At 52.4% G+C, this 136,536-nt stretch overlaps 5 protein-coding genes across 14 annotated transcripts in view; 4 read left to right on the top strand and 1 right to left on the bottom strand.

The window, feature by feature from the left end:
* Positions 1-1,694, top strand: part of DUSP2 (dual specificity phosphatase 2) — a 2,358-nt gene extending 664 nt beyond the window's left edge. Inside the window, exons 2-4 of the mRNA XM_045446987.1 lie at positions 1-67; positions 499-718; positions 822-1,694. The exon at positions 1-67 is cut by the window's left edge and continues 55 nt beyond it. Coding sequence (XP_045302943.1) covers positions 1-67; positions 499-718; positions 822-1,036 — 502 coding nt within the window. The 3' untranslated portion in view covers positions 1,037-1,694. The remainder of the gene's footprint in view (positions 68-498; positions 719-821) is intronic.
* Positions 1,695-6,907: 5,213 nt separating this feature from the next.
* Positions 6,908-21,897, top strand: ASTL (astacin like metalloendopeptidase). Its single transcript, XM_045446985.1, has 9 exons — positions 6,908-7,023; positions 7,652-7,777; positions 9,657-9,718; positions 11,020-11,110; positions 11,772-11,889; positions 12,658-12,839; positions 16,951-17,032; positions 17,131-17,285; positions 21,487-21,897. Exons 1-9 carry the CDS (start codon positions 6,972-6,974, stop codon positions 21,885-21,887), a joined length of 1,269 nt encoding a protein of 422 aa, XP_045302941.1. The 5' UTR covers positions 6,908-6,971; the 3' UTR covers positions 21,888-21,897.
* A 6,938-nt stretch (positions 21,898-28,835) lies between these two features.
* Positions 28,836-40,203, top strand: ADRA2B (adrenoceptor alpha 2B). The gene is made up of 2 exons (XM_045446984.1): positions 28,836-30,658; positions 38,482-40,203. Coding segments are annotated over exons 1-2 (1,326 nt in total). The 5' UTR covers positions 28,836-29,333; the 3' UTR covers positions 38,483-40,203.
* A 17,823-nt stretch (positions 40,204-58,026) lies between these two features.
* Positions 58,027-111,085, top strand: GPAT2 (glycerol-3-phosphate acyltransferase 2, mitochondrial). 7 transcript variants are annotated; one of them, XM_045446974.1, is made up of 28 exons: positions 58,029-58,910; positions 61,863-62,042; positions 80,134-80,258; positions 80,817-80,858; positions 85,058-85,143; positions 95,816-95,951; positions 96,608-96,799; positions 100,405-100,533; positions 100,669-100,782; positions 101,463-101,536; positions 101,966-102,070; positions 102,316-102,444; positions 104,959-105,058; positions 105,445-105,578; positions 105,887-105,986; positions 106,083-106,295; positions 106,868-106,987; positions 107,157-107,239; positions 107,590-107,708; positions 108,384-108,454; positions 108,542-108,800; positions 108,889-109,037; positions 109,215-109,292; positions 109,772-109,903; positions 109,985-110,105; positions 110,203-110,268; positions 110,510-110,565; positions 110,844-111,085. In XM_045446974.1, exons 7-28 carry the CDS (start codon positions 96,662-96,664, stop codon positions 110,958-110,960), a joined length of 2,607 nt encoding a protein of 868 aa, XP_045302930.1. In that variant the 5' UTR covers positions 58,029-58,910; positions 61,863-62,042; positions 80,134-80,258; positions 80,817-80,858; positions 85,058-85,143; positions 95,816-95,951; positions 96,608-96,661; the 3' UTR covers positions 110,961-111,085. The 7 variants fall into 7 exon arrangements, with proteins under 7 accessions (XP_045302934.1, XP_045302930.1, XP_045302929.1 ...); XM_045446978.1 differs by lacking the exon at positions 80,817-80,858 and having other exon boundaries at positions 58,027-58,910; positions 108,542-108,785; XM_045446973.1 differs by lacking the exon at positions 80,817-80,858.
* A 172-nt stretch (positions 111,086-111,257) lies between these two features.
* Positions 111,258-120,413, bottom strand: FAHD2A (fumarylacetoacetate hydrolase domain containing 2A). 4 transcript variants are annotated; one of them, XM_045446981.1, is made up of 8 exons: positions 120,207-120,413; positions 117,712-117,959; positions 115,494-115,710; positions 113,094-113,153; positions 112,741-112,903; positions 111,783-111,891; positions 111,591-111,678; positions 111,258-111,478 (listed from the first exon to the last, which is right to left on the bottom strand). In XM_045446981.1, the coding sequence occupies exons 2-8, from the start codon at positions 117,951-117,953 to the stop codon at positions 111,416-111,418; spliced, it is 942 nt and encodes a 313-aa protein (XP_045302937.1). In that variant the 5' UTR covers positions 117,954-117,959; positions 120,207-120,413; the 3' UTR covers positions 111,258-111,415. The 4 variants fall into 4 exon arrangements, with proteins under 4 accessions (XP_045302937.1, XP_045302936.1, XP_045302938.1 ...); XM_045446980.1 differs by having other exon boundaries at positions 117,712-117,980; positions 120,207-120,406; XM_045446982.1 differs by having other exon boundaries at positions 117,712-117,936; positions 120,207-120,405.
* Positions 120,414-136,536: the final 16,123 nt, after the last annotated feature.

Here is a 136,536-nt window from a genome sequence, read left to right as displayed (position 1 = left end):
CCCGGCCATGTCGCCTGTTGGGGCCGAGAACAGCCGTTCTGACGCCAGGGCTCCCTTTTACGACCAGGTGAGTTGAGATCAGGGCTCCGTGCACTGCTCTCCCCGCTACCTCCGTATTTGCCCGACAGGCACCTCTGGGGAAAGAGGCCGCTACTTGTGGATGCCAGGAGTCTCTCCATGTCCACATTCGTGTGTGTGTGTGTGTGTGTGTGTGTGTGTGTGTGTCCGCAGCAAACGGGAGAACATCTATGTGTGTATGATATGGGCTGCTCACGTGAATCTGTGTGCCTGAAGTGTATTTGGGGCCTTGATGGGGGAGGTGTGTGTTTGCGTGTGTCCCCTTGTGTCCTCGTATTCTTGAGTGTGATCCTGGTCAGGATAGGCTGAGGGCTCCTCTTGTCCAGGCCAGCCTGTCCTGTCTTCCCTCACTGGTGTTCAGGCTCTCCAGGCCTGGGCCGAGAAGACCTCACCATCACCCCCTTCCTCCTCCCCATGCAGGGCGGCCCCGTGGAGATCTTACCCTACCTGTTCCTGGGCAGCTGCAGCCACTCCTCCGACCTGCAGGGGCTGCAGGCTTGTGGCATCACAGCTGTCCTCAACGTTTCCGCCAGCTGCCCCAACCACTTTGAGGGCCTTTTCCGCTACAAGAGCATCCCGGTGGAGGACAACCAGATGGTGGAGATCAGTGCCTGGTTCCAGGAGGCCATAAGCTTCATTGGTAAGAGGGGGGGCCCTCAGCCCAGGGACCTGAAGGGGCACCTGTCACCTCCCCTGCCTGCCTTCTTGTCTGACCCTCCTCCCCTTCCCCATCTCCTTTGCAGACTCGGTGAAGAACGCTGGAGGCCGGGTACTCGTACACTGCCAGGCGGGCATCTCACGCTCCGCCACCATCTGCCTGGCTTACCTGATCCAGAGCCGCCGCGTGAGGCTGGACGAGGCCTTCGACTTTGTTAAGCAACGCCGGGGAGTCATCTCCCCCAACTTCAGTTTCATGGGGCAGCTGCTACAGTTTGAGACGCAGGTGCTATGTCACTGAGGCAGGGCCGCACCTTGCTGGCTCCCCCAGGGCCACCGGGTCCCTCCGTTCAGGGAAAGCTGCCCCTTCCCTGGAATTCGAAAAGCCCCCAGCTGGTGGTGCTGGGAATGTGGGAATGCTGGACTTTCTCACCTGGTGCTCTTCTGCTAGGTTTGAGGGCTGGCCCTCATCCCGGGGGACCAGAATGGAGGGCATGTCTGCTTCCCCTCGCCCCTCTGTCTTCTGGCAGAAACTGACAGGACTCTACACCCATGGATTCCCACTGGTCCCACCACCGTGTTGAAGCCCTTGGCAGCCCGAGAGCTCTAAGGGAACAAGCTGTGACGATCAGGAGCCCCGCCTGCAGGGGCGGGGAGGGGGGGTTCCACTACAGGCCTGGAGTCTGAGCCCTGAGCTCCTGGGGAGCTGGGTGTCGGGGAAGTGACGCGTCTGTGGCGTCCGGACCTCTGTGCTTGCGTGTGCACACGTGTGTATGTGTGTGAGTGTTTCACGCCTGTATTGGCCAGGCGCTGGAAGGTTATTTGTGTTCGGCTGACATTTAACACTCCCTCCCCCACTTCCTCCCGGCCCTGTGGGCCGGGGTTGGAAACTTAGCACTTTATATTTATATGGAACGTTGAGGATGCATCAATAAAATATTGTTTTGTTTAAAAAACAACTTCTCAAGCGTCGGTCTCAAGTCAGTGCCTGGGAAAATGCTCGAACGCTGTTTCATCAGACCTCGCCTTTCCTCGTGCCGGCAGTATCCAAGAAGTGGAAGGAAGAAGGTGCTGGTGGGGGGGGGGCCTCACCTGCAGGAGGAGCCCCTCGGCCCTGCCCCCCACCCTCCGCCCCCCGTGTGGGTGTCCTGGCCCAGCTCTGTCTGTCTCCAGAGCTGAAGGAGGTAGTTTCAGGGAGGCTGTCTCCAACCTTATTCCTGTTACTGGCTTTGGACCCTGTGGGGAAAAGGCCATGTGTCCATGGCTCGGGCCCCACTTCCTTTTTGGAACGTGGGTGCATATGTACGTGTGCGGGTCTATGTATGTGGCTGCTGCCACGGGTGCGGATGTCTGTTCTCGGCTCGCACACACCTGCATGCTGTGTGTACTTGAACGTATCTGTGTGTGTGCCCACGCGTGTGGCTCTTCCCATGGCCGTACGCACGTGTGTGTGCTAGGCCGGGCCCCCTTTTCCCTACAGGAGGGCAGCACAGCCTCTCTCACCTCTTCTCTCACACATCCAGGCCAGGCCCCCAAGCCTCAGAATGCCCGTTTGCGCCGGGGCTCCTGGAAGCCCCTGTTCCAGAGTTCCTTCTTGTCCCCAGAAGTCATGTGGCCCGGGGTCTGGTGTGGAGAACACGTCACCAGGCATGGGCTTGGTTGTTCTTTCCACCCACTCAAGTAGCATGCCTTGACCGAATATTGGTTACTTGCCTGATTTGAGACTACGCTGTCTGGGGAGGCATGAGTCGTGGGCCCAGGCCAAGCCAGAAGTGGAGGGGTGCGTGCTGGGGCGGCCGGAAACGGGTACTGTGATTTGCCAGAGGGCAGGGGTGCGGAGGCCCTTGAGGACAGCTCTGGGACAGCTCACCCTGTGTCATTCAGCCTCCGCTCTGATGCTCCTGGCCGCTTGGAGTGTCATCTAACTCTGTCTTTCCAAACTCAGCTCAAGGGTCATCCCCGCGGAGTGCTGGCTCTTCCTTAGGAAATTCTGAGCGCCTGGCAGGGTGCGCCTGAGGGGTGTAGTTTGACGGCTAGGGAGCCAGCTTTGCTCGCTGTATTTCAGTTCCCTTATCTGTCAAGTGGGCTTTTATTATGAGCCCCTGGCAGTTGGGGTGGTCTTGAGAATGACACAAGTCAATCCGTTTAAGGGGCTTAGCCCAGCACCTGCCCAGAGAAGGTGCTCAGGACATGTTAGCGGATGGTCGGTGAAGGTTTTCGGGCGTGCGGGTGTGAAGGTACGCGTCTCCACTGGGCTGGATGCTCATGAGGGCAGGGCCTGTGGTCTGCTCTGCCCTCTGTGCCTGGGGTCTGGCACAGGTGGGCACTCGTTCCACAAGGCCGGGTGAAGGACGAACAGCCCGCCCCCAGCGCCTTGCTCCCTCGGCCGTCTAGGGGTGGGTGAGAGCTGGGCAGAGCCGGGCTTACTATCCGGGCTTCCTTAGGTCCCGAGTGGGGCTTCCGTTTGGACCTGCCACCAGCCGCTCAGCTTGGGGTTGGAGGGCGGGGAGAGCATGGGGGGCCCTGAGTCACAGGAGCCTTCCCACCACACGGTCACATCTCACAAACAGCAGGACTGGTAGCTGCCCACCCCACCCTCACCGCTACCCCATCCCTTCCATCTACCCTCCCCATCCAGCCTCCCTTGCCTGTGTTTTTAAGTTTGTTTTCTAAACAAACGGCATTTCTGTCTCTCCCCCTCCTTCCTTATTTATTTTTTAAATATATATATTTTTTTATTTGAGAGAGAGAGAACATGACCAGGGGAGACGGGCAGAGGGAGGGAGGCGGGGAGGGGGTAGAGAGAGAGAGAGAGAGAGAGAATCTTAAGCAGGTTTCACGCTCAGCGCATAGCCTGATGCGGGGGGCTCAGTCCCACAAACCTGGAACATGACCTGAGCTGAAATCAAGAGTCGGATGCTTAATCGACAGAACCACCCAGGCACCCCTCCCTCCCTCCCTCCCTCCCTTCCTTCCTTCCTTCCTTCCTTCCTTCCTTCCTTCCTTCCTTCTTTCTTTCTTTCTTTCAAACTTTTAAATTGTGGTTAAAAATATACGGGGCGGGGGGGAGGGGGCGCCTGGGCTCAGTTGGTTAAGCACCCAACTTCAGCTCAGGTCATGATCTCACAGCCCTGTGGGTTCAAGCCCCGCATCGGACTCCGTGCTGACGGCTCAGATCCAGGAGCCTGCTTCAGATTTTGTGTCTCCTCCCCTCCCCTCGACCACCTCTCAAAGATAAGTGTAAAAACAAAACAAAACAGAACACTGCAGATATACAGTCGTCCCTCCTTATCCGAGGTTTTGCTTTCTGTGGTTTTAGTTGCCTCTGGTCAACCGCAATCTGGAAGCAGGCGATCCTCTCCCTGACCTCTCATTGGAAGGTCAATACTACCTAACACTGTGTCACAGCGTGCGCCTCACCTCATCTCACCACGCAGGCATTTTATCTCCCATCGGCACAAGGAAGGGCAAATGCAGTGCAGCATGACATTTTGAGAGAGACCAAATTCACATAGCTTTAATTACAGCCTCAATTAGTTGTTGGGGCGCCTGGGCGGCTCAGTCAGGCGTGCGACTCGATTTTGTTGTGATCTCACAGTTCATGAGTTCGAGCCCCACGTCGGGCTTTGCGATCATGGTGTGGAGCCTGCTTGGGATTCTCTCTCTCCCTCTCTCTCTCTGCTCCTTCCTCACTCTCTCTCTCTCTGTCTCTAAAATAAATAAATAGACTTAAAAAATAATTACAGTGTTTATTAGTTGTTGTTAATCTCTTACTGTGCCTAACTTGTTTCCTTCCTTCCTTCCTTCCTTCCTTCCTTCCTTCCTTCCTTCCTCTCTCTCTTCCTTCCATCCTTCCTTCCATCCTTCCTTCCTTCCTTTCTCTCTCTCTTTCTTCCTCCTTCCTTTTTTCCTTCCTTCCATCCTTCCTTCCTTCCTTCCTTCCTTCCTTCCTTCTTTCTCTCTCTCTTCCTTCCTCCTTCCTTTTTCCCTTCCCTTTTTCCTTCCTTCCTTCCTTCCTCCCTCCCTTCCTTCCTTCCTTCCTTCCTTCCTTCCTTCCTTCCTTCCTTCCTTCCTTCCCAGGCACTATATCCAGCATGGCGCCCAACACAGGGCCTGAAACGACCCTGAGATCAAGACCCGAGCTGAGATCAAGAGTCGGACGCTTAACCAACTGAGCCACCCAGGCGCCCCTACTATGCCTAATTTGTAATTTAAGTGTTTATCATAGGTATGTTTGTATAGGAAAAAATACTATATATAGGGGTTTGTATTATCCACAATCTCAGGCACCCACTGGGGGTCTTGGAATGTATCCCCTGCAGAGACATTATACATTCATGTATAACATAAAATATATCATCTTCACTATTTAAAAATATATATATATTTTTTTTTTTTAATTTTTTTTTTCAACGTTTATTTATTTTTGGGACAGAGAGAGACAGAGCATGAACGGGGGAGGGGCAGAGAGAGGGAGACACAGAATCGGAAACAGGCTCCAGGCTCTGAGCCATCAGCCCAGAGCCCGACGCGGGGCTCGAACCCACGGACCACGAGATCGTGACCTGGCTGAAGTCGGACGCTTAACCGACTGCGCCACCCAGGCGCCCCGTAAAAAAATATATTTTTTTTTAACGTTTATTTATTTTTGAGACAGAGAGAGACAGAACATGAACGAGGGAGGGTCAGAAAGAGGGAGACACAGAATCTGAAACAGGTTCCAGGCTCTGAGCTGTCAGCACAGAGCCCGACTCGGGGCTCGAACTCACGGACCGCGAGATCATGACCTGAGCCGAAGTTGGCCACTTAACCGACTGAGCCACCCAGGCGCCCCTCATCTTTACTATTTTTAAGTGTATGGTAATGTTGAGCATATTCAAGGTCTCCAGAACTTTCCCATCTTGCAAAGCTGAAAGTCTGTACCCATTAAACAACCACTCCCCATTTTCTCTTTTCCCCCAGGCCCTGGCAGCCACCATTCTTTCTGTCTCTGAACCTGACTGTATACTTCATAAGCGGAATCATACCATATTTTCCCTGCGGTGAATGGCTTATTTTGCTTAGCGTAATGTCCTCAAGTCAAAATGTATCTCTCAACTGAGAATCTGTTGCTCTACCCAAGCAGGGCGATTATTATTACGATTATTTGACAAAGCACTCATCCGAAGCGGCCAGCTCATTGCATTTTTACACACATTAATACTGTGTCCGGGCACCAGGGGCAACTGTCTGTTCTCCCTGTGATTCTGACTCCTGTCTTTTGAGAAATGCTAGATTCTAGGCACGGCAGGATGCGGAGAGGCACTTGTGGACGGCGGCTGGTGACCTTGCCTCGTCTCTGTTGCTTCTTTTCACTGGGCACTAGCTGGGGAGGTCCCCAAATCCCTCACCTCCAGGATTTAAATCCAGGTGGGACCCTTGGCGACCAAGCTCTGAGAATGGGCTTCTTCAGAGGCCAAGGAGCAGAGAGGAGGAGGGATATGGGTAAGGAGACTTAGTTTCTGGATCTGTGAAATGGGGATAAATGCCAGTCTTGCAAGGCTGTTGTGGGGGATGACAGGGGTAGTGTCCCTGCGAGGGTCCAGGTATGCAAGAGATCCCCCTTTCCACATGGCAGGCTTCTCTGGGGTGCTGGTTACGCCGGGCGTTCAGCGTGTAAACTTTTCCTGATCCCTACGCTTGTGATTGTCCGCTTATAAAAATTAGTGCCCTTTCCCTCCTCCCACAGATAGACTGGTGCCTCAGGGTCTCAGGCAGCTTTCCCCATGTCTGCGCACAGGGCGGGGGCAGGAACGGGTCTCCACATATTGGAGGATGAGGTCCACGCCAGGGCGCCCACCTCAGCACCCTTCTGTGGTGTTCCTCTGCCCCCTGGTGGTGGGAGGGGACCTCAGAAGAGGCACACTCCCAAGTGGGACCCTCCCTCCCTGCAGGGCGCTTTGTGCCTGGATTCTTGCCTTCTTGCCCACTTCAGCCAGGCTGGGAAGGGTTGACTAGGGTCCAGAAGGCTCGGCCTGGGCTGGGGGTGGGGAACACACGTAGGGGTGGGTAGGGCTGGGGGTGGGGAACACAGGTGTGGGTAGGGCAACAGGTGGAGTTGGTTGGGGCAAGGCTGCAGGTGGGGGCTGGAGACACTGTTATTTAAGCGTGGGAGTGGGGGGTGGGAGTGGCTGGCTTGTCCTTGCCTGGGAGTCGTGCTCTCACTTGCTGCAGGGCTCGCGGGGGGCCACCATAGCATGAATATGGGAGGCCTCTGGCCTTGGGTGCTGGGTCTGGTCTCTTTGCCAGGTAAGTGGGCTGTCAGCCTGCAGAGAGCTGAGTAGAGGCGAGAAGGGTGTGGCTGGAGCGCAGAAAATGGGCTCTCCAGGGATGTTCCCAGAAATCAGTTCCTAGGGGGCACCAAGGGGAGGCATCCTGAAGATCCTGAAAGCAGAGGGCCTGCCTGGCAGGAGGTAGCAGGTGTGGCCCTCAGGCATCCTTGTTTTGCTGCTCATGCCAGGCTTGCTCGATCTGAGTCTGATTTCCAGAGGCCTGGGCTGAGAAGGGAGGCATGGGGCCGGGGCAGCTAGCCCGGGCTCACCCTCAGTGTTAGAGCCTGAGGTCTGGTCCCGCCTCTCTCTTTTGCTTCCTCCCTTATCTCATATACACAGCTATTCAGAGCCTGGGGCTGCTTTTTGGAACCCAATGTTGGTCCCCTTAAAGGAGCTCCTTCCTCCAAGTTGTCTAGGCCTTGCCATCAGCTTGGACTGAAGGAAGCCCAGGCAGTCTCCCAGGACTACTTTCTGGGGGTCTGCCTTCGCGAAGGGCCTGGCTGTTGTGGTCTGATACTACCCAGCCCCCACCCCCCAGGCCCTGTTGTCCTCCCTCGCCAATGAGGGCACTTCGGGCATCATGGGTATGTGCCCGTCTGGGCCAGGTTTGATCCTAGGAGCACCCTCAGCCTCCAGCTGCTCAGAAGCCTGTGGAACCAGCTTCTCGGAGGGCCTCAACCCCGAGGGGACCCAGACATCCTGGGACAAGGACATCCCTGCGATTAACCAAGGTGAGGGCGCCGTGTCTTCTTGTGGGGTGGAAGGGCTACGAAATTGTCCACGTAGTGTGGTGAAAACCACGCAGAACACACGGATGAGCAGAACGAGCTGGAACTGTGCCAGCCTACTGGGCTCTGGGTGAATAGCAGTTCCTCGGTCTATGGGCAACTCTTGAAAAGCCTGTATTTCTGTATCTTGTCCCTGAGATTGTTGCTTTCATAAGAAGGGAGGAAAGCCTACGTTTTTAAAAATGGCCCGATAAAAGCGTGGGTCTTCAGATGCTCCGGCTGGTGTTAAACTAAGTCATCAGCGGATGCTCGAAAAGATGTCAGTCACCTGGTGCAGGATAGGCTGCAGGTGTGAGGGTATGAGCTGGGTTACAAACACAAAGAGGCATGAGGCCCATGGCCTTCCTGTCTGGGGATCGCCATTGAAGAAAGGGAACGTCTAGGGGCGCCTGGGTGGCTCAGTTGGTTAAGCATCCGACTTCAGCTCAGGCCATGATCTCGTGGTTCGTGAGTTCGAGCCCCGTGTCAGCACGGAGCCTGCCTCAGGTTCTGTGTCTCCCTCTTTCTCTGACTGTCCCCCACTTGCACTCTGTATGTGTGTGTCTCTCTCAAAAATAAATGGACATTAAAAAAAAAATTAAAGAGAATGTATAGATAACCTGGAATGAAGCTGAGGGGGTGGGGGGAATACTGGAATTCAGGTGTTGGAGCCGAAGTGTCGGGGGGACAGCGGGGGGGGGGGGTTAATTTGGAGGGATGGGGATCTCCCGAACGTGGCGGCTACCCTGTGGTCTGAACCGACTTGGAGCCCCGGAGCTACGGAGCCTCAGGGCAGTGTGCGACCTTTTGGTAACTGTGACTCAGGGTCTGGAGGTAGCCAGAACCCATCTGAGGCTTCCCTGGCATTGATTTTGAGCTGCCATGGATCCTCTCGGCTCGGGCTGCTGGAGCCCAACTGCTATCCGAGAGGCCCTTTACCGGGAAGCACACCCCAGCCCCAGCTGCCGGGAATGTGGGCCGCTAAGGCCTCGCAGCTGAAGGCCCTCTGCCAGGGATGCTTGGGAAGCCACTCCCTCCCCTGCCCAAGGCGGCCCGCCGTGACTCCTGTGGGTCACGGGTCCGTCCCCTGCCTCAAAGTGGAACAAGTCTGTGGTGCCATTTGGGGTCCAGAGCTCCTGTGGGATCAGACTGGGGCTGCACCCTGGCGGAGTCGGGGTGTTCCCCAGCACCCCTCAGTAAATCGCTTGCAAGGTGCCTCCCCAGCCCAGGCTCTGCTTCTAGGGAACCCGACTTAAGGTACCGCCAGGGTGCCAGACCCTCCTCTAAGACTCCTCACGGGGCTGTGGCAGAAACGGAGGCTGGAGACAGAAGCAGAGACTAGCTGAGATGGGGGGGGGGGCGGGGGGAGCCAGATTCAACCGGATCCAGACTTCCCTCCCTCCTGTGGTGGCGTGAGCTGGAATTTCACTTGTCCCCGCAAGGATCCTGAATATCCTACCAATCGGTGGGCATTAGAGGGGAGACGAGGTAGGACAGGGGGGTCCAGGGCATGTTCCTAGAGTATGGCCTGTGCTGGAGAGGGGGGTGAAGGAGACAGCTGGAGAAAAAGTCTGCTTCTGATTAGCAGAGAGGTTCAAACGCAGAGGGAGGCGTGTGGGTGGCAGGCGCTCTGGGCCGTGTTTGAGCAAGGGAGAGATGTGACTGGGCTGAGGGGCCTCAGAGGGGCCGTGTGACTAGCCTGAGGCCACACAGCCTCGGGGGCCCAGGGAAGCTCCAGCTTCAGAGTCAGGAAGGACAGACTTTGGGGTTGCTTCTGGGGCCTGTCCTTAGAGTCTGGATTCTGGGGGGCATGGGCTCACACACTCCTTCCCTTCCTTCCCAGGGCTCATCCCAGAGGAAACCCCAGAGAGCAGCTTCCTCCTCGAGGGGGACATCCTCCGGCCGGTGAGCAAGAGAATAACTTCACGATGTTGTTGGAGGCCTTTGAGCCCAGCCTCTGGTGTCATGGGGGTGTGACGTGTGAAGGACCTGTCTCTGTCGCTCGTAGCTTGATAGACCCCCCCCCCCCGCCCCCCTTCTGGCTAAAGTCACAGTGAATGTTCCACAATTAGCCAGACTGAAGGGAAAAGGAGGGAGGGTAACTTCTACAGTGGTAACAGCAATCAGCCTTGGAGGGCTTCCTGAAGGAGGGCATTCGAGCCCTCAAGATCCAGCTTGGTACTGTGCCCAGGGGAGGTGCTCAGAAAGTACTGGAATGAAGGAAGAGATGAGCACAGATCGGCAGAGGGGCTGGTGGGGCTGTAGGGCGGTGGTGGTTGTGCACACTGGGGTGGTGGCCATGGTTTGGGGAGGTAAGGCAGGGACCCCATCCCCTTGGGAGGTGAGGGGTGGAGTCAGAAAGAGAGAAGGCTGGGTGGGAACTGGGATGACTTTGCCAGGGAGCCGAGAATGCACGGTGTTCAGGGGGAACAGAGCCATGTTTTAGGAGACTGGGAGGCAGAGGTGCCCGGACCAGAACCGCGACCTGGTGACAGCAAGACAGTTCTGGGGTTTGGTGGCCACCCACTGAGGGCACAGCATGAGGCTGGGCTGCAGAGTCAAAGGCTGGGGCTGGGCAGGAGTCCTGGGGGTGGGGTGAGACCCCTGTTTCCGGTTATTCAGTGAGGCCGGGGGTAAGAGCGGAATCCAGCGAAGCCTGTGGTAGCCAGTGGGGCAGGACCTGCTGGGCTTCGGTGAAGCCCGTGCCTCCAACGGTTTTGGTTGCTGGAAGAGTGGAAAGAGGAGCTGCTGAGGCCAGGGGTGTTGCCTTAGCATGAGCCCTAACACTCAGGGACGTCCGGCTGACTGCTGTGTTTCTGGAAGGATGGGGCTGCTGGTGGGCCCTTGAGCTCTTTGGAACTAGGCCCCCCTGGGGAGCTGGGACGCCTCGTCAGTCAGCCTCGTTGGGAACAAGTGGTTTTGTTTTTCTGTTGGATACAATCGGTAACAAGCTCTGTTGTGTGGAACAAAGGGTGATGGTGGTCACCACAGCTCACCTAGCAGGCCCCCACATCTCCCACCGCTCTGTCCTGTTTCTGATGTCCTCCTCACCCTCCTGGGTCTGTGTCCTGCTTCTCACATCTTTAGGGTTCTTATGGCCTGAGATTTGGCACCATTGGGGGCAAGACGCTAGGCTAGTCCTATCCCAGGCGTCTAGTCCTACCCCAGGACTCCCCAGGGGTCCCTGAAGTGCCCTCTCTCTTCAGAGTCCCTTGCGGCTGTTCTCAACTACCAGCAACAAGTGGCCCAAGAACGGGGAGGTCGTGGAGGTCCCCTTCCTGATCTCCAGCAGATACGGTGAGTAAGCACGCGCTCTGGGTCCTGGGAGCCGTGGGCCTCCCTCCAGCCCCAGCCCCTTCCTCCCCGTGCAGCCTGGGCTCCTCTCTGGGTTTCTTCCCTCTGCCTCTCCTCACGGATACCACCAAAGAGCCTTTCCACAAGAAGCCCTTTTATTCCCGAGAGCCTCCTGAGCTGGGAGGGCCAAAACCCCAGAAGAGCTGATGGGGGGGCAGCCAAGGACTATCTGGCCCATTTCAAGACCAGTCCAGAGGACAGGGACCTACCTAAGGTCACAGAGCTGGGGCCTGTCTGGGAGACAGCTTTCTCTACCTCCTCCCTGAGCCCCAGGCTACCCCCTTTTTTTTCTTAATTTTTATTTTTGAGAAAACATAAATTTATGCGGGAGAGGGGGGAGACAGAATCCGAAGCAGGCTCCAGGCTCTGAGCTGTCGGCACAGAGCCCAACGCAGGGCTCGAACTTGCAAACTGAGAGATCGTGACCTGAGCCGAAGTCGGACGCTTAACCGACTGAGCCACCCAGGCACCCCTACCCTTTCCTGACCTTCCATTTTGGAAGAGGGATTTGAAGCTCTGTGCTCACCCTGCACGCGGACTCCCAACGGGTCACAGGGGCTCTGGGGTCTTGGTGGGAGGTTCAGCCGGGGTGTTGCCTCCCCAGATAAAGCCAGCCGCGACATCTTCCTAAAGGCATTTGCCGAGTTTGAACGCTTCACATGCATCAGGTTTGTTGCCTACCAGGGCCAAAGAGACTTCATTTCCATCGTCCCCATGTCTGGGTAAGTACTCCTGGGGGCGTGCGTATCCACGCATAAGCGCGCATGTGCAGGGGGAGTTCCTTGGCTTTCTTCTGCCTTCAGCCTGGCTTTAACTAGGCCATTCTCTAAAACCTACTTGGGGGCCTGTCTTCCCAGATCCAAAGCCCACCCCCCCACCCCCCCTTGAGTGGTTTGCCCTGTGGGAGTTAGACCTACAAATACCCAAGGCAGAAGGTGGAGAAGGAGGGGAATCAGGTGCTTGATGTCCCTTACAAAACCCTCCTCTGGGGAGACTTCACGGTCTGGTGAATGGGGACAGCTTTCATGGGACACACCTGGCCTTGGATCTGGGTTTCAGAGTGTAGGAACCACCCAACACCAGGCAAGTGCCTTATCTTGCGAGGCTCTCCTGCCTTCTCTGTGGAAGCAGGGATAACGGCAATACCCATTTCCTAGCTTGTTAGAGACCTAAGATCATGTGTGAAAACTTTGACTTGGGGACCCTGGATGGGGATGCTCATTCAATGAGCCGCTTCCGGTATCTGTGCTCCTATTCATGTCCACATCTTCCTTGTACCTCGGGTTGGTAATGAGTTCCAGTGTACCCATTTCACGGATGCCCAAGTGGCGAAGGGACTTGGGAATTGCAAACCTGGGACTAGAATCCAGGATGGAGACTACCCGTTGACGGTCATTCATCCCAGGACATGGGAGGAGGGGGGAAGGGGCCTGGGTCTGCTCTGGATCTCTGGGCTGGTGTCTACCCAGTGTCCTCTCCTGGCCCTGCAGGTGTTTCTCCAGCGTGGGACGCAGCGGAGGGATGCAGGTGGTATCCCTGGCACCTACATGTCTCCAGAAGGGCCCAGGCATTGTCCTGCATGAGCTCATGCACGTACTGGGCTTCTGGCATGAGCACTCACGGGCTGACCGGGACCACTATATCCGTGTCAACTGGAACGAGATCCTTCCAGGTAAGCCGAATCGTGCACAGCCCACGCTGGACCTGGGGGTCTTGGGGCGAGAGGGCAGCAGGCACTGGCCAGGGCCTGAAGAGTTGCCTGCCACTTTAGAAGAGGTTATCCATTTTTCCTACCACCTGCTTGTCCACCATTGGGAAGGTGGGGCTCCTGCTTCTCTTTGAGACCTGGAGATGGTCCAGAGACTGCTGCTCCAGGCCCCGAGCCTTCCATCCGCCCACCCAGAGTCATGCCTGAGTTAGGGAATCACTATGTTTGTGTCTCATTTTTTTTCTCTCATGAACACAACCTGGTACCTGGGGATGGAGTTGGTGGTATCCTTTGACCCTTGTTCATGGTGCACTCAACTAGCAGTCCTTCATGTGCCAGATGCTGCTGTGTGGGGCGGGGGCAGGGCTTGTGTGCCCGCTGCAGGGGCTGAGCCGAGACCGAAGGCCTGGAAGAAGTGGACTGTGTGTGCCAAGTCCCAGACGCAGGAGGCTCCGCCCTTGTGAGATGGGCACCAATGGGCCTGCGCGACAGAGGAAGCACAGGGGGGCCATGTCCTGACAGGTGGCTGGGGCAAAGCCGAGGCTGGTCTGGGAGTGGGCCACTGACTGTGTCGGATGCTGGTGAGCAGGAGCTGTGTGCTGGCCGTGGTGCTGAGTGCTGGGCATCCGACCCCCGTAATGGTGGGATCCCACCCTTGTTGGGAGGACAGCCTGCTTCAGGGAACAAGAAGAGTAGAGACAATCCCTTCATGACAGAGGGAAGCAGAGGAGATACATGATAAGGGGTTTGGTCTAGAGGAATGGGTATAAAAGGGGAAGGGTTCAAAGGCTTCCTGTAAGTGGAGAACTTGTGGCATGAGCACTTCCGCTGTTCTGGAGGGAACCAGGTGAAGTAGGCAGGGGGCTGCTGCTCAAGAGATCCGCATTCATGGAGCCCCAGAGAAAGGGTGTTCTGGGGGAGACTTGGGTAGCACCTGATAATGAGAGGAGGGATGAAGCTTGAGATCAGAGCTTAGTCTAAGGAAGGGGGTGATGATAGTGACTGTACCCTGAAAACAGAGACTATAATCCTTCCAAGTGCTCATGGAATACTTGCGAAAACTTACCGTATGATAGAAAAATATCAAATTTGGAAAAGTTAATTCAAGTGTTTTGTTGATGTAAAATGCAAAGTAGAAAATAACAAATCAAAACTGAAAACTTCTTATACTTGGAAGTTCAAGTCTAAAAAAAACAACAATAATCCTCTCTTTTAGTTCCAAGGTTAAATTGCAGGAGTTCTTTAAAAAAAAAAAATCGTAACACATTAGAACTAATCATTCACAGCTAAAGCAATGTTCAGGGAAATTGTGTAGACTTAAATTCTTATCGATAAAAATAGAAAAAATTTTTAAATAGAAAAAATTAAGCATTTAAATCCAATTTAAAAAATAAAGGAAAGCAGGAGGGAATGAAATTAAAGACAGAAGTTAATGAATTAGAAAACCAACGACACTCATAAACTCAACAGTGGTTTTCTTAACCATAAAACAGGTTAAAACACCAGGTACTCTAGTGGGGAAAAATTGTTTAAGAATGAAGAGAAATGAGGGGTGCCTGGGTAGCTCAGTCAGTTGAGCATTCGACTCTTGATTTCAGCTCAGGTCATGATCCCAGGGTTGTAAGATTGTGCCCCATATAGGACTCCCTGTTGAGCGTGGAGCCTGGTTAAGATTCCCCTCTCGCCCCCCTCTCACCCCCCAATTAATAAAAAATTCTAAAGGATGAAGAAAAATGAGAATACGTTTGTATTAGTTGATATGTGTAGAACAAACTAAGATATACAAACTAATAACTGTAATTGGGGGTCGGGGAGCTGGGAACTTGGAAGATAGAGGGGGAGGTTTATCACTATAGCTCAACATTTTTTTTTTTACTTTTATTTTTTAATCCATTTTATTTTTTTTATAATTTACATCCAAGTTAGTTAGCACATGGTGCAAAAATGATTTCAGGAGTAGATTCCTTAGTGCCCCTTACCCATTTAGCCCATCCCCCCTCCCACAACCCCTACAGCAACCCTCAGTTTGTTCTCCATATTTATGAGTCTCTTCTGTTTTGTCCCCCTCCCTCTTTTTATATTTTTGCTTCCCTTCCCTTATGTCCGTCTGTTTTGTATCTTAGAGTCCTCATATGAGTGAAGTATTTGTCTTTTCTCTGACTAATTTCGCTTAGCATAATACCCTCCAGTTCCATTCATGTAGCTGCAAATGTCAAGATTTCCTTCTTTGTGATTGCTGAGTAATGCTCCATTGTATATATACACCACATCTTTATCCATTCATCCATCGATGGACATTTGGGCTCTTTCCATACTTTGGCTATTGTTGATAGTGCTGCTATAGACATTGGGGTGCATATGTCCCTTCGAAACAGCACACCTGTATCCCTTGGATAAATACCTAGTAGTGCAATTGCTGGGTCGTAGGGTAGTTCTTTTTAATTTTTTGAGGAATCACCATAGTGTTTTCCAGAGTGGCTGCATCAGCTTGCATTTCCACCAACAATGCAAAAGAGATCCTCTTTCTCTGCATCCTCGCCAACATCTGTTGTCACCCAAGTTGTTAATGTTAGCCATTCTCACAGGTGTGAAGTGGTATCTCATCGGGGTTTTGATTTGTATTTCCCTGATGATGAGTGATGTCGAGCATTTTTTCATGTGTCGAACATCTGGATGTCTTCTTTGGAGAAGTGTCTATTCATGTCTTTTGCCCATTTCTTCACTGGATTATCTGTTTTTTTGGGGTGTTTGATAAGTTCTCTGTAGATTTTGGATACTAACCCTTTATCTGATATGTCGTTTGCAAATATGTTCTACCATTCCATTAGTTACCTTTTAGTTTTGCTGATTGTTTCCTTTGCTGTGCAGAAGCTTTTTATTTTGACAAGGTCCCAATAGTTCATTTTTGTTTGTGTTTCCCTTGCCTCCGGAGACGTGTTGAGTAAGAAGTTGCTGCGGCCGAGGTCAAAGGGGTTTTTGCCTGCTTTCTCCTCGAGGATTTTGATGGCTTCCTGTCTTACATTGAGGTCTTTCATCCATTTTCAGTTTATTTTTGTGTATGGTATAATAAAGTGGTCCAGGCTCATTCTTCTGCATGTCGCTGTCCAGTTTTCCCAGCACCACTTGCTGAAGAGACTGTCTCTATTCCGTTAGATATTCTTTCCTGCTTTGTCAAAGATGAGTTGGCCATATGTTTGTGGGTGCATTTCTGGGTTCTCTCTTCTGTTCCATTGATCTGAGTATCTGTTTTTGTGTCACTTTTGGTTTTTTTGACTTTTACACCAGATGAATATATTGCCAGTTCAAAACTGTTTAATATCTTAAGGGTTTTTAAAAGGAAGAGGTGAGTGTACCCTAGAGGCTGGTATGGCAGGTTGTGGAAGAGGCTGGCGGGGCCTGGGGGGTGTTGGGAGAGCAAATACCCAGGGTATGGCTGTTTTTTTTTCAGAGGCTCACTGTGAAGGGCAGGACAGCAGCTGGGGGAGGGAATCTTGTCTCTCTCAGGCCTGGGGGACCCAAATGATGGGGGAAATGGTGCTCTAGCCAGTGCGGGAGTGTTTCACTTGAACCTGGGGGATGGGTGCTGCTAGCCTGAGGCAGGAAGAACAAGGTGACCTGCTGGGGAGTGGGAGCCCAACAGCAGGTGATGGGCGAGCGGGTCTCTAAAGCTGGGTTGAAGGGTAGGTACTCTATCTCGCGGGTAGGGGGCGTCAGAGACACTGAGTAGCATTTGACTTAGCGGAAGCTGTTCTGTAAAGGTAGATGCATACTGGTGACCTTGACAGGGGAAAGCAGAGTGAGCTCTAGGAAGCTGTGAGGTCCCTGTGCTTCCACATCAGCTAGTGCTGGTCTGGACCCATCGCGGGGAGGACAGGAGTTGGCAGTGAAAGCACCAAGGAGATGGGGACCAGGGACTGGTTGGTACTGGGAGGGGGGCACATCTGGCCGTAGTATTAGATCTGTCAGCTCAGGTAGGGTACAAGTACCTCGAAGGCCCCTATCACCCCACCCCTCCCTTCCCTGCCTTCTTCCCTTATCACCAAGTTTTGTTGGTTTTGGCTTCTGTTTTTCCCAGGCTTTGAAATCAACTTCATCAAATCTCGGAGCAGCAACATGCTGGTGCCCTATGACTACTCATCAGTGATGCACTATGGGAGGTGAGGACCCCCTTTCCTTTTCTACGTTCCTTCCTTCTACACTGCCCAGCCAGCCCCCGCTGTGATCTGGATTCAGGTCCCCACCTACTGGGTTTCAGGCTTGCCTTCAGCCGGCGTGGGCTGCCCACCATCACACCGCTCTGGGCTCCCAGTGTCCACATTGGTCAGCGATGGAACCTCAGCACCTCGGACATCACACGGGTCCTCAGGCTTTATGACTGCAGCCCAAGTGGCCAAAGCCCCCGTGGGAGAGGTGAGTGACTTGAGAAATTGGAAGGATCCTATATTGAGGTGGTGTCAATGAGGGTGAAGTGGGGGACTGAGGCTGCAGGACAAAATCACTGGGGTTACCACAAGACATGTAAAACAAAATATGTGAAAATGATCACGTAGGATTAAGAACCCTTAGGAATAGAGGTCCCTTTCTTAACCCTAACATGAGTATCTTCCAAAAACCCAGAGCAAAAATCATTTTTAATGTTAAAGCACTAAACTCAGGACCAAAACAGGTTTTTTTTTCCCACTGTTGTCCCATCTATTCAATACTGTAGTGAAGGTCTTAGCCATTGTAGTATGGCAAGAAAAAATAAAAAATCTGAGTATTGGGAAGGAGGCAAAACTGTCACTATTCACAGACGATGATTCTCTACATTGAAAGCAACCAAACCTATTAAATTATTGGAAGCAAAAGGATGTTAAAAGGTAGATGTATAGAAACAATTTCTTTTTTTTTTTTAATGTTTATTTTTGAGACAGCGAGTGCAAGTGGGGGAGGGACAGAGAGAGAGAGGGAGACACAGAATCTGAAGCAGGCTCCAGGCTCTGAGCTGTCAGCACAGAGCCTGACGTGGGGCTCGAACTCACGAACCGTGAGATCATGACCTGAGTGGAAGTTGGACGCTTACCTGACTGAGCCACCCAGGCTCTTAAATGAGACACAAAGCAAACCATAAAACTGCAAAGATTCATAAATCCAACTACATTAGTAACTACTCTAGTATACTATATAACTACTACTTCTGTAATGACATAATAACTACTTATCAAGACAAAGTGAAAATACAAGTTACAAATCAGAACCCTTGCAACCCATAACTAACTGTATCTAAAATACATGATATATATTACATATTAATATATAATAATATAGATAAACACATGCTGAGCAAAACACAAAGCAGGAAAAAGGGCAAGAGACCTAATGGGGGAAAAAAAAAACAAATGGGAAATAAACACAAGACCATCAACCTTATTCATAGTTGAGGAAATGGCAAGCGAAGACCACAATGTTACCACTTTTTTACCCCTTAAATTGGCAGAAATCTAAAAACTTGATAATACCCGATACTAGTAAGAATATGGAATAATGTCCTGTCCATACCCTGTGGACAGGAGTATAAATTGCTACAGCCACTTTGGTAAACAGTTTGACTTTTTTTTTTTTAATTCTTTTTTTTATTTTTTAGAGGGTTTAATTGACTTGGTCAATGTCCCATAGCCAGTAAGTGGCACGTGAGCACCCCCCGAGGTAACCATGGCTCTATGCTCTCTCTAGGGTTGCCTAGTCTGGAAATTTTACGTAAATGGAATTATAGGATACGTGATCTTTTGTGACTGGCTTCTTTTACTTGATGTTTTCAAAGCTCATCCATATTGCAACCTATAGAAGCACTTCATTATTGTCAAATGATACTCCAACTTGGATGGATGAGCTACGTTTTGTCCGTTCATCAGTCGAAGGACGTTTGGGTTACTTCAACTTTCTGGCTGTTATGATTCACGTTACCACGAATGTTTGTTTACAGGAACTTATATGAACCTATGTCTTTTCCTTTGGATATATGCTTACGAGTAGATTGCTGGGTCCTAGGGTAACTCCAGATTGAATTGCTAAATTGTTTTCCGAATTGGTTGTATCATTTTTTACTCTCACAAGCAGCGTACGAAGGTTCCAACTTCTCCATGCCCTTGCCAACACTAGCTATTATCTATCCTTTTATTTCTATCCTCAGTGGGTATGAAATGGCAGCTCATTGGCATTTTGATTTGCACTGCATACAGATGATTGGCCATCTGTATATCTTCAAAGAAGTGGGTTTTGATCCTTTTACCTGTTTTTCATCTGAGTTATCTTTCTGTTGCTGAGTTGAAAGTGTTCTTTGTGCATTCTAGATACATGTCCCTTATCAGACCTATCATTTCCAAATATTTTCTCACATTCTCTAGGTCGATGGTGTCCTTTGAATGCAAACATTTTTAATTTTGATGGGGTCCGATTTACCTGTTCTTATACTGTGGTTTTGGTGTCCTATCTGAGTAGCCTTTGCCTAAGCCAAGTTCATGAAGATTTAATCCTAAATCTTTTGCATGTGACTTTTGCTACCCAGTTCTAGCACTATTTTTTTTTTTTTGTCGTTTATTTATTTTTTAGAGAGCATGCAGAAGTCGGTGGGGGTGGGGAAGAGGGAGACAGAAGTAGGCTCTGTGCTGAGAATGGAGAGTCCAATGTGGGACTCAAACTCACAAATCATGAGATCATGACCTGAGCTGAAGTTGGATGCTTAACCGACTGAGCCACCCAGGTGCCCCTCTAGCACCATTTCTTAGACTATTCTTTCCCATACATAATATCAAATATTACATACTTTTTGAAGTTAATAAGCATAGATAATGTGGCAAGAGCTTTGTGGGTAACTATTGTTGAGGTTGGACTATTAGGAGAAATGAAATTGGGAAGTGGCTGGAAGGGGCTGTGGGTCTAGGGAAGGTTTACCATGATGGTAGACATTCAAGCATGCTTGGATGCTGAAATAACCCAATGGAGAAAGAGAAAGGTTGGATTCAGAGGGCAGAAGGATGCATATCTTGAACAGTAGGAGATGCCCTTGGTGGATAGGTCTCCAAGGATATGTCTGAGCTTCGTTGGTCCTAATGAGAAGGAAGACCGGTGCAGACCTAAATTTGCATGTGGGTCTTGAGGTGCAGATTCATGCACTTCTGAGGGCTTTGGTCACAGAGAATGACATGAAGTCACCAGCCTCGAGGCTGGGGAGAAGGGGATGGATGTGAAGGGAAAGGGTGTGATGTTGCCGACTGGGCTGCGGGAGAAGAAACCAGCTAGAGATACCCTGCAGGGCTGTGGGTGGTGCTGGGGCAGCCAGGTGGAGGCATGGCATAGGTTGGTGACTTGGTTCTCCAGGACTGGGGTTTTGCGGGCAGGTGTGACAGAGGGGACGGTGCTTGAGGCATAGTTGCAGTGAAGCGTGTGGACCCCAAGTCAGATGAGGAGAACGGTCTGGAAGTGAGGAGCTTGTAAGCAGGAAGACCTCGGCGTCCCTGCGCTCGAGGGGCTAGATCGTTGTGATATTTAAACAAGCGAGCTGGAAATAGAGGCGTGGGCTGCCAGGAACCGAGACTTCTGCAGTGGTGGTTTCTGGTACTGACCAGGTCTGATGGGGAGCAGGGAATGAACTGTGAGATCAATGGGACCAGGGGGGAGAAGAGTTGCCGTTTGAAGCCGATCAGCTCTGATTTGGTCAGTATCTGTTTTTTTTTTTTTTTTTAATTTTTTTTTTAACATGTATTTATTTTTGAGAGACTGAGCATGAGCGGGGGAGGGGCAGAGAGAGAAGGAGACACAGAATCTGAAGCAGGCTGCAGGCTCTGAGCAAGCTGTCAGCACAGAGCCTGATGCCGGGCTCGAACCCACAGACTGTGAGATCATGACCTGGGCCGAGGTCGGATGCTCAACCGACTGAGCCACCCAGGCGCCCCGCCCCTGGTCAGGGTCTGTTGATGGAAGGGTGGGCTCATCATGAAGCCTTCAGCGCCTGGGCAGGGGTGATGGGTGAGAGGCAGCACTGAGAGGGTGGAGGGGCCTGGCCAGATAACTTGGGCTTAAGATGAAGAGGTTTACAAAGCAGTGGGTGGCAGCGGTGGTCCAGGAGAGGCAGGGAAGAGCAAGGAGGGCCTGTCTCACTAAGGACATGGGCCCGACAGGGCTCAGTAATGTCCTCCTGATGCTCTGGGTTTGGCAGGTGGTTGCAAATGCAGGAAAAGTTCTGTAGGAGGCTTCAGACATGGGGTGGTGAGAACAGGGTGTCCCTCAGTACAGAGGACCCCAGGAGGTGTCGGAATGGCGAGGGTTGCAGTGTTTTCCGCCCTCAGCTATCTGGTGGCTTGACCATCAGCAGCTCGGGGGTATGAGTGGGAGACCATGGAAGAGAGCCCGAGGGCCTTTGTGGTGGTGACTGAGGAGTTCTGTGGTCCTTGTCTTTAAGTGTGGGTTGAGAATTTGGGTCTTGAAAGCGTTAAGCAGGGGCGAGGCACGTTATCTCCGATGAGCTGAGCTATCCGTATGAACGAAACTGAAGGTCACTCTGGCTCTCTATAGCTGGGCCACACGTTTTCCTGCTGTGTTTCCGGGCCATAACCTCCTGTCTTTCCTGCTTCAGGGTTCCAGCCCCACAGCGATGGTAGGAGCCCTACTCCTGCCTCTAGACCATACCTGCAGCAGCTTCTGAAGGCATTGTCGGCAGAATCTGGGCGCCCCGACCCCAGTGGCTCCAAGGCTAGAGCCCAGCGCATTGTTGCAGGGCCTGGAGAGAGCCCACGTAGCTGGAAGCTCCCTGCGCTGAGAAAGTTGGGTGTGGGGGCCTCTGCAAGGCTGCTTCAGACCCCAGCTTCCTCCCTAAACTCCAGGCCTGGAGCAGACGTTCCTGGTTTGGCTCTAGAGAGGTCCTGGCTGGCCCAAGTGCCCTCTGTACCACTCACTGCTTCTCCGGAAGCAGAAGACCAGCCAGGACCCATCCAGGAGGCTTTGGGGAGCAGCTCTCCCAGGAGCACATGTACCTGAAAGTCCTTTCAGGGGGATGTGCAGAAGTCGAGCCTGTGGCTTCTGTCCCCAAGTGCGAAGGGCATCTCCGTCTAGAGTAGCCCCTAGCCCCCTCCGGGCAGTACCCTGTCTTCCAGCCCCAATCTGGCTTCCCTGTGTGAGGCCTGGGACTCTCCCTCTGCCCCTTTCTTCTCCATATGTTCTCCTAAGGGCTTCTAGGGACTAGGGGCTTCTAAGGGACTTCTAGGTTTATCCGGGGAAGGCAGGCCAGTCAAGAGCCGCCTGGTTCTGCCTGCTTTCAACTTCTGCCCTAGTCCTGGAGGCTGCTGGGAAGGGGAGGTGACATTCTCTAGGGCTCTAGGGCCAGGGGTCTGGAAAGGGGGGCAGAGGCAGGTTCCAGCCCTGAAGTCCCCTGGGAATCATTCTGTAGGTGAGTCACAGCCTTCCCAGCATGCTAAGGTACTGCCTCTGTCTCTCCCTTGGGCCAGGACTTGCAGGGGAGCCCATGGCTCGTGGGAGAGGTCTCCCATCCCTGATGTCTGGGTGCTAGGAGTGTTGTCCTGCGGCTGTAGCCTGCAGCCCTATTCCCCAGGAGGCTTTCAGCTTGCTCCCCTGCAGTGCAGGAAGGTTCTAGAGGCAGGGATGCCACTCCATGGGGCGACGAGGAAGGGTTGGAGGCACCCTCTAACACTGCACAATGGGGAAACTCAGCAAGAATGTGAGGCCCCTGAACATAGGACTCAAAGCCTCCTTCCCAGCCTGCTCTGCATTCCAAGAACCCTTCCCTTCCACACAGGGACTTGGCCAGAGGAGGCCCTGGAAGGTGTGAAGGGGCTGTAGGGGAGGGGGCTGGTCACCCTGCTTATCTTTCTTCAGCAAAGCCCTATTCCTGGCTCCTGCTTCCTGTGTGAGGGCTGTTCCAGGAATGAATAAGGTCTCCACATGGGCTGACAGGCCAGGAGCACCCCCCCCCCCACCCCCAGAGCTGGAGTGGCACCATACTTATGAACTGTCAGAAGCCCCAGGAAGCCCTGCCTGGAGGGAAGTAGGGGCCTGTGCCCTGGCCCCGTGGGGCCAAGTTCCTCACATGTTTTGGGGGAAGGCAAAAATAAAATTGGGTACTTGTTCCAGGAGCTAGGTACTGGGCTGTGCCTGAGTGCATTTAACCTTGCCGACTGACCTGGGAGGGGCCCTCAGATGGTTACACCCACTTTCTTGGGGTGGAGAGCGGGGAAGCAGAGGGTCAGCAGCGCAGGGCTGAGGCTTGCTGTGCTTGAGTTTGGGGGAGAGCATGGCCTTTGCCAGCTTCCTGGGCCGAGTCGGGGTAGGGGGGCATCCTTGCAGGAGCCTGGAGCCTCTGCCCTCAGTCTCTCTTGGGTTTCAGTCTTGAGTTCAGGGATTTTCTCAGACTGAACAGGGGCCTGGTCTCAGGGATTAGCCTTAGGGAAGGACCGTCGGGTGGGGGAAACGCTGTCCCTCTGCTTGCCCCCCGGACACGAGGGGAGGAGTGTCTGAGTTTAAAGTGGGTGACGTGCTCCTCGCAGGGTGACAGCTCCCCTGGGAGATTCCCAAGCAAAGATCGAGAATGTAATGCAGTGCCCCAGCCTATCAGAGAAATGAGTGTGGCCGCCTTAGCATCTCTGGGTCTAAGTAGTGGAGCCAGGCCTCTGGTTCTGGGCTGGGGGTTCTCGGTGGTCACCCAAGGTCAGAGCAGGTGAAGTGCTTGGTGACCACGAGGAGGCCCTCCCCGTTCTTAGAGGCTGCCCGTGATGAGCCTCCATTAGGATATGGCTTTCGGTCTCAGAATTTGGGCTCTCCAGAGGGTGGGGCTGGCTGAGCCGGGCGGTTCAAGGGGAAAAGTGTTTTGCCCTCTTCTTTGGGGGTGATCAGGGATGAGGCTGCCCTTGTCATTCCCCCATCGAGCCACCTATCACTACAGCTCCCCTTCTCCAGGCCTGTTCCACAGGCGCCACCCTGCCCCTGGGGTCCAGCCCCTGGAGCCCTGGCATGAGGGGTGTGCTGTGGCCGGAGCCCTGGGCTGTTACCCTGGTCTGTGGCCTATTCCCCAATCCCCAGGCACATAACTATGTGGGCTTACTCATCAATTTGTTCACTCATTGGACAGAATCGGTTGTATTATGTGCCAGGCTGGCTCGGCTATAGGCACCAGGACTAACATGGTGGGCAAGGCAGGGTTTCTATTCTTGTGGAGGTTATTTGGGGGGTGGGAGAGGGATGGGCCGTGATTAGATAAATAAGGACAGTGATTAAGATTGGTAAATGGGGTGGGGCATTCCTTTAGGTTGGTATTTCAACTGGGACCCAAATGATAGGAGGGACTATCTTGTAAAAAAAAAAAAATCCAAGGAAATAGCCAGTGCAAAGGCCCTAAGGCACGAAGAAGGAAGGTGTGATGGGAGGGGTGAAATGAGGTGGGATGGGGGATGTTGGCAGAGCAAGGTGAGTGAGGGATGGTTTTATTCCAGGAGCAACAGGGAGCAGCCACTGGAGGGTTGTAAGTAGGGGAGGCGCAAGATCCAAGATTTAAAAAAAATCACTCTGGATGCTCCGTGGAAAATAGACCGGAAGCAGGGAGAACAGTTGGAAGCCACTAACTACGGTTGTACAAACCAGAGTGATGGGGACTGTGGAAATGGGCAGAAATGGGTGCTTCTGGAGTATGTTTTGGAGGTTGAGGCAACCACACTTGTGACTGATGCAGGCGTGAGGGCCCCACATACAGCACCGAGACCTCAGGAGAGGAGAGAGTGTGGGGCCGAATGAGCCTGGAGTTCAGGGCTGGAGATGTAGTTTGGGGAGTCCTCAGCCTCTAGGTGGGAGCTGTGGAGCTAGAGGAAACTACCAAGAGGAGTTTGGGGCCAGAAGAAAAGGGACCCCAGGACTGAACAGGGGTGCTGCGACATTCAGGCCAGGGTCTCTCCATCTCCGCGTTACTAGTGTTTTGTGTCATAGTTGTCGTGGGGGCCGTCCTGTACGTTGTAAAGTGTTTAGCGGGGCCCTTGGCCACTACCCACGAGATGCCAGTAGCGCCCCCTTCCTCTTGTTGTGAAGATCGAGAAATCTCTTCAAGTGCCAGATTGCCAAATGTCCCTGGAGGAGAAGGGGCAAAAACCACTCTCCGTGAGAATCGGTGATTGGGAGTTTTGGGGGAGAAGAGGGGGCTGAGAAGGAAGGGGTGACCTGTGAGGAGGGAGTCAGGCCTGCAGTGTTCCCAGGGGGGGGCAAGAGTCTGTCATCTAAAATGTTGCTGAGAAAATTAAGAGGACACACTCGGGCATGAGTCCCGAATGACCCACCAGCAGTAGATTCAGCCGAGGACAGGGTGCAGGTGCCCCATGGAGGGTCAAGGAGAGAATGTGAGGGGTTAGAGACCGTGCAGCAAAGAGTTTGAGAAGCCAGCAGTCACAGAGGACATAGAGGGCTTTCCAGGGCAGGGCCTGGCCCTGTAGCAGGGGAGGAGTGACCGTGGAGGGTGATAATTGCAGGAGCAGAGTCCTGGGGGATAGGAGAGGGTTTGGGACACACACGCAGGACTTGCCCTCGGAGCAGAAATGGAGCTCGGATGCAGGCGCTTGTGGGGGTGACTTCCTGCCTAATGGCTTTCATCTTCTAAGTCCGAGGCAAAGTCACAGCTTGGAGTCGGGGAGGGCGTGCGGGGCGAGGAGGAGGAGAGGGATGCGGATTCTGAAGAGTGGGAAAGGTGAGCACACTAGGGAAGTCTGGAGATCTGTGGTCCTGACTTTAAAGCAAGGCCAGTGGATGCAGTGAATGTTTTGCACCGGAAAGAGCAGCTGTTCGGGTAAAAGCTGGGGGGGTGGTGATTTAGGTCTGACCAGGGTTGGGGTTTTGTCGGGTGAGGTGTGATGGAGGAGAGGGTGGTGGCCTTACATTATAGAGGGCGTGGCTCAAGGGCCTGGGAAGGTCAAGGTCACACAGGGTGGGGGTTCGGGGGATTTGAAAGGCTGCGGCTACTGGGGAAAGCTGGGGTGCAAAGCCCAGTTGGGCGTCGTCCCTGCGGAACCCTGGCACAGGAGAACCTGGGGCCGGTGTCCTCTCTCGGACCCGGAGAAGTGGCTCCAGCGTGATCCACTAAGGTGGCACATCTCTTGCTGTCCTCTCACAGTTAGGGATGGGACAGCTGTCCCTCTTTTCTTTGGAAAAGATGGTGCGAGGTCAACTGCCCCCCCACCCCCGGCCCCTCTTCCCAAGGGCACCCCTTGGGGACGCCTTCATTTGGCCCTACCTTCAGAAAGGCTCCTGTGGAGGTCATCCGTGGACGCCAGGCTGCCACTCCCCCTCGTCATTCAGCAATCTTGGCCGGGTACTGGGGACAGAGAAGGGATGTGTGCTCCAGCGGACGGTGGGGGAGGGGCGCGTGATGCAGCAAACCCATCCACCCCCACCTCAGTACCTCTCTGAGCGTGAAAGTGGTACTGTGGACGTAGCATCAAAGAACTTGAAAAGCAGTGTCTCATTCTCTCTGCGAGGGCAGTGGGTGAAAGGTGAGTGGACCTTGGAGAGTCGGGGAGGGGGGGTGGCGCCAGCCCCTGGGAAGGACTGGAGATGTGGGAGCTAAGGGCTTGCCCAGGGACCAACAGGTAGCCTGGTGGGGCCAGGAAGGCAGGCCAGCGCCCATCACGGCCTTCCTCTCCCACCCCAGGTGGCTGGGTGCTCCTGGCTGGGTCCGGGATTGAGTCCTGCCAGCCCTGGTGGCAGTGGTCAGATCCAGTTGGGGAAGAGCTGAAGGAAAGCCCCGCTAAGGCCCCGAGGCTCTGATTCATGCGGGGCTGGGCAGCAGGCAGTACTGAAAGGTGCATGTGGGGGACGTGGAAGCTGCAGAGAAGAGGGGGAATCAAGTCATGGGATGGTCTCCACTGCCCCAAGAGCCAGCTGCACATCTGGGAGGTGGCAGCAGGTGACACAGACCCTGGGGCTGTGTCTCACAGATGCCTGTAGACTCTCCCTGGCTCCCTCCCCCCTCCCCTGCTCCCCGCCCCAGGCTTGTGCCCATTAGGGCGTGACACTTGGTAGATGCAGAGCTGCCCCTTCAGTGAAGACCCAGTGGGGGAGGAAGGAGCAGGGGAGAGAGTCTGAGCAGCCCTGGCCTCCTCTCCTTCGGGGTCCTGGCAGCCTCACCTTTCAAGGAAAACTTGGGCCAGGAGACAAAAGGCTGATGCCGATTGCAGTGTTGGGAGATACCCAGTGCCCCCCCCCCCCAGTCTGAGTATGGTTGGAGAGAATGAAAAAGTGGTCCCTCTTAATGTCCCTATGGGCCACCAGAACGCTCAGACTCCTCAGCCCCCTCCACCCCTGGGACAGGGAGTCTCGGAGACAAGGCAGGAAACTACCTAAGTGGCTGCTTTCCAAGTTCCGGTGGCCACCCCTCAGTCCTCCCTCACGGAAGGGGCTACCGAGACTTCTCCATCCCTGGCAACCTCAGGGCCCAGGCCTATCAGCCCAGCCCAGCCGGTCGGAGGGATGTGTCCATAAAAACCTGTCTCTGGAGGAGGTGAGACAGGCTGGCTGCCCTCTCCCACCATCAGGCTGTCGGGCGATCCACCGAAGAAAACAGCTGAGTAGAATGGCAGGAGGCAGGGGCGGACTTGTACGGAGGAACCCCTCCACCCCCTGCCGTGTGAGCCTGGGTAGGGGTGAGATGCTGTCTGTGGGCACTGAGCGGTCATTCCCTGGTCCCGTGAAGATGGAACAGTCAGGAAGGGAGGTGCAGGATGCATGCTGTCTCAAGGCCTGGTCCTCTGGAGGAGGCCTACTTTCAGCAGTGGCTCGATGCTTATTTATACAGAGGATGTCATGCAGAGCTGTGGGCTATAAATATGGGGCCTGGCTCTAGCCTGGGGTTATAGCGTCAGGGGCTCCAGAAGCGGTGAAAAAATGTGCCCTTGAGGCTGCCCAGCCTGACGCTGGTGGCGGCGGCCACAGGGAGAGTGAGTAGGGTGAGGGTGCCAGACGGGGCTCCTTCCACAGCCACTCCAACAGGGTGTGCGGCAGATATGTGGGGGGTGCAGGAATGGAGGGAGGTGGTGTCAAAACACAAAGGGATGCTTCTCCCTTCATAGCTTCCCCTGACACCTACTTTTTCTCTGAGCTGTGTTAAGGAGACCCCACCCTTGCCTGAGTCTCCATTGCTGCTGCTGAGAGTGGAGTCCAAGCCAGTTTTCCTCTTACCTCTTTGCCCTTAGTAGAGGAAACCGAGGCAGCTGCGGGGAAACAGAAACACTGAAGTCATAAATCTTGGAGCACTGGCTTGCCCCAACGACCTTGGGAGCCTTTTCCGTGCGCCCCCCAGAACGCGGCGAGGACGCGGGTCTCCCGGCTGGCCGCGGACTATCGCCACACGCCGGCGGCGGCAGGGGGCGCTCGCAACCTGCCACGCGCGCCTCCCTGGGCTCCGCAAGCCCGACGGAATCCGCTCCGGGAGAGAGAGCATTTGGGGAAGGGGTTCCAGGGCAGTCTTCCCGCTCCCCCAACTCCTACTCGGCTTCCTTCGCGGGCACCGGGTAGGAGGGGGTGGTTCACTATGTTCCGGTGGCCCCAATCCACCCACCCACCCACCCTCTCCTTGGGGCTCCTGGGCGGCGCGGGGAGAGATCAGTTGGCGCCCACCGTCCTGGATCCTGGTGCTCGGACCCGGTCTGCAGGAAGAGAGGTCCCTCCCGGGTCCCAGCGCCCCGTGCGCACCCATCCTTCCACTTCTGCAAACGTCCTTCCCGGAGTCCCGAAGACCCCAGACGCGGATCTCTGGCCTTCCGTGGCGCGGAGGCCAGGAGGAAAAGGGGTAGGAGCGCCAGGGCGGAGGCCCTCGAGGAGGGCAGGCTGCTGCCGGCCGGTCCTCCCGCTAGGCGCACCTTCCACCCACCCGTGGTCCGCCGCCCGCCCCGCCTCCCTCCCCTCCTCCTACTCCCGCCTCCCGTCTCCTCCCTCCTCCGGCGCGCTCGCTCTCCTCCCATTCCCCTGCCGCGGCGGACTGCTTGCAGGCGCGGCTCCCGGCCAGAGCCAGCGAGCGGAACGGGCGCCTCGGCTGCTGCGCCTCCTCCGAGAACCGGTGGCGCGCCCCCCTTCCCCCCAACGCCGGGCCTGCCGGGTCCCGGGGCCCAGCGTGCGTCCAGCAGCTTCGTAGCGGGAGGGCGCAACTTTCCCCCGGTCCCGGGCGGGGCGGGGACGGCAGCGGGACAACTTGGAAAACTTCTCCGGAGAGGACGGCAGGGACGCCGGGTGTCGGTGGAAAAGGATGTAGGAGGGCGGTGGCTGGCCCCAGGCATCCCTCCATCTCCTTGGCCGGGTTCGGCCTGGCCATGGGGCTCCAGCGCCTTGTGCGCCGCCAGGGGGTCGATCCCCCCTTCTAGACTAGCTGCGTAGGACAGTACGGTCTCCGGCTGAGCACGCTCTGGGCGAGCAGCGACCCCTCTGGCCGCGTCCCGCCCCGTCATGGACCACCAGGAGCCCTACTCGGTGCAGGCCACCGCGGCCATCGCGGCGGTCATCACGTTCCTCATCCTTTTCACCATCTTCGGCAACGCGCTGGTCATCTTGGCTGTGTTGACGAGTCGCTCGCTGCGCGCCCCGCAGAACCTGTTCCTAGTGTCGCTGGCCGCCGCCGACATCCTGGTGGCCACGCTCATCATCCCTTTCTCGCTGGCCAACGAGCTGCTGGGCTACTGGTACTTCCGGCGCACGTGGTGTGAGGTGTACTTGGCGCTCGACGTGCTCTTCTGTACCTCGTCCATCGTGCACCTGTGCGCCATCAGCCTGGACAGGTACTGGGCCGTGAGTCGGGCGCTGGAGTACAACTCCAAGCGCACTCCACGCCGCATCAAGTGCATCATCCTCACCGTGTGGCTCATCGCAGCTGTCATCTCCCTGCCGCCGCTTATCTACAAGGGCGACCAGGGGCCCCAGCCTCGTGGGCGCCCGCAGTGCAAACTTAACCAAGAGGCCTGGTACATCCTGGCCTCTAGCATCGGATCTTTCTTTGCACCCTGCCTCATCATGATCCTGGTCTACCTGCGCATCTACCTGATCGCCAAGCGCAGCCACCGCAGAGGCCCCAGGGCCAAGGGCCGCCCTAGGGAGGGTGAGTCTAAGCAGCCCCGCCCCGTCCCTACTGGAACTTCGACCAAAATGCCAACCCTGGCCTCTCTGGCTGCTTCTGGAGAGGCCAATGGTCACTCCAAGCCCACTGGGGAGAAGGAGGAGGGGGAGACCCCTGAAGATCCTGCGACCCCTGCCTTGCCACCCAGCTGGTCGGCCCTTCCCAACTCAGGCCAGGGTCGGAAGGAAGGTGCTTGTGGGGCATCTCCAGAGGAAGAAGCTGAGGAGGAGGAGGAAGAGTGTGAGCCTCAGGCCTTGCCAGCATCTCCTGCCTCCGCCTGTAGCCCACCCCTGCAGCAGCCACAGGGGTCCCGGGTGCTGGCAACACTACGTGGCCAGGTGCTCCTGGGCAGGGGCGTGGGCACCTCGAGCGGGCAGTGGTGGCGGCGGCGGGCGCAGCTGACTCGGGAGAAGCGGTTCACCTTTGTGCTGGCCGTGGTCATCGGCGTGTTTGTGCTCTGCTGGTTCCCCTTCTTCTTCAGCTACAGCCTGGGTGCCATCTGCCCACAGCACTGCAAGGTGCCCCATGGCCTCTTCCAGTTCTTCTTCTGGATCGGCTACTGCAACAGCTCGCTGAACCCCGTCATCTATACCATCTTTAACCAGGACTTTCGCCGTGCCTTCCGAAGGATCCTTTGCCGCCAGTGGACCCAGACGGCATGGTGAGCCACCTGCCCGCCACCCGTGTGGGGTTGGTGCCAGGCGGCACCAGGGCCACTCTGATTCTTGCCCTATTTTATGTGGCCACCTCCCTGGGGCTTTCTGGTCCCCGCCTGGGTCCTGCAGGCTTCATCTTGGGAGCCCCCTGGGAGGGGCAGGGGCAGGGGTGCTGTTCACAGGGGTCCAGCTGAGGCCTCCGATTGCTGGCTTGGCTGTGGGGGGACATCTTCTCTGCCCCCGTGAACACAGGCCCACGGATGAGGCTTGGACCTTCCTGAACATAGCCAAGGCTGGGCCAGATAGAGCACTTCTCTCCCAATACCCCAGACCCCTGCAAGCCCATGGGTGGGCTTTCCTTCCTTAAGGACCCTTTGTTCCCTGGCTGGTCACTTGCTTGTGGCGTTTTTGTTTCTCATCTTCCCCGGGTAAAGAACAGGAAGCCAGCCTTCCACTTTTCCCAGGAGGACCCGCTGCTGAGGAGGAAGAGGCAGAAACGAGGGATCCACGTTGGGCGCCCATGGTCCCCATCAGGCACTGGGTGGGGAGTTAACGGCCTGGCGCTGTTTCTGGTCCTTCTTCCCTTTCCCCCTACCTTTAGATTTGTAGCTCCTTTAAAGGCCAGAACCTTCTCTGGAATCATTTTCCTTACCTGGCACCCCTCTGGCAGGCGGGTGTGTGCCAGCAGAGGCCTCGCCTTGGTGGGGTGGTCTGGAGGTCTGGCCTCTGCCTCGACGGGAGATCCCTGATCACTAGCATTCACCCCCTGCAAAAACCTGGCGACAATGGCTTGCCGCCTACTTGCTGCAGGGAGATGAAAGGCTTTGCGGAAAGCTTTGAGCTCCGTGGGGGAACGCACTAGAGAACCAGAAAATATGATTACTTGGAGATATAAAAATCCCCTTTCTCTGTGTTTACCACCACCTGTCTTCCTGTAGACTTTTTGTTCTGCGCCTGGGGTGCGGGAATTCTTACCCCAAACTGGAAGTGGGGAATGGTAGAGAGAACCAACTACTTCAGTTAAAGGATTTCTTCGAGAACACGTTCTTGTGCCTGCAAGGGTTTAGTTATTATGCTGCATGACAGCTCCTCGACATTTTACCCGCGACACCGAGAGGGTTTTCGGTGGCCTGGGCCCCCCCCCCCCCCAACAGGGGACAAGTCTTTTGTCATCAAGCAGGCAAATTGTTTCCCCAAGATGGCTAAAAATACCCACCCCATCAGAACAATCTGAGATGAGAGTCTGTGGTGGGTGACAGGGCCCCCAGGCAGGTGCTGGGGCTGGAACGGGTGAGTGAGGGCCCTGTGGACTCCTTCAGGAGGCTTCCACCAGAGCGCCCAGGCGGTTCTCCAAGCCCCACGTGGGTCCCTGTGATGTGTAACTGATCCTACCTTGGGTGGGGGCCGGCTGGCCATCTCTGAGCCAGCCATGTTGCTTCACCCCACTGATGAGGCTCCAGGGGCCTCTCCTCTCCTGGTTCTCTCCCCAACCCCAGGACCTAGCACCCAGAAGACTTGGGAGCATTGGAAGGATGTTTTCCAGTCTTCTCCAAGGAGCTCCTGGCTTCAGCATTAAGCCAGCGGGCATCTAGCATGGGGGGTAGGGCTGAGCAGCCAAGGCACTGTTGGCACTCTGAGGGGCCCGGCCGGATTTGGAGAGCTTTCTGGGGTGGAGAGAATGGAGGAGACCAAAGAGAGTCCTTTCTGGGGAGAGGGGCTGTCTAGCTCCTTCTTACAGTCTCATTGTGAGGCCAGGGCATTGCCTTGGGGTGAGGCTGGGGAGGCTGGGCCCAGGGGAGTGGCTGACTTGTGACATCTGCTGACTGGTCTTGCGTGTGTCCCCGGGAGACTCCTGCAATTATTGCCTGTGGCCCCCTTGTTGTGATATGCAGGTATTTTTTTTTTTTTAAGTCTGAGCTATTTTATCAATAAAGGATATTTTGTAATAAGCAAGCTGTGTCCTTGTTGCCCAAGGGCTGCCAGGAGTAATTATTTCTCAGCTACTTGAATAGCATCTGTAAGCATGGGCTCCCTCCCAGGGCCAGTTGTCCTTTCCTCCCCTAGGTACCCGGTACCTATCCACCTGCCTGTCTGCTTTGTCCATTCCGCGTCCCTTATCATTGCCACTCAGTGGGACGAGAGTGGCCAGAGAAGCCTGAGACTGGCTGCCTGGCAAGGGAAGAAAAGGAGGGCTTCCCGGAGGAGGGGGCCCTGGGGCTGGGTCTTGGGGAAAGAGCAAGGGTACACCAAGAAACAAGATAGGAAATGTGTTTCGGGCAGAGGACAGCACGCGCCAAGAGTGCGTTTGGGGGATTTGTGACAGTTTGAGAGTCAGTCTAAAGCCAGCCCCGCCTTGCGGTCAGGTGCAGCAGCTGGGGGCCAGAGGAGGTAGTTGGACAGCACCCACGGGGGGTGGGAGGAACACAGGGAGGAAGGCAGGACAGTCACTCTGCAGAATGTTTTCAGCTGCTGTCTTCGGTGAGGGCAAGAGTGGAATAGAACCGCTCTGCTCCAGGCTCTTTGACGCTAAGATTCAGTTACGAATATCAGAGCTGGAGGACCTGTGGACGTCACTCCTATCAATCTCATTTCCCAGAGGAGGCCTCTGAGGCCCCAGAGCCACCATATGAGTTGGGTAAGGAGTTGAGTCGGGGATCCCATCCCACCTCCGTGAGGGCAGCCTCTGGGGCCCGTATCAGCTTGGCCCGGTTCTGAGGGCCAGGGAGGCCAGCAGGCTGGGGGCAGGGGCAGGACCCAGGGAAGCATGAGGGCTGGGAGGGAAGGGCAGAGGGAGGAGCAGTGAGGCCCCAGGGTCTGGTGGTGGGTGGCCACCTCCCATAAACAGGATTCACACTTTCCTGGGGCCATGGCTTCCGCCATGGGCAACCGATGGAGACTCCTACATATCTACCATCACTGGTGAACGTGGGGGAGGGACAGTGGGGTTCATCGAGGACTTGGTAAGAAAGCCACACTCGGTGGGGCGCCTGGGTGGCTCAGTCGGTTAAGCGTCGACTTCGGCTCAGGTCATGCTCTCGCGGTTTGTGGGTTCGAGCCCCGCGTCGGGCTCTGTGCGGACAGCTCAGAGCCTGGAGCCTGCTTCCGATTCTGTGTCTCCCCTCTCTCTGCCCCTCCCCTGCTCATGCTCTGTCTCTCTCTGTCTCTCAATAATAAATAAACATTAAAAATAAACAAACAAACAAACAAACAAACAAGCCACACTCGCCCGGGAGGAGCTCCCAGCAATTCCTACCCGTCTGCGTTTCCAGCGCCAAAGCCGGGAGGCTTGATGGGGTTAGATTAAAGAAGTTCATTTGTTCCCATTGACCGAGCCAATCAGTCTTCTGGCACTTCGTCCGATTACCTTGTTTAATCCTTATGCCCACTGTGTAAAAGAAGGATCTGCTCATTTTACTCAGGGGAAACAGAGGCTCAGAAAGCTGTGACGGCTTGACAGAGGTCACCAGTTGCAAGCACTTTCCACTGGGCCACACTGTTTTACCTGAGGGTCTGTGGGAGGCAGGCCCCTGTGGCTGGGGGAAGAGCTCCCTGCCCAGTCTCTGGCGCTGGTGGCAGAAAATGAGCCCTTCTGGAGCTGGACTTTTGGCAGTCCAGTTTGAACACGTTATCTTAATTCTCCCAACCTTGCTGGGTGTGGCCGTTTTTGCCAAGGAGGAAACTGAGGCCCCAGGTCACCCGGCTGGGCCCCCCGAACCACAAAGCGTTAAAATGCAGGTGCGGAAGAGTTGTGGTTCCAGCTCTCTCTCGGTGGCGCTGGCCGTTCGGGGATTCCGCAACTGCACCTGGCTGGAATCGGCAGGCGGCAGCGCTGCGATGGGCCGCTCATGCCTGTCACTGCTGCGGACTATGTGAGTGATGGTATGTGTTTCACAGGTTTTCCATTCCTGACAGCTCAGTCTAAACCCCGAATTTTAGTAAAGAAATGACTGAGGCCCAGGGAACGATGGCTTGCCTTGGACCCCCCTCCCAACCCCCTCCCCCCCCCCCCCGCCCACAGCCACGTGGCGGCAGACGTGGTTGCCCTGTCACCGTGCCTGCCGTTCCAAGCCTTCATACTGAAGGGATAGCATCTAGACTCAAGGAATGACAGCACGGGTTCAGGAAACGTCCCCTGACAGCCGGCTGCGTGCCAGGGCCAGGGCTAGGCTCATCCCCGTTGTGCTAGTTTATGCAGTTCTCAGATCCTCAGAGTCTGAGGATCAGAGTCCTGGGTCGCACAGTTAACAGGTGGTGTAGCTGGAGCTCGATCCCAGGACCCCCGGCTCCCAGGCTGCCTTCTCCTCCTCTCACCGCCGCCCCTCTCCCATTCCTGCTGTTCTGTGTGAACAGCACCTACGTTTGATTTCACCCTGAGCCCATCCGAGGGGTAGTTTGTTGAGGAGGTGGGCTCAGAGCAGCAGAGATGGGGGCGGGGGGTATAGCACGCCTCCGCCCAGGAATAATCCCCCAAACACCTTGGAAGTGAGGGTGGGGGACAGAAGGCAGCAGGGAGGCTTGGCAGTTCACCAGGTGGATGTGAGCTGTCTCGCCAGGGCGCGTCTACCTTCTGCGGACCTTTCTAGCTTCTGTCTTAGGACGACCTTGACGAAGGGAGGGACCAACCGAGAAGGCCGTTAAAGAAGCGGCAGAAGACATCTCCCCTCCAGTTTCACTCAGCGTGTAAGAATCTGGGTCCCTGGATCGCAGGGGATACCCTTGAAAGGGAGTTCAATCTCAGCCTCTGCCTCGGGCCAGTTGCTGAGAAATTCAGGGCCGCTGGAAATTCCTCTTTGGCACATTGCTGCGGGAGGGACACCCCCACCCAATCCGCCTGCTCAAAAGGCACCTGTGCCCCTAGGGCCGACTGACCTGCCTCCAAGACTCAAGGTGGAGCTCAAGGGGGAGGGAGTTTGTGAGGTCATTAGGCCCCTGCAACTCCCATCCTCCGCGCGTGACCTCCCTTTTCTGTGTGTGGGGGGCGGTGCCGAGAACGGGATGTGAGACCTCGCTCAGCTACCGCCTGCAGATGGGGTTGCTGCTGGCTGGGCCCGAAGAGCCCTCTGTCCAGGTGAAGCTAGTACTGGGCGATCTTCTGCTTCCCCGCTGCTGGCCAGGCGTTCTGCCTGGAGGGCCTGGTCGCTGTGCGCGGCAGGGCTGGTGTGGGACTTCGTGCCCGTGAAAATCGCACTGGGTGGGGGGTGCTGGGGAGGCCGGGGTCATGCTCTGCCTTTGTCTGCCTTTGTCTGCATTTGTCGGGCTGCCCAAGCAGGGCTTGGTGCTTCTTGGGGCTTCAGTGTCCCTGCCTGCCCACGAGGGGTCGACTCCATGATCAACCATGGGTTGACCTAGCTGGAGGCTCCATCTCTGCCCTGCCCCCAGCTTTCTGGAAAACCCACATTCCGAGGGTGGGGAAGCCGGCCTCGGGCCTTCCCAGCCTGGCAGAGCCCCTGCCCTGTGCTGGCTGGAGGATCTCCCCCCACCCCGCAGAGACCTCACGGCTTTGTAGGGGGTGATCTCCCTGCCTGCGGGTATCTCCGTGAAAGCGGGAGCTGGGCAGGGGTGGGAAGCTCTGCTCACGGTTAGCAGGAGAGGCGGGAGCACTCAGCTAAAATTAGATTCTGGGATTCTTCGTGCTCCTGCATCCGTCCGTCCTTCCGTCCGGCGTGGGGACGGCTGTTGTCAGCACGCCAGGGCTGGAAGGAGCCTGGATGTCAGCTTGCACCCTCCCCAGGGCTTGCCGGCTCTGATCTTCTCACACCCTCGCCTGGCCTTTGGCCAAAGGCTCCTGCCCTTGGCGTGGCCTTGTGGCCATCTATCGATTAGCAGTGATTTAAAAGGAAGAGTGCCCTCCCCCCTTAATACCCACCGCCTCCCCCTGGGATTTTACCCCCCTTCCTTCCTCTCTCCCCTCCTCTCCTGGCCCTTCCCACTTCCGGGTCCTCAGAGGCTTCTCCCCCTTCCCTGAGTGTCCCCTCTGCCTCCTGCTGAACCTCTGACTTCTGCCTCCCCCTTGGGGACGGTCCTGGCTCTTCATGGGACCTGCAGGCTCCATGGACCATTGTGGTTGCAAGGGGACCAGAACATACTAGAGACTAAAAAAGAGCCTCCCTCCCTGGCAGTTTGGGGCTATTTCTGGCCCCGCTGTAGCCCTGGCGCTCTGGTGGCTTGGGGGGAGGTGCTGGGCCCCAGCCCCAGGATGCAATGGTCTTAATCTTTGATTTCCCTGGGGAGGGGGCAGGCCCCTTCTGGAGCTGGGGGTGGGCCCTCCAACCTGAGGGCAGCCAAGGCTCAGATGGAATGCCACTACCTCTGCTCCCGTGGGGGCCTGGGCTGCTTTAGGAGGGAAGAGGGCCGGACCATGGTAGTGTGGGTGGCAGTGTGGAGTGCCAGTGTCCCTGTCATCCCCATTCCCACCGCAGGCTGGCTGCAGCTGGGAGACAGGGAGCGTGGGAGGCTGTCTGAGCCTGCTGCTGGGGTCCCTGGACACTGAAGTGGTGGGGGGGCAAGGGTTAAACCCAGCCCTCCCTCCCAGGCTCCACTATGTCCCCGGTGCCCTTGGTCAGGTGCCGCTGTGACACTGCTGTCCTGGCTACAAATTTGGACAGGCTATGGCCTCTCCATCCCATGCTGGCCTGGCAGCTGGAGTTACGGTGGGTGCAAGACTGGTGACTGCCGGAAGGATTCCCTCAGCTGTTTCCGAAGCATTGGCCAGGGTCCAGCGGCTTGGGTCATGGTCCCAGTAGGGCCATCAAATTGCTCGGTGACCTTGGGCAAATCCCTTCCCTTCTCTGGGCTTCAAATTCCTCGTTGTCAGATAAAGGAGTCGGATTGGAGCATGCTCAAGTCATGTCCTGGGTTCTGCCCTAAGAACCGCGGAGCAGGGGCAGGGAGAGACAGGGGCCCAGTCAGTGGCTTCCTGTCCCCACTTCACCCCTGCTTTTTTCTACCTATCCATTTTTAGGAAGCAACTCCCCCTTCCCGCCCACCAGGCTTCCTCCTCTGGGGGTGCCTATGACCTCCATCCCCTTCCTATCCCCTCACGTAACACACATCAGCCACCTCCCTGTCCTGCCCTTGACACCTATGTCCCAGCAAAATCTCACCGGCGTGAACTTCAGAAGGGCCGCCTCGGAAGACATTCATTCCTCCATGGCAGGCTGGGGGCTGGTGGCATGGGGTTGGACACGTGCCTGTGGCGTGGCAGAGGCCAGCCCTTGTTTTATGTTGGGTCTAAAGAAAGGCAGGGAGGGGCACCTGGGTGGCTCAGTCGGTTGAGTGTCTGACTTTGGCTCAGGTCATGGTCTCACCATTCAGTTCATGGGATTGAGCCCTGGGTTGGACTCTGTGCCGACAGCGTGGAGGCTGCTTGGGATTCTCTCTCTCTTCCTCTCTCTCTCTCTCTCTCTCTGTGTCTCTGTCTCTGCCCCTCCCCCAGTTCTCCCTTTCTCTCCAAAATAAATAAACATTAAAAAAAAGGTGGGGAAGGGGAAGGGACGTGGGTGAGGTCCCCTGGGAGAAGGGCTCCTGGAGAAACCATGCTGCCATAGGGTCAGGACCAGAATGACACAGAGAGAGGAAGCCCACGTTAACCCCAGCTGCGGTGCGTGAGCCTTCCGCCTTCGGACGACGGAAGCTGAGGGCAGAGGGGGTGCCTGTGCTCCCCTCACAGCCCGGCACAGAGCGCACCAGGCAACATTGCTGATTGCGTGCGTTTTCCCAGGAAACTGGGGCAGCGTTGGCCTTAGTCACCTAAGGCTGGGGCCCCTGTGCTCTGGGAATGAATCTCTGATGTGGGGGCTTAATCGTTCTGTTTTGTTTTGTTTTCCAGAGTTTCCTAGAGAAATTCTGTTGGAAGGTTCCATGCTGGTCTTGGCTGAGCTAGGCGCGGGAGAACTGTCCTGCAGTGCGGGCGAAGCACCAGGACATCCCAGGAGGCGGTGGCAGGGACCTGTCCAGGAGTGTGGGAGCCTAGACGCGGCCGGTCAGAGAGAGGACAGGTAGAGAGAGCACACCGGTTGGATCATCCCACTGGTAGCGTGAAAAGGGTACTGACTTTGTCGTCAAACCTGGCTTTGTTGCCTGTGGGCCACGTGGCCTCAGGCAAACCGCCAAACCTGTCTGAGCCTCAGTTTCCCCCCATTTCAAATGGTAGGTTAACTACATTAGGATTGGAGAGATGTGCTGAGAGGTAGACGTGTGTAGAAAAGGTCCTGAAAGAGTGCCCGGGAGTGGCAGGGCCAGTCTGATTATTCCTCTTAAAGTCCAGGTCCTTTTCAAGGTAAGCTAGTAGAACCCCTGGTCCCCGGTGCCCCCTGAGTCACCGCTCAACAGCCTGATGGAAGGAGGGTGGGCTCTGTGCCCTGGAAGATGGCCCCCTCTGGCATAGGGAGTCTGCTCTTTCCACCTTCCCTCACCCCTTCCTTCCCTGGGCTCCAAAAGCCTCTCCCACCAAGAGCTTCTGCCAAGCTCTTTCCAGGGTGTAGCTGGGAAGGGAAGGTTCTCAGGTGAATGTGTTAAATGTAGCATGTGTATACCTACCCCTCTACTTCTGCGTGCATGGCAGACGTCAGCTTTGGAACCCAGAACTCCCTATGCACTGAGACAAGCCCACAGGCAGTGCCAGCCAGGCATCCTCCAACAGCAGCAGCTGCTGTGCAAGATGAAACCCGTTTGCCCCTCAGGGTTGGGAGAACCCTTGTTCTGGGCAGACGTGGGGGAAAGGGCTGCCCGGCCTGATGGCAGGGAAGCCATTGAGGGCGGGAAGGAGGGCCGTTTCTGGAGACCTCTAGGATTTCTGCAGCCGCCGCAGCAGCAGGACCCAGGGGTCGAACGTCCGGGCCCGGGAGAACCCCAGAGACTGAGAAGATCGCACGTGGAAACACAGTTGCCAGCAGAGGGAATGGGGCCAGGCATCATGGCAGAGGTTGGGTGAGAGTGGGGGCTTCTTGGGCCAGCACACCTTGGCCTGGTTCAGAGATGGGCAGGAAGAGTGGGAAAGGGGTGCAGGGGCACTAGGAGGTCTTATTCTCTCGAGAGTGTGTAAAGGAAGGCAAGGATGGTTCAAGAGTCACCCAGCCCATGCAGTTGAATGGCCTATTCTGCTGCTTGTGAGTTCAATCACCTGGTTGGAGCGGATGGTGTTGCTCCCTGTGTTCCAGACTTTGGGCCCGATTTCCTCCACCTGCAGAGCACGAGGCCACCCTGCAGCCCCCATCCCCCAGTGTGCATCCGTGTGGCCGTGTGCTGAGCCTTCCCCGGCCCCTCCTAACATGTATCCCCCTTTCCTGCTGGAAGTTTCCTCAGCACCTATGACCAGCTAGCATCCTGGATATTTCACTTACCTGTCTGCTCCTTGTCATTGTCCCCTACTGGAATGTAAGCTCCCTGTGGGCTGCGATGGTTAATTCTCCCGTCCGCCGTGTATCCTAGGCCTGACTGTGCCCGACAAACAGTGAAAATGTAAGGACTGGCCTGGTTGGCCAGTTGCCCTTAACGCAGTCTCCAGGGTTATTAAAATATCCTTGGAAATGTGGTGAGGGGAAGAAAACCATATTTATGAGAATCCCTTCCAGGGAGGGAGGAAGAGTGGGCAGGAGGGTGGGAGGTGAGAGCCTCAAGGGATGGTCTCGAACAGTAACGGGTGTTGGTTGTTGGCTGAGCCACTTTTGGGGCCCGGGGGGGCCGTGAGTCCCCCCACAGCATAGCTTTGGTTTGGCTGGGTGGACTGAACAAGTCTGGGGCCCGGGGGGAACTTCTGGGGCCTGTGGAGGTGGGTAGAGGCTGCCCCCAGTGATGCCCTCCACCCCCCACCCTCTGCCCTATGCCCATCTTGGCTGTAGTCACAGGATGGACAGCTGGTCCAGGATGAGTAATTTCGAGGACCTGTGTCTAAGAGAGAGACAACACCACACTGCACCCTAGGGGTGAGGTGGGGGGTTCCTGGGGGGACCCAGTGGGCAAGGAAGAGGCCCCCGGCACCAAGGTTACAGAGCACAGAGGGAGGCAGTACAGAAGAGAACACTCAGTATTCTAGGAGGGAAGGCGGGGCGGGGGACCTTGGTGAGGGCAGGAAGCCAGGAAGGAGGCCTGCGGGAGGGCTGCGCTCTGCTGAGGACTGATGGCTGGCGTCTCAGGCAGGAGGGGGACGGAAGGGGGAACAGGGGGCAGAATACTGTCCCCGCTATGGCTTGGGTGTGGGTTTGCTCACGATCTGAGGTGCCTTCTGGCCCTAGGATGCACCCCAGGGGCAGGGGACAGGGCGGGGTGAGGCCCAGGGCCAGCAGCCCTGCTCCAGAGGCAGCTGACTAAAAATAAGTCGGGATGTCAGGGTCTCCTGGCTCCAGGAAGTGGGGAAGAATGATGAGTGTCAGGAGGAGGAGGAGGCAAAGGGGAGGAGACAGTCACAGCTGAAGGCGGCCAACAAACTTGTTTGTTTATTTTCTTCTCTCTGGCCTGAAGTCTCTCAGCTGGCTGCTCCCTGGGTTTGGGTGAGGGGCACTGGCCTCCATGGACCTGCGGGCCTCCCCAGACTCCTGGCTACATTCAGAGGACCCCGTTTCCCATGCATTCCTTTGAGTGCATCAAACCCTGTGCATCCAATTTCACTTCTACCCTTTCATTCTGCAGATGCAGAAACCAGGCCCAGGTAGCTTACGCTCTTGTCTCAGTCACTTGGGTGGCTTTGCCTGGAGCCACAGCCGAGCCCAGGTCTCCTTGCGGCGGGGTGGGGTGGGGGGAGGGCTTCTGCAGGGGGCTTCAGCCCAGATAGGGCACCAACACCCACACGGCTCTTAGAATGAGGGGCTCTTAGAATGAGGGGCGATGTGAGGGTCTGCGATGAAAAGAGCCACTCTGCAGGTGTGGTAACAGCCCTGTGGGTATGACACCGGCTGCCCCACAATTCTTCAGGGTTTACACGGCCCCCACCTTAGCCCCCCTGCCAGGCTTGCTGACACCTCGGGGGCATGGCGTGTCTTCCCCTCCACCCTGCGCTCCGGGGGCTGGAGGGCTTTTCAGATGCCAGGGTAAATGTGGAGGGCCCTCTCCCCTCCTTCCTCTCCTCACGCCAAAGAGCCCCTGTTGCGGCGAACCCTGACCACCCGGAGGTCATGGTCCCCTTGGCTGTCCTTGAGCCTCCGTGCAGGGCCACTCTTGCTCTGCCGAATGCCTGTTGCTTCATCTGTGCCCCTGTGGTCACGGTGGGCCCGGACAGCGTGAGAGGGCAGCGAGGTCCTCAGGAGGGGGCTGGGCTCAGGTCCTGTGTCACCTGCAGCTGCAGGGACAGGCCTGCATCCAGGGGCTGTTGGAAAGGGTCCAGGGTTGCCAAGCAGCTTGCAGGAGGGACCCCTGTGCAAGGCTGTCAGCCCCCTTTATTCCCTCGCCTTCATTTCTCCTCCTCCTCTTCTTCCTTTGTTTCTCCAGGTCTGTTCATACATTCTCTAGAAGGGCTCAGAATCCTCAGTCTTGCCTCACCGACCACAGCTCCATCCCATGAGCGCCCCCCTTCCCCTCTCTCACTCACGTGCACGTGCAAGCACACCCTCCTTCCCCCTCAACAGCCCCACTCCCTAGTGGCAGGCAGCCCAGAGCCTCTGGAAGCCCGGAGCCCCTTGGCCCTCTCCCCTCCCAGCTGGGTCATGCTCCAGTCCTGGCTAGCCTTTCTAGATTCTGGGGGTTATTTTAGGGAAGCCCTGATCTGGGTCTCATCCTTGAGGAGGCTCCCTTGGGATGGGCCTGGGGGTGTTAAGAGGGCCCCTGCTGTCACCCTGCCGCCAGCCAGGGAGGGCTCTGGGCCCACCGCATGGAGCCCTGAAGGCATGTGAAAGGCCAGAGCCTCATCCTCCCAGAGACTGGGATCACTAACAAACATGCCCTCCTGCCGAGGCCAAGCATGCGCTTCCTGCTGCCCTACGATTGCCTGGCTAGGGCCAGGCCACTCCCTCCCCTGCTCTGGGAGCTGGGATGTCCCCCCCCCCCCCCCGCCCCCCAGCCTGGTAGCCCTGAGGTAGACGTCTGTCTGGAGGCTCTCTGGATGTGAGGCTAATGGCCCAGAGGACGCGAACAGAAAGTGCAGCTGTGGACATCACGGCTTCCTGGTGGGGGCTGCTGTGGGCCGCAGGGAGCCTCCTGGGAGCCTTGGCCTCTGAGCTTCCCCAAGCCCCCAGGCTCAGGAGCACGACACACAGAGCCCAGGCCCTGCACTCACCGTGCAAGCAAGCTCCCGAAATTCTCGCAATCCTGGGGTATCCAGCTTGATCAGGCCTGGAGCAGCCCCAGAGCGGATAGCTGCTCGTTAACAGGGCATCTGTTCCCGACCAAAAGGGGTTCTTGGGCAAGTCCCTTCTCTGTGAGCCTGTTTTCTCAGCTACAAGATAGAAGGATCTCAAGACAAAACGGAATGTCTGTAGAGAGCATTTTCTGAACATTTTCTCAACATTTTCCGTAATGCCCCCTCCCCGTCTCGCCCACAAACGCTGTCTCTGACCCTTTCCGGCAGATGCCTGAGGGTGAGATGCTCTGGAATAGCCTGTCTCTAGGCCGACCTAGGACCGGCCTTGGTCCCAGGAATCATCTGGGGAGCGGCTGTGCGGAGGAGCAACGCTGCATTCCGATCCTGGCTTATTTGCTATGTGACCTCATAAAAGTTTCTCAACTTGTCCGAGTCTTGTATTGTCATCTGCAATATGGCGTCCCTGCTGTACCTCACCCAGAGGGTCGTGGAAAAAGTTACGTTGAAATGCTTGTCACAGAGACGGTGCCTGTGTTTGCGGGGAGGACTAGGTAACCTGGGGACGTGGGTGTCGTTCAGAAGGTCAGCTCTGGGGCAGACTTTTGGACTGGAAAGTTCCCGGCTAGGCCGAGAGGTAAGGGTGTGGGCTGGGGCAGGGGCAGATGGGGGCCCAGGGCTGCCTCCAAGACCACCCCCTCCCTCTCTGGGCTGCTGCACCAGCTAGGACTGCTACCTCTTCTCTGTTATTCACCAGTAATTACCCTAAATGCTACATCTGTTGTCATGACAACATATTACCCATCCTTAGGTAAAAGCCCTATTTGCAGGGGAGTCAGGCTATCTCCAGCTCCCTGGGCTCCATCATCGTCCCTGCAGCCCCCCTCAACCCACCTCAGGGTTCCCCAGCTGTCCCCCTCTCTCCCTCCCTCCCATTTTGTCCTTTCAGAGAGGTCACTCCTGTTTTCAAAATTTCCAGAATTTTCCTGTTACTTTTGTTTTTGGTCTCACTTTGTGACTGTGGGTCTCATCTCTCCTTCCTTCTCCCCTTCTCTTTCCTTTTCCCGGATCCTGAGACTCTTTCTCGGTTTCCGTCTGTCTCCGTCTCTCTGCTTGTCTGTGTGTCTCTCTCCCTCCTTCTCCTCCCCACCCTTGAGTGCAGCAGGGATAGCATGAAGGGGGGGACAGGGGGCCTGCTGGATGGGTCTGCAGGGGCCTCGGGAAGCCTATGGGGCTGTGTGGCCTGGGTATAGGTGAACCCAGGTTAGGCATGCCCCAAGAACCCCCCCAGCCTATAAGGTGTGTGGCCAGAAGGCTTCCAGATACTTCTGGAAAAGTGTGGGCCAAAGGGGCTGCCCTTACTCCTCCCTGACCTCCACCAACCCCTGCCTTTGGACTGTCCCTCTCTGGAACCCCAGTACAAATGCTCTCCTGACTGGGGACTTGCACACTTACTGAGTGCCCCCTACACGCTCAGCACCATTGGAAGAATGTCTGTATAAGAAACCTTGCAACAGCTCCAGGAGGTAAGTGGTACTATTGTGTTGTACAGGCCGGGAAGTGAAAGATCAGAGGAGTCAAGGAAGTTGCTCAAGGCTGCACAGCCGGCCAATGGAGGAGGCTAGACTTGAAATTCCTTTCCATAGCAGTGCTCTTCACCATGGTGCTCCAGTAACACTATTTATGTTCACTACATGTCAGGTGCTGTGCATTTAGTAACATGTGGAACACATTTAGCCCTCACGGCAACCCTGTAAGTTGGGACCGTGAGCGTCTATTTTACCAATGAGGGAATCAGGGCACAGAGAGGTTAAGTAGCTTTCTCAAGGTCACTCTGTAATCAGAGGTGTGCCGCCATTTGAACCCAGGTCTTTGTGCCGAGCCTGGGCTCTTAACCCCGAGTGCTGTTGCTACCCTCTTCCTCTCCTAGGGGGAGGGGGCCGCAGAGGAGCAGGACAAGGACATGGGCTTCACATGCGTACAAGTCCCTCCTCTCCCCCTCCCCCTGAGCCTCTGTAAAGTTCCCTCCGGGCCCAGCCAGGGATGCTTTGGGGAAGCAGAGGAGGAAGCCGTGTAGGAAGAGGCAGCACCCTCTTTTTTGCTGGGTTCCATGCAAGGGCGGGAGGGAGTTCTAGATGACCAGGAGAGGCCCACAAATCCTATAGGTCCCGTGGGCCTCCCAGGTGACCACAGCACCCCACAGGCCCCCCCCGGGGCTCTCCCCACTGGACCCAATACCCCAGGACCTTGAGGCGCAGGAAGACTGATGTGGCCGGGGGCCTGAATCAGGCCTGTGAGGCGCTGGTGTCTGCACGCTCTCCTGGCCTGGGCACAGCCCTTCTTGCCCTGTTGTTCCGGTCCCTAGAGAGCGTCTTGGGCCTTGGAACATGCTGTCCCAGAGTGCGGCTGTCGGGATGATGGAAAGGCAGGTTATTTTTAACAGCGGAGACTCACTCCCGGACAGAGCCTCTTCCTCATGGGGGGGGAAGAGACCTCGAGGGAGGGTGGGGACCAAAACGCCAGGTGCTTCTGCCTTCTCCCGGCCCTCCCTTCTCTTTCCTCTCACTCCCCGGCCTGCGAGTCTCTGGCTGCCAACCATGAGGGAGGGCCTGGTGGCAGTGGGGCCTCAGAGGTGCCCCCCCCCCCCCCCCCCCCCCCACCGCTGGAAGCCACAGGTCTGGGAGCTGGTCAGAACTGGTGCTAAGCCGGCACTACCCGGAGGCCAGGCCTGCCTCATCCCAGCAGTCCCGGACCCCCTGTCTTTCTGTGCCCCCAAGGGACTTAGCTCATTCTCAAAGTCCCCCGGCTTTCCTCAGCTTGAGCTGGAACCCCTCTATGATGGAGTGTGGGCCCCACGGCGTGCCCGACTTCTTCAGACATCTCAGAGCTCACTGCTACCGGTCCTGGCACCCCATTCATTGGGTCCTACACTGAGCCAGGCGTGTGTTGAACACCTGACCTGGGTTCCTTCTCCCCTGCGAACCATTCATCCGGCTGAGGATGGGTGGAAATGCCTTACTCACTCCCATCTGGCTGCTGAACTTTTCAGTTCTTAGGATGACCCTCTCCCGCCCTCCTGTGTCCCTACTTCGAGGTGTCCTTTTAGGACTTTCAAAGGACATGCCATTACTTCTCACAGAGCATCATATGAGAGCAGCTTGCTGCCTGGAGTGAGTGAGCACCAGGCCAGGGGGCCAGGACTTGGCTTCTGCCCCGCTCTGCCACCACTCCTGTCTGGCGGATGAGTCCCTCCTCCTGTCTCGGCCTGAGTCTTGTCACTTAGGCCAGGGTGGCGTGGGAGAAAACCTCCTCAAGACCCTCCTTACCTGACGCCCAGACTGAGTCCACCCTGAGTTCAGGCCCGACCAGCCAGGTCAAGGAGATGCTTGCTGGGCGACTGTGACAGTCACAGCACGACCCCCACTGCCGACCTAGCCCCCTGCAAACCCCTCTCCACTCTGCACTCAGAAGGACCATGGGTAAAGCTCAAGGGCCCTTTGTGTGTATGTACATACCACCCAGAGCAAGGTACAGAGCATTCCCTTTACCCCAGAAAGTCTCTTGTCCCCCCTTCCCAGTCAGCGGTCCCCAGGAGAGAACATCATTCTGCTTTACATCACCAGAGATGAGTTTTGCCTCCCGGAACTTTCGTAGACATGTAACCAAAACACGTATTCTTTTGTGTCCGGCTTCTCTTGATCAGTATAACATCTGGGCGGGCTGTCCAGGCTGTCTCAATGTTGGTCTAATACTACAGTTTATTGACTCATTCCCTGCCGCTAGACATGTGGACGGTTCCCAGTTTTTGGCGACTATGAACAAAGCCAATATAGATGCTCACGGACATGTTTTTGGTGGACACAAAAGACCCATTTCTTTTGGGTGAATACCTAAGAGTAGAACTACTGGGTCATAAGATAGGCGAGGATTTAGCGTTAGTGGGTATACCAATGCCACTTCTCTCAGCCGCGGAAGAGAGTTCCTGCTGCCCCGCGTCCTCGCCAGCGCGTTTGGCCAGGCTGTTGGGTGTGTAGTAGTATCTCCTTGTGGTTTTAATTTCCATTTTCCTATTGACTAATGATGTTGAGCATCTTTTCAGGTGCTTGTTGGCTATTTGGATATCTTCTTTTGTTTAAAAAAAATTTTTTTTAACATTTATTTATTTTTGAGAGAGGATGAGCAGGGGAGGGGGAGAGAGAGAGAGAGAGAGAGAGAGATACAGAATCCGAAGCAGGCTCCAGGCTCTGAGCTGTTAGCACCGAGCCCAATGCGGGGCTCGAACTCCCAAACTGCAAGACCATGACCTGAGCTGAAGTCAGACGCTCAACCGACTGAGCCACCCAGGTGCCCCTGGATATCTTCTTTGGTGAAGAGTGTGTTCAAGTCTTTTTGCTCATTTAAAAAACGGGGTTGTTTGTCTTTTTCTTATCGATTTATAAGGGTTCTTTATGTACTCTGTAAGGATGTTGTCAGAAAATGTATTTTTTTATTGAGATAAAACTCACATAACATAAGATTAACCATCTGAAAGTGTACGATTTAGTGGCGTTAAATACATTGGCAGTGTTGTGTGACCATGCCTCCTGCCACCCCTAGCAACCATGAGTCTACTTTCTGTCTCCATGGATTTACCTATTCTGGATATTTCTTGTATAGGGAATCGTACAGTATGTGACCCTTTGCATCCGGCATCTTTCGCTTAACGTGTTTTTTCCAGGTTCATCCTTAACAGTAGCACGTATCAGAACTCATTCCCTTTCATGGCTGATTGTTATCCCGTTGAATGGATATACTCCCTTTTTTCCTTTATTTTAAAATTTAAATTTTAGTTACCACATGGTGCAATATTGGTTTCAGGAGCAGGATGCAGTGATTCATCACTTACCTACAACCCCCAGTGCTCATCACAAGTGCCCTCCTTAGTACCCATCACCCATCTAGCCCATCTCCCACCCACGTCCCTCTGTCAACCCACAGTTTGTTCTCTATCATTAAGAGTCTCTTGGGTTTTTTTTTTTTTCCCCTCTCTTCTCTTGCCTCCTTCCTTCCCATGGGTTCATCTGCTTTGTTTCTTAAATTCCACATATGAGCGAAGTCATATGGCATTTGTCTTTCTCTGATTGACTTAATTCGCTTAGCATAATGCATTCCAGCTCCACTACCCTCATTGCAAATGGCAAGATTTCATTCTTTCTGATAGCTGAGTAATATTCCATCGTGTACACACCCACCCACATCACCACATCTTCTTTATTCAGTCACCAGTTGATGGACCTTTGGGCTCTCTCCATAGTTTGACTATTGTTGATAATGCTGCTATAAACATTGGGGTGCACGTACCCCCTCGAACCTGTATTTTTGTATCTTTTGGGTAAATAGCTCATAACGCGACTGCTGGATCATAGGGTAGTTCTATTTTTAGTTTCTTGAGGAACCTCCATACTCTTCTCCAGAGCGACTGTAACAGTTTGCGTTCCCACCAGCCGTGCAAGAGGGTTCCCCTTTCTCCACATCCTCGCCCACATCTTTTGTTTCTTGTGTTGTTAATTTTAGCCACTCTGACAGGTGTGAGGTGGTATCTCCTCATGATTTTGACTTGTATTTCCCTGACAAAGAATGGTGTGGAACATATCACATTTTTTAATCACTCCGCAGGTGATAGACTTTTGGGTTGTTTCCACCTTTAGACTGTTGTGAGTAGTACTCTTATGAACACTTGTGTACCTGTTTTCAGTTCTCCCGGGTATATATCTAGGAGTGGAATTGCTGATTCGTATGGTAATTCTATGTTTCTATTTTTGAGGGACTGCCCAACTGTTCTCTAAAGCAGCTTCCCCATGCTACATTCCTACCGGCAGTGTATGAGAGTTCCGGTTCCTCCATATCCTCAACAAGACATTTACTGTTTGTTTTAAAAATTCTGACCACTGTAATGGGTGTAAAGTGGTATCTCATTGTGGTTTTGATTTGCATTTCCCTGATGATTAGGGACACTGAACATCTTTACGTGTGCTCGTTGGTCATTTATATGTCTTTTTTGGGGACATGTCTATTCAGATCTCTTGCCTGTTTTTTTAGTTGGACTATTTATCTTTGTATTATTGATTTGTAAGGGCTCTTTATATATTCCGGAAACTAGATTCTTTTGAAATCTGTAAGGATCTGATTTACAGATACTATTTCTTTTCCTTTTCTTGATGCACAAAAGTTTTTAAAATTTTTTGATGAAGCCCCGTTTGTCTCTACCTGTTCCTTTTGTTGCTTGTGCCTTCGGTGTCGTGTCTAAGAATTCATTGCCAAACCCAAGGTCATGAATATTTTCTTCCAAGAGTTTTATAAGGTTAGCCCTTACATTTACATATTTTGAGTTCATTTTTGTGTATGCTGTGAGGTAGGGGACCACCTTCGTTCTTTGGCAGGTGGATACCTAGTTATCCCCAGGACCATTTGTCAAAGAGATTATTCTTTTCTCATGGAACAATCTTGGCACCCTTGTTGCAGATCAATTAGCTGCAGACATATGGATTTATTTCTGGACTCTCAGTTCTACCCCATTAGTCTATGTGTCTATCCTTATGTCAGTACCACACTGTCTGGATTAGAAAAAGTATTTTTTTTTAAGTTTATTTATTTATTTTGAGAGAGAAAGTGCATGCACATAAGCAAAGAGGGGGAGAGAGAGGGAATCCTAAGCAGGCTCCGCACTGCCAGTGCAGAGCCCGATGCAGGGCTCAAACCTACCAACCGTGAGATCATGACTCGAGCTGAAATTGAGAGCCGGATGCTTAATCGGCTGAGCCACCCAGGGGTCCCTGTAAAAGTACTTTTGTTCTGTCTCCCTTTCTCTCTGTCCCTTCCTCACTCATGCTCTGTCTCTCTCTGTCTCAAAAATAAATAAACATTAAAAAAAAAATATATATATATATATATAAAAGGGGGGGCACCTGGGTGGCTCAGTCGGTTGAGTGTCCGACTTCAACTCAGGTCATGATCTCGCGTTTGAAGAGTTCGAACCCCGTGTCGGGCTCTGTGCTGACGGCTCAGAGCCTGGAGCCTGCTTCGGATTCTGTGTTTCCCTCTCTCTCTGTCCCTTCCTCGCTCATGCTCTGTCTCTCTCTGTCTCAAAAATAAATAAACATTAAAAACAAAAGGTACTTTTGTTCCCTGAAGAAGACAGGCTTGTCTTCTTTGCACTTGCTGTTCCCTTTGCCTAGAATGTTCTTCCCTTCAGTGTTATGTGCCTCCTTTTTATCATGAAGATCTTCTGGGAATGTTTCCTTAGAGAGGCTTCCCTTTGTCACTCTTCACCACATGCTGTGTTATATTTTCCTCATAGTACTTAATTGTGTTTGAATTTGTAAACTCCATGAGAACAGAGTCTTCTCTCCTAGGTATGGGACATAAGGTGCCTGCACACAACAGGCACTTAAAATATTATTGAATGGACAGTTTATGTTCCCTAGCCTGGAACGCCCTTCCCCACCTCTGCCCTGATTTCACTGCTCCGTATCTTTTAATATCCCATCCAAGTGCCACCTGTAGCTTTCCCAGACTGCCTTTGTTGATGGTGCTGTTGGTGCCTCTTTGTCATGGGGAAGGTTGGACAAACCAGTCTCCTGCATTGATAGGATGCTCCCTGAGGGTAGGGCCCCACCTCTGCCTCCCCACCCACACCCCATAGCTCATATAGAGGGCCCTTGCTGCGGACAGGCTCTTAGTCTCGACCCTGGTCTGAGTATAGAGGACTGGAGTGAAGGCAAATTTGGGTGAGGGACTCTTACCCAAGCTTGGTGACCATGTGTAGAAGGATTTAAGCCAAAAGGCAGAGTCAAAGATGATTTCAGAGCTTTTGATCCCAGTGTCTAGGATGATCACCATTCTCAGGTCAGAAATGTGGAACTTAAGTGGGGGACCTGGTGTGGAAACCAACAATGAGTTCAGCTTTCCAGAAGTTGACTTGGAGGCCATGGCAAAGTGGACAGACCGTTCCTGGAGGTTGCCAGGGTCGCGGGCAATCGAAGTAGGAGGTGACAGAGTTGGCCCTCGAGGACCATGAGCCCTGGTGTGGTCTGTACTGGAGGCATGGGATCCCCACAACCGTGCAAGATAGGCTACGTTGGTCCATTTACATTACAGGAAGCTAACGTTCAGAGAGGTGAAGCCACCTGCCCAGGGGCACGTCGCATCCAATAAGGGGGCCAGAATGACACCCAGGTCTCTGATTCCAAAGGCTGCCTGTCCCGGCAAGGCAAGTGCTATGGGGTTACATCTTCCAGAGAATTGCCCTGGACCTCTGTTCCCCGGGTGCGTCAGCTAAAGGCAGAGATGAGGTGGGACGAGGCTCAGATACGGAGGAGGTGGTGAGCCATAACTTCAGGCAACTGTGGCTGTCGGTGAAGGAATTCGAATATGAGGAATTTTCATTTGGGCTCAGGCCTGAAGACGAGACCTCCTTATACCAAGCGGCTGAGGTGAGTAGAGATCGTAAGACAGCTCTGGGCCTCCCTTTGGCCTTTTCATACTTCTTTCGTGTCCTCTTCTGAAGTCCCACCCAGCCAACCCTTCCACCCTTCCAGGGACAGAGGGCACTCAGGGCCCATCTATAGGTGAGCCTCTCACTGCCAGCTTCCCCTGCTTCCCATCCGAGATCCTTGCTGGCTGCTTCTGCCCGTGGAAGGCACATATCTGGTTTCCCGGTGCTCCTGGGCCACCAAGGAGGCATGTGGGCGTGGAGGTAATAACATCCTTGGCTCCAGGGGGAACTGCCCACTGCATGCACCTCCTTTAGGGGCTATTTTCCTTGAAGTTATTCCTGCCTTCCCTTTGCTTCTGTCCACTGGGATGGAGCCCTAAGGCCACCCATCAGCTGATGTCACCCTCCCAGATCTGAGGGAGGATGGACGGATGGGACGGGGCTAGGAGGGGGGTAAACGTAGCACTTCTGGCTCTGGCCCCTGCTGCTGTGTGATCTCCGGCAAGCTCCCTGCCCTCTCTGGGCAGCAGCCCATCGTCTGTGGATCTGGGGAGGACGGTGCTCACAAGCTGATTCATGGTGAGGTGAGGTGACACGAGTGGAGTGTGAGAACAGGCCTGCCAGTGGCCAGCACTGGGGAACCGGGATGGTGGCTATGGCCACCACTGTGGTTAGCTGGGAGGCCGTGAGGAGGGGTGAGGACAAAGGAGGGGAAGAGCCAGTAGCTGTGGTCAGGGGCAGGGGGCCTTCCACCTCTCTGTGAGAACCCTGGGGTGGGGGCTGTGGAGAGGAGAGGGTCTAGAGGGGACAAAAAAGGTGAGGTGTTGTCACCAGGCTGCGTAGGGACAAGAAGGGGTCTGAGGAGGTTTACACGGGCTGGAAACACCTGTCCTCCTCAGGCAACGAAGAGCCAAGATCCAGGGCCCGATGATTTACCTGCCCCACCAATGCTTCCTCCTGGGGAGGGACACCCCCAGCCTCCCCAGCGGCCCACCATACCCACCCCCTTGGGTCTCGCTGCAAGGCCCTGTCCTAATGAGGCTTCTGGGAGATGGTTTCCCTGCAGGGCATACTCGATCTAGGTTAATGGCTCCTCCCTGGGCCTGAGTGATGTGCGGGCGCCTGCAATGAACAAAACGTGGTTATCGGTCCCTCTGTCCTTGCCAGCTCCCAGACACTCACAATAGAATTACAGCCACATGTCCGCCCTCCCAGAGCAAGGGCAGCCTTCCCTTAGCTGTCCTTTGGGGTGGGGCTAGGGTGTCCTGCTTAGGGCTCCTGCAGAGATCCTGTGGCCGGGCTTCCAGAATGGGCTGGGATAGAGGAGGATGAACACTGGAGTGGGGGTCCAGAGACTCAACTGTGGGTCACCATGGATCCTGGGCCGTTCACATGACTTCTTGGACTTGTTTCCTTTACCTCCCACCCCTGCCCCTCCCTTCCTACCCAGGCAGTCTTATCTCTTTAGAACCCAGACTTACCCATGGCACTTTCCTGCCTAAAGCCTGTCAGTGGCTCCTCGCTGCCTGGGGATGAACTCCAGACACCGTGGCTGGTGCTATAGACCTTCACATTTGGCCTGCAGCCCTCTGAGGGCTAGTCCTTCCCCACCCTTGCATTTGAGGCATGCCAGTTCCTTACCTTGGAGCCAAGGTGCCCAGTTCTTCCAGAATGTGTGGGAGGCAGCAGACTATGGCTAAGGACACAGGTTCAGGGTCAATTGCTCAGGGATCAGTCGTTCAATATCCCTGATGTCCTTGGGTTTCTCTTCTTCCTGAGCACCCAAGAGACCACATTTCCTACCCCCTTTCACCCAGGCATGGATAGGGCCAGTGGGAAGGGGGCAGAAGTGACACATGCCGCTTCTACTTGGCCCAGAAAAGTCTCCCCTGTGCAGTCGCCAGCTCAGTTTCCACCCCGCAGCAACCTCAAAGGCCAATGGGCTAAACCTAGTGGTCCCAGAGGATGAACGGAGCCTCGGTCTCTGAGTCACAGCTTGGAGGCGGGTGCCTGACTCACACAGGACTATGAGGTGAGCAAGGAATCGATTTGTGCTAAGCCACAGAGATTTGGGGGTTCTTTGTTATGGCAGTTCACCTACCCTAACGTACAAAAACCTTAGAGGAGTAACTGTGGGCGGGCCATTAGCATACCACTCGGTTTTCTCATCTGTGAAATGACACAAGAATACCTACCCTGCAAAATTAGGCACTGAGATAGCGGCGGGCACTTAGTAAGGTCTCAGGAATTGAAGCCACTTGACATCATCACTAAGCCTTTGCACGTGCCATTCCTGGTGGCCTTTTCTCCCCAGCCTTCACCACTCCGGCCTTGCTGCTCTGGGAGGCTTTCTGAGCCCCTGTCGTGATGGCTCTCATGCCTGGGCTTGGCAGCCAGCCCGAGGACACATTCTGCTGGCCTCCTTCCCCACCGCACCATTCTTGGTTGTCTCTCTGTCTGTCCGTCTCCAGACTGGGCATGCCAGCAGCCTGTGCAGAGCCTGTCACAAAGCAGGCCCACAAATGGCTTTTTTGTTTGTAAGACGGGGCTTGTCCTGCCCGTCTCTCAGGCCAGGGGCTGAGTCTGGAAGGCGAACGAGGTCCCGCGTGGCAAACTGCTTCGGAAAACGGAAAAGCCCGTCCAGGACTTTTGGGGGTCGGTTCCTGGGCCCAGAGCACCCCCTGTCTCTTGCCTTGGCCCCACTCCCAGGAGCCCTATCCCCTGAAGTTCCTCTGTTTGCCTTGGCTCGCTCTGTCTCTGAGACCTGAGGACAGCAGTTGCCCAGGTGGCTGGCCCCAACCAGAGCTCAGGTGAGACCTGTACCTGGGACCAGAGCCACGCCCCAGACCCTGACGGCCGCTGGCCAGAGGTGGTTGAGGACAGCTGAGTTTGACCAGAGCCCGGTCAACCATGCCAGCTGCTGGATCCTCCCTGACTTCCTCATCTCCTCTTTCCTTCCTCCCAGATGCAGGGGGTCAGGAGTGTGGGTTTTTCTTTGGCTCAGGTAAGGTGGTGTGGCCAGCCTCTTTTGTCTCTGTGACATGGATGCGGGGGTAAGGGCCCCGAAGGCCTGCAGGGAGCCACCCACAGGAAGCATGGGGCAGGGGAGGAGGGCGTGGGAAGGCACTGAGGTGAGGAAAGCCTAGGCCCACTGGGCCCACGGAAGGACGGGAGGGGAGCTGTGCTGAGCTCGCTGGGCCAGACCTGGTGCGGCCAGAGGAGAGGCCCAGCCAGCCCCTGCCACCACTGCCCCAGCTTTCAGAGAAGAAGAGCCCTGCCTCGGTCAGTAGGGCATGGGCTGGACCATGAGGGGACATCTCCCTCCCAGATTTCCTTCTCACTCCTCCACTGAGGCTTTGGCCCTAGATAGTGCCAGAGCAGAGGGGCAAGATGTGGAATGAGCCACCAAAGTCTTTGTCCAGGAGACATTTCCAATTTGGCACGAGGCAATGATTCCCCCCCCAGAGGGAGCCCCAGTTTCTCCTGGGGGGCTAATCCAGCTGAGTGAGGATGCTCCTCCTGGACCACCCCACGGTCCCTGGCAGCTGCCCCCCGGGGGACCCCTGCCCATCAGGGACCCCGACTTCAAGGCAGCCTGGGGAGTGGCCGCTTGGCTTCCTTGTCACCGAGTCCGCCTGCCCCATGAGGCAACTGCAGCCTACGGGTCACCTGTGCAACACACACGACACACGGAGAAACTGATTTCCACCTCGTAGGTCACACAGGCACCGTGGTGGTGACGTTTTGGTGGTGACTTCTCAGTAGAAGTGGGACACGTGCTCTGTCTCACAGCTTCTCCCTGATGCGCCAGCTCCAGTCTGTCCCTGTTGCACTCTGGGAACGTTTACGTGGCCCTGGCCTCCTGTCCTCACTCAGCCCTGTCCCCGCTTTGCACCAAATGTCACAGCAGCAGCCTTTCCCATGTTTGTTGGGATTTTTAGGCCCCGTTTTAAATGGCACAACTGCTGTTTATGTAACTGTTCTATTGTGGTTGGGAGCTTAGGTGGCTTCTGGTTTTTCAGCTCTACAGAGAACGCTGCCCGGAACATTTTTGAGCAATAGTGCTTTCTCCTGCCCGAGGATGGCTCTCCAGGCGAGATTTCCAGAACTGGGGCTGCTGGCTCAAAGGGCTGCCACATTTTGAGTCATTACACATCAGGGGTGAAAAGGCGCTCAGATGTCACCTGGTCCCCCCATTCTGGAGATGAGGAGACAAGCTCCAGAGAGGGGAGATGGCCTGGTTAAGGTGACCGGCACATCCGTGGTGCTGCTGGGGACTAGACCCAGAACCTTCTGCCCCTTCCTCTCCTGGAAAAGGGGACTGAGCTACTGCGGGTGCCCCTCCAAGGAGATCTAAAACGAATCTTTACTGAGATATAGTTCATAAGCAATTCTCCCTCTTTGTTGAGATAGACTTTATAATGTACCATATAATCCACCCGTTTAAAGTACACACTTCAGTGGCTTTCAGTATATGCATGGGCTATGCAGCCGTCACCACCGTCAACATTAGAACATTTCCGTCACCCCCCAAAAGAAACCCTGTACCCTTTATCCATCACCTCTCGACCTTTGGCTCCGCTTCCTACCCCCAGTTCCTGGCAACCACCGGTCGCTTTTCCGTCTCTATGGATGTTCCCATTCTAGGGATTTCATGTAGATGGAATCGTACAATATGTGGCCTTTTATGACCGGCGTCTTTCACTTAGCGTAGCGTTTTCAGGGTTCCTCCTGTGGTCGGATGTATCCGTGCTTCCTTTCTCTTTATGGCCAAATGATCCTTGCTGGCATACATATACAATTTGTTTATCGGCCCATCAGTGGATGAACATTTGGGTTGTTTCAACCGTTTGGCGGCCTGGAGCCTGCCTGGCCCTTGGGGGAGGGCTTCCGCTCCCCAGTGCTGGCCCACTTCCCTCTCCGCTCACGAAGCTCCACCTCCAATGAACCTTTCCCTCGCAGCCTGCAGGGAAGTGCTAGGAAGCCAGCCGCCCTCCTGGGTCCATTTCCCTGGAGTGTGGGTGGAGGGCAGGGGGCGGAAGTGCCTCCGGGGAAGGTATAGGACCAGTCCGGGACTCACCTGGAGGACCTCAGGCCAGTGATCTGGGGGCAGTTGCTCCATAACATGCAGGATCCAGCACCCAGTATGGATTAACTTGTCCATCCGTTCACTCATTCACTCACTCACTCATTCATTCATTTCCCAGGATGAACATGCCCTGATACCGGGCCCTGTGCCGGAATGAGGCCCTCGAAGAGCCATGGTCCGGTGGGGACAGAGGCCAGTGCCAAACCCTGGTGACACTGGGTGATGCCGCTGGAACCCAGGGTGTGGCTCAGGGCCATGGCCCAGACAGGAGGGAGACCAAACCACAGGAGGGAAAGAGGATATTGGTCTCTCCTTGGATATTTATATAGTCGCAATGAATAATCTGACTTCATTGTAAGATTAAAAAAAAAACAATCCCATTTACAATGGTATCAAAGAACAGAACGCTGACGAACAAATGTAACAAAAGAAGCGAAAAACATACTCTGGAAACCACAGAACACTGTTGAAAGAAAGCAAAGCAGATCTAAAGAAATGAAAATAGATGTCCATAGATCAGAAGACTTGATATGGTTAATATGGCCATATTCCCCCAACTGAACTACAGACTCAGTGTAATCTCTATCAAAATTCCAGCTGGCTTCTCAAAAGAATGGAAAAGTTGACCCGGCTATTCAAACGGAAATGTAAAGAACCCAGAATAGCCAACACAATATTGGAAGAGAACAAAGATAGAGAATTTCTGACTTCAAAACTTACTACCAAGTTACTTTAGCTAAAGGCTGTGTGGAACTGGCACAAGGTTACATTCCCATCAATGGAGCAGAACTCAGAATCTAGAAATAAACCCTCGCATTTACATCCAAATTATTTTTTTTCAATGTATTTATTTATTGTGTGTGTGTGTGTGTGTGAAAGAGAGAGAGAGGCTGAGAGAGAGAGAATCCCAAGCAGGCTCCACACTGCCTGATGCAGGGCTTGATCCCACGAACTGTGACATCGTGACCTGAGCCAAAACCAAGTGTCAGACGCTCAACTGACTGAGTCACCCAGGCGCTCCTACATCCAATTGATTTTTGACCACGGCACCAAGAGAACCCAGTAGGGGCAAGAATAGGTTTTCCACCAAATGGTGTTGGGACACTGGATGGCCGCAGGCAAAGAAAGAATTTTGATCCCTGTGTCACAGCACATACAAAAATTAATTCCAAATGGAGCAAAGATTTAAATGGAAGAGCTCAACGACAAAACTCTTACAACAAAACAGACATAATCTCATGGCATTGGACTGGGCAGTGGTTTCTTAGATGTGACACCGAGAGTACAAGCAACCGAAGGAAAAAAAAAAAAATGGATAAACTGGACTTTTTCGAAAAAACAAAACAAAACAAAAAAAAAACCCCATACTTCCAAGAACACCATCAGGAAAGTGAAAAGATGACCCGGGAACCCAGGGAGAGGTGGCCACCCAGGCGCCCCCCTTGATAACGGCGGCCTCAGTGGGAAACCTGATTAGAGACGGGATGTACACAGTTCATTAGCTCCGCCCACAGCCAGGCTCAGACGCAGCACAGGTAACTGTGCAGAGGGCGTTTCTCCCCAGGGTCCTCAGCGGCCGCGCTGTGCGATGTGGGAAGTGACGTCCTCAACAACGTCCACACCTGCCAGGCGGCATCCTCCGGGTGTCAGGAGCACCTCCCCGCCCTTGGGATCTAGACGAGATGGCCAAGAACCCCAAACTCCGTGCTCCGGGGCGGGGGGGGGGCCTGAAGCCCTCTAGGAGGAGGTCTGTTACCACCGGGGCTCTATTCTTCCCCGTTTGACCCCCACACTGGTGCCTGCTCCATACCACTGCTCCCCTCCTCGGGCCCCTCAGAAGCCCCCTCATATGAAGCATTGTGGGAAGAGAGCAGATGCCTCGGAGCAGCTGGTAGTTCTGAGGAGGGGGGTCTCACCATATCCCGCAGAGCGAGTAGCTCTAAGGTGACATTTTAGACAGCTCCGAATCTGCCCATGGGACTCCTCACTTGGCCTCCCCCCCACCACCCCCCGCCCCCGCCACGGCAGCTCCTTCCTTCCTCCTCCCTCCTTCCTCACCTTCTCTTTGGAGACACGTGTCCCCTGCACCCTAAGCTTGCCTTCTTTCAAACATCAGCTCCTGCCTTGTCAGGAAGCAAAGACTTTTCCGAACGAGCACGTCCTCTCTCCTCTCATCATGCCAGCTAGTGGAGCGGGGACAGTCCTGTGGCTCGGGAGCAATCCGACAGCACCTAGGATACGAAGTATGCGTAACTCTGTGGCGTCCCACAGGCAGCTCCCACGCAGGTCTACAGGAGCCTTCACGAGGATGGTTCTCGAAGTGTTGTTTATGGCAGGGTAGTGTAGGATTAAATCAGCGGTCCAGCATCAGGAGGACAGATAGGTGTGAGCCACGCGGCCGTCAGGAGCCACGAGCAAGGTGACACATCATCCCCGGGAGATCCTAAGAATATGGTGCTGAGTAAAGAGGTATGTGATGGGCAGGGGCTATACCATGAAAACACTTCCGTGAACTGAGAGCACCGGCATCCATGAATCATACTAGATAGTTCTAAGGATACCTGGGTATTGAAGGACATCCATGGGAGGCTAGAGGGCGCAGGGGGGGAGGAAGGACACTGAAATAAGTCTGCCCGGGGCACCTCACAGGGCCTGAGTGGAGGCCTGTGCCTTGGCTCACGCACCTGGGAAGAAAGAGGCAAGAGTGGGGAAGGGCATCGTGGCTGGAGGGAGAGGGTGAGCCGCCCCAGGGGGTGTGAAGCAGTTGCGGGGGGTGGGGCTTGTGTGTGGGGACCCAGGCAGGGCGGCAGCCCTGAGGGTCAGCATTTGATCGTGCAGCCCTGGGAGAGAGCAGGGGTGGGAGGGCCAGGGAGACATGGCCTTCTGCATGCCTCTCTGCCGAGGTCGGAGTAGGAGGCTGAGCCAGCCAGAATTCTTGGGCCACCTCTGGCTGAGTGCAGAAGGCGGCTGTCCCCAGTGGAGGGGTGGGAGTCTTGGGCCCTAGAAGCGAGCCAAGGGATGTAGATGCTCAGAAATGTGCGGACGTGAGCAGCTCTGCAGTTCCTGGCCTGTGGCTGGCCAGCCCTGAGCCAGGCCTGTATTCTGCCTCTCTCGTATCCACCACCCTGGAGGCCAATGGCTCCGCACCAGGCTTGAGCGGGAGGGACCCCTAGGGCAGAAGTTCACTGTACGTTGACTCCAGGATGTGGAGGCCCTGCCAGGGCTGGGGGAAGAGGCGGGAGGGGCGGGCTTCCTACTCGCGTAGACACAGCCCAGGAGCTGGCCCACGGGTGGGTAGGAAGGAGGGCAGTCGTGCACGGGGCTCTGAGAAGCTGGAGACGTGGGTCCCCGCCTCTGCCTGTCCTTTACCAGTGGCGTGACCTTGGGCAGGCTGCTTCCCTCCTCTCCAGGGATGTTGCGAGGTCAGGTACACTCCTGGAGGTGGAGGAACTTTGTAGCTGTCAGGTGCTGCTTGAGTGGGAGGTGGAGTGAAGGGCTGGCCTTGCAGCCCAATTCAGCGACTTCAGCGGGGCAAACGGAGTGTTCCCGGGGGGCAGGCAAGCGTCTGGGCTGCAGGCTGGGTCCTTCTCTTTTGCCTGCCCTCCCAAATTAGCACCTGTGCTGGGGCATGTGTGAGCCTGGGACCGGATCCCTGCCCTGGCCAGGACACAGGGGTGGAACCCGCAGAGGCTTCAGCTGGAAAGTACTATCCTCATGAAAAGGGTTATCACAATGGCAAGATGGGCCTGATATTTTTGAGAAGCAAATCATCTGCGAGAGAGCAGCCGGTCTCTTTACATACGGCGGGCGCCCGGTGGGAGTGCGGCTCACCGGAACTGCCCGCTTGTAGCCCTGAGTATGTCGTGGGAGCCACACTGGACAGCTGGCCAACGCTCTTTCCATGTGGCTCTGGCGGATGCACTCAGAGACCCGGAGACGCAGGCCAGGCCCATCTGCTTGAGTTACTCGCAAGCGCGCTAGGTCAGTGCCCCCTCCCCTGCAGCTAGACCCTTGCCAAGGTCATAGGTGCTCAGTAATAGTCCTGGCCAGCATTCCAGGTCTCAGAGCCCTGGGCAGCTGCCCAAGGCTGGAGGTTTCTGCCCTCGTGGTCCCCTCCCAGAAAGCATGCTTGTTTGGAACCCTGGTTATGAAGCAGCCCAGCTGGCAGTCCTGTGAGGGGCAGGTGATGCCAAGAGAGAGCATAGAGGCCCTCCCAGGTGCTCTCTCCGAAGGGTACTTTGGTGGGGGGTGGGCACACTCCGGTCTGACCTCACCCTTCCCATGCAGGGGTTGCATCCACGGCACTGTCACATGGCCATCCGGGCTCTGCTTACATCCTTCTGAGGACAAGGAGCTCACTGCTTTGTGGGCAGCTGGGCTGAGTATTTTCAGGCGGATAGGGAGGATGGAATACAATATCTTTAAGTGCTGGGCACCATGCAGGGCCCACGGAGGTGCCCAGGTAATTTGTGCCCTCCTTGCTCCCAACGGTTGGGTGGTCTTTGTTAGCAAGTCCTTCCTGGGGCACCTGGGGGGCTCTGTTGGTTGAACGTCGGGCTCTTGGTTTCAGCTCAGGTCATGATCTCATGGTACATGGGTTCGAGCCCTGTGTCAGCACTGACAGCATGGAGCCTGCTCGGGATTCTCTCTCTTTCTCCTGCTCTCTCTCTGCCCCTCCCCCGCTCATGCGCATGCATTCTCTCTCTCTCAAGATAAATGGATAAACTTTGAAAAAAAGAAAAAGAAAGTGCTTCCTGTGGTGACCAGTCACTCCCAGCCATTGGAAACGTCCTTAGGCTGCCATCTGGAGTGGTGCAGAGCAAGTCCCGTCCTGTGTCCTTCAAAGTGTCTAAAGAAAAGCATCATGTCATCCCCCAACCTCTTCTCTCGCAGTCCTCTCACCCTTCCCAGACTTCACACATCCTGATGGAATCCTCAGAGTAAAGCAAATCACTATTGGCCATGGTCTACTGTACCTCTCCCCACAGGAGAACGGGGCATCCGCATCCAGCTGAACCAAGGAGGAGCCATGTTCCTTGTTTAGGCCGATGATCTGTGAGCAGAAATGTCACATGTCCCTTTCAGGCCAAAGCTGCAAGAGCCAGTCTGTGGTTTGCTCTGTCTCTTTTCCCTCTGTCACCAGATAGAATTTCCCAGGTAAAGGCTACTTTGTTAGCTTGGGTTCCAGAGCTAAGATGACATGGGTCAGAGCCACCATAAATGTGGACCATGAGCGAGAAGCCATTGAGATTTGGGGATCTTTTGTTACTGCAGTGAAATGCAGCATATCCTGATCGATACACAGTCATTTGCTAATGTCTCTCCCAACAGGATCTCCAGCATCAAGGGGATGTGAGCAGTATGGATGCTCTCTATGAGCAGGGATTGTGGAACCATCTATTAATTCAGCGTCTTCTACAGGAGCAGCACATGTGCTCATAACCAACTTATGAGCTGAACGTGAATATGAATGTAAACAGCTGGCAAACCGAGACGTGCTCATTCCTTGCTCAAGCAAAGAAGCACCTCTAGCTGAAGAGACCATTGTCCTTCACTGGCATTCGATTCGCCCTACTGATTCTCGGCCATCTCCCTATCCTGGTGGGTTAATTTTTTTGAACATCTTACTATGAAATTTTCAAACCTGTAAAAACGTTGAATGAATCACATGGTAAACACCTGTGTACTCACCACCTTGATTCTGTAATTTATATTTTAGTATCTTTTACCACATATCTACCCACCTGGATATCCATCGTACCTTTTGGTAACTTCCAAAGTAAGTTGCAGACATCAGTACTCTTCTCCTGCCGCTCCCCCCAATATTCCAGCGGGCATACGTTGACTAGAGATCAATATCGATTTACGTGTTTTTGGTATATACAACGAAATGTACGAGTCCCAGGTTTTGACCGACGCGAACACCTGTGTAGCCCCAATCGCTCTCAAGATAGAGAACATTACCGTCACCCCAGAAAGCTCTGTCAAGGCTTTCCCTGGTAACGTCCATCTCAACCCTCTAGAGGCAAGCACGTTTTGATGGGTTTTGCCCATTCTAGAAACTCAGATAAGTGGACTCTTACAGTGTCAGACTTTTTTTTTTTTTTATCAGCAACACGTTCTTGAGAGTCACTGACATTGCTGCGTATGTCTGTGGCTTGTTCCTTTTTGTTGGTGGAGTAGTGTTCTGTTGTATGACTATACCACACTGTGTTTAGGTTCCATCCTACTGATGGACAGCTAGGCCATTTACAATTGTTGGCTGTTATGAACAAACCTGCTAAGAACGTTTGTGTTTGAGCCTTTGTGTGGACATATGTCTTCATTTCTCTTGAGTAAATATTTAATACTGGAATCGCTGGCTCATATGTAGATGTATATTTAATTTTATAAGACACTGACAGATTTTTTTCCCCCAAAGTGCCTGTATTCTCTTCACTCCCACCAGCAATGTCTAAGAGTACACCCACTGCTCCACAGTCCTGGGTTAATTCTGAATCTAGATCCTCATTCAACAAGCTTGCCATCCTTTCTAGCTGGTGTGACCTCGGCGTTGGTTAATAGATATACTGTGGTCCATCCAACTCATTGTCAAGCTCTTGGGCTAGGATAGAGTCCCATGGCTGTGTCAGAGGCCCAGTCTGTGAATAATTAGTTGCTCCTTCATCTGTGTAAATGCACCACTGAGTTATAACCTGTGCCCATCACTGCCGAGGGGACAGTGAGACAGTTTGTCAAATCAAGAAATGCTATGCTTCTAACATCTTCTTCCTAATGCCAGTCAGGTACCAAAGAGGGGAAGGGGTTTGGGTTGGCATGGCCAGTGGCGGGGCCCTGCATAGCGGCGACTATTGCTTCCTTCCAGAAGAGCCTGCAGACGCCATTTCCCAGTGCTTGTGAATCAAGCCATTGAATAATTTGCGAATCTTGCTGGAGATAAAATTCAAGCTTAACCGTATGCGGGTCTTTAAATGTCTTCTTTGAAAATGGGTACAGAATCCCCCCATGACTTATCTGTTGGCACCCCTCGTGCCTCCCTGATTTTTCAAAGGTCACATAGTGAAGACAGTGAGTGCTTGGCCGTGTCTGCAGATTTCTGTAGTTCCTACCTGGGGAGGGGAGGGAAAGGAAGGAGGCAGACAATGGACATTACTGAATACCTGTTCGTGAGCTAGGTGTATGTCGTACACGAGCCATCTCCTCTCGGGTGTCATCATTCTCCTTTCAGATGAAGAAACTGGGTCCCACGGAGGCTAAATAACTGCCCGAGGTCACAGGGGGGATAAACGGCAGAGCTGGTATCTGAACAAGATTTGCATGGGTTCAAAGCTTCCTCCTACAGACTCAGAAGAGCCCTTTGGTGGCCTTGAGCATTGGTTGTGAACCTCAAACCTGTGTTATTTTGGGGGGAGGCTGTTCCAATGGAGTCATAGGAAAGCTTTCCCACCACTGAGAGCAGTGTTTGGGCCAGCCCACACTTGATGGAGGTCAGCAGAGGACGTGGGCCTTGGAAGTGAGCATTCTTTTCATTACTGGTACACCGGATGCAGTGCCCTGGCCTGTCCTCACTGGAGGCCAGATAGGTGGAAAGCAAATGGCCAAGCTCAGTCAATAAGTGGGCGACCAGGATCTAAATCCAGGCCTCTCTACTCCAAAGAGTGGAGGGTGGACTGACCCTGCTCATGCCTTCTGCCCACGATGTGAGCCCATTAGAGTTATGGCAGGCCCAGGTGTCTGATATTGGGGTCCGCTGTGAGCCCCACGGGCTTGCCCAAAGGATCTATTTCAGCATGCTCCAGGGAAGGGGTGGGGATGATGACCTGGTCCTGGGAGATGAGATTATTCACCGGATTTCAAGGTTGTCAGTCACCACCACCCTGCAAATCAGGGAGCATCTCGAGGCACCATTTACTTCTAAATTTGTGAGGGGGAGGCGGGATTTGGGAGGGCAGTGCTGAACCGTGACAATAATTAATTTTGGGAAAGCGACTGCGCATCCAGAAAGACAGCCTCTCAAGTGCCCCAGAGGACAAGCAGCCCTTGAAGGTAGCAGGGCCAGGGGACTGGGACAGGGAGAAAGAATGTTTGCAGGCATTTCAGATGTTTGCAGGGTTTGGCCAGATTGCCTATGAAGATGAAGGATTATGGCATTATTGCCTAAAGCCTGGCATGCAGTAGGCACTAAATAAGACACTTAAGGTCAAAATTGTACATGTCGTAAACAGAGCCATTTTCTGTGGGCTGTTAATATTTCTTGGAAGGAAAGGTATAGCAGATGAGGACCCAGTCACCAGAGAGGGTTCTCTGGTCCAACAATGATGCCTTTGTGATATTAGCTGTTAGCTGAGCTACTGGCCCTGGGAAACTGGGTTTAGAGGGTTTCATTCAAGTGGCTAGGGATGAAAACGCAGGGCTGTTTGGAGTCTGGATGGAACCAGAGGACAAGTTGTGCATGTGTCTTGGAGCATGAGTAGGGCAAAAGTACAGAGCCTACAGGCAGCCCGTCCCTAGGGCTTTGGGGGTGGGGTGGGATGTCCTATAGGCTCCTTCAGTCTGGAGGGCCCCCAAGCCTTGCTGGGGTTGCTCGAGCTTCCCTCCGCTCTGAGAGAAGGGGTGGACACAGGGACTGAACAGGGCCAGGGAGACCTGAACCCTAGGGTCCAGCTCTGTGCGGTGCCTCGTGGCCCACGTGAAGCGGGGTTGACAAGGAGCCTGATCATGTGAGCAGGAGCCCCATGGCAGAGTCCTGCGGGGAAGGGCACTGGGCTGGGGAGATAGGGTTCCAGTTAGGGCTTCATTATGTCTTCTGAGCATTCACAGACCCTTCTAGTCCTTTGTGCCCTCAGCTGTGAAACAGGGACGATGATGCCAATCCCTGACCTGACCAATTCACAGAGCTGATGGGAGGCTAGAAGGAGATAATAGGCACAGCTCTGGTAGGGTATGGAAGGTTGTGAAAGACCATTGTTCCTGCCATAGCAACAAGGATCAGGGACCTCAAAGGCAGATTGAAATAAATTATCCAAACTGAAGAGCACAGCAGACAAAAATTTTTAAATGTTTCCTTTAAAGCCATAGGAAAGCTGTGGACACACACACACACACACACACAGTCCAAGTGAACTAAATTACAGAGAGGGCAAAGCCTTTCAGGAGAGAAGAGATTGGCAGTTGCTTTCATACTGCCTGGGGGGGGCGGGGGTTGCGGGTTGCCTAAACTGGGTAATGGAGGAGCAGGCCTGACAGGTGGAGGGACTTTCCTGGGAAAGGAGACAATGTCCAAACTTTCAACAACCAGGTGAACTTGTCTGGTATATTAGAGTCTAGAGGAGCCCCCAAAGATAGAGCTATCCTCTACCAGCTGGCCTGCCAGTTTTTCTCCAGGGAGCTTTGGCTGAATAAGCATCAGCCGGGGCCGGGTCTGGAAAGTATGAGATACATGATAGATTAGATAGATAAGCAGATAGAAACATAGATAGAGGGGCACCTTGGTGGCCCAGTCGGTTAAGCAGTCGACTCTTGATTTCAGCTCAGGTTGTGATATCTTGGTTCGTGAGTTTGAGCCCCATGTTGGGCTCTGTGCTGAGAGCATGGAGCCTGCTTGTTGTTCTCTCTCTCTCTCTCTCTCTCTCTCTGTCCCACCCCTGCTCGTGCTCTCTCTCTCTCTCAAAATAAATAAACATTAAAAAAAAAAAAAGAAACATAGGTACACATACACACACACAGATATCTCACGGTGCTTAGATCCAAAGCCCTGATGGAGGGGGATGGGACCTGAACTCACCCTTGAAATATTAAAACCTCAGTGAACTGAAACTAACCCAGCTGCCATCTTGCTCTACTCTTGATAAAGACCAATGAGATAAACCCCTCAGGCTAGCAATCTGACAGGAAATCCAAAGAGAACATCAATGAAAACAAGAGTGGGTTCTTTGAAAAGATCAATAAAATTGATAAACCTTTAGCCAATCGAACTAAGAAAAAAAGAAAGAGGACACAAATTACTAATATCAGAAATGAAGGAGGGTTCATCACTCCAGCTCCTTTATTAAAATGATAATAAGGGAATATTATGAGCTGATCTATGCCCACAAACTTGATAATCTATGCAAAACGGACCAATTCCTTGAAATATACAATCTGCCAACTCATGCACGGTGAAATAGACAATCTGAATAGGCTTATATCTATTAAATAAATTGAGTCAATAACTAATAACCTTCTAAAACAGAAAGCACCAGGCCCAGATGGGTTCACTGGTGAATTCTACCCAGCATTTAAGGAAGAATTTATACTAATTTTCTACAATTGCTTGCGGAGGATAGAAGCAGAGGGAATACTTCCTGACTCATTTTGTGAAGCCAACATCACCCTAACACCAAAACCAGAAAAAGACATTACAAGAAAACTATGGACCAATATCTTTCACGAACATAGATGCAAATAAAAGCTTGGAGAATCATTGCTAGGAGACTTATACTACAAGAAATATTTAAACATTTTTTTTTTCACCGTTTGTTTATTTTTGGGACAGAGAGAGACAGAGCATGAACGGGGGAGGGGCAGAGAGAGAGGGAGACACAGAATCGGAAACAGGCTCCAGGCTCTGAGCCATCAGCCCAGAGCCCCACGCGGGGCTCGAACTCACGGACTGAGAGATCGTGACCTGGCTGAAGTCGGACGCTTAACCGACTGCACCACCCAGGCGCCCCTATACTACAAGAAATATTAAAGGAAGTTCTTCGGGCCAAGGGAAAGAAGCCCAGACTACCAGAAAGAAATGGAGACTCTAGAAATTGTAAACATGTGGACAAATATAACAGATCAGTCCCCCCCCCACCCGGTTTTTAAAAACGCTTTTGGGGGCGCCTGGGTGGCGCAGTCGGTTAAGCGTCCGACTTCAGCCAGGTCACGATCTCGCAGTCCGAGAGTTCGAGCCCCGCGTCGGGCTCTGGGCTGATGGTTCAGAGCCTGGAGCCTGTTTCCGAGTCTGTGTCTCCCTCTCTCTCTGCCCCTCCCCTGTTCATGCTCTCTCTCTGTCCCCCCAAAAAATAAATAAATAAACGTTGAAAAAAAATTTTTTTTAAAAGGCTTTTGGCCATTTAAAGCAAGAATAATAAGAATGCAGAAGTAAAATATACAGTAACACTAGCACAAAGGACTGAGAGGGGTAAATAAATTACACCATTGCAAGACTCATTTATTATCCTGATGTAAGTGATGGCTGCAGGAGTGTACCCATTTCAGAGATTCATTGAGCTGTATACTTAAGATTTGCACACTACATTGTATGTTAATTATACTGTACTGCAATAAAATACTGTTCACATAAAAAGAGAGAAATAATGGATATATGGAGCTCTGTAAGCTGTGGAAAACTCACAAATAGAACAGATGTTTATGTTTGTCAGGGAGGGAATCAGGTCCTGCTCCCCGGAAGAGGCTGTTACAGGCTGAAGGTAGAGATGGGCTGAGAGGTTCAGTCTGCTTCCTGCTGTGCTGACAAACGCAGGAATTTCCCTCTGTGATTGACTCCTGCTGGAGCCCATCTTCCTGCCTTCATGGGAGCCCCAACAGGACTTGGCCCATGAGATGAAAGGTCCTGAAGTCTGCCTTCCTGTTCTGGGACCTGGGGTGGGGTTGTGGGGTGGGGGTGGGGAAGCTGGGGAGCTGGAAGACTGCTCACACCCTTTCTGGGACCCTCTCCTTGTGGTGGGGAAAACTAGAATGTCAGCCTGGAGGGGACTTCTGATTCAGTCAATTCACTGCTGCTGTTTTGCAGAGATAGGACGTGGGGCTTAGAGAGAATAAATCTGAGAAATTGGACTTGAAAGCAGACCTCCTCTTTGCACTAGAACAGCTGCCTGGGGCCCATTTAAGCTTGTCTTCCCTGAACAAAGCCAGAGAATCCAGTTATCCCTTTCTCTGCCCTTTAAAAAAAAAAAAAAAAATTCCCCTTCCACCAATGCCCATGCTTTGTTAACTCTGGGAAAAGCAGCTGATAAAACTAGTTCATACTAAGGTGTGAGTGACTGATACCCATTTAAAGCCTTCCTAAAAAGGGCATGCAGATTAACCACCTCCAAGAAACTGTCTTAATGATGTGATCCCATCCAGTATGGCAGGTTGAGGAGAAATATTTGGGGTCAGGGGCAGGTAAAGGAGGTGAGGAAAGCGTTGTCAGTCTGCAGGCAGCATGGTGTAGGAGAGACGGCAAGGTTCTGTCTCTAAGTCACTGGCTCATCTCGGGCCCATTATATGACCTCCCTGGGCCTGTTTCTTCCTCTGTAAAATGAAGGCTAGACGCGAGAACAGCTCAGAAGTCCTTCACCTCTGACATCCTGGCCCTTTTCATTTACATCCTTCTAGCACTCACGTTACAAGAGTGGTTTTGCTACTATCTTTGGCTCTTATCACTTTGGAAGGAGATTAGAGCCTTGGGTGTGGGGGGTCTCCAGAAGGAAGGTCACTCAGTGGGATGGACTCTGAGTTTCCCCCTTCCCCCAGGCTGCCTCTTGAAAGAGGCTGGAGGGGCCTTCTTTGCACACCAGAACCCCGACTGTTTCCCTGGCCTGCCCAGGGCAGCAGTGCTCTCCCTGGATGGGAGTGGGGGGTGGGGAGACAGCCCCACTCAGGGGCCCCAGAGGGAAGTAGGGGACCACCGCCAGAGGGGCTATTCTCTTTCATCTTCTCCCCAACATGGGGCCTCACAGCCACCTCCAACGTCTTCACCAATTCCCAAATTCCCCTCACCTGCAGCACCTCTGGGCCTTTGCCCAGGAGCCCCCTCCACCTCGGCTCACGCTCCTTCTATCACTGAAGTGGCTCCCCGTGGCTCCCCATGGCAGGGTGCGGTTCACCATCGAGGATGGACGGCCATTTCCAGCTTCACTGGGGGGTTCCCTTGCTCCCGGCAACCCCCCCCCCCCCGTGGGGAGGACCATGTCTCGTCCCTCTTGTCCACCCACTCCCCAATGCACAGTGTCTGCTTCCAGTCAGGGGTCCAGGTCATGCGTTCTGATCACCTCAGTGGGATGGCCCAGCACAGTGTCGCTGAGTCCCCTTGGGAGACTGAGGAAGGGACAGGCTGAGAAGCCACAGAGGCAGAAGATTCTGGTTTCAAATCCCAGCTCGTAACATAGGAGCAGGTGAACTGGGACACTTGGCCTCATGCCTCTGAGCCTCACCATAAAATGGGGGACTAGCGGGGGGCCTTTGCAGACCACGCTGAGTGAAAGTAAGTGAGACAGTGTATATGGAGCAAAGTGCTCGGTTAATGACAGTTCTCATCCTTACCGTTTATACTCCTATTACCATCTGGCAGACCCCGGCCAGGCCACTCAGCATCCTGTTTTCTTGCTTTCAGGATTCAAAACTATTTGTTTCCAAAATAAAGAGAGCAAAGCCTGTCAAATGGCAGTAGTTATGTGATAATAAAAGGAGACTTCATGGGACTAAGACTAAGGGAATGAGGCATAACACTGACAGCCACCAGTGCAGACTGACAAAGAATCATCGATGCCACTCCCCAAGGGATCAGGGGGAGGGGATGGGAGGGTGGGGGGAGAGCCCGGAGGACACGCGTTCCTGGCCCCTCCCCTTGGGCTGCAGATTCTACTCCAGGAAATGGGATTCCAGGCAAAAGGCTCAAGAGCAGACTCCTGGGGCCACCGGATCTTCGTCTGGCCTCCTACAGTGGTCTCAGGGAGCCTGAGGCCTGTTGGCAGGACTTGCTGTCTGATCAGAGAAGCAATGAACCCGTGCCAGGACTGGACCTTGGAGCACATTCGCACTAGGCTTGGCGGATCCTGGGCCACGTGTAACCACTCCTGGGCCCATCACGCACCTGTTCCTGCTGAACCTGCAGAAGCCTTGGGATTTCTCCTAAATCCGCGCTCCAGACTGCCAGGCCCGGCGAGTGGACCACTGAAGAGCTGCGGCCAGATCCGGAGTGGCCCCGAGCCCTCGCATGACTGGATCCATTTTCTCAGCTCCGTTGTCCACAGGGGAAAGCAGTGACTTGGGCCTGGCCGAGGGACCTGGACAGTTCCTTAACATCATCGTTCAGAGCCCTGTTTCCTCTTGCTCAGGCGAGGAGGTTGCGTTGAGCTCTCAGGCCTCCAAAAGCCCACGTAAGTCCTTGTCAGTGCTGCTTGGAGCTCCTGCCTGGTTTTGATGGAACATCTCTTCCCAAAATTCCCCGAGAAAAGGGGCCGACGAGGCAGCTATGTCTGCAAATGTCTTCAGCGTATCGTCACGCTTGATGCGTAGTTGGGCCAATGTATTCATCCAGGTTCTTGTAGCAGATGGCTGGCTCCAGGGAGGATTTGACTCCCTGGCTGGTTGACCCTTTTGGCCCCCAGCTGCTGCTGGGGCAGCTCCCCCTGACCTTGTGCACGTGTCCCTCTCTCGACCTCCATTGTAACATCCTGTCACTAACCGCCCTCGCCGCCCCCCTCCACCCCCGCCTGGCGATCATTACAAACAAACACAGCAAATAGGCAAAGAAAACACTAACGGACAGCAACTTTAATTCCCAGCCAGGCACATGGAGATCACATTCCAGGAAAGTATTTTGACAAGAGGCACCTCCTGGGCAAAAATGGAAAGCATTAAGAAGAAAAAAAAAAAGAGAGAGAGCCCACCCCTGCCTCTCCCAAACTCTGCTCTAGCAGTAGCTGCCTCCTGTTTGAGAAGACCTACATCTCAGGAATATTAAGTTTTTTATTGGGGTTCTTCCCCCCTTTTTTTCTTTGTTTTGGCAGAGAGGGCGTTTATTTTTTGAATGAGTACAGCAGCAGTCGAGGTAGACCTGGGGTAACAGCCAAACTAGGCTGAGGCCTCCTTTTGCCTTGGCTTGGGGGAGGGGGGGCGGTGAGGCGTGGGGCCTTTTGCCGGGCCTCACTGGCCACACAGCCTCCCAGTCTGTGGCATTGTTTCAGGACTCCTGGTATCAGAACGAATGGACAAATAGGGCGTCGGGTGGCTCGGTCGGTTGAGCGTCTGACTCTTGGTTCCGGCTCAGGTCGTGATCTCATGGTCCTGGGATGGAGCCCCGGGATTCTCTCTCTCTCCCTCTCTCTCTGCCCCTCCCCTGCTCGCTCTCTCTCTCCTCTCAAGATAAATAAACTTAAAAAAAAAAAAATTAAAAAAAAAGAAGGAACGGACAAGTAGAGCGCAGGGAGCAGGCACAGTGGTGCCCAGCCTGGGATCCCGGCCGGGGGTTGCTGGTGCAGATCAAACACTGTCAGCAAGCTCACGCTGCTGAACTGGGGCCATCTCCTGGAGAGGCACGGGGACGATGTGACCCCCTGCTCATCCTTGGGGAGGCAGGAAGGGACTGGACTGACTCCATCACTCACTCTCACTCCGACCTCCCGTGGAGAAACTCAAGGTTGGTGGCGGGCTTGAGGTCACCAGCAGCTAGTCCGGGACCCTCTGAGTGCCCCTCGTGGATGCTCGCCATCCCACTACGCGCACCCGGACTCCTCCTCCAGCTCCGCAGACCCCAGGGAGGGGTCCACTGCAGGGACTGGGCCGGGTTAGTCATAGCTCAGCAGTTGGGAGAAGGGACGCTCCAGCAGCCACCTCTGCGGTCTTTCTGGGTGTGCAAGGAGAAGCCTCTGAGAAGCGGGACCGCGTACAGAACATGACCCCATTTGTGTAGAAAACAAGGACTATGTATTTTGTGAGAAAACGATGAATATCTTACTCCCGTATTTGAATTTTAGAAGGTTCAGAGGAAGACCCCCCCCCCAAAATTGTTAATAATGATTACTGGGGAGAAGGAAACGTTTCATCGTAGACATTTGGTACCTGTTTACCATGAACAAGTATATATTTTTGCATGGAGTATTTTTATGAAAAAATAATACCAGCTGAAGTTACTATCTCTAGGGACAGAAACTTGTTTGGGGGAGCAGGAAGTAGTTAAAAGACACATTAGCATTGCCTAGAATATTCAGGTGTGTGGGGTTTTGGTTTTTTTTCTTACAAAAAGATGTTCTTGAGCAACTTAAAAAAATCTTGAAAACCTAGTAAATAAATAAAAAATAAAACTCTTGGCTGCAGCTCCTGAGCACTGCCCTCCCCCCCCCCCCCCCCCACCATCCCTCCTCCACCGCCACCCTGCCTGGGAGGCTCAGGTCTCAGGAAGGCAGATTTGGTCTGCAGCTGAAGGAAGGCCTGCAGAGGCCACACTGGCTGCACTCAGGCAGGAGCCAGGCCCAGAGTGTCTGTGTGCTGTGGCCAGGGCAGCTCGGCGCTCAGGAACCCAGCTCCATGGGCCTCTAGGAGGGGAGCTCAGAAGTCACAGCATATATCCAATCCTGCCATTAGCTTCAGGGGAGCAGGGCTGGCCCCAGGAACCCGGTCCACATCCCCAGAAATGGCTGGTGCTCTTGCCACTGAACCCTGCTCCCTCCCCACATGGGCAAAGCACCATTCCAGTCTCCAAAGCCCCTCCAAGCCACTCTCGTTGAGTTCCCAAAGGGGCCCTGGCTGACCCTGAGCCCACCGGCTGCAGGGTCCACACCTTTGCCTGGTGAGAGGCTTGACTCAGCATGGGCTGGGGGAGTGGGTGTGCTTGGGAGAAGAGGTCCCAAGCCCCTTCCCGGCACCAAACTCCCTTCCCCCTCCCCACCCCCCTCTGCTCTTTGGTGGCTGGCAGGCGGCATTGTTCAGCACCTGACAGCTCCCTCTGCTCCCCCAGCTCCTGCCTCCCTCACTGTCACGTCAATTTGGACAGCTGTCATGCCAGCTCTGAAACACACCCAGTTTCCCCCACTCAGTTCTGGAAAGAGCCCTGGACAGGAGCCAGGAAACCCAGCCTGGAGTCCTCACTTTGCGTCAACCAGTCTGGCGACCTTGGCATTCTTTTCCCTGGGGAGTGAGAGGTATACCACCTTCCTGCCCAGCTGGACAAGAACATCAGGAGAGTTGAGGGCTGGAGGAGGGAGGGTTTTTATTTATTCAGCATTCAGCATTTACTAAGAACCTGTAGCATGCCAGGTGCAGTGCTAGGGGAGACTCTGATAAAGAAGAAGGGGTCTTTAACATCGAGGAGCTCACAGTGCATTGGGGTGAGCAGCTGACGAGTGGACAGAGAATTATCTGGGAATTCTACCGTGAAGGCATTTGAAGTAACAAAACAGGGCCTTGAGTTCTGCCTGGGGGAGCTTAGAAGTTTGCAGAAGAGGGAGTTTTTGATCTGGGCTTTGAGGGATGGCTAAGAGTTCACCAGTTAGAAGAGACCGGAGGAGGCCCATCGGCAGCAGGCAAAACAAAGAAAGCAAAACATGTTTCACCTAGAGATGCATTAGAAGGGTTGTGGTGGAAGATGAGGCTGAAAAGGCAGGTGGGCACCAGATAGCGTTTGGCCTTTGTGTTAGAGTACTTTTGGCAGCAACTAAAGGAGTTTGCCCATCTAAAATGTGTAAATGCACGTGATGCTTTTATTATGTCACATAACAAATAGAGGCAGGGCGTTGCCAGGGCTGGCTAATTTAGCAGCTCAATGATGTAGTCAAGGACCATTTTTCCCGCTTTGGGCTTGTTTCCTCATGGTCACAAGATGGCTGCCACTGCTTAGACAACATGTCCTCACACATCCAAAGACAGCAAATGGGGAGTTTCCCCAGAACTCTCAGCAGACTCCCCCCCAGGTCCCTTCACACACACACACACACACACACACACACACACCAGTTCTCACATTATCCCGTAGAGGGAGGAAGGAAGGGTAATTGGCACGGGGTCACCCCGAAGAGCAGCTCAAGGGTTCCCTGAAGGCTGCCTGTCTCTGTGGGGAATGTGCAGATGGCAGTGGAAAAGTCAGGGAACCCGGAGCTCAGGACAGGCTCAGGACACATGGCGGAGTGGGGGACACCGTGCCAAACTCTTCCCCCTCAAGGCTGAAATCTCTCCATTAGAGCTTTGCTCCTTTGGATTAAGCATCACCCTCCTCTGTTTCACAATGTGAATACCAGTAGCAAGGCAGAGACACTCAGGCCACAGTGGGAGGCCTGTCCAGAAAGGCCAAGGGCCCAGGGTGTCTTGTTGGGGAGGAGGCTCTAAGAGAGAAGAAGGGGCCACCCAAGATGATCTCCGCTGATGTCCCTGGATGCTCCCAGTACTTCCTCTTAGAGCCCTCACTCTGCCAATGACCCCTGTCATGGTTGTGGCCGCAGAGGCCCGGGCTGAGGGTGGGTCAGTCGGGGGGACAGTGCGGCCGGGGGCAGAGTCTTCCCTGAGTGCTCCCTGATGGCAGGGGCACTAGCATTCTGCCTTCTTTCCAGACCAGGCAGCTAAGGCCCAGAGAGCCCTGGCACACAGCTGAGCGTAAGCAGAGGGAAGAAAGGCAAGGCTTCTGTACGTGCTGCCTGGGGGTGAGAGGGCTGTGGGTGGGCTAGAGGTCCCCCCCTCCCTCACAGAGCAGTGCCATTAGGTTGGCTCCAGGCTCCCCACAGGCAGGTGTGAGAGAGAAATAAACTTCCCTCTTGTTCACACGCTGTTACTCAGAGCCGAAATGAATCCCAAGGGGCATGAGCCCGTCGCCTTTTAAAGTCCTGCGAGGTGGCCAAGTGGCTTCTGGGAATGAGTTCCTTCGCCATGCACCCCCTCCTCGACCATTCCTGAGCCGCCACCTCCCTTCTCTTCCACTTGGTTCCTTGATACACGTCATGTCCCCCACTGTCCTGTGAGTCACCCCCATCCCCCCTCACCATCTCTCCCACACAAGTGGGACACATCATCCCCGCCTCCCCAGTCCGCTCTTCCCCTGAATGCTTTCCTGAGGCTGACTGGAGGTGGGGGCGGGCAGGTGGGCAGGGCCCCAAGCACACCCTGCCTCTCACCCTGCCTCTCACATCCCAGCCTACCCCCTGCAGGGCACTCTTCGGTCAGATGTGGAGACTGACCCTGTTGGAGGGGCAGTGTTGGGGGAAGGTGTTCAGTTCCCAAGAGCTGACAGAGTGAGCTTTCAGAAAGTGTGACCGGCTGTGGTACCTGGACAGGCTCCTTACCCCTCCAGTCAAGGCCCAACTCTCATTAGCTAGCCGTGGAGCCCACAGGCCCAACACTAGGCGTGTACTCCTCTAGGTGATGGCACTGCGTCTCCAAGAGGGCCCCTCTGAGAGGCACAAGCTCCAGTAGGGCCGCTGGGGTTGAGCTTCAATTCTCCGCGGTTGGTTCATTCCTCAGCTGCTCTGGCCAGCCGCCCCCGGCTGGGGACAAAGCCAGAGAAGGTACCAGGCAGGAACTGGCAGGGCTGGCCTTCAGTGCTGTCCGCCCTCCATCCTGCTCTGTGGTCACTTTTCTGGACCTCAGGTCCCCTTTAACAGAATGGGGGTAGATGCTCTTTGAGCTTCCTCTGGGTTCCAACGTTGAAACTGACACCTATTTCCGTTTGTAGCTGTGTGTGTGACTTTGGTCACGTTGCTTGTGCTTCCTAGGCCTCAGTTTGATTCCATGTGAGTGAAATAGACAATGAGAACCCCTGGAGATTAGGTCTTTGGGATGGAAGAATTGTAACAACAGTGACCCCGTGGCCCTCTAGCATTTGCAAGGTGCTTTTACCCAAAATATCTCATTGGACCCTCCCAACAACCCCGTGAGGCGGTGTTACTTTCACCGCCGGCTCGCAGTTGGAGAAACAAAGGCCCAGCTAGCTATAGGGGAACAGGTGGAGAGATGGGCCTTGCCATTCTGTCCCCTGTCACCAGATGAAAGGCCAGATCCCCAGGGAAAGGCCCGGGCATAGCACGAGGGAATGGTGGCCCAGAATGCCCGCCTCCTCACCTTTCTCTCCTGGGTTGGGATCTCTGGGAAGGCAGATGAGAGGTGGCCCCTCCCCGAGTGCGGGTTCGAGGGGGCAGAGAGATGCTGCTGACAGCTGTGCAGATAATTGTCACTTCTCCGTCGCTGCTAATAGCATGTTTAGCTTGCGACTCCTCTGTTTGCCTGGTGCCTCCCACGGGCCCCGAGCTGGGAGTCTCTTAGCTTCTGCTTGGGCTAGGAGAGTGATGACAGAGAGTGTTCCCCAGCCCTGACCACAGCCAGCAGTCTACTTGGACCCTGGACTTGGTGGGGGTGCCCTGCAATTCCATGCCTGGGCTCTGCCCCACCCTAGGAAGATCCCTCCAGGCTCTGGGAAAATGGAAAAGGCCTCCCGTTCTTGGAAACCCGGTTTCTCCATCCCTCCAAGGCCCACTGCTCTGTGAATCTCTTGCCCCCATGCAGGAGGACCTAGTGAGGGAGGATTCTGCATCTGAATGGAGTGGGCTTCACAGAGTGGGCAGGACTGGGGCCGGCCCACCTCTAGATTACACTTGGACCCCTCCTTCCTACCTGCTTACCTCCACGGGCCACCATGGGACACATCCTACATACAGATCTGGTCCTGCTAGAAAAGGTTGGACCCCTAGTCCCCAAGGCACAGTCAATCCTGAGCCCCTACTTGCCAGGTTAGTAGACAACCTAGCTCACACTCTGGGGGGCTGCTTCTCCCCCTGGCTCGTCCGCAAACCCAAGCGTTCATGGGCTTTGCAAGAGTGCCCTGCCAGATTTCCCTCCTGAAGACCCTTCAGGCTGGCTGTTTCCATTGCCCTTGGCCTGGTAAGTTATTGTCGCGCGGTGGCCCTGTCTTCCTCACTCCTGGGTGTAGCCCTTGCCTGATGAAAGGCTTTTCCCTTGGGAGTCCGTGGTCCTCTGCTGGGCCACATTCTGGTGACCCACTTGCCCAGACAAGATGGACCCCACAGTGAGCAGCAGAGAGCAGCTAGGGCAGGGGAGTGGGGGTTGGGAGAGTCTCTCTGTTCACTGCCTGTCTTAGGGAGGCACTTAACTGATGATGTTATGATTCCTTGTTTACCATATGCATCACTTCTGGAATGTTCCTTCCAGGAGGGTAAGGGCTTGGTCCCATGCATGGCAGTCTCTCCAGTGCCTAGAGCAGTACTAGTCTGGCCTAGACCCAGTACTCAGTTACCATTTGCCGACTGAATAAATGTGTACTCTTTTCCCTTAACATTATTTCACGAAGAATTTTCCAAGGTTGCCATTTTTCCTGGCCGCGTCATAAATATTCTGCCTTATTGACACATCATCTATCCGCTCCACAACTTGCAGAGCCTTTTGGCTGATTCCAGTTTTGTACTATTATAAATAATGTTGCTATAAACAGCCATGCGCATATAGCTATTTTCCCCTTGCAATTATGTCTTTGGGAGGAATTCCAAACAGTGGGATTACTGGGTCAAGGAACACGGCATATTTATGGCCCTGGTTATGGTGGGACTGGATGATGATCAGTCCCCAGGATGGCCCTAAGCTTTGTCTCTCAGTGCCGTCCACAAAACCCTTTGGTGCCTGGAGAGGTGCTCTCCCTGGCTCCTGATGGGCTGTGGGGCCAGGTGCCGTGACAAGGGAGTTTGTGGAGGGGTCAGAAGGAGGTGGCTGTGGGAACAGCAGAGATGGGGCGTGTCCCCCAGTTCCCGGGGCCAGGAACCCTGCTCTGGGAGCCTGGGAAGGCCACTTCCTCTCTCAGACCGCCTTCCTTCTCTGGGATCAGCTCCCTCCCATCCTGGAGAACCCACCCCAGTCTCTGAGAGGGGAGCAGTATCCACCTGGGAGCTGCAAAAAGGGGCAGACTCTGGTGCCTCAGCTATTTCTGGCTTCCCTCCTCAAGGCCCTTTGGTAGAAGGCCACGTCTGGGGAGAAACAGGAGGCGTGGAAACAGGTTTTGAGCAAAGGTCGGCATTACTGTAGAGAAAGGGTCCGCTGTCTCCAGTCTCCCCCCAAATGCTCCGTCTGCCTCGCACTTCCTTGCTCCCTGAGCTCCCTTAATCCATCATCAGTCCCCAGACCCAGGGTCCTGGATGGTAGAGGGGGAAGGGTCCACATCAGCCCCTTCTGGACCCTGATCTAGAACCTGCCTTCTACTGGAGGGGAGGGTGGCCGGGGTGTGGCCCTCTCCAGGCGTACCTGTCCAGTCCTGAAGAGACTCAGTCACAGTTGGTGAAGCCGGCCTGCTCCTTGGATGCCTGCACTTGATGGGGACCTTGCAGGCTGTATGCCTGATGGAGCCCGGCCCTCGTGATGAATGGTGTGCTGGGAAAAGGGGCTGCTGTTTCCAAGAGCTGGCGGAACCAACCCCAGCAGGGCTGGGTGGCAGAGACCTGGGTGCCCCCAGCACGGGGAGGGAGGAGTTGGGGCTCCCAGTGTCCCTTGGCTCTCCTTGAAACTCCTTCCAGGCTCTTCTGGCTTCCAGGCCTCTGGTGGCAAGAAGGTCTGGGAAAGAGTACAGAAAGAGCATGGGACTTCTCATCCTGCCTGTCACTAACTGGCTGTGTGACCCACGCTCCCTGGGTGGGTTAACAGCCGTTGACGCTAGGGCACTGACACTCACTCCTGCCCTGTGTGGCTTCTGCAGTGGCTTGGGTCAAGGCCTCAGCAGGGTGGGCCTCGCAGGGTGACTGACCTGATCCAGAGCTAGCTTCGTGGCCGGAACCAGACGGGTGGGAGCCTGGAAGGAGCCCGGTCCCTGCCTCCTGAGGTCAGCCCTTGGCCAGGTGCTAGGAGCCCCTCTAGGTAGGGGTGCCAGCCCTCTTTCCTCAGCCTCCCCTCCTCTTCCCATGCCTCACTCGGCTTCGCAGAGATGGGAAGCTTTTTGCTGGCTGATGAGGGAAACAATGGCTTTGGGAGCGTGTGGGTGCACACCGGGGGGAGCGTGTGGGTTGTGTGATTTTCCCGGACAGGCAGGCGTGAGAGGGAGAAGAAATTATTCTGTCTAAAATCTCAGAGATGAGTTCTTCTCCAGAGCTGGCAGAGTGACTGTTTCATGGCTGGGTGGGGAGGCACGAGAGAAGGTGGGCCATTCCCAGGGGCAGGCGTGAGGCAGGGCAGGGCCAGTCCCTCGTGAGGATCCCAGGCAGGCCATGACAACAAAGATAACCTTTTATATTTGCCCAGGCATCACCCCTTGCAAGGAGCCGTGACACCCATCATAGCAGCCGGTCCTCACCAGAACCCAGAACGACCATCGGGCAGCCAGACCTTGTAATTAACCCAGCTTACAGATGAGGAAACTGAGGCTCCAGGGTATTAACTGACTTGCCCAGGTCAGAGAGCCAATTAGTGATAGATCCAGGGCTTGAACCCAGGCCTCTGAACCCTGAAGCTCACCTCTGCCTGGCACCCACTCCTTAATGTCCACATGGTTTCTGAAGATGAAGACGGTGAGAGGCCACCAGAGCAAGGAGCTTATGTTGTGGATCCTTAGGTAGAATTTTTCAGAGGCTCCCTCCCATCCCCCACCCCTCCCCAGACTCGACCTTCAGAAGTATTGTCTTTCATGCTGGAAGGGGGAAAAGGTTGGGTTGAGGAGAAGGCTGTCCTCCTGGGACCCCAAGTTCCGAAGTGTGGGGAGTGGGGGCCTTGGCAACCCTGGGATTCACAGGGGGTCTCCAGCAATCTTTCGGACTTCTAGCTCCCAGCCTTGATGTGTTTTTGTCTTTGTTTTTGCACCACAGAAAAGGAGCAAGCTAACAATGGCAGGAAACTGAAGCCTCCCCAAGAATCTCTGCCTCCTTTGCTGGCAGCGTTTCCTTAGCATAGTGGGACTTCCTGTAGGGATGGGCCAGTGAAAGGAGAGTGGTCATTCTGGTAGTCAGTGGGGCTGTTTCTTCGATGCCAGGCTCATCGTGGTTGACTTCTCCGTCCACTGCAGTTCAGGCCTGCGGCATCTGATTGCTCTGACCAACCAAACGTCACAGGAAGCGATGTGCGTGTGACTTCCAGGAGGAAGCTTTAAGAGCCCATGTTAGTCTCCCCCGTCTCTTTCCGTGTTTGTGAGGTCCTGGATGCACCTGTTGAGATGCAGCCTCCATCATACTGGGTCACTGAGTGACGATATCCACGGTGGACATGTTGCATGTGTAAGACATTTTACTGCTTTAAAGCCATTGTGGGGCGCCTGGGTGGCGCAGTTGGTTAAGCGTCCAACTTCAGCCAGGTCACGATCTCGCGGTCCGTGAGTTCGAGCCCCGCGTCAGGCTCTGGGCTGATGGCTCAGAGCCTGGAGCCTGTTTCCGATTCTGTGTCTCCCTCTCTCTCTGCCCCTGCCCCGTTCATGCTCTGTCTCTCTCTGTCCCAAAAATAAATAAACGTTGAAAAAAAATAAATAAATAAAGCCATTGAGATTTGGGGGCTGTTTGTTACCACAGCATACCCGAACCTGTCCTGACTGATAGTCACCAAGTTGGCCAATAAGAACCTTGCCTAAGACTTTAGAATTAGGACCTAGGCCTTTCTAGTGGGCTAGACCCATGATATGTAAACCTTATTGCTTTGTTTTTTTCCATGGGGATGTGGAAGCAGAGAAATCATTCTTTAAAGAGAGAGAAGAAAACAGGAACACAGGTAAGGAGAGATGGAGAGATATCCCTAGCATTATTCTTCTTGCCTAACATCTGGATGCATAAAAATCCCTGTGTCCTTTTATGAAAGGCTTCTCCCCACACCTTTTTAAAAAGCTTATTTATTTATTGGGAGAGGGAGAGAGAGAGAGAGAGAGAGAGAGAGAGAGCACAAACCAGGGAGGGACAGAGAGAGAGGGAGAGAATCCCAAGCAGGTTCCATGCTGTGGAGCCTGTGCATGGAGCCTGACACGGGGCTTGAACTCACGCACCGGGAGATCATGACCTGAGCCGAAATCAAGCATTGGATGTTTAACTTATAGCCATCCAGGCACCCCGAAAGGCTTCCCCTTTTTATTATACAAGCTTGGGTTGGTTTAGGTTGCTTCCAACCAAGAGCCCTAATACAGAGTGAAAGGGGATTTGAGGACAAGTCTTCCTCTTACGGATGAGGTCGCTGGGGCTCATGGTGGTCAAGTGGTTTGTCCAAGGTCATAGCCATTGAGGACAAATGTTCACGTGCTCCCTTTCTTGGTGAAATAATTCAAACGCTAACAATAAAAATGTTAGTCTTCACTTCTCCTTCTCCCAACCCACCCTCCAAAAATTACTGCTCATCAATTTGGTGGGCATTTTACTAGTGGGGGCATTTATCGCACTCAGTTTTATTAGAAAAATGGGATCATATTATCTCCATTTTTCTGAACTTCACTTTTTTTCACTCATCAGATTGTTGACACTTGCAAATTCTATCTGTGCCTGGCCAATCTGGTAATGTGCCAGGGAGAGAAGGGGTGGATGAGGCCAGGGGCCGGATTCAAAGGACTGAAGGTCAGAAAACCCTCTAGGCGGTGGGTGTGGGGGTGAGGGGGAGACTCAGAGTGGGAACCTTCCAGGCACCTGCACGGCCCGCTTTCAGGCCCCTGACAACCCTCCCAGGCAGCCAGCTCCTCTGGCCAGCTCTGCAAGGATGGGGAGTTTGGCATTTCGTTTAAGTTAAAATCTGCTTCCCCTGTGAGTCCTCCCACTGGCCCAGTACCTCTCCATTAGTTCCTGGGGCAAACCGCTTTATCTGCCTTCCTGCCCCCCACAGTAGATCAAGAAGGAGTGGGTGCGACTCCCTCATTCTCACACCAGGGCCTCAGCAGCCCCAGTGATCAGCTCTGTAAAAGGCGGTAACAAATGGCCAGGAAGAAATCCAGAACTCAAAGGCAGAGAACCAAAGGCCCAACAGCTTACAGAGAATGGAGAGGAAACCAAAACAGCCAGAAGGCAGGCAGGCAATTAAAGGAGGGGGCTGAGTTTTCAATTAACAGGCTTCACCGCTAGCAGCGGATAATTAACAGATTAGCAGGGCCGGTAGCAAGGATTGGGGCAGGCACTAGCGGTGAAGGAGAACTGGGGCTCCAGATTCCACAAGAATGAAAAGGAATCTTCCAGCTTAGGAACCTGAGGGCACTGGACTAAACAGGGACATAGCGTGCAGGCTGGAATGCAGGGGCGAGGCCCAGAGGGCAGGGGTAGTGCCCGATTGCCTCCTGGCCGGAGAGGGCCCTTGGTTTGCAGAGCCCTCTCTCCCTGGGGAGGGGCTGAGGAGGAGATTTATGAAACTATCGGGGAGTCATGGTGTTGACATCCCTTGAACTTGCGCATTGCCGTACAGCTCACAACAAGCATTCAAAGTCATTGGGGGCAAAGCTGTATAATATAGACTTGCAAGCAAGGACTGTGACATTAGACACTCCTGAGTGAAAAACTTGCTCTCATTTCCTGACTGCGTGTGCCTCATTGGACATCCTCGCCGCTCTCTCAGACTTCCCTGCTCCTTTCTAGTTAGGCAGGGCCACACCAAAGCTTAGAAGAGCCAGTGTGCAAGCCTCCAGCTGTATCCTCCCCTGCCAGGGGGTTTGGGAAGGCCACTGTTCCAGAGAGCAGAGCCTCAATCAGCCTGAATCCCTGAGTGACCTGGGCGGAGACGATGCTCCTGTCAGCCCCCTAGAGACATAGAGTGGGAGCCAGAATGAACTATTGTGTTGGTATGAGATTTCAAAGATGTTGGTTACAACAGCAAACCAAGCCCTGTCCTGACTCTTCCACGGAGTGACCCCCCGCCTCCCCGAGGCTCTGTTTTCTCAGACATGAAATGGCCAAGAATGATCCCCACCTCGAATGACGATGGTAAGAGTAAGGGAGATGATGTGTAAGTTGGCTGAAGGGTATTCTCAGCTCCTAGGTCCCGTACCCCCTGTAGAAAACGGCAATGTTGCCACAGGCCAAGGTCAAAGACCAAGGACGTTTTTTTGGCCCCAACTAGTGGCTGGAACTTTTAAGTGCTGAGCAGATTTTAACGGTTGAGCTCCATGGGATGCTGGAGGCCTGGGCTGCACCCTCCTGGGGAGGGGGGACGCCAGGTCAGCTCCCCCCCCCCCCTTCTGGCTTCTCCAGCTCTCTTCCGTCTGCAGTGTGGGGAGAGGGGCTGAAGGCTGCTACCATCATCCTCGCCTGGGGAGGGCTGGCTGGGCCAGTCGGCCCAGAGCTGCTGGCCCCAGCCGACTTCCCTTGGTTCTTTCAGGCCCCAGGGCTATAAGTGACTCCTGTGACCTGTCCACAGGTGGCCCCCCGCCCCAGGCCCTGCCTCTGCTCTTCTCCTGCAGCTAAGCTTTCCTCCCTCTCCTGGCCACCCCTTAGGCTACCACCGACATCACCTTCAGCCTGTTCCCAGCTGGTCCCACCTTCCCCCAAAGATGAGGAACAGAGTTACAGCCATGGAGGCGGCTTTCTGTTCTCCTCCACTCTGGTTTTGGCCTGTTCCCCACTGTTCCTGTTTGGTCTATAAGATCAAACCCATTTTTTTTTTTTTTTTCAGCTGATCTCATTCCTCCTGGAGTTTCTGATGCTCCGCATCCAAAGCCCAAGCAACGGTTTCTGTCTACTTTCCAAATATGAAGCCGTCTCACACTCTCTCTGTAGTTGGCTCCCTGCTCCGAGCTCACCTGATTCTTTAGAGGCAGAATGTTCCAGGCACAGGCTTTTAAAATTTCCTTCTTAGCCTGTGCGTGTTCCCGTGGGACTCTCCACCCTCGATCCAAGGAGCTGTCATTTCCCCCAAGCCAGTAGCCACGCCTGTCTTCTCTGGGGCCTTCCTGTCCACCATGATTGAGCCCACTGACCCCTCTGGACTCTCAGATGCACAAACACAATCGGGGTGCCCCCACGGCCACTGAAGATCCTGATTAGAAAAGAACTTGACTCTCGGATGTCTTACCCATAGCCGCAGATCAGCAGGGGTTGGCAGTTTCCCTTGTGTCTCTCACAAATGAATCCCTGTCCAGGCTACTGCTAGCTGTTGCCAGTCGAGCAACCAGAGGTATGGCCACTATGCAGTCCACCACAGTAGCCACTGGCCATGTGTGGCTCATGAGCATTTGAAATGTGGCCGGAAAAATTGAGATGTCCTGTGAGTGTAAAATGCACACGGGATTCTGAAGACAGGATGAAAACAGAATGTGGAACATCTCATTAATAATATCTAACACATAGATTATCTAATTAATACCATAAATGTCTCATTTATTTGTATCGATTATATGTTGAAATGACAGTATTCAGAACACGTTGCTTTAAAACATTATTGAAACTGATTTTGCCTGTTCTTTAAAAAAATTAAAAAAAATTTTTTTTAATGTTTATTCATTTTTGAGAGACAGAGAGAGACAGAGCACGAGCGGGGAAGGGGCAGAGAGAGGGAGACACAGAATCTGAAGCAGGCTCCAGGCTCTGAGCTATCAGCATAGAGCCCGACGCAGGGCTCGAACTCACAGACTTCGAGATCATGACCTGAGCCGAAGTCGGATGCATAACCGACTGAGTGACCCAGGGGCCCCTTAAAAAATTTTTTTTTAATGTTTATTTATTTTTCAGAGAGAGAGAGAGAGAGAGAGAGAGAGAGAGAGAGCAGGAGCAGGGGAAGGGCGGAGAGAGAGGGAGATGCAGAATCCATGAAGCAGGCTCCAGGCTCTGAGCTGTCAGCACAGAGCCCAACACGGGGCTCGAACTGGTGAACTGTGAGATCGTGACCTGAGCTGAAGTCAGATGCTTAACCCATTGAGCCACCCAGGTGCCCCTGTTCTTCTTATGTGTCATATGTGGCTGCTAGAAATGTAGAAATGCAGAAATTTTTAATATTTTATTTCTGTTTTGCAGCGCCCGCCCTGGATGCCTCTCCATCACTCCCACCATGTGGAAGGCTGCTCTTGAAATGCTGTGTATTAACTTCCCATTGCTGCAGGGTAAGCACTTACCACCAACTCAGTGGCTTAACACAATACAAATTTACTATCTTATAATTCTGGAAGTCAGAACCCTGACCCAGGCATCGCTGGGTTAAAATCAGGATGGCTCCAGGGCTGTGTTCCTTTCTCCAGGCTCTACAGGACAATTTATTTTCGGCCTCTTCCAGCTTCTGCGAGCTGCCCGCACTCTTTGGCTTGTGGCCCCTTTCCATCTCCAAAGCCAGCAACTGCTGCTCGAGTCTCAGATCACGTCTCTTCTGCCTCCCTCTCCATGTTTAAAGGACTCTTGTGATGACATTGGGCCCACCTGGATAATCAGGATCATCTCCTTATTTTAAGGGCAGCTGCCCGGTATTCTTAATTCCATCTGCAGCCAGAATTCCGCCTTACCGTATAACCTGTGCCGTGTAACTGTTTCCAGGGATCAGGACGTGCGTTCATCCAGGTTCATTCTTCCGCCTCCCATCTGCTTTCTTATCCTGTTCAAACTGGCAAGATCTTAGAGGTGACTGATGTGGGGACATGTTTCATTTCCCCCATTTCCCTCCCCACGGTCTCCTGGGAGCTGTTTTGGGATCATATGGTCCCAAGGAGATGGATTCCATCTTGAAGAGGGGGTGAGGGGAAAGGGAGCATCCGACTTGACTGAAGTGAATGAAGCTTTGGACACATAAGAACACGTGAAGTCCGGGGGCGCCTGGGTGGCTCAAGTGGTTAAGCGACTTCAGCTCAGGTCACGATCTCGCGCTTCAGTTCCTGAGATGGAGCCCCGCGTTGGGCTCTCCGCTGTCAGGGCAGAGCCTGCTTTGCATCCTCTCTCTGTCTCTCTCTCTTTTTTCCCCCCTCCCCTGCACGCTCTCAAAAAAAAAAAAAAAAAATGCGTAAAGTCGGCCTTCAACCAGTCATCCTTCCCACGGGACCCTGCCTCCCGTAACCCCGAGGAGGACTCTCCTGCCTCTGCGTCACCCCTCCCCTGGTGGGCAGTGCTTTGTCTCGGGTGTGCTTGTCAGCCTCAGCTAATCCTACGGCTGGACCGATGGGATAAGAGGTGGACGCAAGTATGAGCTGGACCATCAGACCTTCTCTTCCACAAATCCACAATAAGAATGCAGACACGCCGGCAGTCCATTGTCCAGGGGAACGTGGGAGCTGTAGGCTGAGGAAGCCTCTCTTCCTCCAGGGGGATAGAAGGTGCAGACAGCATGGGCGAAAAAGCCAGGCGGGCTTGGAGGCAAGCCCGAGGCCAGGAGAGCCAGAGAGGGCGGCGGCTCCTGTCTCTAAGGGCTCTCCAGCTTGTGGTCCAGTCCCGCCTGAGGTCTGACCGCTCCCCTGGCCCAGCGGGTCTGAGATGTGCTGCTCATCCTCAGAATAAATCCCCACCCACCTCTTTTTTTCTCTGTAGAGAAGTTGAGTGAGTTTCTATCACTTAAAATCAGAAGAGCCTGAGTAAGCCACCCTTCCCATTCCCACACCAACCCTGGGTCCCCAAACTAGCACCCCAGCCTTTTGGGGACCCTCGTGCGGATGCCAGACAGATGAGGCTCCTGAGACTCAAGACTTTCACCCAACTGCCAGGGTCACAGAGGCAGCAGCAAGTAGTGGGACTGCACCCCAGCTCTTCTGACCCCAAACCTGGTGGCCCATGTGGTTAGTTGTCTACCCAACAGCCATTCTCCCCTTCTTCTCCCTCAAAGCCAGGGATGGTTACACAACCCAAATGACCAATGACAGGTGGCCTCTGAGTAGGGATTTCTTGTGAGACTCGGTGACTCTTCCCTTTGGCCTTTCCCTTTCCCCTTATTCCTCTCTGGACCACGAAGCTCTGCCTGAAAGGGCAACGGGCGTCTTGTGACCATGAAGACAAAGGCACTTGCCAAGGATGACAAGGTAGGAAGCTGAAAGGACCCCGGTCCCTGATAACCTCACCCAAACCCCAGTGGCCTCCTGGCCTCTGGACTTCTTATTACTTGAGGTAAAAAAAAAAAAAAACCCAAAGCTTATTTGCTTAAGATGCTATTGTCAGGCTTCTGTGGTTTTGCTATATGAGCCTGCGACTGATTCTCACCCGTGTCCTTTTGGTCACGGATGGAGTTTCCCGGCAGGAAAGGAAAGGGCTTCAGGGACTCTCTATTGTTATCATTTGGCGCTATCAGGTTTGCAAGGACAGACGGAAGATCGGCAGGAACTTGGCCTTCCTTGGTGGTCTAAAGGGGAAATTCTAGGAGGATTCCTTCATCAAAGAGGAGAACCCAAAGGAAGATGGCCACCACGGGAGTCAGTCTTTTTGTTTTATCGGTAAAGAAACTGAGCTCCGTGTCAGTTAAGGTATTTTGGCTACCGGTAAAGAGAGCTCAACCAATGGAGGACTAATTGAATGGGAGTTTATTTTACCCACGTAACAAATCCATGTGGTTTTAGGATTGTCTCACAGCCCAGTAACGTGACAATGTGAGGTTAGCAGGTCTGAGATTTTCTTGGTATTTCCCTCATTGCAAAATGGCTGCCACGGCTCCAAAAATCACGTCCTCGCTTACCGGTGAACAAAACTGGAAAGAAGGGAGAAAGGCAGGGGAAAGAAAAGAGGTGAGGGCCTTCCCCATCTTTTCCAGAAATACCGCAGCCGGGTCCCCCTTCTGTGTCATCGCCTGGGAATGGGTCACATGGTTACACCTCGTTGCAGTGGAGGCTGCCCAGGCACGTATTTAACAAAGGGCAGAGGTACTGTCACAACTGCTTACACAGTCGTGATCTCTCCTCTGGCTGGGCGCATTGCCACCAAGCCGAATCAGGGGTGTGTTTGCAAGTTGTGAATGCCTGCCACGTGGGTGACTGACAAGGGGATCCGACTTGTCCAGGATCAGACATTGATTGGTGAAGAAAACTGGGCTAGAACCCCAAACCCCTCTCCACTGACTTGTGAAGGGAAGAACCTCTGCGTCTCGGTGTCACAGATGCTGCTGGAGGGTCAGAATCCGGTACTGTTGGGGTAGTCCACACCCTGTAAGCCAGTGCCCTCTGCTGGAGACTGGCCAAGAATGAGTGCGTGATGAAAATCTGGCCAGTGAGATAAGACACAGAAGCTGCTAGGGGGATTCTGGGAAAAGTTGCCTTACTCTTAACAAGATGTAACCAGGAGAAGAAAAAAGAAGAAGAAGAAGAAGAAGAAGAAGAAGAAGAAGAAGAAGAGGAGTAAACCAGGAAGAGGTGGTCTCTCTGCTGTGTGCAGTCATGTCTGGATGCGATGCCTGGAGCTGTGGCAGCCATGCTGTGATCATGAGAGAAGCTGCCCCAAGAGCAGAGCTGGCCCATTGAGGACAGCACGGGAAGCTGTCTATAAGATCAAACCCATTTTTTTTTTTTTCCAGCTGATCTCATTCCTCCTGGAGCTTCTGATGCTCCGCATCCAAAGCCCTGGGTCTCTGCTGATGTCACTGTAGCACTGAACTAACCAGCCCTGAGCTGTCCTCCCTCGGGGCTTCCTTGTGCAGGCGACCTCTCTTTTATTGTTGAAGCCCCTTTGAGTTGAGCCTTCTATTTCTTTCAGCTGAAAGCACTCTAACCAATCCGTACATCTCTCTCGGCTGCATTTCCTGCTCCAGAGGCAGGTGCAGACCCGCACCAAGCCTCCCCATTCTGGGGGAAAGCAGAGCTACCTGTTCTTTGCCCACAGTTGGAGCTCAGCCTCTTGTAGCTGGCTGTTCATTAGGCAACAAGCTGCCCACTACAGCCATGAAAAAGCCTGAGAACTGCATTCAAAATCCCCAGGCAGCGGGAGATGTGGCTTGAGGGGAGGTGTTGTGGGGGCCACATAAAGAAAGGTCTTCAGATCCCCATGCCTCCCCCCACCATAGCCCTGCCCGGCGCAGCCCAGCATTGCCCCCAGTGCCCTCAAGAGACAATGCAGCAGCCACCCACCAGGTGCTCGTGGGCCGGGTGGGGCAGAAAGGCTGGTGGTTAAGTGCTGGAGAATCCCCAGACCCTGGGGCTGGCCCAGAATGGGTTTTTGTTGAGGGATTGGGACCATTGTGTCTCTGCAGCTCTCCTGGTGCAGGATGAATACAGGCCAGTTAAGTACTTTTCTGGCAACTGATTATATAGATTTGCTTCCATATGAGCTCTCTTGCAATGACCCAGGACCCCAAGAGGGCCCTCCCCCAACCATTTATGTTGAAAACACTCTGAGCCTGCTAGCCTCTTTGCTTTCTGGGAAAGAGACTCTGGCAGGGAGAATGGCTTAGAGGGGGGCACTTCTGGAGGCATTTTCTTTGTCAGAGGAAATGCGAGAGGGCCTGAATGTCGCCCGCTCCCCCCCAGGCCACCCACCGCTAGCTGCCAAGTGGTCTGCAAATTGCGGATCTGATCCTTCTGCTCAGAGACTCTAATGGTGCCTGCCTCCCTGGGACGGCCAGGCCCGAGCCAGGCAGCAAGGAAACTCACATTCTGCTGTTCCATCTTCATGTTGCTAAGCTCTTGCTTGGGCCATTCTATCAGGATTCCCAAACAGTCCCAGGTGATTATGCCACCCCGGCGTGGCCATCAGAGCCCTGGGGATTGGTTCAGGTGTGGGCATGTGACTCTGTGACTCAGGGTTAGTTGTGGGACTTTTGTGGGAACCTCTGGACGAGGGACACCCACACTTCTGGGTTCGTTGGCTGGAGACTATACAGCTGGCATTGCTAGGGACCATCTTTGTCATCCAATGGGGTCAGCCTAAGAAGGAAGACAACCCAGAGGCAAGCCGATTGGAAGAGCACCCGGGGACATCCTGATGACATTATCTCAGTTCCTGAATCCATTCTATACCTGAAACCTACCTCTAGGTCATTTCAGCCGATAAATTCCCTCTATTAAAAATAAATAAAGAGGGGCGCCTGGGTGGCGCAGTCGGTTAAGCGTCCGACTTCAGCCAGGTCACGATCTCGCGGTCCGTGAGTTCGAGCCCCGCGTCGGGCTCTGGGCTGATGGCTCAGAGCCTGGAGCCTGTTTCCGATTCTGTGTCTCCCTCTCTCTCTGCCCCTCCCCCGTTCATGCTCTGTCTCTCTCTGTCCCAAAAATAAATAAACATTGAAAAAATAAAGAAAGAAAGAAACAAACAAAATTGAACAATTTTAGGCTGTCTGTCATTCCCATTACAAGTCGTTACGAATATCAAGGCAGGACTCCCTCTGGGGCAGAATTAATGTCTCACTTCATTAGCATCCCCTGTCTTTTCTCTCCCTGCCCAGCTGTCCCCTTCTGCGGGAGTGGACCTTACTGTCAGCAGCTGCGGGGCCTCAGGTACAGTTCATTGTACTCTCAAGTGGAGTTAAGTTCCCCGGTGCATTATCATCTTTGGTCAATATAACACGCCTCTCTTGTTTTCCTTATTCTCTTTTATCTCTACCCCACTTCCATTCCCTTCCTCCGCAGAGGCAACATGCTAATGGAACTCGTTCCTCCACCCCCTTGTAGGTGCTTTTGCAAGATGGATATTGTCTTTATGGGTTTTTTTTTTTCTTTTTTTCTGCAAATGGTAGTGTTTTGGTTCTGGTGTCATTTCTCACATTTTACACTCAGCATTAAGGCCCATCCACGTTGCTATGTGTGCATTTAATCTCTCCTGCCTGCTGCATAATTCACGGTGTGAGCCATTCCCATGCTTCTTCCCACTCTCCCCGGGATGGACACCCAGGTTCTCTCTGACAACCCTTGTCCCCAGAACATCATGCTATACACGTCCTATGGACCTGCGTCCACGTCTTTTGCATCTCTACCTGGGAATGGAGTCACGGGGTTGTAGGGCTGTGTGCTCTTTACAGCAATATCTCCACCACGGCTGCTCTGGTCTGTCCTCCACCGCAACACCCTCGCCGACATCCCCACATCTCCACCTGACACTGACACTGGGCTTTATTCAGCTAAGACTGGCCTGTCTGCAAGATTGCCTTAGTTCTCTGCTGCTGTGCAGCAAGTTACCACAAACGGCGTGGCTTGGAATAATATGCGTTTTTTTACCTCCTATTTTCTGTGGACCAGGAGTCTGGGTCTGGCTCAGCCGGGTGTCCTGCTCGGCCCGCAATCAAGGTATTGGGCAGGCTGCATTCTCATCGGCGGCTCAAAGAGACAGAGAACTGCCTCCAAGCTGCCTCAGGCTGTTGGCAGAATTCATCTCCTTGTGGTTGTAGAACTCAAGGTGGCTTGCTTCTTTCGGGGTCAGCAGGAGAGTCTCTGATCTCTATATCCTTTTTAAAAAAAAAAATGTTTATTTATTTTGAGAAAGAGAAAGAGAATGAGGGAGAGTGGGGGGAGGGCAGAGAGAGAGAGAGAGAGAGAGAGAGAGAGAGAATCCCAAGCAGGCTCCACAACACCAAAGCCCACCTGGGGGCTCGATCCTATGACCTCGAGATCACAACCTGAGCTGATATCAAGAGTCAGATGCTGGGGCGCCTGGGTGGCTCAGTCGGTTAAGCATCCGACTTCGGCTCAGGTCATGATCTCGCGGTCTGTGGGTTCAAGCCCCGCATCGGGCTCTGTGCTGACTGCTCAGAGCCTGGAGCCTGTTTCAGATTCTGTGTCTCCCTCTCTTTCTGACCCTTCCCCATTCATGCTCTGTCTCTCTCTGTCTCAAAAAGAAATAAACGTTAAAAAAAAAAATTAAAAAAAAAAAGAGTCAGATGCTTAACCAACTGAGCCACCCAGCACCCCTCTACATCCTTTTTTAAAAACAACTCGCATGATTAGGTTTGACTCACCTAGGATAATCTCCCTTCTGAGTGAATTAAAGTCAACTGACCAGGGGCTTTCATTACATCAGCAAATTCTCTTCACCTTTTCCATAATGCATAACCTAATCAGGGGTTGACATCCCATCCCCTTTGTTATATTTCACTGGTTAGAGGCAAGCTTATAAGTTCTGCCCGTAGTCAAGGGCAGAGAATTATACAGCGCTTGGGCAGTGGGGCTCATCTTAGAATTCTGCCTACCACGTAGGTGTAGCATGATATTTTGGGTGGTGGTGGTTTTTAAATTATGGTGAAGAATCCACATCATTCATCTTTCCATCTTAACCACTTTAAGTATACAGCTCAGCGTTGTTAATTGCATTCACACCGCTGTGTAGCTGTCACCACCGTCCATCTCAGGAATGCTTTTCATCTTGTAAAACAGAAACTCTGTACCCATTAAACACCGAGTTACCATTTCCTTCTTGCCTCTGCCCCTGGCAACCACCATTCTGCTTTCTATCTCTATGCATTTGAATGCTCTAGGTACCTCATATAAGTGGAATCATACACTTACGCCAGTCTCTTTCTGCCTGGCTTATTTCACTCAGCCTCGAGGTTCATCCGTGTTGTAGCATGTGTCAGAAATTCCTTCCTTCTTAAGGCTGAATAATATTCCATCGTATGTATGTACCACAGCTTGTTTATTCATCTGTTGATGGACACTCGGGTTGCTTCCATTTGTTTGGCTACTGTGAATAATGCTGCTGTAGTTATGTGTGCACAAATATCTCTTGGAGATTCTGCTTTTAATTCTCTAGGGTATGTACCCAGAATTAGAACTGCCATATCTTGGAGCTCCTGGGTAGCTCAGATGGTCAAGCTTCCAACTCTCGGTTTTGGCTCAGGTCGTGATCTCCCAGTTTGTGGGATCGAGCCCCGTGCCAGGCTCTGCACTGAGAGCATTGTGCCTGCTTGGGATTCTCTCTCTCCCTCTCTCTCGCTGCCCCTCCTCTGCTCTCTCTCTCAAAATAAATAAACGTTAAAAAAAAAAAAAAAAGGTTGTTGGATCACATGGAAGTTCTAGTCTTAATTTCTTGAGGAACTACCGCATCGTTTTTCCTATTTTACATTGTTTACCTATGTTTCCATTTTATACTCGACCAACAGCTGCAAAGGGTTCCAATTTCTCCATATCCTCACCAACACTTGTTGTTTTCTGTTTTCTTAGTAGCCATCCTAATGGGTGCAAGGTGGTATCTCATTGTGGTTTTGATTTGCATTTCCCTAATGATTAGCAATGTTGAGCATCTTTTCATGTGCTTCTTGGCCATTTGTATGTCTTCTTTAGGGAAAAGTCTGTTTGGATGTCTTATTGTTATCATCTGAATTTCACTGCTAGTGATTTTGACCATATCCACACAGGTTTCTTAGATTTTGGGGGGGGGGGGGGTTCCTCTTCCAACAAGTGCCTGCTCATATCCTTTGTTCATTTATTTTTCTTGCTGATTTGTAGGAGTTCCTTGTACACTAAGACTGTACTAATCTTGTAAATTTTAGACGTTGCACATATCTTCTCTCATTTTGTCATGTGTCATTTGGGACAGATATCTTTCATTATGATATAGTAAAGTACCCCTCTCCCCCACCACCCACTTTTTTTTTTTTTTTTTTTTTTTTTTGCTTTATGGATTGTGCTTTGAAATTTTGTCTATTAAATCCTTTCCTCGCTCTGGGTTTCATAGATATTCCCCTCCATGTGTTTTTTTTTTTTTTTTTTTTTCCTATCAATGTTATCATTCGGCCATTCACATGGACTCTTTGACCATCTGAGCACTCTCCTTCTAATGGGATAACATCATTTTTCCCTATAAAGTGAGTCAGAATTTTCCCAGTAAGACCAGCAGACTTTGATGCACCTTTTATTGTATATTAAGCTTCCTTAGAGCTAGGGATCCATTTCTAAACTCTCCACCATGTCCCCATGGGTTGTCTGTTCTCTCACTAACATCAGACTGTTCTTTTGTTTGTTTTTAAACGTCATTGTAGTATGCCTAAATATTTGGGAGAGAGAGATTCCTGTCCATTCCCCTTTTACGTAGGCATCTGTAGAAATTTATTCCTCCTCACACATTTCGGAGTAAGCTTTCATAGCTGGAATTTTTATTGGCATTACAGCGATGTTACACATTAATTGAGGGAGAGGTAACATCGTCGTATATTAGGCCACCCCTCCCAAGAGCATGAGATGACTCTACTAGGGGAGTGTCTACACCCACACTTTGCTCCCACCTAACAATTAGCAGGCAATGGATGGAGTTTGCTAAATCAATGCTAGGAGTTGATCTCCAAAAAGGGAGAAAGAGTGGCTCTAGAATGTTACTCAGCACGACTTCCTCCGATCCCAGGCAAGTTGGTCAATAGGAGGGGAAACATCCTGTTACAGAACCTATGTTTTCTGGGTAGACGAAATCCAAGTATGATGGATAAAAAGCATATAGTGGGAAGTTGAGCTTCCCACCCAGAAGGGTTGGGTTCCCCTGAAGTGAGAGCAAGGGGCAAGGGGATCACAGAACAACAGAATGATTCTTGGCTTTCCCCAGGGTTGTCCAACCCTCCTGGCCAGCATCACATGGTGGCACTGGCTGGTTCACCATCATCAATGTTGTTTGGAGGATTGATCATGCTTTTCCAAACCCATCCCCTCCACAGTCTTCCTGAGCCACATTCTAACCATGCAAAGTAAGTAGACAGATTATTATCTTTATTCAATAGAAGAAGAGAACTAAGGTCCACAGAGAAGGAAGTTCACTCATCACTCAACAAACATTTATCAAGAGTCCATAGTGCTGACCCTGGGATGTAGCAGAGACCAAACAAATGGTCCCAGCCTAGCGTTGGTAATAAGTCAGCTGCAGAAACCATGACAGGCATGTTGCTTTTTCAGCCAGCACCCCTTCCCTGAGGGAATCAACCTCTCCACATCCCATTCTTGTTGTGGTGGTCAATCAAGGTGTTCCCCCCTCATTTTGCATAGTTAGGGAGAGAGGGCAGTGGTCTGGGTGGAACCAATATGGCACCATACTCCCTAGACACAGTGATTGGGCAGAGGGTGGGCAGATTGCCACAGAGGGTGGGCAGACGATCCTAGCAGGACCAATCAGAGTCTTCCCCGGGGTTTTCATATGGATGTTGGGGGACAGACATTTCTTTCTAAGGTTGCTAAAGCAGATGGGTCTTAGGTTGCTGGCAATCATCTTGGTATAGGAGAGAAGTGTCAAGAAGAATAAAACCAATTAGAGACAAGTAGTGTAGACACACAAGAGAGAATCAGAGACTGACAACATCGTTTGATCCCTGGATCCAGTTATGCCTGAAGTTAGCACACCTACACTTTCTAGTTATGTGAGCCAACCCATTATCTTTTGGCTTGGGTTTATTTGAGTTATGATCGGCGGAAAGGAAAAGAGTGCCCCTGGACAGAGACCACAACAACAAGTCCAGCTTTATGCCCACTCCGCTCGACTGTCATTCCTCAGGATCACCACTTTTAGGTTGAGGCTGGTTTTGGTTCTGATTTCCCATTTCGCAGAATCTCTTTGAACCCTAATTCTGCCAGCAAATACCTTTTATTCCTAATGGTTTCATGGCATCTTCTAGAATGCTAAACCCACCTTCTGGGTCAATATTCAAGTTGTGGATAAAGATGTTGGGGTGAAGGACCGAGCCCTGTAACACAAAACACCCTCCTTCCTCAGGCCATCCAGCCTTTAACATTTCACACTGTTTCTGACATTCCTAGAACCCCAAATTCCAATTATTATACAAGGACTTCATATTCCCACTCCTCATTCCCCATCCCCCACCCCAGCTTCTTGGCTCAAGTGTTCTTCCACAGATCTGCCAACCTCGGCCAGGGAGTAAGATGGTGAGCATCTCTTTGCAGCTTTCGTTTTCCCACCTTCCAGCCTCCAGCACCCAGATTCCACTCCTCCATTCTCAACTGTGCAGTTTACTGCAAAAGTTAACAAGACTTTATGGAAGGTTCTGGAACAGTGGAAGGGAAGTGCAACACAGAGCACAACCCAATGGTTACCTCTGAAGGTAACTGGGCTGAGCCCCTAGACCTGGAAAGGGAGGTGGTAATCTGAGAAAGGGACTCTTTCTCCGACACCCCCTGGTGAGTGTCTTTCTCTGTCTGGGGCTCCTGAGTTGCCGTCCAGGTTGGGTGGGTCCAAGCCCAAATGAGCTGCTCTGTTTCTCCCAAGGTCAGGTCAGTCACAGTCATTCTCCGCAGCAGCTGGCCTGCAGGTCTGGCTGCATGGCAGCTCCACATTTTCTGCACCTTCTTGAATCCTCAATTCCCCAACTCAGATCCACGTCTGAGAGGTGAGGCTTCTTTTCAAATGTCCAAATTACAGCAAACAACAAAAACAAAACAGATTTTTTTTTTTTTTTTTCCCAAAGAAGCAACATGACTGAGAACATACCCTGCTCACTGACAGACTTGGTTTCTGCTGTCACAATCCGGGCAACTCTCCAGTCTGAGGCATCTTGGGAATGCTTGGGGCTATGTCTCAACATTGAATCTCCCTCAGAAGGAGAGGTGGGAACCTACCTCAGATAACTGTGAAATTCAACGGCCTATATAGATAGTGTTCCCAGAACAAAGGGGGGTGTCAGGTAAACTCAAATCTGTTCTCTTAGGAGGCAACTCACAACTTCTAAATAAAGGTGGTTTTGTTTTTGTTTTGTTTCAGCCTCAGGATCGCAGGATCTAGTTGTGGCCAGCGCACCCAGAAAAGAAAGGTATCATGGAAAACATGGATTTTGCAAGTGCCGAAAGGGCACCGCAAACCCGGGTTAAAGTCAACGGACACAAACATACAGCCTGGGTAGATATTACGCAAAGTGGCACAAAGGAGGCAGAGAGATGGCTACACCCTGGAGGGGTAGGTTGGGGGCAGTCACATCAAGGGCAGTGAGTCGAGGAGGAAGGGATGTGAACCACCTTTTCTCTCTCTCACAGCCAGGCCTCCGTGTGGTTTTGCTCATGCTGTGACAACAATATTCTGAAACTGGGTTTCTCTTGTGCATCAAGTGCGTTCATTACAGGGGAGCAGTGGGGGAACACAGCCGTCATTGTTCCTTCCCTCATTTACTCTATATGGTTTGCCTGCTACTTGCGGGTCCCCTGATGTGTGTTGGGGACAGTCAAAAGATGAATGAGTTAATGCAGTCTTCATTCACCTGAAGCTTAGGGCCGAGACATGAGTTGGGTATCAATCCAATAACCGCACGAATAAATAAACGGGTCACAGGACCACCTGAAACCCAGGTACCTGGTGACTGCAGCTCGTCCCTGACTATGGTCTAGAGTTCTTTTTTTTTTTTTTTTTTTTTAACGTTTATTTATTTTTGGGACAGAGAGAGACAGAGCATGAACGGGGGAGGGGCAGAGAGAGAGGGAGACACAGAATCGGAAACAGGCTCCAGGCTCTGAGCCATCAGCCCAGAGCCCGACGCGGGGCTCGAACTCACGGACCGCGAGACCGTGACCTGGCTGAAGTCGGACGCCCAGCCGACTGCGCCACCCAGGCGCCCCTAGAGTTCTAACCAAGGAGGGAAATGACACTGGGGAGGACTGACTTGTTTTTCCATGATCCATAACTGGCTTCTGGTGATTCTCTTTTCTAAACGTTCCCAACTTGGAATTTTGCTAGATGCTGAACTCCAGCTTGGGAGGCCATATATACCCCAGGAGAGAAACTCATTTATTAGAAACTGGCTGCCCTGTTGTCCTTGTTCAACCTTCGGATATCCTCGAGTTTCAAGGACGTCTCCAGGGGTCTCCACGTCCCCACAGGACCTGCCTGGAAGGGCGAACCGGGCGCAGCACAAAAACAGGGGTGCCCCCAGGAGCCTGTGCCCTGCACGCGACTTCCATGCCATCAGAATGCAGCCGCCCCGCCTACAGTCACCTCGGCCCCCGCCCCCCAGGACGGATCACGTGGCCGAGCAGCGGACGCGTGGCGTGGCGTGGCGTGGGGCGTGGCGTGGCGCGGCGTCTCGTGGCGCTGCGTGACGTGGGGCGTGGCGGGGCGCCGCGGGGGCGGGCCTCCGAGCCTGGTGCGCGTTCCAATTGGTGAACGGGGCTCCCTTTTAGCCGGCTACGCAGAGGCCGCCAGCCCTTGCCTTCCGGCGTCTTCACCGGCTGCTGTTTTGGCGGGAGTTGGCGGCGGGTGTGAGGTGAGAACCGTGGGTTTGCTCCCGTGCAGGGGCAGGTCAGCCTAGGCCTAGGATAGTTCCGGGGCCTTCCCATCTTGGGAGCCAGCTCAGCTCTGGTGACTTTTCGGGGGGGGGGGGGGATGGTTGGCGAGGGTTGGACGGAGTGCGGACTTTGTAGGGCCTGCCGCGCAGATGAGTCCTGCTGTGGCTTCCCGGCAGCCTAGACCTATGGGACGCGTCCAGGTCAGACGTTCGACCCCCCCACTGGCGCAGTCGCTTTTTCTTTATCTTGAGACAGTTCGGGGAACGCTTTGCGAGGGGTCTGGTGAGAGGCCCGAGTTCCGAGCCCGCTCCTCCCTCCGTTCCCTGGGCACGCCATGTTCAAGCTGCGGCTCTTTGTGGGGAACAGACATTCCACACAGGAGAGCGGGTTTGGATGTTATCCCTTAACCAGGGGCTGCAAACTCAGCTGTGCACACGGGCTGGGTATCAGGTGTGATTGATGTGGCAAATGGTAAGGCAGTGCTTCCGGGCTTCAGCCAGCCCAGGCCGTCTGGGGTACAAGCCAGAGACGCCCGCTCTCAGGTTGGGGAGTGGTTTTTTTTGTTTTTTTTGTTTTTTTTTTTTAATATAACAACAGCAGTTGGAAACCTGTTGTTTTTAATAGAGCAAGCTCACGAGCTTTAAATGTTGAAGTTAATTAATCAAGTTTTAGAACATTGTGTGGCCAAGTAAAATATGTATATGAACTACATTTGGCCCTTGCGATGCCAGTTTGCCACCCCTGCTATAGATGTCCGGGCAGGAGCTACAGAGTGACAGAAGCCCCTATTTTGGGGACTTGAGCACTAGAAAGATCTACCCCAGAACTGACCTCTGGATCTTACGAGCTGAGTAGTTGACTTGGGGTGAATGGGAGTTACCCCTTGCCTGTGTTTTACGCTGCCCCTTTAGGGTTGGCACGGATCTAATGGGGCTAGATTTTAAGAGTGGGGGTGGTCTGAGGCTGGGGAGAAGACATCCTCCTTGCAGAGTAGGCAGAACTCCTCACATTGCAGCCTTGGCTTGGGAGCTCCCTGTGCCAAGTGTCTGTGAGTGGGGCTGTGAGAACGTTTTTCAAAGTAGGAAGTACATTTGGAAGGAGTCTACCAGAGCTTGTGCACTGAAGGAATTTCCATCCTCCTGCCTCTTGGCTTCATGGTTCTAAATTGTGGTAAGTGGGAAGAGGAGAGACCCAGGGGAATTCTGGGAGAGGAAGTTCCAGTCTGCCATCCAGCACTTCCTGGGTCCCTCCTCTGTGCAGCTGTTGCCCCCAGGAGACTTTCAGATGATGTGGGGAAATGAAACCTTGGCCCTGCAGGAGGCTTCTTGCCCAGCAAGCTTGGGCTGGGGGAATCAATGAACAGAGGCAAAAATTAGAGGGTGATCCAGAGGCATCAAGGATGGAGAGCCATGGACAGAATTTGGTGGGACGACGGGGAAGGGAGAAGGCGCTTCCACGTGGTTATTTTGTTCATTGTGTGGTGGGGTACATAAAAAATTGGATCAGCCTACCCATCAGCGACATTGTGAGAAATCTGGTCAGAGGGGTTTTTAGCGTCCAGTTTCTAGGCCCGGAGGAGTTCAGAGTCGTTTTGGGGAAGAAAGATGTTTGTTAGTTCAGGGGAGTATTATGGTGGGAAAGAGGGTGCTGAGGAGATACCAGGTGGGAGCATTTGTGGAGAGTACTATTACGAGGGGATCCACTATGGAAAAGTCTGTCTTGCTCCCAACCAGATGAGCATTCCTTGGGAACAGGTCTGTGTTCTGGCCCCCAACTGTCCCCCACCTGGTACCCATGATTGGGTGGATAAATTTCTGTCTTCTGGTGCAAAGGGAAGAGCAGCTGAGCAGGACCTGGTAGCCTTGTGACGATGGTCCTGTTCCTCTTTAGCAGTCTGATGCCTCCTTCCTGCCAATCCAGCCGCCTTTCCCTGTGCACAGAAGGGGTCTCAGTTTCCATTGTCACCCCCTTCTGTACTATGAGGTGGCAGGGTGCCTGTTGATGGCAAGACAGCTGATCCCTTTCATGTCAGCCTGAGGGAGCCCCTGATCTGGATGCTGTGATATCTTTTGAGGCCAGCTGGCTTCCTTTGTAGGACTTGTCAGGTATAGGGTGGGGCTTTGATCTGAGCCAGTCTCCCTCCATCTTCCATCCCGGCTTCTCACTCCTCCTGGCCCAGGTGTTGTCCGTCCGTTCTGGAGGTGGGAGCTGAGGAAGAGTCACTCCAGGAACTTCTGGTTGTGGCCCAAACTACAGTTTCCCCTCCATCCTTCTTCCTCTCCCCAGGTAAGGTTCCTGTGGGGTGAGAGAGAGGCGCAGAAGTGGCTAGTTCCCAGATTTTACAGGCCCCCAATGGATACCATGTTGGAAACCAGACTCCAGACCAAGCAGAGGAACCCCCAGAACAGCCGGGAGGTAGTGTGGCCCTTCCCATTCCCCCAGTACCCTCTGTCCTCTCCCCTCCCCTCCCATGTCCCCTCACTTCTGGAACTTCCTTCCCCCTGCTAAGGACTTTGAGACCTCTCATTTCTTCCTGTGGCCCTTTTCCAGACCAGCTTGTGGTCCTCAGGCTTTGGGATGAAACTGGAGGCTGTTACCCCATTCCTGGGGAAATATCGCCCCTTTGTGGGTCGCTGCTGCCAGACCTGCACTCCTAAGAGCTGGGTGAGTGATGTTGGGGCTGGGCCCCATCCAGGAAGCTTGGGGAAACTTGACTATGAGAGCCATGGCTTTGGGAAGCAGCTTCCTTTATGTCTTCCTGAGTTCAGCCCTCTCCTGCCCATGCCTCTGCTCTTCTCTCCAGGGGATGGATGCACCCGTGTTGGTTGTATTGTCAGCCTGGGGCTGGCTTCCAGGCCTGGGAGAGTTGGGTGGAGAAGTGCAGAGAGAGGAGCTAGGGTGTGGCCAGAGGGCTGGGGTCTGGCCATGCCTGCGTGAGTCTTACTGTTCTGTTCTGGGGACACTAAAGTCACGTAACATGCAACACATGCTTGAAGACCTTGTGTCCATGCCATGTGCTGGTGCTGATGAGCCCCAGGGTCCTGGCAGAGATCCAGGCTACATGTTCTCTGATGTTGATAAGAGAACTTCTCAGAGACTTTATATGCTATGCTCTAAGAGGCTGATTCTGTAGAGAGTGCAACACTTCTGTTTTGACCATGGAACTCTTCTTCCTGAGGAAGTCTCCAGATGAGAAATGAAATGCTGTGGTGTAATTGTCTCCTGGTATACTCAATAGTTCATCAGGCAGAGACTACAGAAGATAGAGCAGGAGCTTTCCTTTGTTGGTTTGTGAAGCCCCCCCCCCCCCAAAGGACATGCTGTCCCTGGCCCCTCTCGTGCAGGAGTCCCTCTTTCACAGAAGCATAATGGATCTAGGCTTCTGCAACGTGATTCTGGTGAAGGAGGAGAACACCAGGTAGTCAGAGCTGGGGGATGGGTGGAGGGTGGTGGGCAGGGCCCTTGGGTGCAGGGCTGCTGGGGCCCTGCTTTGTGGTGTCATTATTTTTCCCTTTGGTGGAAAAAGAAGGGCCCCCGTCCCCTGTTCCATACCCACAGGTGGGGAGAGGCAGCTTGGAACTCTCCTGCAGATTGTTCTGTGAGCGTTTATGGATTGCCCACAGTGTGTCAGGCCCTAAACCCGTACCCCACTCAGCAGGGAGAGGGGAGGGATGGGGGCACAGAGGGGCAGGTGCTGCTTCTTCCTGCTCCATGATAAGCCAAGCTCAGGTGTTCTCAGGCCGTGGGACCCAGGTGTGATCCCTTTCTGATGGAGCATGCTCTGTAGACCCTAGTGCAGCGTGGGCCCTCTGAAACATCTTCCCCCTGCTCTGGGGGCTGTGCTCAGGTTTCGGGGCTGGCTGGTTCGGAGGCTCTGCTGTTTTCTGTGGTCACTGGAGCAACACATACCACCTTGTCGGGACGCCCCAGAGAAGATCATGGAAAGAACTGGGTGAGGAGGGCATGGACTGGGGTCTGGATGGCACTTCTGAGACCCTTGAAGGGATGACAAAGGCTCTAGGCAGGGGTGGTTGAGAGGGCTGGCTTCTAGAGCATTAGCTTTGCCTGGCGCCCTTCCTTAAAGATGTAGGATAAATACTGGAGTCTGTGCTCGTCGGGATGCTGTGGTGCTGAGGGAAGTTACCTGAGAGATCTTAGTCCTGCCCCAGCCTAACACCACTCCTCCTCACACCACAGGGTGCAGAATGTCATCTCAGGGAGGGACCCAGGAGGGGCTGGAGAAGGCCAGGTGTCAGGCCTTGTGAAGAAAGAGGTACATCGCATCCTGGGCCATATCCAGGCTCCACCCTGCCCCTTCCTACTCAGGTAACTCTGTGCTGAGGGGCATTCTTTTCTGGGCTGGGGCCTCTGCCCTTCTGGAAAGTGAGTGTTGGTTAAGTTTGGGGAAAGACTAGACTCCCCTCCTGGGAAGTTGGATGGTGTGTTTACCAGAGAGCCCGAGGGAATGCCTGAAGACGCTGTGAGACCTTTTGAGGACAGCTGGCTCCTTGGTGGGGCCAGTCAGGTATGGGGTGAGGCTTTGACCTGAGTCAGCTTCCAGCCCAGGTTCTTACCATTGCTGGCCTGGCGTTGTCTCTCTGTCCTGAGGATAGGGGGTTGGGGGTCACCCCAGGAAGCCTTGGTTGTGGTCCAGACTTCAGCTCCTTTCCTGTTCTTCTTTCTCTCCCCAGATCAGGTTCCTGTGGAGGAGGTGAGGTGGCTGGTTTCTTCCATCTTACAGGCTCCCATGCTCTCTCCCACACTCCTGTAACACGGGTCTGAGCTCTTCTGAGATGCAGGGCACTGTTCCTGGAGAGTGGAGGGACGCTTGGGATAGAGTAACACATGGCTGCAAGGACAAAACAAGGGCTAGGATTGAGAATACCTGCAGGGGAGAAAGAGACTTATAAACCAGGGACAAAAAGGGGAAAGGAGCCAACGTCGAGGGGGCAAGGATGGAGGGAACAGTCCTGGAGGGAATAGCATGAGCTGTGGCCATAGGAAAGGGCCAGGTTTGCTCAAGAAGCTGATGGGGTTGGAAGCTGGTGAGTGAGGGAGAGAGAGCTGTTGGAGACGAAATTGAGAGAAGGGACAAGATATGCAGGGCCATTCAAGTTGTTTGAATTTGATTTTTTTTTTTTTAATTTTTTTTTTTTTCAACGTTTATTTATTTTTGGGACAGAGAGAGACAGAGCATGAATGGGGGAGGGGCAGAGAGAGAGGGAGACACAGAATCGGAAACAGGCTCCAGGCTCTGAGCCATCAGCCCAGAGCCTGACGCGGGGCTCGAACTCCCGGACCGCGAGACTGTGACCTGGCTGAAGTCGGAGGCTCAACCGACTGCGCCACCCAGGCGCCCCTGAATTTGATTTTTAAGTGCAGTGAAAACCAATGGAAAGGTTTTAGGCAGGAACTGACAAGATTAATTGGAATCAAGAGTAGAGAACAGAAGACTATTTGGGAAGCTTTGTTAGTCCAGGTGAGGTGCCATCCATGGGGCATGGGGTGGTGACAATAGGGGTTGGAAAAATGGATTGAGAGACCAGTGTGAAATTAACAGGTCTCCCTGATGGATTGAGGGTGGGGGCAATGAGGGGAAGAGATCTCAATCACGGGAGAGCCAGGTTTTTGGTAGAGCACCTGGTGTTGTGGATGGAGGGGGCAGGCTTGGGGAGGAGTGAGTTTGGCCTGCAAAGGATGTTTTGGACATAAAGAGTTTCAGATACCTGACTTGTTGGAGACACTGAAGAGGTAGTTGCTTAGTCTGGAGCTCAGAAGAGATTGGGGCCAGGAGCATAGATTTGCAAAGCTTTAGCATACGGATGATGTTTAAAGCTGAGAGATGAATGAGTCACCGAGGGAAAGAAGGCATAGGGCTGTGCGTGGTGCTTAGCTGTCTTGAAAGTGCTCAGTGGTCAACTGCTTGGTTAGGACAGGAAGTAGAGGTGGTCAGTAACTTTGACCAGCCTTCCATGTGACAGTTGTTTGACTTTGCTGAGACTTCTAGTCCCTTGACCTGACCATCTTTATACCAGTCATCAGCCCCTCTCTTGTCTTTTCTTCCCTCCTAGACTTGCTTCAGTTCCAGAGCATTGGAATTCATGATGATAATGTCCTGGTGAAGGAGTCACTTGGTTCTGTTTGGACTCAGCTACCTGCCTTTTCTGTACCTGCCTTTTCTGTTTCCTTTTTGAGATTCTCAAAGAGGCGCATAGCATTCGCCCAGACTGATCCAGACTGCTTCTCAGGTTTACCCACTGTCAGCTGATGCCCCCATCTTCTGCTTCATAGAGAAATAGAAGCCACTGGACGAGGGCATGCTGCCTGTCCACCACGTCTCTGTGGTGCTTGCATCTATGCTTCTGTCCTTGTTCCCCACCAGTCCCCCCACTGGGCCTCTGGGGAATGCTGCCTCAGGGACTTGGCCCTTTCAGTTCTCCCCTTTTTGTATCACTAACTCCTTCCTTTATATTTCACCTTTCCCAGCAGTTTTCAAAGACCAGGCTAGGTTATGCCTAGAGAGGGTCTTGGTACTCTAATTTCCTTTGGGGTAAATGGAGGCAGGAGATGCCCTGAAGCTGATTTGAGGCAGTTGCACCATGAAGTCTTGGGAAAGTAACAGCACCTCACAGGCGTGGAGTTTGGTGTCAGGCCTGCCTTCCAGCCTCTGCACCACCACTTAGCTTTCTCTACTGTTCAGCTTCTGTAACCTCCTCAAGGCTCACTTCCTTCTTCCATAAAGTGGGGACAGTAATAGTACTTGCCTTAGAGGAGTGCTGGGCAGCGTTCCGAGGGCCTGTGGGGCCCAGACACAACCTCAGACTGGCTGTCCCTCTCCAGGCTATTCAGCTGGGCGCTGCTGCGGTTCCTGAAATGTGTCTTCCTGAATGTGCAGCTCCACAAGGGCCAGATGAAGATGGTCCACCAGGCCGCCCAGGCGGTAAGGCCCGCCCTCCATTGGGATGGGGATGGCGGGAACAGAGGAGCAGAGGCTAGCCAAGCCCCAAGTTGGGACCAGCCCCATCAGCTGGTGGGAAAAATCCACTGCTCTTTGATGACCTTCTCTTCGTGTCTCACGGTCTTGCTCCCATGGGGTTTCCTCTAACGTCTTTTCATCATGGTCTTAACCATTATGTCAGTGCATTACCTTAAAAGTTGTTGACAGAGCTCCTCTACTTTTGGGAAATGTGCTCAGAGTCGAAGAACTGCTCAGCTGAACCCTCCCTCCCTCTGGGGCTGCCCTGGGTCCGGAGGTGCTGGGTTTCAGCTTCCTGCATCTTCAGGGTGGGGGTGGATTGACACTTCTCTCTGGCTGTCCCCAAGCAGGGCTTGCCGCTTGTCCTCCTCTCTACCCACAAGTCCCTCCTGGATGGGATCCTGCTGCCCTTTGTGCTGCTCTCCCAAGGCCTGGGTGTGCTCCGTGTGGCTTGGGACCCCCGCACCTGCTCTCCCACCCTGAGGTAAAAAAGCTTTGTGTCCCTAGACATACAAGGCAGAAGTCCCCAGCCCAGGGCAGGGGTGTGTGGGGATGTGTATGGGGGTGTTGCAGCTGCCCAGAAGCCTTCTTCATTGTCTCTCTGTTCCCAAGTCTGCCATCTCCGCCAGTGGGGCTCAGATGGAGGGTTAGCCCTAAGGCCATGCCTGGCTTCAGGATATTCAGGCAGGATCCAGGCTGGCCGTGGTGGGCCAAAGCTCTCACTAGCTTATCCTGCCTTGGTCCCATCTCCTGAGCCCCTTCTCTTATCAAGCTTTGCCTTGTGCCCCACAGAGCTCTGCTAAAGAAGCTTGGGGGGCTTTTCCTGCCCCCAGAGGCCAACCTCACCTTGGACAGCTCTGAGGGAGTCCTTGCAAGGGCCGTGGTCCGTGCCGTAAGTGCCCCCAGTGGTTTCAGTGGGGCCAGCCCAGAGTACAGGGACTTGTTGCTGCTCTGGCCTTGATATCTGCCTCCCCTAATTCTCTTCCAGGCTATAGAGCAGCTGTTGGTCAGCAAGCAGCCCTTGCTTATATTCCTGGAAGAGCCTCCTGGGGTCCTGGGGCCTCGGCTGTCAGCCCTGGGCCAAACCTGGCTGGGACTGGTGGTGGAGGCTGTCCAGGTGGGCGTTGTCCCAGATGCTATGCTGGTGCCAGTGGCCATCACCTATGATCTGATTCCAGATGCACCCTGTGATGCATACCACGTGAGACCCTCCTGCCCCTGGGGACCCCAGATGGGTACCATCTCTAGAGAAGATACACATCGTTTTGGTTTTTAAAAATTTTTTAAATTTATTTTCGAGAGACAGATAGTGCAAGCAGCAGGGGAGGGTCAGAGAGAGAGGGACACAATGGAATCCAAAGCAGGCTCCAGGCTCTGAGCTGTCAGCACAGAGCCTGATGCAGGGCTCAAGCCCATGAGCTATGGGATCATGACCTGAACCGAAGTCGGATGCTTAACCGACTAAGCCACCCAGGTACCCCATGAGAAGATACACATTATTGTGTCCGGTGGCCAGTTCCCTTTAGGGCTAGGGTTAAGGGGAGAATTCAAAGGACTTCTTCAATCATCATCCTGTGGCACTTGCCAAGCCCCTTATAGTTACCGAGTCATTTCATCCTCACAAGACCCAGTTAGAGGGATTTCTCCTGTTTCATGGTTGAGAAAATAAGCTTGAAGAGGTCATGGTCGTGTACCAGTTTGGGCCCAAGATAAAGCAGAGCAGAAAACAGTGACCCCAGGAAATTTGTTCACTCAACCCCTCCCTCCCTGCAGGCCTCGGCCCCACTGGGGTTGTGGACAGGAGCTCTGGCTGTCCTGCGGATCCTGCGAGGCTGGGGCCGCAGCCGCCCAGTCTGTGTCCGTGTTCACCTGGCCCAGCCCTTCTCCCTACAGGTATGCAGCCTGTTGGGTAAGGCTGGGAGTACCTGGGGTCTGTCCCGTGGCTTCTGGCAGCCTGGCCCTCAAAGCCCTCTGCAGGGATAGCCTTGCCTGCCTCAGGTGGGCTATGTGCAGGTTTCCTGGTGGGCCAGGGTAGGCCACCTAAGAGCCTTGTCCTGGGCAGGAATACACCATCAACGCTAGAAGCTGCTGGGGCAGCAGGCAGACCCTGGAGCAGCTGCTGCAGCCCATCGTGCTGGGCCAATGGTAGGGGCATGGGCGTGTGTGGGTCTCAGGGGCAAGGCTGGTAGCCCTGCCAATCCAGCTTGTAAGCTGGCACCCCTTTCCCCCATACCCACAAACACATCACCGTCTCCTCCAGCCTTCCTTCGCCAGTTATCCATGGGTCATCTAGAACAGTCCCAGGCCTCCCTCCTTGCCTATAACCTGACTGCGGGACATGGCAGATAGGCCTGGAAGGGGCTAGAGTTACATGAGCCACCTCTTGCCTTGGGAGTGGGGATGGGGAAATATCCTTACCTTTGAGGAAGGTTGGTTTCCCCACAACTGTTTTTAGGTTTGGTCCCTTTATCCTGTGATCTGTGTCTCTATCCCAGCACTACTGTCCCAGACACGGAGAAGGAGCAGGAGTGGACTCCAGCAACCGGGCCCCTTCTGGCGCTCAAGGAAGAGGACCAGCTCCTGGTCAGGAGGCTGAGCCGTCATGTCCTGAATGGTGAGGGGATCTGGGCCTTTCAGGGGAGGCTCCTGAGTAGTGTCTCTGCTGGTTCAGCCAGTCATTGGGACCCTCCATTCCAAACGGGTTTCTGCACCTGATGCCCACTCCTGTGTGGCCCACTTGGGACGTGTGAAGAGGAGTGGAAGCTTTCTTGGCTCTGGGGAGCCAGGGCAGCCAGGGAGGATGCACTGTGCAGGGGGCAGATGGCTGGATGAGCCACGTACCCAAGGCCATACCTGGCCCTGCCTTGGGCTCATCACTTTACCTTAGCTGTAAATGAGGGTGATGTCAGCTGCACAGAGTTACGCATATAAGGGACTTAAGAGCACCCTCTAAAGCAGACACTAGGTTAACCGAATTCTCTTTACTACCCTTCTAGAGCGCCTTCTCTGTGGCAAAGACTATGGGTTGAGTAGGCTTGTGAGGCAGGGACGGTCCCTGAGCTCTCAGCATGTATTTGATAAATGTTGGTTCTCCACAGGAAAGGGTGGCACTCAGGGACCAGGCCTTCTCTCCCCTTGCCTGTGGTGGAGTGGTGTGGTGTGTGGCCGCTGCTACGGGTTGGGGGAGGAGGGTTCTTGACTAGGAAGACTCGCTGGGTGATGGAAGGAGCAGGCTGCTGGGCCTCAGGCCCCGATCAGCATTCCCACTCCTCTCCCACCGCGGCCCCAGCCAGCGTGATGAGCTCGGCAGTGATGAGCACGGCCATCATGGCGACACTGCTGCTCTTCAAGCACCAGAAGGTAGGGGACAGAGTAGTAGGGGCTGGGGGAGGGGGTGTGGCCCTCCTGCTCAGCTCCTGTACCGTCCCCCCCCCCCTCCCCCCGCAGGGTGTGTTCCTGTCACAGCTCCTGGGGGAGTTCTCCTGGCTGACCGAGGAGACGCTACTGCGTGGCTTTGACGTGGGCTTCTCAGGACAGTTGCGGTGCCTTGTGCAGCACACGCTGAGCCTGCTACAGGCACATGTGACCCTCCTCCGCGTCCATCAGGGGGACTTGCTCGTAGTTCCTCGGCTGGGTCCCGGCCTCACACACCTGGCACATCTGAGTGCTGAGCTGCTGCCTGCCTTCCTGAGTGAGGCTGTGGGTGGTGCGTCTCCGGGGCCTGGGCTGGGTGGGACGGGTGTAGGGGTGAGGGAGTGGCTTCCTTCTTCATTTGCGGTCCTCTCCTCTCCAAGCCTGTGCCGTCCGGGGGCTGTTGGCAGGCAGGGTGCCGCCTGAGGAACCCTGGGAGCTACAGGGCATCGAGCTGCTGAGCCAGAACGAGCTGTACCGCCAGATCCTGCTGCTGCTGCACTTGCTACCACAGGACCTGCTGCTGTTACAGGTCAGCCCTGTCCCGTCAGCCTCCCCCACGTGGTTGTCGGAAGAGGTCCGGGGCCCATGCCTGCCCAGTCCAACCCCTTAAATCCGCCTACGGCAGGAGGTCTGTGGCCCTGCTCTGGCCGGGCTCCTGCCCATTTCCTGGTTCCCTTGAGGCCATATGGGTGCTTTTTCTCCTCAGCCCTGTCAGTCTTCCTACTGCTACTGTCAGGAAGTGCTGGACCGTCTCATCCAGTGTGGGCTCCTGGTTGCCGAGGAGGTAGGCGGAGCAGAGACAAAGCCCGACTGGGGCCTGGCTGCCTACTCCTACCCAGAGTGACAGCTGCCCCAGGCTCTTCCTCTGCCCTAGTGTGCTATGGGGGTGGACATGTCCCTGGCCTGGCAGACAGGGAGGCCTGGGTCCCGCCTCTGCTCTTCTTTGCCCTGGATTTGCCACATCTTCCCTATCATGACAGGACTGGACAGCTGTACCTCAGGTTCTGTGCATACCTCCTGTTTGCCCCCCCCCCCCCCCCCATTTCTTGTCCACGGAACTGTGGTTCTTGAGTCAGTGCTCACTTCCTTTCACCCTGCAAGTTGGCTCAGCAGGTGTCACGGTCTAGTGTGGTCCTGGGTGTCCTCTTGGGTCTCCTTTTCTGGTTTCACCTCCATGTGCCTGGTCTACTATGTACGTGGTCTGGGGAAGTGGGAGGCTCAAGGCTGAACCTGTTAGGGACCAATAACTCCCATGGCCCCCAGACCCCAGGCTCTAGGCCAGCCTGTGACACCGGGCGGCAGCGTTTAAGCGCAAAGCTGCTGTGGAAGCCAAGCGGAGACTTTACTGATAGTGACAGTGATGACTTCGAGGAGGCTGAGGGCCGGTTCTTCAGGGTAAGTTGGGAGAAGCCACAGTGGAAGGAGGGGGCAGGCAGGCAGTGGGAACTGCCCTCATTCTCGTCTGTCCCCCTCCAGCTCAGTCAGCAGTCACGCTGCCCTGACTTCTTCCTCTTCCTCTGCCGCCTGCTTAGCCCGCTCCTCAAGGCCTTTGCACAGGCTGCCACCTTCCTCCACCAGGGACAGCTGCCTGATACAGGTGAGGCCCACACTTCCCTGGCTCTCCAGAGGGAGTGGGGAGAGCTCAGGGCAGAGGCTGTGCAGGGGCCCCAGGCCTAGGTTTTTCTCTCCCACAGAGTCGGGCTACGCTGAGCAGCTGTTCCAGTTCTTGCAGGCCACTGCCCAGGAGGAAGGGTTCTTTGGTGAGTCCGCAGCAGCCAGCCCAGACTCCCTGAAGGCAGGGGAGGGTTTGCTGGTGGCTGCTGCCCCCTGCTGGTCAGTGACAACCCCAACTCCAGGAAGGAGGGCTGCAGGATACAGAGAGGGTCTTCACATCTAGTCTGAGCCCTATCTTTTTGGTTAGTTCCTTCTCAACACAAGAGAAGCCTATTCCCAGTGGTTCCCTGCCCCTCCCTATAGCCTTCACTTCTCTCTTCCTTCCAGAGTGCGCAGACCCAAATCTTGCCATCAGTGCTATTTGGACCTTCAGAGACCTGGGGGTAAGAGGGGCCAGTTTTACCATCCTCCTGCCTCCCACCCCTACACCCTGAGAGAGTTGCTCTGGGAAGAATAGGTATGGTGACAGTAGTTGGAGAAGGTAGGATGGTTTTCCTGGCCTTCTTGGTCTCCTAAACCACTCTCCTACCCCTGGGGGGCTTAAGAGGCAGCACTTGCCCTCAAACACTAAGGCCCAGTGGTCCCCAGGTCTCACGGCAGTTTGCCGAGGGATGGGCACAGCCTCCCAGGTGGGCGCTCACAGCCCTTCTCTATGGTCCAGGTGCTGCAGCAGACGCCCAGCCCTGCAGGCCCCATGCTCTACCTGTCCCCTGCGTTCACCAGCTGGGAAAATCAGGAGAAGCTGGAACAGTTCATCCGGCAGTTCATTTGTAGCTAGAACTGTGGGATGGAGTGCCTGCTGAGAAATTCAGCCCCAGATCATAGCCATGCGCTGGAGCCAGAAGACTGGAAGGGGGGCTGTACACCCTTACCCGAACTGTGTATAAAACCTTTTCTTGTTTCGTTGTCCCTTGTCGACTCTCTTGCATTCTCCATCCTTTGGTGTGTTAAGCGAGGGGACTGGACTTTTCCCAAGGCCAGTGTCTTTTTTGGGGTATCTTCTCCTTCCCTGTAAGAATGTTCTATCTTGTTCCCTGAAGCCCTAAAAGACGATAAACTGTAGCAGAGGCCAAGCTGCTGCTTTGGGCTGAGAATTTTATTGACGAGGAGGGCTCCATCCCTCTCCCTCCACCCGGAAGAGGCAGCTTGAAGCAGCTGGCACTGGGCTGCTCCCTGTGATGGACGGCAGTGGATGCTCCCACCTCTTAAGTCCAGGGCTTGTGGTAAGACCCATCACACCACCTTGTTGATGATGACGCCTAGTTCTTCGATTTCACACTGAACTTCATCACCCTTCTGCAACAGCAGGCCATGAGGACATCAGTCCTTTGGTCTCCGAGGCCTGGATTTCTCCAGGCTGCCAGGGATTCTGGGTGTGTGTGCCCTTTCCTCCTTTCAGCCAACCTACCTTGAGAAAGACTGGAGGTTTCCTGAATACACCAACACCTGGGGGCGTCCCAGTCAGGATGACATCCCCTGGGTAAAGAGTCACGAACCTGGGGCAAATGGGACAGGTGAGACCAGGGGCTGAGACAGCCAAGACTGGAAGGCTCAGCTCAACCTCAGGTGGGTGTGTGAGGTAGGGCCCCATCCCACTTACTGGGAGACCCAGGCTATCAGCTCTTCTGTCTTAAACACCATCTGGTTGGTGTTGCTGCTCTGGACCACTTCCCCATTCACTCGGCAGCAGATCTTTAAGTTGTGTGGATCTGAAAAATGCAAAAGCACCACGCTGGGGTTCTTGTTTTCTCTCAAACCCCTCCCTTTACTCAAAGCAAATGCAGAGGGAGGCTTTGTGACTTCCCAAATGAAAGGCCTGTCTGCTGGTCTCCTTGCGTCTACCACCTAGCAGAGTATCTGCCTGGGTGAGTTTAGGAGGGTCTGTCCCAGACCCTCAGTTGGGAGAGAAAAAATGGCTGTTTTTGCCTTAAATGGCCATCTGTCCACAGCAGAGGCTGACAGCTGCAGATACAGAAGTGACTTGGTATCTGTATAGGCAGGGGCACTGAAGCCTCCTGCATCTGACGGCAGGGGACAGCTTACCTGTACTAGTGCCCTAATAAGCACTTTTATGATTTTTTTTGCCGTACACACTCACACTCCTTAGAGCAGCTGGAACAGTTTCACTTCACTGATGGCTGGCTACATCAGGTGGTATAAAGCTGGACCGCATGGACACACCCCCACCTAGATGGCTGCCTGCCCTCCTAATCACTGGCTTTCCTCTTGTTCACTCTGCCCTTGCTGCTTATAACCGGTGCTGCCCTGTTAACACTGGCTGCAGAGGTCCTGATCTTCCTTACTGTGGAAAAGGTGTACAGGCTTTTGACAGCCACTTTCTGATGCTCAGTACCTAACTTTTGGTTCTTTCCAACTTAAAGATGCTCCTGGATAGTGGCAGCTAGAGGAAGTCATACCTCTGCAGTGAGGGACATGAAGGACGCCTAGTGAAACTCGTGGCCTAGGCTGACTTGCTCTCTGAGTGCTGCTTTTCATTTACTCTGATGCATCCATGCAAGAGCAGAAAGAGTCACCACATGGGTTATCTCAAGACCTACCTGCTATACTGTCCTTGGTCACCAAGGCAGGGCCCAGGGGGCAGAAGGTGTCAAAGGTTTTTCCCAGCAGCCACTGCTTTCCATTGCGTCTCATTTGCCAGTCACGAGCACTTACATCATGAGCCACAGTGAAGCCGGCTACGTGAGCCATGGCATCTGTGGCCTTTAGGGGACGGGATTTGGCCAGATTGGAAGTTAGATCATCACAGTGACACCAACCCCCATGACAAAGCCTTTATCCCATGTTAGTAGCCAGAACTAGCCAAAGATGGGCAAGGAATAAGGCTGGGAGCAGGTAGTTGTCAACCATCTCCCAATGCCACAGACCACTGGCAACTACTCTTCCACCGTACCTTGATGTGCTTGCCTTTCCTTCCAATGATCACAGCCAGCTCCACCTCCCAGTCCACCTCCTGTAAAAAAAAAAAAAGCAGTGGGCTGCCTGGCTCCATTCCCATGCTGAGGGGTATGCACCACCCTGCCTCAGGCCCTGGGTCTCTAACAGTGGGGAGTGGCTGTGGGCCCACATATGTGTTCACCATGAGCCAGATGTAGTGAAGGAGGGGGAAGTGTGGCTTGTAGACCCATAATCCTTGAGCACTGGCAGGTAATACCACTCCATGCAGGCACAGCTCTCCACTGTGACTGCAGAAGGCAAGAGGAGTCTGGGCACTGAATTTACAAGTGACTTGATGCCTTCAAAAAAGGGTGAATACCAAGTAATAACAGCTAGCCCTACTGCACACCAATAGCATTCTATATGCTTTCAGGTATTAACTCATTTAAAAGAAATGGGCATGGCCACAGAAAAAGGAAAACATGCTCAGCCTTTCCCATAATCTGCAAAGTACAACTATAAAACATACAACTTAGCCTTTCAAACTGGTTGCTCGTTCTAATGGTAACAACCAGTTGATCTGAGCATCCCGACACCTGATCTTGGTCTCTAGGATTGCTTCCCACTAGACAGAACTAGGTTTCTTAGGGGAAATGGCAAATTCCAGGTCTGAGACAGAATACAAGATAAGCCTGGAATATCTTGACCAGAAAGCAAGGGAAGTACTCAAAAAGTGACAGGGATGGGGCCAACTTGGAGCCCCCCACTGGCCAAACTGAGAGCGTTTGAATATCAACGTTTATTTATTTTTGGGACAGAGAGAGACAGAGCATGAACGGGGGAGGGGCAGAGAGAGAGGGAGACACAGAATCGGAAACAGGCTCCAGGCTCTGAGCCATCAGCCCAGAGCCCGACGCGGGGCTCGAACTCACGGACCGCGAGATCGTGACCTGGCTGAAGTCGGACGCTTAACCGACTGCGCCACCCAGGCGCCCCTGAGAGCATTTGAATATCAAAAAGAATGTAAGTGATAGATTACAACATACTGGGTAAAAATAAAAATCAGAAATACACCCTGCTAGGGACAGGAGTATAAAAAGGGAGGCAGCTTTTCTTCACAGGATGCCAGCTAATAAGAGTAGAAGGCGGCATGACAGAAAAATCACCTTTTTCTAACCCCTAATACATACAATGATGGATTCAGGTGAGGATCCCTGAATGAAAAGCTATGTGGCAATAAGAATAGTCATAGGTTCTCAAATTACTACCCTATAGACTGCTTAATTACCACAGTGAAATGCACCTTTCCAACGAAGAGATCGTGAACATCAAGTAAACCAAGTGATCAAACGGCCTCTCAATGGGGTGTGATGCACATCTGTTGCTACAGACTGCGTTCCTATCATGAACAGGGTTAGTGCCCTTATAAAAGAGATTCTTGCCCTTCTACCATGTGAGGAAACTGCAAAAAGACAGTAGTCCATGAACCAAGCACCAAATGTATCAGCACCTTGATCCTGGACTTCCCAGCCTCCAGAACTGTGAGAAATTCGTTGTTTATAAGCCACCCAGTCTGTGATATTCTGTTACAGCAGTCCAAATGAACTATGTAAAATCCTTGACAAAAACATTTAAATCCAATCATGAGGAAACCGACAAATCCAGAGTGCGGGATATGCTGAGAGAACTTGTCAGGATTCTTCAAAAAATCAGTGTCACGAAAGCTAGAAAATGGCAGGGGGACTGTTTGCTATCAGAAATCACCAAACTATGGCCCACAGGCCGGATCCAGTTCACTGCCTGCTTTTATAAAGTTTTCTTGGAACACAGCCATATTCACTCATTTATGTATCAGCCACAGCTGCTTTTCCATGACAGTGGCAAAGCTGAGTTGTTGCAACAGACACTCTATAGCATTCAGAGTCTATTATTTGCTAACTGACCCTCTGAGAAAGTCTGTGGATCCCTGTTTAGATTAAAAGCACTAAAGAGACATAGCCAAGTACAGTGTGTGGCCTTGACTGACCCTGGTTCAACAAAAAATAAAACCGTACCCAAATTAGAAATCCTCTTTGGAGGCAATTGGGAATATTCCCAATTGGACCATATAATGGGTATTATGTTAATTTTCTTAGTGGTGATAGTGGCTATTATGGTCATGCAGGACACTGCTTACTCTTAGAAGATGCATACTAAATTTTATTATTTTTCTACAATTAAGGTGCACTATTTTTGTAATCAGTAAAAGATATGTTAATTCCTTTTTCTCCTGAGACCAGCCTTCCACTGTATAGTCCCCAGTAGTATCTGCTTAATACACTAAGCAACAGGTGGCTTCTTTAGGCATCCTGAGTGCTGAGCACCCATGCGCTGGGCCCCGGTGACTGGGGAGGGCAGTGAGGAAGGAAGCACTGACCTGGCTCTCGGGTGGGAGGATGACCTCGTCGTAGGGCCCCACGATGGAACTGGCAAACTTGCTGAAGATGATGGGCTCCTTGGGCACAGGAACGTTCTGCTCTTTGCAGTGGTCCACATAATTCATTCCCACACACACCACCTTGTCTGGCCGTGTGACAGGGGCCAGAAAGGTCACCTCTGACCGTGGTAGGACTGGCAACTGGGCAGCCAGAGCTCTGCAGAGACAAGAGCAGGAGAGAGGGACTGGTTGGGAGCAGGCCAGCAACCCTTGGGCATGCTGGGCAGGTACTGCAGCAGCCACAAGTTCTGCTCTTTAAAGGGGCGCCTGGGTGGCTCAGTTGGTCATGCGTCCAACTCTTTTTCAGCTCAGGTCATGACCTCATGGTTCTTGAGTTCGAGCCCTGCAATGGGCTCCACACTCACAACTGGAGCCTGCTTGAGATTCTCTCTCCCCCTTTCTCTGCCCCTCCCTTGCTCTTGGGCATAATCTCTCAAACCAACTTACAATTATATACTTCTAGATCTATAAACCATCACAATCAATGTGGAAATCAAACCCAGCTATTGTCCCTTGGTATCAGAACACTTTATTTTTATCTATGTTGATTTCCTTTCCCCTATTAGGTAATACACGTCATGTAAGGAACTCAAAAGGTGCAAATGGGAAGAATGGAAAGGCCTCTCTTCTCCCCTTCTCCTAGTCACCCTGCTCCAACCTTGGACACAGCTACTGTGTCCTGTGTAGCTCTTCACGGCTGCTCTATGTATACTCTGCTCTTCCCGTCCCTTTTTTAGGCAAATGACACCAAATACATTTTTAAAAATACATGTATTTTTTAGGGGCACCTGGGTTGCTCAGTTAAGCGTCCAACTCTTGATTTCAGCTTAGGTCATGATCTCATGATTCATGAGTTCAAGCCCCATGTTGGGCTCTGTACTGACAGTGCAGAGCCTGCTTGGGATATTCTCTCTCTCTCTCTCTCTCTGCCCCTCTACTATTTGCATGCATGCATGCATGCATGTGCACTCTCTCTCAAACTCAAAAATAAATAAATACATATTTTTGGAGATCTCTCCATAACAGTATATACTTTCCCCTCTTTTTTCATATGGCTGTATATACCTGCACAATACAGATACACCCAATTACCTGATGAGGGATACATTAGTAGTTTCTTTCTTTTTAAAATTTTTTTAAATGTTTTATTATTTTTTGAGAGGGAGAGAGAAAGAGAGACAGAGTGTAAGCAGGGGAGGGGCAGAGGGAGAGGGAGACACAGAATCCAAAGCAAGCTCCAGGCTCTGAGCTGTCAGCACAGAGCCCGACGTGGGGCTCCAACTCACAAACTGTGAGATCACGACCTCAGCCGAAGTCGGACGCTTAACCCACTGAGCCACCCAGGCGCCCCTGTAGTTTCTAATCTTGCAAGACTATGACAGTATAGGAAGCATACCGTCACCAACGCTGTGTGCTGCCAAACGTCTGTATTTTGCCGGTTTAATATGTAAAAATAATAACTCAAAGTGGTTCTCAATTAATTTCATCAGATTCCACACGGATCCTGGCTTTGGGGAAGTCCCTACCTAATCTAGCCCAAACCCAAGAACTATCTTTAAGAACACCTCTTAAGAGGTTAGAGTGGGATAGAGCCAAAGCATAAGAGACTCTTAAAAACTGAGAACAAAATGAGGGTTGATGGGGGGTGGGAGGGAGGGGAGGCTGGGTGATGGGTATTGAGGAGGGCACCTTTTGAGATGAGCACTGGGTGTTGTATGGAAACCAATCTGACAATAAATTTCATATATTTAAAAAAAAAAAAAAAAAAAAAAAAGAACACCTCTTTGCAGTCCTCTCTCCTTCAAGGAGCCAAGAGTCCAGACCTTCCCTCCTCTCCCTCCCCCCTCCCAGGTCCCAGACTCCTCAGGCAGCCAGGAACTTAATACCCTGGGGAAGGCAAGTGTGATGAAGCAGTTTTGGCTCCACCACCAAATGTGTGGCTTTGGGATAGTTAATCACCATCCCTGGGCCTGAGGATGTTGTCATACAAGATTTCTAAGACTCTTCACTAAGAGAACAGGTGAGAAAGGAAAGGTAGAGTTACCCTGCTCACTTGCAAAAAAGTTACTAGCTGGTTGTTTCCCAGGGCAGGAATGGGTGGAACGAGAAAGAGGGTAGCAGGACAGCCACTGTAGGGCTATGCTGCCTGTTGATTTACCTTCTTGCCACCGAGAGAGTGGCCTCTCCCTGCTCCAGGAACTCCATCATTGTCTTGGGCAGTGTGGGGTCAAAGGCGTTGAGGTTAATGACCCCCCCACCATTCCCTGATTCCAGGCCCAGGTGAGGTCCCATCAGGTGGGGTGCCTGGAACTGCACCAGTCTCATATTTCTGGAGGGTTGAAAGGGCCACTTCTGAGCCTGCAGCAAAGCTGTGAGCAACCTTCTACAAGAGACCAGCATCAGAACCTGTGAAGAAAAAATTAGGTCCTAGGGGATGGAGGGAGCTAAAACCACCATCAAGATCCACAAAGTTCCCTGAGCTGCAGCCCAAGCCCTTTTGCCCACCAGCCATTCCTAGAAGTAGTCTGCATTTATTAGTTATTTCACTGTTACATTTTATAAGGTGACTTTTTTTTGTTCTCAATTCAATGCATGTAATGAAGCATTTCTAGGAGAGTGACTACTTCATGCCAGGCACTAGTCTAGATAGGAGGGATTCCAGTGTTCCTTCAACCAGTGCTTTCTAGAGGTTTACACTGTACCCGCACATCTCTGAGGCACTAGACAAACAGTATAGATCAGACACATTCAGTCCTGCCGTCCTGCTGTCAGGGGAGACGGATATAAACAATGACGTTGTAAGTAAGATCCAGCAATTGGGACCACTGTTGTAAAGACCAAGGGTCCTGCCTTTGTCTAGTTTCTTGAAGTGATACTGAGCTGAGCTGGGCTGGCCTTAAAATAAGCAGGACTAGAAATTAGTTAAGAGTGGGGCACAGCATGGGCAAGTGACCACTGGTAAAACTGGCTTCACAGCTGTCATAGGCAAATTTTTAAATGCCAGTTTGATCCTATTAGCCTCCTAGTGAAAATGCTTTCCACTGCTCACATTACCAAGCTAAACCCCCTACCAGGCTATCCCGGCCTTCTAGAAGCAACTCCCATGAGCCTCTCCAGACAGTAATTATTTAGTTTCTCCTGCTGAAGTACAGGCTACCTGAGGGAAGAGACTGCAGACAAAGGGCAGGGTCAAAGCCTGACAGGCATCATTGGGCTGTCTCCTCTCTGGGTTCTAAGACTACATCTGTCCTTTTCACTGCCTTTTCATAGCATTGTGACTGGCACACAGAAGGCTCTACACTGCTCTCTGTTGAATGAACAAATGCCAGAAGCAGGGGCTTGACTTTTCACTACTTGGGAAAGCTTGGTGATTGTCAATATGGCTATGTCTTCCTTTCTCAAATCACTTAGAAGGTATCAACAGGGCTCAGGTCCTGTTTTGAGTTCCAGGCTTTACTCAGAGGCAAACCCCATTCTCCTGTTTTGTTTTTAATCTAAGTCTGGCCTTCATTCCAAACAGTCTCTGCCCTGCATGGGCCCTTGCTTTAAAAAGTAGCCCTTTATGCTCAGTCATGTGGAGGTGGACCCAGACTCCTGGTCCTCACCCTGATGACTCAATTTGCCACCTTCAGTTAAAGATTCATTAGACCCAGGTCACTGATCTGACTACTGTCATGGCCAATAAGTTTGACCAGAAAACAAGGAGCTTTGAAACTTCTGCCCTCCTGTCTTATACAACCATGCTACTGTCAAAAATGTGTTCAAGCCAAAATGCATGCACTCAGATCTCCACACACTGAAAAAACAGTAACCGCTCCCACTGAATGCCAGGTGTTAAGTGCTTTACCTATAATATCTGATTTAATTCTCTTGACAGTTATGGAAGATAGGTACTGTTAGCCCCATTTTACAAATGAAAAAACGAAGGCTTAGTAAGATGAAGGGGTTTTCCCAAGTTCCCAGGGAGAGAAAATAGCTGGGACTTGAATCCAAGTCCAGGTGACATTGAAATTCTTGGCTTGGGCTAAAGTGTCCTAGAGATGGGTGGGGGTTAGATCTCCAACAGATCTCCTAGAGCCCCATGAACACCCTGTCTGCTATCAGCCAGGGAAAACTTGGGTCACATTCTGGCTGCTGCTTCAGGAATAAGGCTGGTCATCTGCTCTCCAAGATAACCCCAGGCCCCATTGACTATGACCTTCCCACATGACAGGCATATTCAGGCTCTCATTCCACCCTACAGCAATCCCCTCAGGCACAAGGTCCCATTTTACAAAAGGGGACACTGAGGCGTAAAGAAATCATCTGCCAAAGTACCAGTTAGAAAGTGGCCCCTGTGCTTCTGCGGTAATCACGGTGCAACAGGGCACGAGCTCAGTTCAACTCTGGAAAAGTGTCCTTAAGCAAAGAGGCAGAGATTCGAGGCAGAAACAGCACAAGCATCACAGCCTGAGAGACGCGGGCCCCGTCCCGCCACCCACTCGCTCGGCACCCTGAACCAGTCCCCCAGCTTGGTCCCTGGCACTCAGCGGGCACTCACGACGGCCCACCCCACCCGTGTGGTCAGAGGGATGGGGGGGCCCGGTCCAGTCCTGACCCCAGCGGGAGACCTGGAGGGAGGCTGAGACCGGCCCGCCCCCCACCCCAACCTACCTGGCCGCGGCGGCGGGTCTTGCCGGGCTCCCTGAGCTGTCGGGCGAGGGTTCACCAAGCTGGGGGCCGAGGTCAGCGGGCGCCTAGACACCTGCAGCGCGTTTTGGAAACAGCGACCGGCGGGGAACCGCCGGGGCAACACGCCAGGCTGCTTCACTAAGACTTTTGCACAAGCGGGCGCTGCCTAGTGACGCCAGAGAACAACAGCCAATAGAAGGGCGCCTCATTCCGACCCGGAAGCCAAGCCACGGAGGGGGCGGGCCTAGCGCTAGAGGGCAGGTGGTCTTTCACGGGTTCCTTCAGGCGTCTGGGCAGGTCCCGACGCAGGTGAGGCCGACCGCCTCCCCCCACCCCGGGCGGACACTCCTCGTCAGCGCGCGCCCTGCAGCTGCACGAAAACGACAGGGAGGGCTTCCTGAAATTTTGTGCCCTAGGCGCCTCGCTGGCCTCACCTGCGTCGGGCCCTGCTTCTAGGCCAGGCACCGTTCTGATTGTTGGGCAAAGTGTGGTGGAAGAGACCAAATGATGGCGTGATGGTTCACAACAACGAATATTTTTGTCTTCTGATTCTGACATATCACAGAGAAGAGGAGGGATTGCACCCATTTTACATATGGGAAACCCGAGGCGGAAGTGTTTTGCTCAAGGTGACACAGGAGTGTGAGTAGTGGAACCAGCATTTTTGACCCCAAGTGCAGTCCTTTACTGCCATTCTCAAGCAGCCCTGTCTTCACACGCATTGTGCTGGGCCTAGGGCAGGATAGCGGGAGGCATAACCTCCAGCATCAGAGAACAGGCATTCTCGCCTAGAGGTGTTTTAATTACACAGGCAGTTACAATCCGGCTCTGTAGGCCTCTGGCATATGAAGACATATTAAGTGGTCTGGGCAAGATGCCCAAGACTTAATCAAGGACCAGATCATCAAGGGCTTTATTCGTCCCACGAAGGAGTCTGAGCCTTATCTAAGCACACGGGACATGTCACACCCAGGGTTAGACTTGCATTTGAGAACTTTTGCTCTGGCCACTCCTCCAAGGCAAATGAGTGCAGTGGGGCAGGTGGCTTGGTGTGTGGCAGAGACCGTGAGAATCCAGACCTGTTTAGAAGGTAGAACAGACAGCTCTTGATGATGACAGGAAGTGGAAGTGAAGGCGGAAGAAGGTCTCAGGCCAACTCCTAGGTTTCTGGCTGGTAAATGGCAGTGCCATTATGGCGACAGGGGTCCTCCATTCTGGAGGGGCAACAGGTCTAGGGAGAGGATGATGAGCTCAGTGTTTGGATGGGTTGTATTTAATGTGCCTATGACACATTCAAGGAGGCAATGCAGGGTGGACATGGAGACACAGGTCTTAGAACTTGGGGTTCTAGTCTAGCTTGAAGGTAGAGGTCAGCATACAGAGAGAAACGGGACTTGTGAGGGTAAGTGTGATCAGGAGGAATGTGGTAAAGAGAGTCTGATATAACCCCCAGTCAGAAGACCCATCAGGTAAGGATCAGCCAGAAAGACTGAAGGGAAACAGGGAGACGGGAACATACAACTTAGGCAAAATTTGGGGACTGCACCTTCGAAATGCCAAGGAGACGACTTCTGCTTCTGGACAAGATGAAATAGGTGATGTTATTAAAGACCATGATCAAAAAGATGAGAGAATACTATGAACAAAGCTACACACATAAATTTTACAACCTTGATGAAATGGAGCAATTCCTTAAAACAGCCTGTCACAATTCACCCAAAATGAAATAGATAATTTGGATAGCACTGTTTCTATTAAGGAAATTGAATTTGTAACTTAAAAAGTCCTGAGGGGCACCTGGGTGGCTCAGTTGGTTAAGCGGCTGACTCTTGATTTGGGCTCAGGTCATGATCTCACTGTTCCTGAGTTCAAGCCCCACATTGGGTTCTGCTCTGGGATCCTGGGAGCACAAAGCCTCTCTCGGATTCTCTCTCTCCTTCCCTTTCTCTACGCATGCTCACTCTCTCTCAAAATAAACAAACAACAACAAAACTCCTAAAAAAGAAAGATCTAGTCCCAGATGGTTTCATCGGAGAATTCTACCAAATGTTTAAAGAATGAACAGCAATTCCACATAATCTATTTCAGAAAATTGAATAGGAAGGAACATGTCTCAATTCATTTTATGAAGCTAGTATTACCCTGATACCAGAAAACAAAGACAGTACAAAGAAGGAAACCACAGGTGCGCCCGGGTGGCTCAGTCGGTTAAGCGGCCGACTTCGGTTCAGGTCATGATCTCACGGTCTGTGAGTTCGAGCCCAGCATCGGGCTCTGTGCTGACAGCTCAGAGCCTGGAGCCTGTTTCAGATTCTGTGTCTCCCTCTCTCTGACCCTCCCTCGTTCATGCTCTGTCTCTCTCTGTCTCAAAAATAAATAAACGTTAAAAAAAAAAATTAAAAAAAAAAAAAGGAAACCACAAAGCAATATATCTCATGAATACAGATGTAAAAGTCCTTAACCAAATATTAGCAAATCTAAGTCAGCAATATATGAAGATAATTTTCTACCATGACCAAATGGTTTATTGCGGGAATACAAGGCACATTCAATATCCAAACACTAAATATAATTCACCAGGTTAATAAGCTAAAGAAAAAAAATCACCAAGTCATATCAATTAATGTAGAAAAATCCAACAAAATCCAACACCCATTCATGAAACATACTCTCAAAACTGAGAAGGGAACTTCTTCAACTTGATAAAGAACATTTACCAAAAAGCCTACAGTTAATATGGTTAATGGTGAAAAATTGAATGCTTTCCCCTCAAGACTGAGAACAAGGAAAGAACGCCGGTTCCTACCCCTCTTATTCATCATAGTACCGCAAATTCTAGCTAGTACGATAAGGCAATTGAAAGGAAATAAAAAATGTATAGATTGGAAGGGAAGAAATAAAACGATCTCTTTTTGCAGATGGTATTGTTGTCTTCATAGAAAATCCACAGTGGGGGGAAAAAACCCTCCTGGAAATAATAAGTGAATCCAGCAAGTTTACAGAGTACAAGATCAACATGCAAAAATCAACTGTATTTCGGTACACTAGCAATGAAAATGTGTATCCTGAAATTAAAAATATAATACTATCTGCTCAAATAAAAATAGAAACTTAGGTGCAAATCTAACTAAACACGTACAGGACTTGTGTGCTGAAAACTATAAAACACTGACAAAAGAAATCAAAGATCAGCATAAGTAATGAGATATATACCCTGCCCACAGATTGGAAGACCCAACACAGTAAAGATGTTAATTCTCCACAAACTGATATATAAATGTAACACAATTCCTACCAAAATCCAATCACAATTTTTTCTACATAAAGACGACTATTCTAAAATTTACACTGAAAGGCAAAGGAACTAGAATAGCTAAAACAAATAGCTAACTTTTCAAAAGAAGAATAAAGTGAGAATAATCAGTCGACCTGATTTCAAGACTTATTATGTGGTTATTGTAATCAAGATTGTGTGATATTGGCAGAGGGATAGACAGATCAATGGACTCACAGAAACATATCCAGCTGGTTTTGAGAAAGATACAAAAGCAATTCAATGGAGGAAAGATAGTCCTTCCAACAAACGGTGCTGGAGCAACTGTACATCCATGATCTTATATAAAATTTAACTCAAAATGGATCACAGATTTAAATTTAAAATGTAAAATTATCAAGCTTTTATTATCTTTTTTTTTTAATTTTTTTTTAACGTTTATTTATTTTTTTGAGACAGAGACAGAGCATGAACGGGGGAGGGTCAGAGAGAGAGAGACACAGAATCTGAAACAGGCTCCAGGCTCTGAGCTGTCAGCAGAGCCTGACGCGGGGCTCGAACTCACGGACCGTGAGATCATGACCTGAGCCGAAGTCGGCCGCTTAACCGACTGAGCTACCCAGGCGCCCCTCTTATTTTTTTCAAGTTTATTTTTTATTTTGAGAGAGAGAGGGAAGAGAGAGTGAGTGGGGGAGGGGCAGAGAGAAAGAGAGGGTGAGCCCAAGCAGGCTCCGGGCTGTCAGTGTAGATACCGACACAGGACTTGATCCCACGAACCGTGAGATCATGACCTGAGCCAATACCAAGAATTGGATGCTCAACTGACTGATTCATCCAGGTGCCCCTAAGATTATCAAGCTTTTAGAAGAAAATATAGGAGAAAATCTTTGAGACATATGGCTTAGTGAAAGGTTCTTAGACATTACCCCAAAAGCTTAATACAGGAAAAAAAAAAAAAAAAAAAAAAAAGAAGTACTGGGCTTCATCATAATTAAAACCTTTTACTCTGCAAAAGGATGTTAAGTGGGTGAAAGAACAAGCTACAGACAGGGTGAAAATATTTGCAAACTACATAGCTGACAAAGAACGCACACTAGGATATATAAAAAAACCCACAGACTTGTCGAATCACTATGTTGTATACCTGAAACTAATGTAAAATAGTGTCAACTATACTTCAGTTAAAAAAGAAAAAAGAAAACCCCTGAAAAATCAACAGAAAAAAAAACAAACAATGGATAAAGGACATGAAGAGATGTTTCACTGGAAGCTATACAAATGGCATATGATCACATGAAAAGATGTTCAACATCTCTATAGAAATTAGGGGGATGTAAATTAAGACCATGATGAGATATCGCCGCACAATTATTAGAACAGTTGAAAAAATAGTGACAATACCAAATGCTGGGGAGGATGCAGATAACTGGATTTCTTATACATTGCTGTCAGGAATGTCAAATGCCATAGCCACTCTAGAAAATAGTTTGGTTGTTTCTTAAAAAAAACTAAACATGCACTTACCATATGGCCCAGAAACTGTAGTCCTGGGCATTTATCCCAGAGAAATAAAATTCTATACATGATTGTTCATAGCAGTTTTATTTGTAATAGCTAAAACCATGGAAACAACCAAAATATTTTACAGTAGGTGAGTGGTTAAACAAAATGTGGTACATCCATACTATGAAATACTACTTGTCAATAAAAAGGAAACAACTTTGGATATCCACAATAACTTGGATGGATCTCAAGGGCATTGTGCTGAGTGAAAAAGGCCAATCTCCAAAGGTCACATTCTGTATGACACCATTTATAGAACATCTCAAGATTACAGAGATGGAAAACAGATTAATGGTTGCTAGGGGTTACTGATGGGGGTTTTGGTATTCCGTGCAAGCGAGAGAAAAAAAAAAATCTTTTTTTTAAGCCACTATTATTTTGGATCCCTGTTACTTGTAGTCACACACAGTCTGAACTGATAAGTCTCCTGTCACTCTACACTTTTTTGAATTTCCTCCTCCATCTCAGTCCCTTTCAAACTCACCCTCCTCCACACACCCTATAGATGATGGCATCGCTCAAAGCATGATCCTTACTGCTCTTCTCCTCACTCAGTAGGATCCCTAAGCAATCTTTTTCATGCTTGATGGTTTCATTATCACCACAGAAATAAGTCTCACATGAATCCAACTGCCTATTGGACATCTCCATTTTGGTGTCTCAAAAGCACCGGAAACAACACGTCCAAGACTGAACTTATGATTTTTCCACGTCAAACATGGTCTTCTTCTCTATTTCAGGGGATGTCATGACAAGCTGTCCAGCTGAACAGCTCCCAAACCAGAATTCAGTCTTTGCCCTTCCCTCACTCTCACTTTCCTTTCCAATTCATCTTCATGTCCCAGCAACATTACCTTCCCAAATCTGAGTTGTTAGACTTCTTATCCCAGGTCAAGCCACTATAATATCCTACCTGGCTGCGTTCCTACTATGCCTTTCTGACAGATTTTAAAACATGTTCACAAATTGTTTAACACTCCTTCCATCAATAAGTGGTATCTAATTTTCATCCATCTAATTTTCTGTGAGCTGAACTTAGTGACTCACTTCGACTAAATACAGTGCAGTGGATGATCCTGCCTGACTGCCAAGGTCAGTGTATTACTCTGCTTGGGCTGCCATAACAGCAGGTGGTTTAAAGAACACACGTTCGTTTTCTCAGTTTTGAAGGCTGGAAATCTGAGATTAAGGTGTTGGCAGGTTGGGTTCTTCTGAGGCCTCTCTCATTGGCCTGCAGATGACCACCTACTTGCTGGCTCTTCACATGGTCGTCCCTCTGTGTATGCACCCCTAGTGTCTGTGTGACTAAATTTCCTCTTTTTATGAGGACACCAGTCACACTGGATTAGGGCCCACCCTAACAGCCTCATTTTAACTTAACCACCTCTTTAAAAGACTTATCTTCAAATACAGTCACATTCTGAAGTACTAGGGGTTGGGACGTCAACCTATGAATTTTGGGGGGACACAATTCAGCCTATAACAGCTAGGCAATAAAAGGTGGTACAGCCTCTTCTTGGCTCTCTCTCTCAACAGCATATCAGTCTAGGTCCAATCAGGAAAGAAATCACACGGGAATTTGATCAGACTTAAGTTTAGTATAGGACGTATTAAGTAGAACAGGGGATTGGAGTCGTGAGGGATTGCCCAGTAAGACTCTAAAGAATATAAAAGTAATAACGGATATAAGAAGTCAAACCCTTAAGACTCGAGGAAGCACCCTAGGAAGAAACCTGCCAAGGCTGGGATTCCCCCCACTCCCCTTGTTGGAGATGGCAGAGATGTTTAGAGCCGTGCTGGTGAAACCTACTAGAAATCTGGAGCTCACTTGAAATCCAAGCTTTAGGGTACTGGCAACATTTTACTGGAGGCTCTCTGTTACAAAGCCAACTGACGAAGGGAGTGCCAAGGGAGGTTGCTGGCCACCAGAGCTTCTGGGACCAGGTACTGCAGGAGCTGGGCACTGGGGAAGTGGGGAATGCTGTAGGATCCTGCTGCTGAAGAAGTCTGCAGGAGCTGGTCTAGTGAGAATCTGAAAACAGGAAGCAAAATCCTTTCTTCCTAGAATGTCTCTCCAGTGCCCTCTGTAGACAATGCTTTAGTGTCAGCTGGCAAGGAGAAAATATTTAAAGTGCCTGGATCCATTTTTACAGAATAGGCAAAAAAAAAAAAAAAAAAGTGAATCTAGAGCTGACAAGCAATAAATAGGTAACTGGCACAGTCCAGCCCTTTGACTACTCTGCTTCCAGATGTACCCCCTGACACATATTTGATTTCTGTACATCAACAAAATAACTCTCGATTTCTATCTAATATGAGGTTACTCTTCTTAGGAGTGAAGAAGTTCTCACCCTTTCCCCAGGGGTCAAGGTACCCATCACTCACTATGTTAATCATTGCTCAATTTAGTAAAAGTCCCCTGTTAGAATATTCTGTTGCCTAAGTTTCTCACAACTTGTGGATAAAGGAAAATTGGGAAGGAGAAACAAATGGTTAGCATATCCAAACATATCAAATAGAAAATAAGCAAAACTTTTCACAGAATTATAACAAACAATCCTAAAATTTGTATGGAACCACAAAAGATCTTGAATAGCCAAAGCAATTTTGAAAAAGAAAAACAAAACTAGAGGTGTCATAATTCCAGATTTCAAGTTATATTACAAAGCTGTAGTAATCAAAACAGTATGGTACTGGCACAAAAACAGATCCATGGATCAATGGGAATAGAACAGAAAACCCAGAAATAAACCCACAATTTTATGGCCAATTAATCTTTGACAAAGGAGGGATGAATATACAATGGGGAAAAACAGTCTCTTCAATAACTGGTGTTGAGAAAACTGGTCAGCCACATGCAAAAGAATGAAACTGACCACTCTTTTACCATCCACAAAAGTAAACTCAAAATGGATTAAAGACCTAAATGTGAGACCTGAAGCCATAAAAATCCTAGAAGAGAGGATAGGCGGTAATGTCTCTTGACATGAGCCATAGCAACACTTAAAAACAAATTTTTTTTATGTTTATTTTTGAGAGGAAGAGAGACAGAGTGTGAGTTGGGGAGAAGCAGAGAGAGGGAGACACAGAATGTGAAGCAGGCTCCAGGCTCTGAGATGTCAGCACAGAGACCAACACACGGGCTCGAACTCATGAACTGTGAGATTGTGACCTGAGCCAAAGTTGGATGCTTAACTGACTGAGCCACCCAGATGCTCTGCAACATTTTTTTTACATATGTCTCCTGAGGCAAAGGAAACAAAGGCAAATATAAACTCCGGGGATTACATCAAAATAAAAAGTTTCTGCACAACAAAGGAAACAATCAACAAAACTAAAAGGCAACATAGTGAATGAGAGAAGACATTTACAAATGATATATCTGATAAAGGGTTAATATCCAAAATATACAAAGAACTGATATAACTCAGTACCCAAAAAACAAATAATCCAATTAAAAAACGGGCAGAAGACATGAACAGACATTTCTCCAAAGAAGACATACAGATGGCCAGTGGACACATCAAAAGATGTTTAACATCACTCATCATGAGGGAAATGCAAACCAAAACCACAATGACCTATATCACCTCACACCTTTCAGAACGGTTAAAATAAAAAACACAAGAAATAACAAGTGTTGGTGAGTATATGGAGAAAAAAGAACCTTCATGCATTGTTGGTGGGAATGCAAACTGGTGCAGTCATTATGGAAAACAGTATGGAGGTTCCCCCCCAAAAATTAAAAATAGAACTACCCTATGATCCAGTAATCACACTTTTGAGTATTTATCCAAAAAATACAGAAACACCAATTCAAAGGGATATATGCATCCCTATGTTTACCACATTATTTACAATAGCCAAACTATGGAAACAGCCCAAGTGTCCATTGACAGATGAAAAGATAAAGAAGATGTGGTATATACATGATGAAATATTATTCAGCCATAAGAAAAAATGAAATCTTGCTATTTGCAACAACATGGATAGAGTTAGCAGTCAGAGAAAGACAAATATCATACGATCTCATTCATATATAGGATTAAATAAAACAAACAAATGAATAAAAGAAAAACAAAAGAGAGCAACAAACCAACAAACAGATTCTTAATTATAAAGAACAAACTTATGGTTACCAAAGGGGAGGTGGATGAGGGGATGGGAGGAATAGAGGATGAAGATTAAAAACTACACTTATGATGAAAAAAAATTAAAATGATTAAAAAATCAATGAAAACAAACAAAAAAGCAGCCAAACTACTACAGTTCTCCTTTCTGTAATTTGTCACAAGGCTGTAACCGATACTGATAGCTTTCTTCTTTCACTGCACCCTCTGTATTTCCCCTGCCCTCAATGAGAACCTTAACTGCTCGGGGTTCACACCTAGAGGAGTGACTTAAACTCTCATTCCCAAAATGTTTGAGCCCTCAATGGTCCTGCCTTTTTTGGTTTCTGTAGTTTTTCATTAACCTTTACTATTGCTGTATTTTTCATTAAACTTTACTACTAATACGTGTCTTGTGAGAGCAAATCTCTGTGCCTTCTGTGATGCAGGAGGTCCAATGTAATCTACTTGCCACTAGGTAGCTAGCTGGTGCCCACAAGGAGTGGTGCCATATCAAGGATTAACACTGGTCTCTGCTGTTGGCAGACTGGGCACTTAGCAATAGTGTTAGGTCAGTCTTGGTAAGGGTGAGTGCACATTGCTGAGACCATGCATGGACCCTATTCCTGCCAGCCTGTTCATGGGCCCATTGAGCAAGCACTAGGGTGGGGAGAGAGGCTAACTAACATCCAGAGTACGTTAGTAAGTATCCATGTTTCCCACCTATTGGTGTGCTCCTGTGCAATGGATGCCTTTTGGTGGGCATTCACATGTACACTAATATCTTCATAGTCTATGTCCTTTCAGAGAGGTCCATCCCCATAACTCTTCTCCAGACTTACCTGTCATCAATTGTGACAGTAACTTTATGTGTCAATTTGGCTTGGCCACGGTGCCCAGAAATTTGGTCAAACATTATTCTGTATGTTTCTGTGAGAGTGTTCTTTGGATGAAATTAACATTTTTAAAAATGTTTATTTATTTTGAGAGACAGAGGGCATGAGTGGGGAGAGGGCAGAGAGAGAGAGACAGAGACAGAGAGACAGAGAATCCCAAGCAGGCTTTGTGCTTGGAGCCCTACACGGGGCTCAATCTGATGAACTGTGAGATCATGACCTCTCATTTCATGACCTGAGCTGAAATCAAGAGCTGGATGCTTAACCAACTGAGCCACCCAAGCGCCCCAAAATTAACATTTTTTTTCAGCAAGATATATTTTTTTAATTTAAATTTTAGTTAACATACAGTGAAATATTGGTTTCATAAAATTAGCATTTATATCAGTGGAATTTGGGTAAAGCATATTGCTTTCATAATGTGCATGTGCCATGTCCAATCCATTGAAGGCCTTAACAGAACAAAGACTGACACCTACCCACCCTACGCCAAGCAAGAAAGAATTTTTCCAGCAGATGGCTTTTCAATTCAAACTGCAGCTCTTTCCAGAATCTCCAAACTGCTGGCCTATCCCATTAGATTTTGGACACACAAAGCCTCCACAATCACATAAGCCAATTCCTTAAAATATCTATCTATCTATCTATCTATCTATCTATCTATCTATCTATCTATCTATCTAGGTTCTATTCTTTGGAGAACCCTATTACACCAATCTTTCATTCCTGTTCCTTCCAAGTGCTTGACCATAAAGCCAAACCATTAACAACAGATCATGAACCAATAACCAGTGGATTCATACTTCTGGCGATCTCTCACTCCAGAAAATCAAACACATTGCCCAAAGTTCTAGCCATAGGGGAGATTTTTCTTTACCATTGACCTTCATCCCTGAATGAGGTCAAGGTCACCCCTGAATGAGATGGCCATGCTGCCTTGTAACTTTGGGGAATTATCAGCGTCATTTCATGCAAACCCATCTGTAGAGCATGCTTGAATATTTTTATTTTTATTTTTTTAGTGTTTATTTTTGAGAGAAAGAGAGACAGAACACGAGCAGGGGAGGGGCAGAGAGAGAGGGAGACACAGAATTTGAAGCAACTCCAGGCTCTGAGCTGTCAGCACAGAGCCTGACACGGGGCTCGAACCCACAGACCTAAGCCAAAGTTGGACGCTCAACCAACTGAGCCACCCAGGTGCCCCAGAATTTTTTCATTTTCTGTAAACATATCCTAAAGATCATCCCAGGAAGCCTTGCCTGTGGGTTGAGAGAGAGAGAGGAGGCAATGCGACTGGAATTGGTGTGAAAATAATCTGAGTCACCTGCGCATTCAACTTAGTTGTATCTTCCACACCTGCCTGAGCTCAGACTCTTAGCTACCATTTCCATTTGATGACAGACTGATGCTGCACATGCCCAACCTTATAACTGAGGGATCCAACAACACCCAGAGTTTTTGGGCAGCTCAGACTGCATGGCCACCTAATATCCCATGGTGGGACATAAAACCCAACAGCAAGCCAGAGCTGTTTTTCAAAGTCAGAGTAGATATTTGAGAAGAGGGTATAGACATGCTCTACAGTCCTAGAACCTGAACTGTGATGATTCTCTTATCAGTGCTTTCCAGGAGCTCCATATAGTGTCCCTATCTGCCATAAGTTCAATTATCAGATGACTCCTACCCCAGCCACTGTCCAATTGCGAGTGCATGAGAGACCTTGAACAAGCATCACTCTGAGATGTAATAATAATCAGTGACTGCTATGCTGTCATAGCTGACCCCAACAGCATCCTCTCTGGTTTCCCTGCATCTTCTCTGGCCCCTCCAATTTGGAGTCCATGTTTCAGCCAGAGGGGCATTTTCAGAACAATGATTTGACAATAATACACTCATCAGTGCCTTCCTGCTGCCCTCAGGCTGAGGCCCAAGCCTTCAGAGGACCTCCCCATTTCACCTCCATCTGCGCTCAGGATTCCGGGCTCCAAGTCCCGTCTCTCTAGCCCAGTTCTGGGCAGTGCTGTCTCCCTCCTGTGCCACAACCCTTTACCTGGCTCCCTCCCACTCATGCTTCAGGTTTAGCTCAAATGCCACTTCCCTCAGGAAGCCTCCTGAGGTCACGTGACCTGTCCAAAGGTTCTCAGACCTCACCTTTGTGGCTGTGGCACTGGTTGTAAATTTACACCCTTTTGAGTGATTTATCTTTTCAGTGAAGACTTTATCACTGTCTTGTCTTCAAGAAATTATAGGCTCCACCAGGGAGAGGTCTGCAAATATTCTGTGATTTTATCCTCAGACTCCCCCAGAGTGCTGGGCGTACAAAGGTTGTTGTTGTTTTTTTTCCCAATGAATGAATGAATAAATGACTGAATAGTGAAGTAATGGGCTGGGATGGATGGGGGCTGGAGAGTCTCGATGCCTGTCCCACAGACACAGGGGATATGGCCTGGGGTGGGGGGGGACACAAGTCAGAGACCAGGGCCACCTCCCTTTGGGCTCCATTCGTTCTGCCCAGGACAAAGTTCCACTCAGGGCTGGGGAAGTTCGTCAACAAAGCAGGGAACTTGAGGATTTCACAATACTGGTTGGGCTGGCAGTTGGCTGTGGGGGACTGACTGATGGCCTGCTCTTTGGGGCTTTATTTTTAGTTTCTGGATGTTTTACTGTATTTGGTAATTTTTCAAAACTGGGAAAAACCATTGCCTGGCTTCATTTGCTGTGCTCCTGGGTCAGGACACAACCAGAATTGCTCAGGAAAGTAGAAAAAAGAGGGGCTGAGCTGGGGGTGAGTGCTCAGAGTGTGTTCTACAGTGCAGGCCAGAGGAGATGTTTCAAGAGATGTTTCAAAAAAGACCCTGACCCTGGTGCTGCGGAAAAGCGGGTCCCATGACCCATTAGGCTCAGGGCCCTGACACCTGGCCCCACCCTGAGCTGTCTGCCAGGGCCTCCTTCCCTATAACCTTCGGTTCAGCAGCATTACTGACCACTCCCTTCCCCAATGTGCCAGCCACAGTGCCAGTCCTGGCCCCAGGAGGGACCACCATGGCTCCCACTTGCAAGACGCCCACAATCTGGCAGAAGAGACAGCACTGGGCACTCTGGCCCCTGACCGCCCCACCCCGCTTCCTTCAGGGCCCGCTGGAGTCTGGAACGCATGTTCACCACCCCACAGCTGAGCCTGACATGCGGGGCCACAGCAGTTGAGAATTTTTCAGGAAAAGTGCCAGTCAACCCAGGTCTAACTGGCTTATGGCGGTGGGGGTGGGGAGGGGAATCCTATTAACCAGTGGCTCATAAGTGAAGAGTCTAGAGAGTGGGAGGGGGCTTGCTTAAGGTGCAGTTTGATTTTGAGCTCAAGAGCTTCCCCTCCCCCGCTTGCCTTCCCCGGACCTTGCTTTCTCTCTCTCCATGCCTCAGTCAGGCCATCTTCTGCACCGGCTTCATTCCCGCGGCTCCCTGCAGGTACGAAGCTGCAGCAACAACTCCAGGACTCACACGACCCAGTGTCTGAGAGTAGGGCAGCAGCACCTTTTCCCAGCATGCCCAGCATATGTCTCCCTGGGCCTCATTGGCTGTAATCGGGTCAGGTGCCCGCCCCCCAACCAATCACTGACGGGGAAAGGCGTTGCCGTAATTAGCTTCATCTGGGTTTAGAGGTAGTATGGCCACCAGGGCTTCACCAATGGAGCATGGAGGAGGGCTCCGCAGGCGAGATTGGGAGGCTACTGCCAGGAGCAGGGGGAGGATGCGGGGAAGCGGAAGACTGGTGTCTTTCGTTCCCATGGTGCCCAGGGACCTCAGTGAGAGCGAAGTTCCTGACACCTGTTTGTTGCCAAGAGAATGGAGGGGCCATCTCAGGCAAAGGGATGGGGTAGACTTAGATACTGCATTTAAAGGAAGGTTCGGTAATGTTCAAAGCCAGCTAAGAGACCTGAACAGAGGGAGCCCTGCGTCCAGATCGAGGTGTGAAAGCAAAGATATATGAGTTAGAGGGAAGCTGGGGTTTCCTAGTGGAGGAATAGACAAAACAAAAAAGTGCACAGCAGTTGTTAGGGAGCCCTGTTCTAAGACTGATGACCCTCAGCAGTCGGGACAGATGTCCGAGGGAAGTTTGTGGGTTGGACTCTTGTTACATTGTCCCTTCTCTGGGACCTCTCAGCTCTGGCCAGGGTCTAATTAAACCTGTATCTTCCCCTTCAAGAGGGGTGTGGTGGGTACAATGGATAGAGTGTTTCTTACAGATCCCTCATCTTGGCCCTGCTTAGGGAAAGGTTTAGTCTGGGCCACATTGTCTCTGGTTCTGGCCTATAGGCACCATTCCCTGTGCAGACTGACCCTACCTATACCCCGCCCTCTCCTCTAATCTCTGAACCCTGCAGACCTCACTTTGCAGGCAGCTAGATTCTGCACATTCTCTTTATAACAAGCTAGTTCAGACAAAGTCCATGTGATTAGAGCTGGCTCATGTGAAACCACAGATAGCTTGCCTCTGGTATTCCCCTAACCTGAAGGGCCAGGGTTCATGTGAGTGGGTGAGGGGGGCAGGGAGAGGGGGCTTAGCACCAGCTTTGGGCCGGCAACAGTGTCCATGGCCTTGGAAGCTGGTCTGGGATGCAGAAGGTTAATAGACCAATGAAAAGAACAAGGAACCATGTCCAGGATGACAGAACCTGGCTCGAGGAGAGCCTCACAACTAGCTCTCAAAGCCTTACTGACTGCAGCACAGCTCCCCTCTGGAATGTGTCAGGGGAAGGCAGGATGGACAAGGGAACAAAGGCTCCCAGCCACTCTAAAACGGACATCACGAATACTTATACTGAGGCGGGCCCCTCAGTTCCTCACTTTGAGCCTGCTTCCTCGTGTTTTACTCACAGTTCTGTGGGACGTCCAGGTCCTCTGGCAGTCTTTCCCAATGAGCTTTGCCCCCACCCTGGCATGTGCCTCGTGGTAACTTCTGTCATGGTCCGAATCACTCCCGTGGACATTTTGCCTTCTGGGTCCCCGGACTTGAATTTCCCAAAGGCAGAGACAGTGGTTTATCCCCGTGGTCTCACATTGCAGCCCACACATAGTGTATGAGAAGGTATCTAATAAAGGTAGAATGATGCCTCCCTTAGTGTAGACCCAGGAATTTGGAACTTGGCAGGGGCAGGGACGAGGATGAGTGGAGTGTCACTGCCTGGCGTGGAGGAGGAGGCAGAAAACCACCCTGAGTAGACACATAATGATTAGAAGCTCATGAACAGACCGCCTGTGACCTTGGCTGTTGCTGAGGCTCCAGGGCACCGAGCAAAGGTTAGAGACCGGAGAGTGCTGAGAGATTGCAAAAAAAATCTCTGTCCCCACAAGTGTTTTACGGGACGGTGTGGTTGTTTCAAAGTTTGGTTCTGTCGGGATCACACCCTCAGCTGTTTGACGCGTGCTCTACACATGACTCTTTCCCGTAGGGTCTCTGACAGCCCAGATGTTTCTGCGACAAACTACTGTCTCCTGTCTGGCTTTTTAGACCCCGTAGGGTGTCATTGAGGTTTTCAAGCTTTCTTCAGGATTTTCAAAAGCCTAGTGGGTAAGCCTAAGTGGGGAATCCAAACGTTAACTTACTTGCCATGGGCTGGAATGAAATCTGCTCAGTGAGGTAACAGTTACACAGTCTGATGAGTGCTTATGTGTGTCCTTAGTTAATCAAATAGGGACTGACAAGTGTATCTCCTCTCCCAGCACCCAGCTTGATAGACTTTTGTGGAACTGTTACTTGATCAATTGAGTTTTCTGGGGGGAAACTATGCGCAGAATGAGGCAGAAATACGAAAATGTCTTTGGGCTGTGAGAAGAAATGACTAGCATCTTCCCTCCTGAGTAGTTTCCTCCGGAGCCTGTGGAGGGCGGGAAATCTGTGAGGAGGCCCGGTTGCAGCGCAGTCGCCCCCTGGTGGTCAATGGGGGAGCACAGTACTTGTAACCACAAGCAAACGGTGTCTCCAATGAAACCTCCACGTGGGGAGGAAAAGAGAAGCCATTCATCTTCTAAATCGTAGACTGGCCATTGCTTTGGAAAGTCTGGAGTAGAACACGATAGGGAAGGGTACGGGCACCTTACCCAATGTCTCTGGGCCTCACTTTTCCTATTCCTTGCAGTAAAGGCACCAAAGAAGAAGCCTCTTGGATAGGCCGTGTGAGGGAATGAGACAAGCCAGGCCACAGGAACTTCTGCACTTGCTCTGGGCCATGTCTCATGTCTGGGGCCATGTATCATGTCTCTTGAGAGGAACAGAGAGAGAGAGGAGAGGGAGAGGGAGAGCGAGCGAGATCAGTCAACCTGGCCACGAAGTGAGTGGTGGCAGAAGGGTGGGGCATGTGGACTATGGGTTACCCAATATGGCCTCACTGGTACAGATTGCTCCCCGTTAGCCAACTGGTCCCCAAATAGGCTTTGGGGTTTCCAGGGAAACTGGGAACCATAACAGATTGATT

Source organism: Leopardus geoffroyi, chromosome A3 (genome assembly GCF_018350155.1).
Source record: "Leopardus geoffroyi isolate Oge1 chromosome A3, O.geoffroyi_Oge1_pat1.0, whole genome shotgun sequence".
Lineage (NCBI taxonomy): Eukaryota > Metazoa > Chordata > Mammalia > Carnivora > Felidae > Leopardus > Leopardus geoffroyi.
The sequence above is the reverse complement of the archived record's forward strand: the minus strand, read 5'-3'. Positions and strand labels throughout refer to the sequence as shown.

Bases quoted from the DNA above. Each gene is read 5' to 3' on its own strand.
- ASTL (XM_045446985.1), top strand. From the start codon at position 6,972: ATGAATATGGGAGGCCTCTGGCCTTGGGTGCTGGGTCTGGTCTCTTTG. The intron at 7,024-7,651 runs GTAAGTGGGCTG...CGTCTGGGCCAG, and splicing joins GGGTCTGGTCTCTTTGCCAG to GTTTGATCCTAGGAGCACCC. The intron at 11,111-11,771 runs GTGAGTAAGCAC...TTGCCTCCCCAG, and splicing joins CCTGATCTCCAGCAGATACG to ATAAAGCCAGCCGCGACATC.
- ADRA2B (XM_045446984.1), top strand. From the start codon at position 29,334: ATGGACCACCAGGAGCCCTACTCGGTGCAGGCCACCGCGGCCATCGCG.
- GPAT2 (XM_045446975.1), top strand. From the start codon at position 96,662: ATGGAAAACATGGATTTTGCAAGTGCCGAAAGGGCACCGCAAACCCGG. The intron at 96,800-100,404 runs GTAGGTTGGGGG...TCCTCTCCCCAG, and splicing joins GATGGCTACACCCTGGAGGG to GTAAGGTTCCTGTGGGGTGA. The intron at 105,059-105,444 runs GTAAGGCCCGCC...GTCCCCAAGCAG, and splicing joins TCCACCAGGCCGCCCAGGCG to GGCTTGCCGCTTGTCCTCCT.
- FAHD2A (XM_045446981.1), bottom strand. From the start codon at position 117,953: ATGCTGGTCTCTTGTAGAAGGTTGCTCACAGCTTTGCTGCAGGCTCAG. The intron at 113,154-115,493 runs GTCAGTGCTTCC...TTTTTTTTACAG, and splicing joins TCCTCCCACCCGAGAGCCAG to GAGGTGGACTGGGAGGTGGA. The intron at 112,904-113,093 runs GTACGGTGGAAG...CGTCCCCTAAAG, and splicing joins GGAAAGGCAAGCACATCAAG to GCCACAGATGCCATGGCTCA.